The 141677-nt window shown below is 46.7% G+C and overlaps 4 protein-coding genes and 1 non-coding gene across 37 annotated transcripts in view; 2 read left to right on the top strand and 3 right to left on the bottom strand.

Moving 5' to 3' along the window:
- The window catches only part of KTN1 (kinectin 1), a 57259-nt gene extending 34379 nt beyond the window's left edge, over window positions 1-22880 (bottom strand). For 8 of the 12 annotated variants that reach the window (XM_063159693.1, XM_063159697.1, XM_063159698.1 and 5 more), the window contains exons 1-14: window positions 22313-22880; window positions 20559-20696; window positions 18143-18310; window positions 15766-15896; window positions 13373-13489; window positions 9024-9164; window positions 7076-7182; window positions 5625-5757; window positions 4395-4482; window positions 3938-4104; window positions 3275-3343; window positions 1284-1321; window positions 627-717; window positions 296-364 (exon numbers count right to left, since the gene is read on the bottom strand). In XM_063159693.1, coding sequence (XP_063015763.1) covers window positions 296-364; window positions 627-717; window positions 1284-1321; window positions 3275-3343; window positions 3938-4104; window positions 4395-4482; window positions 5625-5757; window positions 7076-7182; window positions 9024-9164; window positions 13373-13489; window positions 15766-15896; window positions 18143-18310; window positions 20559-20696; window positions 22313-22844 — 1989 coding nt within the window. In that variant the 5' untranslated portion in view covers window positions 22845-22880. The remainder of the gene's footprint in view (window positions 1-295; window positions 365-626; window positions 718-1283; window positions 1322-3274; window positions 3344-3937; window positions 4105-4394; window positions 4483-5624; window positions 5758-7075; window positions 7183-9023; window positions 9165-13372; window positions 13490-15765; window positions 15897-18142; window positions 18311-20558; window positions 20697-22312) is intronic. The other 4 variants (XM_063159696.1, XM_063159703.1, XM_063159694.1 and 1 more) reach the window with 3 other exon arrangements.
- Window positions 22881-60520: 37640 nt separating this feature from the next.
- On the top strand, window positions 60521-70027 carry TBPL2 (TATA-box binding protein like 2). The gene is made up of 7 exons (XM_063159369.1): window positions 60521-60571; window positions 63604-63992; window positions 64729-64816; window positions 65040-65131; window positions 66198-66365; window positions 67774-67868; window positions 69595-70027. The coding sequence occupies exons 1-7, from the start codon at window positions 60521-60523 to the stop codon at window positions 69672-69674; spliced, it is 963 nt and encodes a 320-aa protein (XP_063015439.1). The 3' UTR covers window positions 69675-70027.
- On the bottom strand, window positions 60639-60710 carry TRNAG-UCC (transfer RNA glycine (anticodon UCC)). The gene has a single exon. It is a non-coding gene; the product is annotated as a tRNA-Gly (tRNA).
- Window positions 70028-72270: 2243 nt separating the features above from the next.
- On the top strand, window positions 72271-89950 carry ATG14 (autophagy related 14). Its single transcript, XM_063159692.1, has 10 exons — window positions 72271-72488; window positions 77096-77158; window positions 77295-77337; window positions 77745-77826; window positions 81868-82105; window positions 83120-83349; window positions 83856-83973; window positions 85000-85090; window positions 85204-85289; window positions 88239-89950. Exons 1-10 carry the CDS (start codon window positions 72271-72273, stop codon window positions 88546-88548), a joined length of 1479 nt encoding a protein of 492 aa, XP_063015762.1. The 3' UTR covers window positions 88549-89950.
- Window positions 89951-94733: 4783 nt separating this feature from the next.
- FBXO34 (F-box protein 34) lies at window positions 94734-135274 on the bottom strand. Of its 22 annotated transcripts, none has more exons than XM_063159669.1 (8): window positions 135175-135274; window positions 120269-120347; window positions 108272-108371; window positions 107420-107470; window positions 106155-107159; window positions 105695-105898; window positions 98882-99039; window positions 94734-97485 (listed from the first exon to the last, which is right to left on the bottom strand). In XM_063159669.1, the coding sequence occupies exons 7-8, from the start codon at window positions 99025-99027 to the stop codon at window positions 95394-95396; spliced, it is 2238 nt and encodes a 745-aa protein (XP_063015739.1). In that variant the 5' UTR covers window positions 99028-99039; window positions 105695-105898; window positions 106155-107159; window positions 107420-107470; window positions 108272-108371; window positions 120269-120347; window positions 135175-135274; the 3' UTR covers window positions 94734-95393. The 22 variants fall into 22 exon arrangements, with proteins under 22 accessions (XP_063015739.1, XP_063015743.1, XP_063015744.1 ...); XM_063159673.1 differs by having other exon boundaries at window positions 106155-106573; XM_063159674.1 differs by having other exon boundaries at window positions 106155-106326.
- Between the last annotated feature and the right edge of the window lie 6403 nt (window positions 135275-141677).

The raw sequence follows: 141677 nt of genomic DNA, 5'->3' as shown, positions 1-141677 counted from the left end.
CAGACAGCTGTGCTCACTCCTGTCCTGCACTCTGCATGCCTGAAAATCTAAACCAACCAAGCAAAACGCTTCAGTAATTTGGATATCCAAGTACAAGACTCTGCTGGTGAAGGAGGGGGAAGAATTAGGGCTCCCAGCAGCAATAAGAACTGCAGGGAATCAGATCTGAGCCCAAGCCGGAAGCCTCACACCATTAAGGTGCTTAAGCTGAGCTTGCTTAAAGCCAACAGATCTGCATTTGTATTTATGACAGAACAGGTATTGGAAGGGAGGAAAAGCAAAACAACTGTTTCACCTGTTCATTTGTCACAGCCTGTAACTTCTGTACTTCTGATTTCAGGGAGAGGTTCATATTCTGTAAGACCTGAAGGAAGGAAAAAAATAAATGTATTTACAGTTCATACACAGTGTCTTTCACTCTCCAGAGTGAAGTTTCAGGGGATTTTTTGAAGGAATATCCTCAAGTTTCCTTATCAACAGCTTTTCCAGCACCCAGCACTGGCCTTGCCTAACAGAGCAGACCTGTAGCTGAAAAGGCTGTTTCTAGACCCAAGGACAGCAGCCTTGGGGGCTGCATTTTGTACATGCAGCCAGCTCAGCTGGCATTTGCACAGCTTTTATTGTACCTTGAGCTCTTCCTCCTTGCTGGTTAAGTTGGCACGTTCATTGCCTAATGAGTCCTCCATCTGCTTGATCTGTTTGTCCTTCTCTGCAATCCTGCACAAGGGGGAAACAGAGACAGATCAGCACAGAAGATGTGGATGGAAATGGTGCAGGAAGCATCAGGCTAAACCCAAAACACACCCTGGCCCTTCAGCCCAGCTCCTGCTCCAAATCCTGCTGACTGTACACTTTGGGTCCAAAAGCTTTTCCCTTTTAAATGCTGTCTGCCTGCCAAAAAATTTTATGAGACATTCCCTAGCTCTGAAACACAAGCAGCAGCCCGTGTCCCAGAGGGAGAAGCCTCCTGGCACAGCCCCACAGCCCAAATAACAATTCTCACGGTCACGCACATTCCTGCACAGGCAGGGACCAACAACACAGGAGATGCTGCTTGCTCTGGGGCTCAGAGCTACAGCAAAACTCCAAACCTGAGGCCAGACAGGGAAGGGAAGTCTGTAGGAAGCTGTTTCCCAGCTCCCAAGGCAGTCTCATGAGGAGTTAAAAGCAGAGACAGCAAGATCTCCTTCAGCAGTGCCTCCCCTATGCTCTGCACATGAATGAAGGGAAGGTGGCAGCAACACCTCCCAAATCCCAAAATCCCAGAGGAAATGGATGCTCACACTTTGTGAAGTTCTTCTGCCAGGACTGAAGCTGAGGTCTGCAGGAGGGAAAGACAAAAATAAAAACAAATAACTGGAAGTAAAGCAAGTCAAAGAATCCCCATCTTCACTGAGCCAGGAATAGCATTTGTCAGGTTATTTGAAACTGGCACAGGATGCTTCCAAATATTTCCTGGCTAAGGAACATTGAAGGAATACCAGCACATAGGAATGGCCCTTCCCCTCTGGCCTGGTGCAACATGAAGGGAAAAACGACCCCTAGAATTTGTCCTTCACTAGATTCAAACAAGCCACAGGCTCACCAGTACTTCCCCTCCTAGGAACTGAGTGTTTTATGGGATATTCTGCTGACAAACCACTTAAATTTAAAAAAAAAGATAAATTTTAAAAGTAAGGAAAAAAAAGGGAAAAACAGAAAAAAAGGAGAAGAAAAAAAGGAGAAGAAAAAAAAAAGGAGAAAAAAAAAGGAGAAGAAAAAAAAGGAGAAGAAAAAAAAAGAAAAAAAAGGAGAAGAAAAAAAGGAGAAGAAAAAAAGGAGAAGAAAAAAAGGAGAAGAAAAAAAGGAGAAGAAAAAAAGGAGAAGAAAAAAAGGAGAAGAGGGAGAAAAGGGAAATGAAAAAAGGGAAGAAAAAGGGGGTGGAAAAAAAAGGGGAGAAAAAAGAGGGGAAGAAAAAAAAGGGGAGGAAGGGAAAAAAGGGGAGGAAGGGAAAAAAAGAGGAAAAAAAAAAAAAAAGGGAAAAAAAAAAAAAAAAAAAGGAAAAAAGGGAAATCCTGCCCAGTGCATCAGGACTTGTGTAGTGAACAGAAACAGCACCACAAATTCAGCAAGTGGCATTTTCCCCTCTGGAAAAAGCCTGTTACCTGTCCCTAGGCTGTCACACACAACAGGGCAAGACAGACCCACCACACTGCATGTGAAGGGACCTCTGCAAACTGTAGCAGAATTTCCATGCTCACAATTCCAGACCCTTCTAACAACTAAAGGAGTTTCATCATCCCTGATATCCAGAGCAGGATGCAACCCCAATTCCCCTCTCCAAAGTGTTATTTTCACCCCCACTATGCATGGTGGAAAAACATCCCTAAATTTTCATGGCCAGCTGAGGCTACCTGGAGAAAACACACACCTCCAGCATCCTCCCTGTGTAACTCACAGCCAAAAAGTCAAATTTCCCTTGGAATTTATTTCCAAAGCCCTTAAAGGGATGAGAGGAGCAGGCCATGAAGATGCTGGAAATCTAAAATGGCTCTTCCCTCACTGCTCTCCCCACCCAGTGGGTTAAAGCACTTCAAGCAAAGCCAGATTTTCAGCCTGATGTTGAATTTAATCAAATTCCATCAAGCACATCCATGATTAAAAGAAGGAAGCATCCAACTGCATAGGAACAGCCTCCACTTGTGCCCCCAAAGCCTTTCTGAGCTGATTTCTGTGACCTTCCTCTATGTGGAGGCAACTCCAGTGATCCTGAGGCTTTACACAGTGTTTACAACAGAAATAATGTCTGTAAGAAACTAGTTAAACCAAAATTTAAAACATTAAAATAACTGAGAAAGGTATTGTGCAGGTTTGGTGGGGTTTTGGTGTGATTTTTTTTTTCTTTTCTGCTTCTGCACAGAAATCAGCATTAAAATGAACAGAGCTACCACAAGGGAAAAAGCACGATCAGGTGGTTGACAGGAGGACTGCAGAAAGACCAAAAGAACCACGAGACAGAATTGTAGACATGCAAAGCTACAGGACAAAAACCATTGAAAAAGGTACCATACCCTTTAGTTATAAATGAAAGCCATTATGGGAGGAAATAAATGGATTTTCCCCCCCAAAAAAAAGAAGCTTAAAGTTTTAAAACAGTTTAAAGAACATTAGAAAAGAGGATGCTAACAAGTCTCTGCTTTCAGCATTATATCTCATACCCAGCTACAAAAAGTCTTACTTTGAATGAAAGTTCACAAGTCATGACTACAAAAGGAAGTCTGAGAACATGCTGTACCTGGGCTGCCATTTGTGAATGAAACTTCTGAAGCTGAGCATTCAAAGCATCATTCTGCTCTATCAGCTCCTTGTAAAAGAGCACAGAAAGAAAAGCAGGCTGAGATCTGCAGCTACTCCACTTTTGCCAGGATTAGCTTTTAGCCATGATTATGTTAGTAAGAACAGTTCAGCATTTACATGTCAGACACTTTACAAAAGATGCTGGTTGTTTTTTTTTTTTTTCTCCCCACTACAACCAACCAGTTGGAGTGGAAGCACCAGAACCTGTTCTGTATCAAGGAAAAACATTCCCTGCTCCACCATGACCCATCTGGTTTCCCTGAAGCCCTCAAAGGTTATGCCCATGCTGCCTCTCACCACCCGATGCCAGGAGGAAGGAGATCACACAGAAATCAAAGGTTTGCTGCTCCCCACACCATGGATCATTTCACAGCTTCAGAAATGGGCTCAGCACCTTTTCCTGACTTGCCCCAAGTGTGAGGTGACCCCACACCTCCTCAAATCACCACACACAAGGTCTCACTCCATAAACAGAGTTTTTTCACCCTTTATTCAGTGGGGAAGCCTCACTAAAGCAGAATTTCAGAGATATTTCTGTGTTTCCACAGACACAGAGTGAAAGGGAAAACCCCAACCCCTTAAAACACTTGAGGAATACTACCTGCACCTGCATTTGCATGGAGTCCTCCTCAGTAGCTCTCTTTTGCTCAGCCTCCAATAACTGCAGCATCCTCTGCTCCAGCTGCTGTTTTGACACCATTGTATCAGTAAGTTTACTGTGCAAGCTCTGGATTTCATTGTCTTTGGCCACAAGCTTATTCTGCACATCTGTAGCAGAAATGTCAGGATTTTAATTCAGAAGTCAATATTTAACTTTGGGGGAAATAATTTTCACTGTAAATGGGGAGGCTGATTAGGAACCTCACTCCAAGGCCCAGCTCCCCCATCAGCACTCAGACTACCTGGAATCCCAAACCACTTTCCCCAGGGGTGCTGAAGCAGGGCTGGCTTCACCTGAGCTTTATTTAAGACATTTACTCAGTAATGCCCCTTTTTTTACAAATGGCAACAGCCAGTTCACTGCAGTAAGAATTGTTTGGGAATTTTGTGATACTTGCCTTGTTGTGCTGCCTCATGTTCTGCTGTTCTTTTCCTGAGATAAGCCTGGATTTCTTCCCATCTTCTCTCTGCTTCCTGCTGTTGGACCTTCACATTGAAGAAAGAGTTGATGAGAAGAATGTAATTAATTTCTTTACCTTTCATTTCTTTCTGAAGCATTCAGAGTGCATCTCCTCAGTGCTAGTCCCAAAACATATGGCAATGAAGTGAAATTGTTTCTTGTTTCCATTAGGGCACATCAGAGAGACAGAGTGCTCTGTAATCCTCCTCCTAGACTAGTTCAGCCTATTAATTTGAAAGGCAAATTGTGAACAGGATTTCATTATAGGCTCTTAACAGAATGGTTTCTGCAATATGAAAATGTAGCATCCTTGCCCTGATAGTTCAGAATTAATACCAGAAGCCAGACCAGCCAAGCATCACATAAATCTGCATTCAGTAATTAAAACATCTCAACTCTAGATACCAATTCTCCACCTGCCAGGGCAAAAGGCAGGGAGAACTTCTGGTATGTAAAATTTAATTGGAAATATTAAGGAAATCATGAGAGCTCTGGATTGACATTCTCATCTGAAAACACTTTCTCTTCTTAAAAAAAAAAATCAAAATACTTTTTCTTCCAAAGAAATAGAAAGAGATTTATCGAGAAGCCTGTCCACTTACAATTTAATTCTTTTAAAAGTATATTTATTGTATTAATTTATTTTATTAATTTATATTTTAAAATTAGGAATTAAGTTAATTTAACTCTTTAAAAAGTGTATTTATTTTTAAATACATTTAAGCAAAATGCATTCTAAAATAAATGCACTCTAAAATAAATGCATTTTAAAATAAATGCATTTTAAAATAAATGCATTTTAAAATAAATGCATTTTAAAATAAATGTAATAAATAAACGTAGCTTCAAATGAAAACCACACAAGGACAGTGGTATCTGGATGAATGGCTCTGAAGTACCAACTCCTGTTGGACTTGTGCTCTCACAGAAAGCAAAATAAAAAGCTTAACTGGTGATGTTGAAAAGATATTTACCTGGAAGGTAAGTTTCACTTCTCAGGGAGGTCTGTAATCACTCACAACCCAGTGCACTGAATAAAACCATTGAACAAAGCCCTGGGCTGGCTGAGCCCATCTGAAACAAGCAGCTCAAGCAATTCCCACCCGCCTCACATCCCAGCTCACACAAAACCCTGAGCACAGCCTGAGGCAGAGCCAACCCCCGGCACCTTGAGCTGAGCCACTGCCTGCTCTGCATTCTTCTTCTGGAGCTCCTCTTGCTGCAGTTTGCTGCTCTTCTCCCCCAGCTCATTCATCAGCCTGGCGTAGTCCTGGCGCAGCTTGTTCAGCTCTGCTGACTGCCTGCAGACAAACAGACAAACAAATAAACATTGCCACAGGTTTGCTACTCAAATGTCAACAGCAAGTCATGCATTTGCAACCAAAGGGCGGGTTTGGGGTGTTTTCCCCCTCTGAGATGGTTTTATCCTAGAAAGGGATGAGGGTCAGGTACTCCTGGCCGTGCATGGCAGCAGAACCATTGGTCCAGGTGAGCAGCACAGGTCAGCAGCCACAAGGCAGGGTCAGGAATTCAAGGTGAGCAAGGAGCCACAAGCAGCAGCTCCTGGAAGAGGTCTGCAAGCTGCCTGGCAAGATTTGGGCAGGCTGATGTCAGCTAAAGAGGCTCAGCATAAGGAAAGGTCTCACATTGAAATTCACATTCTTTTCCTATAAAGGATTATTGATCCTTTCTGGTTGAGGACTGTTCCTCCTGGACTAACTGCACACATTCCTTCAGAATATTTGTTGCCTCCTGGCCTTGACCTGACTATTAACTGATGGAGGTATCTGATGCACTTTCTCAGCTGGGAGAGAAGATGCATTTGTTCAGCCCAAGGGAAGAATTTTAAGAGGTTCCCCTTTGTGCCTAAGCAAGTAAAAAGCATTTCAATTTTATCTCAGGTTTGCTTGAATTAAAGCCTTTTCAGGATAACTATCTGCAAGATAATGGTGCTTCATTTAAATGAACAGGACACCTAAAATGAGAGCTCCACACTCTTCTCTGAGCACTTGACATTCAGTAATAAATATCAGAGAGAGGATACTGTGTCAGTTTTGTCTTCTACACACCTTAACCAGGGTGCTCAGCTTTTACCTGCACAATGCACAAAATCCTCCCTGCCAGCTCGGGGGCAGCCCAAGCCATAACTCCCAAAAGACAAATTTTGTTTTTCCAACCATTTGCAACACCAGCAAATAAATCCAAGTGCCACCCCAGCAGCATCAGTACCTGCAGGGTATTGATATGTAAGTTTAGAGCTGCTGTTCTCCCAAGAGGCCACAACCAGCACCTCTCCTAAAGCCCCAGGGGAAGGATTCACACCCTGCCAAAAACACCAGAGGTGCCTGAGCACTGCTGCACCTCTTTCTCTTAAATCCTCAGCAGCACAGCCTAAAAGCTCAGGCTTCAAGTTGAAAAAAAATGCAAATATTTGTTCTGAAAGCCTTGGCTCAATGCAAACACCACCAGCTACCTGTCCAGCCCCAAAATATTTGTGTTCCCAGCTTAACCACTAATTCAGAGACAGCCAAGGACTTGGAAACAAAAGAAGCAGAAGCCAGAACAGCTCTTCAGGGGAGGCTCAAAAGCACACAGAGCTCCAAAGAGCTGCCAACATACTTGCTCTCCATTTGATTGGTGGAAGTGCTGACAGCATCTCTCAGGATACCATTTTCCTGCTTCAGGTGGCTTATCTCTGCCTCCATCTGCTCACGGAGCTGCTGGAACTGATGGGGAAAGAAAGATCAGTTCTGGGAAAGATTAAGCTAAGGAGCAATAAAAACAAAAGAAACCAGCTTGTACAAGTAGGGAAGATATCACAATAATTTCAGTAAATAAAACTAAGTGGGTTTTTTGGGAGAGGGGGAGCTTTGTTCCTTCCTCACACACCAGTTGTTAAATTAAACTGTGCTACTGAGACCCTTGTGCTCATATCAAAGCTCAGGTTTCCTTTTATATCAGTGCATCAACCTATTTATCAGGCAAGCTTTTTTATGGTTTAAAAGGCTACATAAGTGTTACTCAGAATACCAATGGCTCAGCTACATAACCTGAGATATTTATCAATAACTGGATACCAATATATCCCTTTTCCAAAGGGAAATAAAACAAACATGCTGTGAATTATCATTAGATAATTTGTTTGCTGTTCCTTTCAACAAACAAGGAAAAGTAAAAAGAAACAAATAATACACAGATTACAGCATGCAAACTACAAAAGGCAGTCCTCATCTAATATTCTGATTTTTAGCAAGGTTCCAAAGCTAAGGCAGAAAGAAGTCCTGATAACCCAGGTTCAGACTAGTGTGAACAATGTCAAAAGACAGGATTTAAAGAAAAAAATGGACTCTGCATATGCAGAGACAGCAGAGCTGGTCTTGGAGCCCAGCTCTGAAAATCCTTGAGCACACACAACAGTGTTCCTTTATCAGTGCCAGCCTGCAGATATGGCTGACACCATTCCAGGACCCAGTTTCATCAAGTGGATGATTCATCAGTGAGCCTTTTTCACACCAGAAAAATCCAAATAAATGTTTGTGTAACAACCCAGCAGCAGGGAGCAGTCCCTTGTAGGGCACCACCTCCAGTTCTGCCCCAAACGTAACAAGCTGGGCTTTGGACATTTTTGGGGGGTTCTTTTCTTTGCCTGTTTTGTTTTTTAATGCCAAGATCCCAAGAGAAGCAGGGGCACAAACCCCACCCAGCTGGAAGCTGTGACCATTTCCAGCTCCTCTGCCATGCTGCAGCACATCAGCAGAGGGAGCAGGACCAGAGCACTGGATCTTTTCTATTTCCTTTCTCCAGCTCAGCCTGGGACAGCAGTATTTGCTGAAGTCTCCCAGTTGTGCCCACGTCTCCTTCCCCCTTCCCAGCCAGCAGCAAGGCCCTCTCCTTGTCCAGTTATCCACACAGGTTCTAAAGAAGTTTCTTCTGCTCCAAAACTGCAGAGATGCTGCTCTCCAAAGGGCCATGACAGAAGATACAAATTTCAAGTTAGGAAGTTCACATGTTGGGCTTAATGCTGTGACAGCCACACAGGACAGAATGACTAGAATGAAATATAAGCATAAGATGGGCCATTTTCCTTGGAAAAATCTAAGTTAAACTTTTAAATCTGATGAAACAAACCCTTCTGAGGTCACTCCATTATAAAGCAACTACAATAGAAAGTAACAAGGGTCTTAAAAAAATAAAAGTGGCTGCTCTGCAAATACTTCCAGCAAAGCACTCCCTCAGGCACTGATATTTCATGTGTATTATGCTATGCTGTCACTCTGTACTGTAATCTTAGGGACATTTATCTGCTGGTAAATGATCATCAGCATTAGTGGCTCCCTTAAGCTGAGTATTTCAATTAGACTTCACACTTTAATTGAGTAACATTTCAGCAGAACACCAGGAAGGAAAAGTCACCAGATCAGGGAGCAGCTGCCTGGCCAGCACTGGGCTTTGCACACCTGTGAGAACTCCCTTTGCTTCAAACCAGGAATCCACCACAAAGTTTTGCAGCAATTTCTCAGCAGTTATGCATGAGCACCAGCCCCAGGAGTTTTGGCAGAGCATTTACCTTCATCTTCATCTGCTGAGACTCCTGGTAGCTGACGTGGATCTTGCTCTGGAAGGTGCCGTGCTCCTTCTCCAGCGCGTTGATGCGCTCGCGCATCTTGGCCGTGAGCAAACCGTTCCTCTCCTTCTCTGCCACCAGCTCCTGGGAAGGGACAGCAAAAGGGAAACAAATTGTCAGCACCCAGGACATCCCTCTGGCTGTGCTGAGCAGCCAGACCCCTGCCAGGGAGCTCAGAGACCCTGGCACAGAGCCCAAACACCTGTGGGTTTGGTTATGACCCATGGAGCAAGTTACCAACCTTAGATGAAGACCTGCAAGCCATGACAAATTAAGTAGAATGACAGTGAATTTATCACAGGGTGAAAAAATAGATTTTTTGGGGGTTTTTAGAATGGGGATTCAGGGGGGAAAGATGGAGGGATCTGGGCGTATCCAGCCTTTCTCTGCCACAGACATCTTTTCCTTAAAATTCTTTTGTTAGGATTTTTCCTGCTGAAGCTGAGAAGTTTCAGCAACAAAGTGTAAACAATGGTTATCTGCTGCTGTGGAACGCAACAGGTGGATCCATGATTGGTCTCTTGTGGATGTTTGGATTTACTGACCACTCACAGCAGAGCTGTTCTCGCTTTCTGCCAGGACACAGACCTTTGTTATTCACTCTTTTCTATTCTTAGCTTAGCTTTTCCTTCTGAGAGCTTTTCCTTCTATTTCTTTTTAGCATAGTCATAATGCAATATATATAATAAAATAATAAATCAAGCCTTCTGAACATGAAGTCAACATTCTCGCCTCTCTCTTCACCTCAAAAACCCTTGTGACCACTGTCACATTTCTCCTTCTTCTTCTTGGCTTCCATCTTCTGCTGTGATATTGGCACTTACAGATTGGTTTAGAGTAGAAGCTCACTGTCTAACATAGGTGATGGATATTGGGAAGTAATTGTAAACATTGTACACGTAGGCTTTAGTACAAAAACATAACACTGCCCCGGGGGCAGAGTGCCTGGACTGTCTTACTGAATGGACCTCAGCAGGACAGGAGAAAGAATTTTATAGATAAGGAACAATAAACAACCTTGAGACTGAGAAATTAAGAGCTCTGACGCCTTCTTCAAGCACCAGGTTGTGAAAAGAGACTTTCCAACTTTTCTCAGGGTCACTCTGACCAGCGAGAGATCCTGACAAGTCACCCACTGCTGCTTTCTTAAGGCTAAGAGTCTTTTAAGATAACTAAAAGTACAATAAAAGTGTGCATCAAACTGAAGCTGTTGGAGTTCTGGACGCTGCGAATTTTAGACTCGCTGTGCTGACAGACTCTGACTCCCAGGAGAGCACTTCAATATTTGACCTGAGGCTGTGAAACAGGCTTCCAAAATTGCTTGATAACACTGGGATTATGGGTGTGGAGTTAGATTAGAAGTGTGTAATACTACAGGGTGGAAAACTTAGAGTTTAGACTTTTAAAATATAGTAATATATATAGAGCAAGATAGAAGTTTTAAGGCAGAAGCTGGTCCTTCTTCTTTACTTTATTCTTTCTTCTTTCTTTATCTTCTTCTTCCTTACTTACTTCTTTGCCCTCTTCTTCCTTCCTTCCTTCTTTTTTACCTTCTTTACCTTCTAATTTACCACCTTCTTACTCCTTCTTCTTGGGTTTGGGTGGTATTTTGCAATTGGACAAAAAAGTCTGCATTGTGGATTTGGAGTGATTAGTTATTGCATTAAAAGTGAAAATAATTTAGGTGTAATTCCTTAATTGGATAGTTTAGCCTTAAAAAACCTTTAGCAAAAGATTGTTAACCATTTTATACCTAGTTAGCGAAGAACTGTACAACTCACTACCTGTGAAACTGTAACATAAATAAGAATTAATAAACACCTAATCTGAATGCAAACTATCATCTGGAGTACCTTGAATCCCAACCTCAACAAGGGAAAAAAGAATTCAAAAACCAACATTTAATGGTGTGAGGATTGAACTCACAACCTTCCTGAAGTCAGCATCCAATCTTCATTCAGCAAATTTACAGAATCAAACCAAACTTCCAAAACCTTACACTGATCCTGTATCATCATAAATCTCACATTTATTAAAAAGTTTGCCAATTTAAACACTGATCTTGTGTTGTCTCAGAAGAGAAGGGAGCCTTATTTCTATCAAGTCTGGCCAAATCAGAGTCCTAACAACTAAAACCACAGACATCACAGAGGACACAGCTTAGACTTTCATCCCAAGTTTAGCAAAATGAAGAACAGGTAAAGCACCATGGCAAAATAGAGCACTTTAGAGCAAAATAATTGCTTTGCAGCAGGTTGCAAAGCCAACAGCTTTGCCACAGGAGATGGGGTATTAGTGCACTACAAAGGCCAGAGAAGCCCTGAATCCCACCAGCATGATGCCACATTACAGCTTTCAGATGAAAATACACATTGCTTTTTAATCTTTTATTAGCCAGTAATTCAACCCAGACACCTGAGAAATCCACAGAGCTGCTCCTCTGCAATATAAATGCACTTGCTGCAGTAAGCAAAACCATTAAGTGCAGCTTTCAGCAGCTGTCATCACACAAATAGGAATTTGTACCACCCCAGCTTCAGGTGTTTGCAGCCACACAACTCTTAACACTGCCAGGGAGTCCTGACACAATTTAAATGCTCTAAATTATTAGCCTGAATACCCTCTATCTCTTAGGAGTAATTACAGTCTTTTTCACCTTTTAGTTTAAATAAAAGCTATTCTGTCTTGTAGATCAAACTCCAAGTTTTAGGGCACTTTTGCAAATACAATATAAAGAGCCTGAAACAAATCTTTCTCCATGCTTTTTTAAACTAAGATGCAATTAAAAGAAGGGCACCAGGACACTGCAGCCTCCTGTACCCCTACATCATTCACCCACCATTCACTTGTAGCTCTCCATAACCCAGCTACCCTGCCAGGGCAGAACCAGAGATCCTGGGAAGATTAACTTTTCCCTGGTTTGTGTTTTGCCAAACACCTCTGAGTTCTGAGGTACTCAGCTCTTGCTCTCATTTACCCTCTCCATGTATTATCTTCATCAAGATCCCTGCAGGAATCACTCTGCACCTTGAAGCACCTTTAGCTTTTGACAGTGTTTTCAGAGAAACACATTAACTGGGAGATAAGAGCTTTTATCAGTCAAGCTGAGCTTTATCCCTTGTTTGTCCTGATACTTCAACATTGCAGCAACTTTGCTTTTACCCATTTTCTCCCAGCTTTTCCCTTCCCAAATTCAGATGGGAAAACCTCCCACAATGACTCCCACCTCCCTACAGCTCCTGCCTCCCCTCCACAAGCACCACTTTGCAGGTGTTTTTTCCCCAACCACATCTGCATTTCCCACACTCAGATTCCTTCATCCATTCCCTCTGCTCCTTCAGCCAGCAGATCCCTCTCTTCAATTTTATTCTGCAGTCCTGAGCCAGTTTCTTTTTTCCCCTCAAACACACCACAAGCCCCTTCTCTCTCTAGTTAGACATTGACTATCCCAAATTTCTTGATCCCAAACCTCTTAATCCCACTTGTAAACAGCTGTGCCCTGCCAAGAGCTCACACAACACCCCCCTCTCATCTCCTAACTCCTGCATTCTCTGGCCACTCTACTCCCACCTTTGGCCAACCCAGCTTTCTGTGCCCAAATTATGTCCCACGACGTGGCTTTCCTGAGACTGATGCTCATGTGCTTCCAGACCAGCCAAAACATACAAATCTTTCTCCCAGGACTCCAAAATTCTCATATCTGCCTCACTATTTGGTCTACTGTAACTGTTTTCCTCTGAAACATTAATAAAAGAGTAAATTTTCATAAAGCAGTTTTGACAGTGATGCATCAGCATCCCTCTAAGTCCAAAGCAATCAGAGCTGCACCTCCAGGGGCTAAGCAGGCAATATTCTGTATCTTCTGCACTTTCTGTATCTTCTGCACTTTCTGTATCTTCCTTCTTGAAGAAAACCAATGATTGTTGTGCCTAGAAACACACAGGCACGTGAATGCCACACTATGGACCAAATTAAAACTGTGATGCAGGAAAGACATTTCATATTTGCATCCACAGAAAGTCTCATAGTGGTGAAGGAAGTGCTTTTAAAGTAATCATTTGAAAAAAAAAACAAGCTCAGCTTACAAGTCTCAGTAAATTGAATTCTCTGGAAAAACTACTGGGAAGTAACTGCATAAATACATTGTAAAATCAAATATAGTGTCTGGTAAAGCTTTTTCAGTAAAAATAAATATCCTATCTTTTGGTTTAGCTGAGTGAGCCAGCATTTGCTGGCTGCTAGTCCTCCACACCCCTGCTCCTCTCTTCACCCATGAACACCTCAGTATTTACCTGGGAGAGCTGCTTGCACTGCTCCTTTGCCACAGCTGCCTCCTCCTTCACTGCTGTGAGCATCTTCTCCTTGTCCTGGAGCTGGTGCAGAGCTGCAGCTGTCTCAGCCTTGCTGGCCTGCAGCAGGATGACATAAAAATAACCACAAGTAGTGGCACAGCACACTAAAAGGCAGCAGAGCAAACCTGAGAGGAGGAAACACTCCCTCCTGCTCCCAAATTTTCCATCTGCACGATGCACGTGGCACCACCAGTACCCAGTTCTGCCACTAATGGATTCACCAGGCAAAGAAATGCATTTTGAAAGCATGGAAAGCAACTAAGAGGGTAAATGGGCTCTTAAGGTGCTTCCCATTGGAAAAGAACAGCCATTAAGAGAAATAATGGGAAAAGATGCAGAGATGCTGAATCAGTCAATAACTGTGGTTGGAAGGACTTCCAAGATCAGCTGGTCCAGCCCACACTCAGGGCAGGTATAATCCAACAAATGTAATTGCTTGGAATATCTCACCACAAAGGGAAAAAGAAACACTGATCTGGTGTCTCCTTCCACTTCCCACGAGAGCCTCCAGCTGATGTAGTTACATTTCTGCTGGCACACTGACACAAAAAGTTTCAGAGATACTCCAGGGAATAGACCTAAAGGAACAATCCCCAAGGAACAGACCTAGAGGAACAATCCCCTTGCATACTGGCCCTATAAATGAAATAAATGTCATAAAGAGCACAAATTCTCTGTGTTTGTGCTCAGATTTGACTCAGGGAAGTGTGATGGTTGTTCAGTCTCAGCCCTTGCAGGTTCCAAGCCCAGACTGGATAAAGCCCTGAGCAGCCTGTGCTGATCTCAGAGCTGGTGCTGCCTTGAGGAGGAGGATGGATCACTCGGACATCACTCATTCAAGTCTGATAACTGAAGAAGGAAAGAAGTCTCAGTCCCATAAATGGACCCTGAATTTCTCTGGAAATTCTCCTTTAGAGGTAATGTGCATGCCTGCAGTACAAACACACTGTCAGGGACTTGCAAGAGCTACAGAGAGAACACAATTCACACTTCCACCTACAGAAACCCACTTTTTTTTTGTTGTCTACAAACCCAGTTTTCATCCTAAAGGTTCAGCTTTAACACCAAACCTTCCTTTAAAACAAGAAAAAACCAGAGCAAGCAGGGTGGCTGCTCAAACAGGCAACGCCATTCCAAGGGCAGCACTACTGGGTTTTGTCTTTGGAGGTTTTCAAGATGCAAATGGACAAATCCCTGAGAAAACTGCTCAGAATTCAGTGTTGGAGCTGTTCTGAGCAGGCAGCTGGAGTGCAGAGCCTCTTGAAGCCCCCACCAGCCCAAAGTGTGCTGTTATTGTGATATATTGCATTCACTGGACTGACACGGAGCCAGTTCTGCATTTCTGGTACCGTGTCTGCAGAGGAACACAGGATTGCAAGAGCTCAAGGGTGACACACAGGATGTGACAAGCACAAAGTGACACCCACAGTGAGTCATGGCAGGGAGGAGTAGCTGTGTGCCCAGCAACAGGACCCAAAACACAAGTTACACCTCAATGTGAATAAAAGCTGCTTTCCCTGGAGGATGGCACAGACCTGGAACAGCTGCCCAGGGAAGGGGTGGGGTTTCCCTCTGTGGAGACATTCCAAATCCACATGGACACAGTCCTGTGTCACCTGCTCCAGGTGACCCTGCCTCGGCCAGGGGATTGGGCTGAATGGCCTCCAGAGCTCCCTTCCACCCCAAGGGTTGTGAGATTCTGCATTGATAAGGAACTGGTGGACACCATTCTCTTCTGTCTTGACTACAAGAATTAAAAAGAACTGCCAAGCACTGGCACAGGTTGCCCAGAGGGGTTTTGCAGCCATTCCCTAAAGGCTTCAAGATATCCAGCCTGGATAAAGCATGGGCTGACCTCAGAGCTGGTCCTGCTTCAGGTAGGAGGCTGGAGCACTCCAAACCCCTTGAGATCCCTTCCAAACCTGAACTGCCCTACAATCCTATGGAAAATCTCCAAAGGACTCAAACTACGTTGTATAGACTTGCAAAGCACAGAATTAGTTCTGAATTCCTCCCACAGCTTATCCTATTCACACATTTGAGCAGGATCACTCCCAAAAGTCACCAGCCATCCCTCCCTGTGCCAACACACACGTGTCAGCAGCAGCATTCCTGCTTGATTCTTGCCCTCCATGGCCATTCCTGCTGTTCCCAAGTGGCCAGAGCCACCCCTGGCATGGCAGATGGCAGCACAAAGGCATCTGACAGCTCAGTGCTGCACGCCAGACTCTGCCCAGATCACACTGACAGAGCTCATCTGACAGCACCACTTCCAATTTCTGGTTGTTCAATCAGTTTTGTCTTCCCTCCCCACACAATCCACAGCCACTCACCTTTTGCAAGAAATCATGAATTGCACCAGATTTTTCCTTTAACACCTCCACTACACAGCGGGCCTCGTCTTCAGAGAAGATCATGTTCTTCATGGATGTTACAAAATCCTTGAATTTTACTTCAGCATTCTCTGCAACACAGAAGGGAGGGTTTATTTACTTTGGACTCCATACAGAATTATTTATTTTGCCTTGAAACAGCATGTGATGGGGTATCATTATGCATTATATTTAATTCCAGTCTGAAATGCCAAGAAGCAAGAGGTCATGAACATTCAGCAAAAACAACATCTCTCCAATTTAAACCCGATAACAATCTGCCAGCTGATAGTTTTGGGAAAAGAGAAAATCCCAGCACTCTGTTTGCACAGTTGGTAACGTTTATAGTGTTGCTAGCAAGAAGACAAAGCATGACACAGATTTTGGAGGAGAAAAATAGCATAAATGTGAAAAATTTAAGAGTCCTGTCCAGTGTATCATGACAGTAATTTAAACTGAGCTCTCAATTTGGAGGACAGCCTGGCTGCACAAGCAATACGCACATGAAAATTAATTAATTTAAAAACTGGCACATTTTTGATTACAATATATGGAAGACAAAAATATTAACTTCCAAATTTAGATTGAGGGAACTGCTGCAAGAAGAGTTCAGCAGTAGGAAGATAAATCAGTAAGATCCCTGTTAATGGCTGACCAAGTGTTTAAAGAGACACACACAAGGAAAGACAATTCAACTGAAACAAAACTGTTTTCTCTAACAAAAACCACTGCTCACAAACAGGCTGCTCATAAACAGGTCATTAGGTGGCCCTCTGACTCCAGGAAATGGGAGCACAAGACCAAGGCACCCCATATCACGGTCAAATATTCACCAGTGGCCAAAAGTGTGTGAAGGAATGGGAAGAATTAAAAAAAGCAGAAGCTCAAAAGTGATGCTTGGTCAGAAATTGTCCCATAGATCACGGAGACAGGTCTGGTCAACCATGCCCCTGAAATCAAGTTAACACATCAAACCCAAAGATGTGTCTGAGAAATAAATGAAGAACAAAAAAGCAGCAGTGACTCTATGCCCTAAAAGAAATTACCAAGCATAAAATCACTGAATGACAGAGCATGGGGAAGGAGTGCTGAGGAATTCTAGCACACTCTGTCCTAGTCCTAAACCCAACTAAGCCTTCACTTCAGCTCACACCAGTGCTGCACTGACACCACCCGTGATGCTGCTACCAGGAATATGCCCAGATGCTGAGACCACAGCCTGGGAACTGATCCCAGCTGGGCCAGGAGCAGGAGCAGCCCCGGCCCTGTGCTCCCTGAAGGCACAGAGACCTTGCCCATGCACCCAAGGAGCTTACAATTAGAGCAGGGCAAGATTTCTATATTGGGAGGGCAAATCCCAGCTGACACAGGAGAATTAGGAGTTCATGGAGAAGGTCACAGCGTGCCGAGGAAATGAGAAGGGACAGGAGCACGTGAGGGGCTCTGATGCTGCAGGACAGAAACGTGCAGCCACTGAGCCAGCAGCACAACAGGAGCCTCAGGAATGTGGGAATCCAATTAAAGAGCTGCCAGGAAGCTTTGGAGGGGGTATTTTAGAAGACAAAACTAAACAGAGAGGTTCCAAAGAGCAAAATGAGTGACCAGACAGTGCTGAAGAATCAGCCTTCTGCCCAAACCTGAGCTGGGTGTCACTGCTCAGCTGCCAGGCTTTTCTCTGGCTGCTCACAAACTTGAGGTCTCAACTCATCAGGCTTTGAGATGGTCAGAGGCCTATTTAAAGCTTCAGAGTGGAACACAAGGCTCATTAATCACTCCAGGCATTTGTGGGAGACTATGAAGGAAGTCCTCCTGTCCCAAGCAATTCTATCTGCACTGAAGGAAAAATTTGAGTCTCCCTGGAAAGTGCCAGACTCTCTCCGCTGACAATCTGCTTCAGGTCACTCTGTATTGCACTGGGTCAGCCTCAGATAGCTCCATGAACAGCCCTAGAGCATGCAGGCTGCCCTTCCAGCCTCCAGCAGACCCCAAGAGCTTGTGCTGAATGCCCTGGGTTTGGAGCCCATCCCTGTGAGCAATGTCTGAACTCTCCTCTGTGAACTCCCTTCACTGCATCTGTGTGGTCTGTGATCACCCCTTTGCTCTCTGGGGACACAAAAGCCCAGTCAGAGCTGAAAGGATTCAGATGGCACAGAGCCCTTTGCACAGTGCCAAAGACAAGGCAGAAATGAGCACACACAAGAAGAGCATCCTGCAAAAACATTTTCCTCAAATCCCTTCTCCACATTACATCAGAGAGAATCCCCCTCCCTCCGCTTCTTCCCTGCTGAATTTTGCAAGCAGGCTATGCCAGAAACACACTAAAATATCAGTTTCTTACCTTTATCTGTTTCATTCTTCAGTTTCTTGCCACTGCCCTTCTGGATGCCCTCATTCACATTGTGTTTTACAACTTCAACCGGCTCACGCCTTTCCAAAGTGCCTGAGTCAGAATTATCCATCAAAGGAATATAAGTAGTTGCTTGAATAAGAGGTTCATCCACCAAAACTGTAATCATAAGTCCACAGGATGGGTTAAAGCTTTGTAATAATTGACACCAACACTTTTAGAAAAGGTGCCACAACATTAAGAGTTGAAGTAAAGAATCTCCAACCTCAATAGTTAATTATACTCTCCATTTCTATTATCCTTCACAGATTAACTCATTAAAGCTCTTCAGGTAAGTCCATTAAATAAAGGCCTCTAATGCATAGTAATTTAATAGCTTCAATTAAATTTCTACTTTCAAAGCTGTCTTCTAGCATTTTAACAAGAAGAAAAGAACCTTTACATTTGACTTTCATTTCACTTTAGTAAGAAAGTCGCACGTGGCATCAACGATTTTACTTGTGGCTGTGGAGAAAATCATTCAGCATCCCTAAAATATGAATAAAGCCTTTTGTCCCTATTCTGCTAAAAGCTGGTACTTCACTGGCAGCATTTTCATGGATTACATCACCTGTGAACTCAGCCACTTGGGCAGAGCATGCAGCAGGGGCAGCACTCGAGCTCATTTTGCATGCAGACTCCACTGCCCTTAATGAAGATCTCTCATCTGTCAGAGCAGGTTTGGGCATCATTAACAGGCAGAGAGGTGCTCAGAGGCACTGCCTGACCCCAGCCCTCCACTCCCACACCCTTGGATCACCGTGGTGAGGAGCAGCCTCTGCCCAAAGAGCTCCTCAGCAGAGACAGAAGCAGGAGAGGGGAGAGCAGGAGTGACAGAGCTGCAGCTGCTGCTTGCCCAGCTCCTGTTCCACACTGCCTGCAGGATGCCAGAGGCTGTGCATGGGCCAGCAGGCAAATCCCTGCCCCAGCCAGCCCACAGTGCAGGGCTGAGGGACAGCAGATGCCAGGCAGCAGCACAGAGAGAGGAGAACTGGGTGGGATGCAGGGTTTGGGCATCAGTGCAGAACAAGGATGCACTCCTGGCTGCCAGAGAGCCAGTTATGAAACACTCCTAAATTCTGGCTCTGTAAAAGGAGTGCAATGGGCTAGATGGACCTTTTTGTGTCACCTGGTGCCTCTCCACTTCAGCAGCCAGCAAACACCTGCAGGTACACTGCAAGCTCAGAGGTGAGAACTCTCCGCCAGCAGAAACAACCACCAGCTGCCCTCCTCACATTTTCCCTTCCTCTCCTTTTGAACTTCCCTCCCTTCCAACTCCTATTTAATATCAATGAGACATTCTGCAGTATGAAATCCCCACAGTCATGTCCTGGCTAATCCTGGTGTCCACCAGAGCTCATTTTTACTCAGTCATTGAAAAGAAAACAGTTTGCATTCAAATAATGCATGAGCTGTTGCCCTGTAACACTGACAGCTCAGCTTTGCTGCTGCTGAGCTGGTACTGACATTCACTGCCCTGTACAGACAAGTTTGTGGCCCCTAAAAAACTGCAATGCACATATTTCCATCAGGAAAAGCACAAGAATAAAAAATGATCACATAAAAGGTGATCACATGAGTAGGTTTTTTCCAGCAATCATTTAGGAGTTTTTCAGCTATACAGGAACCCTATAGAGCTTGGAACTCCATCCTGGACTGAACAAGGCCCACAACAGATCTGCACCCTGATAACCTGACCAAAATATAAAGGGAACAGTGGGTAATAGTGCTCCAGGAGCAGCCCATCAGCTCCAACTTCACAGCTGCCCCAGCAGAGAAGAGTCTTGAGGAGCTAACAAGGTGGCCTCACAGAACTTCATGGTCACCCTGTGCCCAAAAGCCAGACACAACAGCAGCCATTGTAAAAAATTAAAAAAAAAAAAAAAAAAAAAGAGAAAAACACACAGACACAGAGGCACAGTGAGCCAAGAGGACACAAGAAGCAGCATCTTGGCAGAGAACAGGGCATGACAACAGTGACGGCCTTGAGAGCAAAGATGAACAGTTTCTGTTGGAGCAAGAGGCAGCCAACAAAAGGACAATAAGAGAGGAATGTGGTCAAAGCAACTGGCTGAAAAAACTGCAATCTTGTTTGGGGCAATGACTGCAGCAGCTCCAGACATGCCTTGCTCAGAGCAACTTCAAGTCTGCTCATTACTCCTCGCTCAAGTGTGGATATTTGGATCCAAGAGAGCTCAGAAAGGGATCTCAAGCTCAGCAATCTTTCCTACCTGGAATTCCTGCTTTTTCAAATCAAGAGTTACTATTCTCTGAGTTCCTTCTCCAAAGGAAGAGGAACTAAAGCACGGATGGCAAAAAGGTTTAACAGTCAGGTTTATCTGAGCAATGTCACAGACTGGATTCTTACCATTATCAACTTTTTGCTTCTTTGCAGAGACTTTCTTCTTCCCTGACACATTTTCTTGCTTTATCTCCTGGTGGAGCAGCACTGGCTCTTGCTTTTTGGCAGGAGATACAACAGAATCAGTCTTACTATCTTGATCATCTGCAACAGACAATTGAGACAATATATGCTCTTCTGTATATTCTCAGCATTACCTTTTAATCAGCAGATCTGGAATCACCAAATTCTCCAATCCCAGGAAAACAAACTCACATCTTTTAAACATAACACGAATTTATCCCCATATACATACACACAGACTCACACACAAACACACAATTCCCAGATCAGGTGAGACCCCAAAGCAACAGGAAGGTTTAGCAGAGTCAAGAGCCACAGCACCCAGTGATTTTTTAAGACAGGAATCTCATGTGCAAGCAGAACACACAGCAATGCAAGGAACAGTTTAACAACTCCAATCCAGATTTCACTGTGACAGAGCAGACAGCACATATTACCCATATTATTTTCTTATTTAGAAGTGTACTTTTCCCCTCCATGAACCCACTTGGGCACTTTAAACACACACACCCCCAATAGCTACTGGGACTGTGAGAAGCAGAAAATAAGCGTTTCCCATTAGGGAGCTGTTCTTTTTAAAAGCAGTTTCTAGTGAGGAATTTTTTTATCATTTTGGACAGCCTGTGCTATATTAAGATTCTTGTCAGAGCTGACACACACACAGCACCGGGCTCTGGTGTCAGCTCCTGTAATCAAGGAGAAGAGCTCGTTGTGGCTGCCCTCAGAATTGTGCTTGCAGACCACATTTTAACTGTGCCACAGAGATTTGCAGAGAACACCCACAAGCAAGATTGGATACTTTCTCTGTTGGTAGTGGGTGGGTCTTTTTTCCTCCAGTTTTTTTGGGGTTTTTTTTCAGAAAAAGAAAAAATCGACCACATCAAGCAGCAATGTCATTCTTTTTCCTCACTCCCTGTGCAGACCTGCTGTGCCTGCATCTCACAAGGGAAACTGCAAATATCTTGGGTTTCATTTATTTCTAGAACTGGGTATTTTTATTCTTTTTTCACTTCTACTCCTAGTCAAGACAACCACATGGAGACATATCCTGATGAGGATATGGTCAAGACAGTCAGAAGGGATTCTGAAGAGTTTTTGGTCTGTGCCAGGTTGGATATTTCAGTCACAACAGCCAGACCAGTTTTAGCATCAGTTCCATTCAGTTAAAGAGGTGTAGCAGGTGGGCAGCAATGAATCAAGCACCAATCCATGAATCAGCCACCAAACACCTCTCTGTGCATTATGCCTGCACTTAGAGTGATTTATTTTGCAGACTGCTATTAGGTTTCTTGAGATGCCCTCCCTTATCAGAGCAACCACTCTCAGGACTCTGCTTTTTCACTGCCTGGCTCAGAATGCACACAGCAAAAATATCTCCTGACTTCTCTCAGGTAATCAGAATTTTGATTGAGAGCAAAGCAGCCAAACCACAGAGCCAGGCAAAGGAATGAGCTACTCTGTTTCACTTCATCTTTACTAGAAGAAAGCAAGGCCGGGAGGAGGAAAACCAGAGCACTGCTGCCAGATGAAAAACAGGGGGGAAAAAAGCAATAGCTCATAAAAAAGGAGAAGGTTAGAAAGGAGCTTTGCCCCGTAGAGATCAGGCAGAACAGTTGTGAGAGACACTCTGTGGCCTTGCAAAAAAGCAGAACACGGTTTTGGCGTTCTGTGCAAGAAGCATATGCAACATCAGATACCCATTCCATTTTTCTGCTTCTTCTGCCCAGGCTTCTTCTTAGCTGCTGTTGGTTCAGATGGTGGAGTGGGCTGTTTTGTAACAGGGACTGGATCTACTTTCTTGCCTGAAGACTTGGATCCTTCCGAGTCCTTAGTTACGTGATCATCTTGGTTGGCCTTGTGCTTCTTCTCCTTCTTCTTCCTCTCCCTGAGGCCGGCGGGGGCCTCGGTGCCCGCCGAGGGGACGGCGGGGACGGCAGGGACAGGCTCCTCATCCGTGCCCAGGGCATCAGACAGCTTAAAGTCCCGAGGGGCGCTCTCCGAGTCGGACTCGTGGATGTTCCCGTTCTGAGCCTCTTTCTTCTTGTTCTTCTTCTTCTCCGTTTTCTTCTTGTCGGCCTTGCTGGGCGGGAACTTCAGGTCCCGCTTCTGCTTGGCGAGGACCTCGTCGTACAAAGTCTCTTTCATGAAAAGCCAGAAAAAGAGGAAGATGACTGTAATGACCACAGAAGGGATGAGGATGATGAAGTAGGTGGACTCGTAAAACTCCATTGTGCTTTTTCTTAGCTATGATTTCTTAAAAAAAACCTACAGGAGAAAGGGAAAAAAAAAAAGAAAAATTAGGTTTTGAACACTTTTTCCCTCAGTGTTATTTCCTCCACCAATTATAATAATAAAAGAAGATTTCTCCTTGTTACAGAGCAGCCTCAAAGTAGCTTTAATAAAATTACCAAACTACACCAGGCATGGAACAGCTTCTGGAATCATTTACCACTTGCTTCAAAGTTGCTGGCCTGGGTAGGAAAAGTGCAGTTTGCCAGACTGCTGATCTGGGGAGAGAATAATTCCCTTCCCTTGCTTTTCTTCATCCTCCTCACTCTTCCTTCCCACTTACATAAAGTTAAAGCTTTTGATTTCAGAAATACATGAGGCAGCACTTCCAGAGCCTGTGAAAAAGAGACCACTAAGTATGTACAGAACTCCACTTTTTTTCTTTTTTTTTTTCTTTCATAAATCAAATATAATTCATTAAGATTCTTATCCTGGGAAGCAGGAGTTAAATTTCACCTTCCTTTTGTTCCCAGATTTATGACAGCTTCAGAAGTGGAATGAGGAGAGGACAGGAGAGAGCCCTGAATTTTAGTCAGCCATAAAGAATCAGGTATTTTCAAAACTCCTTTTTGAAGTCTAAAACCCAGCTTTACACTCATGAAAATTCCATACATTCATGGGGAAACAGGAAGATCTGTTACTTATTTTGAACATGTGATGGTATAAAACTTCCAGGGCACTTATACAGAACAGATGATTCCAGGATAATTTGCTGAAAACAATATTTTTGTCCCAAACATTACATGTATTTTCTTTCTAAAAAAGCAGGAACCACAGAGTTAAAAAAAAAAGTCAGAACAAGGTTAAAAAACCTAACTTTGGGGTCAAAACAAGCCAGATTTTCCCAAAGTCAGAACAAGGTTAAAAAACCTAACTTTGGGGTCAAAACAAGCCAGATTTTCCCATTTCACAACTGACTGGTATAAACAGACCTGGATTTTTGCAGGAAGAATCCAAATTTTCTCCAGACTGCTTGCTCCAAGATAGAAAATAAACTCAAAAAAAAAAAAAACACCTAATATTGCAAAAAAATTCCACACTTAATCCAAACTAATTAGGCAAGTGCAATTCCCAATCCACCAACTCAGTTTGAAACCCACTATGGGAAGCACATGCCACAGCTCCATTTTCCTCTACACAAGAAAATTGACTTTTCAACTCCAGAGTCCCCTGGGACACCCATCCTCTTGGGGAATGAAAGGCAAGGGATTTAACCCAGGTTGTTCAGAATATTTCCACTGCTGCTTGAAAAATGAAAACAGATGTGTCCACCCAGGGCACAGGGAATAAAATGCACGTGGTGCAGGGAGAGGGCAGGCTCTCCTTGCCTCTGGGCAGGAGATTCACTCATTTCAAGTTGTTTTACCTCAATTCCTGGCTGGTTTGGAAGCTGCTAGCACAAAGTGGCTTGTGCCATCCTGCCACAGTGCAGAGAGCTCGGTGTGCAGTCTGGCTCTGGCTCAAGAGTTGTTATATAGAATAATTTCTGGACAGAGAGGAGTCCCTGTGATAATATATTTGTACAGTGCATTGAGCAGCACAGAAAGCAGGGCTTGGGAACTCTAATTTGGCTATTAAGTTATCCAAATAAAAGACTAACACTTCAATACACTAATTATTCATCAGTTGTCTTAACATTAAGTCTCCTCCCAGTTTGTATTTATTTTCTGCGTGTACACAGCTCACTGAAAATTACAGGGTCTAAAATTACATCCAGCACAGAAAGTTTTGGAAGGGCTGAGAGGGATGGGAAGAAAAGCTTGTCTTTTGGGGGAAAAAAAGAGCACAGATGCTCAAAACTAAGCTGGAGCTTTCAAAATGATTAATTACAGCTACTTGATAAACCCAGCTCCCTGCACCAAGTGATCTAATATTAGTCATCTCTTGAAGGAAGCAGATCTTGAAAATTTGTCTCAGCCAAAGTCAATATTGAATGCTTACGGGGAAAAGCTAATCCCCAAAGTAAATATGTAATTAAGCAGATTTTGCACAAGTGTAATTAAGTTGATCATTACAATACACTGCTGCAGCAGCAGCTACAATAGCCAAGCACGGGGAGCCCAGCAGGGCCCAGCTCATGGCAGCAGCACACAGCCAGCCATGAGCTCAGGGCATGGACAGGCACACCCTGCACAGCCCCCAGCCTCTCACACAGATGCTCAGGGCAAAGCACAGGCTCGGGGTAACGCTGCTGAGGAGCTCCAAGGCTCCTCAAGAGGGTCAGGAGGCCACCATGGCCATGCAGGCAGGACATGCTCCACAGAGAGAGACACACTGAAAAGCTTTGGCTGCTTCCATAAATCCATGATGACAGCAGCTAGTCTGGGTGGGGAACGTGTGCTGGACTGGCTGGGCTCTGATCTCAGGGCTGGACAGGCTCTGCTGAGCCTCTGTCCCCCACCCTGCTCCCCCTCCCTGCACTGCCCCAAAAACGGGATCATCTCCCACATCCGGAGCATGACACTGCAGTGATGAGCTCCAGAGCTCCATTCCTGCTCCTGTCCCCTTCCTACTCCCTGCATTTCCCCAAAAACGGGATCATCTCCCACATCTGGAGCATGACACTGCAGTGATGAGCTCCATTCCTGCTCCTGTCCCCTTCCTGCTCCCTGCATTTCCCCAAAAACGGGATCATCTCCCACATCTGGAGCATGACACTGCAGTGATGAGCTCCATTCCTGCTCCCTGCACTTGCCCAAAAAACAGGACCATCTCCCAGATCTGGAGCATGACACTGCAGTGATGAGCTCCAGAACTCCATTCCTGCTCCTGTCCCCCTATTGCTCCCTGAAATTCCCCAAAATCAGGATCATCTCCCAGATCTGGAGCATGACACCACAGTGACGAGCTCCAGAGCATCCCCAGGCTCCATTCCTGCTCCTGTCCCCCTCCTGCTGCCTGCAATTCCCCAAAACCGGGATCATCTCCCAGATCTGGAGCATGACACTGCAGTGATGAGCTCCAGAGCACCCCAGGCTCCATTCCTGCTCCTCTCCCCCCTTCCTGCTCCCTGTAATTCCCCAATATTGGGATCATCTCCCAGATCTGGAGTCCAACCCTGCAGTGATGAGCTCCAGAGCCTCTCCAGGCTCCATTCCTGCTCCTGTTCTCTGCACTTCCCCAAGAATGGGATCATCTCCCAGATCTGGAGCACAACCCTGCAGTGATGAGTTCCAGAGCTCCATTCCTGCTCCTGTCCCCCTATTGCTCCCTGAAATTCCCCAAAAACAGGATCATCTCCCAGATCTGGAGCATGACACTGAAGTGATGAGCTCCAGAGCTCCATTCCTGCTCCTGTCCCCCTCCTGCTCATCAGGGCAATGCCAAACATGAGCCACACAAACCTTTCCACTCCAAACACTGATCAGAATAAGACCTCTGAATTTATGATCAGATCTGATCTCTGAACTCCATACACAAATCCAGCTTTTCCCATAGAAGCACAGTTTAAAAAAAAAAAAAAAAAAAACCTAAATCTAAATAAAACTCTCAGGGTGTAACTAGAATTGATTAAGCACACAGGAACAGCAAGCAAAAGCTGTGCTCTGATGGCCATACACTAATTTCTCATCTCAGCCCAGCAAGGGTATTTAAAACTCACTCCAGGAGGATCCCACTGCTGCTGGCTCTGTGCAGAATCACAAATACAGCATCCATCACACCACCCCCTGCCAAAATGTCTTTATAAAGTGGCATCCTTGCCATGGGGTAAATTGGCAGTGTTTTGGCTCACACACAGTTTCCAGTTGTCCTCTGACAATCTACAATTACTAGCAGTTCCATCATTTCCATTTGTATTTCTGTATTACACTGAGAAGCCATCCAGGAAAAAACAGAACCAATCTATAGGGGGGAAAAAAATTCTATGCCATGCAGAAAGAAACAGGATGAAGAAACTCATTCTGTTAAAGCAGAAAAAAGCAAATGCTGCATTGACACACCTTCACCTACCAGCTTAACTGCTCCATTTAGTTTTACTATCCTGGTTAGGAGACCAGGATAGTAAAAAAAAAAGCATTTTTTCCCCAGAAGTGCTGCAATGGGACTTTTATCATTTGCAGCTCTGAAGTCTCCAGGGTGGCTGCAGCAGCTCCCCACCCACCCAAACCCACAATGCCAGGCAAGGCACTCCCAGTGCAATCCCACTGCACTCCCCCTCCTTACTGCCTACGGAGGCACAGCAACTTCAGCTACACCTAAATTTCAAGGTATTTGGTTAAATACTCACCTTTCCGCTGTGTTTGATACTCAACCTGCTCTTGCTCACGTTTCTCAGAGCCCAGCCCCGTGCCAGGCTCCCCCCTGGCAGACCCGTGAATTCCAGACCTCACAACATCCCCTCAGTCATTCTGAAAAAGGGGAACAAGCTGCATCTGTCCCAGGCCGTGCACAGACCCAGTTACTGTTCCCATCCTGCCTTTAACAAAAGAATTGCACTTTTGTTCCCTAAACAGAGCCCGTGCCACAGAAAAATAACTATTTCTGAACTCCACTGTGCTGTTACTGCCTGCACCTGACTTCTCCTGCCAGTTCATGCTGCCCTGGATTTTCTGACCCACCCTCTGCCTTTCTGAATTTAAATCTCAAGTTTCACCCTGCGCAGATACCACATTTCACAGGATATTCATTCAGTTTAGGTCCAGGGGATTAACTTACTTGAGAAGATAGAAATAAATTATAGCTCCATCTGGCTAATGAGTCACTCATAGCTTAGCCCCAGCACATGAGAAGCACGGCTGCTATAAAAGCTTGGGTCCCAAAATGCACATAATCTTCAGGGATTTGTGCCTCTTTGAAAAACTAACATTAAAGAGGGAAAATACAGGTACCAAGGTGCCTTTTTTTAAATACTAAGCAGTTTAAGAGATATCATGTATTATTTAGCCAAGGCAACAGCTCCTTTAATTGGGATATTTCCCTGGGATTTTCTCAAGCTGGCAAGCAGACTCGCATCCAACAGCCACTAGGAACACAGCAAGAAGTCTCAGAGCTGTATCTGGATTCAATAAATTCCTCAAACAGATAACATTATTTTTGTTCTCCCTATTCTGCACGCAGCTTGGAACACGCTCCCTATCAGCCAGCTGCAAACAGGATCCTCTTGAAAACAGCTTCACTCCCAAACTCTTCCTCCCCCAGAGATGATGCCCAGCAACTTGGGCAACTAAACCCAATCTGCCACAGGCAAGGTATGAAATTAAACAAGAAGTTCAGCCTCTCCATGCCTATTCCACATTCATACACAAGAGCAAATGTGACTCGTTTGTGTTACCTGACTAAAGCACTGCTCAAGCTCTAGGGAGGGGGGCTGCCAGGAAAACTTCAGGGTAGTTCACTTAACATCAGTGTTGGTACTGCATATGGGAAAACTGTAGAATTACAGCTTAGTTGGTTTAGTTTTGGGGGTTTTAAGCAGTGTTGTGTGTTACTGAAAAAATAAGATGGGTTTTTCGTGTCCCAAGATAAGACACAAAGCACAGCAGAGCTGCTGGGATGTGACACCAAGAGCTGTTGGAGCAAGCAGGGATTTTAGCCCATCAAATTTGCTTGAGTTCATTAACAGCTGGCTAACTTCAGCAGGTGAGCCACACTGAGCTCAGCATTCCCCAAAAACAACCAGTGCAGAGAACAGCAGCAAGGAGCTGACTGCACCCAAGCAGTTTTTTCACAGGAGAATTAAGGTACTGCACACAGACCTCAGCTGACACCTACATAAAGAAAAGGCACAGCTTCCAGTAAGATCACACACAATCTTCTCACAGGTCACTTTTAAATTGCACAGTTTGAAGTCATGCACGAGGCACTCAGCAGCCAGAAAAGCTGAAGGTCCAAATGGACCTGTGAGTTTTGATCCCAGTGGCAAATCAGAAAATTACAGAAGAGACTCAGAATATCCTGAGTTGAAAGGGACCCACAAGGATCTTTGGGTTCAACTCCTGGCCCTGCACAGACACCCCAACAATCCCACCCTGTGCCTGAGAGTGTGTTCCAAGCACTCCTGGAGCTCTGGCAGCCCTGGGGCTGAGCCCATTCCCTGCTCAGCCTGGGCAGTGCCAGCACCCTCTGGGCAAAGAACCTTTCTTGAAATCCAGCCCAAACCTCCCCTGACACAGCTCCAGCTGTTCCCTCAGGTCCTGCTGATGCTCAGGAAGAAGAATTCAGCATCTGCCCCTCCCCTTCCCCCTGAGAGGAAGCTGCAGCCAGGATGAAGTCTGTCCTCAGTTCATCCCCTGCAGGCTGAACCAGCCAGGTGACCTCGGTCACTCCTCTCATGCCTTCCCCTCCAGACCCTTCCATGGCCCCTGGGCACTCTCCAGTACCTTCCTAACCTTCCTATGTTGTGGCATCCACCTTACTCAGGGTAAAATTTAACCTGTATATTTATACTCTTTTTAAAAATTATAGTTTTATATCTCTATTTCCATGCTCTGTTTACACCAATCCCCCCAAACTGGAGGGGAAGCGTAATAAACAGCATTTCAAGCTCTGAATTTTTCATTTCAATTCTTGCCCTGACAGCATGATTTGTGCAGCCCCGGGAGAAAGCTGCAGACACTCAAAAACACCAACTGAGCCATTCAGGTGTTAAAACTACTCTTCCCAGGAAGGAGACCTGTTCAAGGGAAGCTCAACAGTGCTTGACACCCCCTCCAAGGTGCTGACAGCAAGAGCAGAGCAAAACTTGTCAATAAATCTTGCTCTCCACTTTATTTCACTGATACAATGAAGCCATTTGCAGAGCACAAGCTCGGTGCTTCAAATACCCTCTAGGTAAATATTTTCCATTCCAAACATGCCGCTGTTTGTACCATCTGTTGGGCTCTGTCTGCTCTCAGTCGCTTGATGTTAGTTAACACAGACAAGCTCTTTATTAAATTCCAGAAAGAGTAGCTTTGCTTCAACAAAAGCCTTTACTTTCAGAGGGGATTTTTTTTTATACAACTTCAGAGCCAACACCTGACAAAAATGCAGCAGCAGTGCCGAGAGGGAGCTGGGAGCACAATAAGGCTGCACCACCTCGCCACCAGCACCAGCAGATGTCCTTGATCTTGTCCCTGTGCCGGCAGCAGCGAGCACCCAGGTACCTCCCACAAGAGGTTTCCACCACAGCCCGGCTCTTTGGGCAAGTTCCTACAAGATAAGGCAGGGCAGGGATTCACCAGGAGGCAGCTGACGCCCTGAAACCACCCGGGCTGGAGGATAAAGAGCCCAGAACTGGAATTAGCATCAGTGAAAGTGCAGCGAGCAACCTGGCTTTAGCAGGGGATAAATGCACACACACCTGCTGCTGGCACAGAGCAGGGAAAAGCAGCCTCTGCATTCTGATATCCCAAACTGCACAGAGCCTGGCACAGCAGAACCCCACCAAAGCACGGGCACAAATACACTGATATCAGGTTTGCTCCCTGCGATGGGCACCGCTGCAGCACCTCCACTCACAGGGGTGGGTTTGGGCTCCTCGTGAAAATAAAGATGTTGAGGAGCTGGAGCTTGGAAAAGGGAACAGAGCTGGGGAAGGGTTTGGAGCACCAGGGACAGCTGAGGGGGTTCAGCTGGGAAAAAAGGAGGTTCAGGGGACGCCTTCTCACTCTCCACAACTGCCTGACAGGAGGTGACAGCCAGGGGGTTCAGGTTCTGCTGCCACAGAACAGGGGACAGGACAAGAGGAAACAGCCTCAAGTTGCACCAGAGTAGGTTTAGATTGGATATTAGGGAAAATTTCTTCATTGAAAGGGTGGTCAGGCACTGGCACAGCTGCCAAGGGCAAGGGTGGAGTGCCCATCCCTGGAGGAATTTAAAAACTGTGTGGATGTGGCACTTGGGGACATGGGACAGTGGTGGCCTTGGCAGTGCTGAGGGAATGGTTGGACTTGATTTTACAGCGCTCTTCCAACCTAAATTGGAAGAGTCTGTACTACTCAGCACAACAAAGTTTAGGAAACTAAAACATTTCTTGCAGTATTTGTGAGAGGATGTTACTTGGGATAAAAACCAGTGTGCGTTAGAACCAGCAAAAAATGTCCTTGGCTGCACCAGACTCCAGAAACTGCAAGTTTCCCTTTTAAATCACCAGCAGCTAACACACACACCCCCCTATTATTCCCAGAGTTAGAAGATAACAAATTATCTTTACCTTTTTTCAAAGTGCCTGTAAAGAATCAAAGGTTTCTTTCTTCCAGCAGGAATTACTCAGCAAGTCTGCATCTTCCCATCCCGGCTTCCAAGGAGTCCCTGAGGCTCCCCCAGCTCCTTCCTTCACACACTCATGTTCAGACATGCTCTGCCCACACCACCATGAACTATTTGAGAGGCTTTTAAACACCCAAGCAGCCAGCTCAGGCTTTTGGGTAAGCATTTCCCCTTTCCCTGCTCTCCACGCAGGCAGGGACCAGATCAGACATTTGCTCTTCAATCACCGCCAGCTTCCGTGCACAGGGAACTGGGAAGTGATACTTCTCAAAATAGGAAGGCATAAAAAAAGATTACAGAGTTTTCTCAAAATAATACTACAAATAAGAGCCAAATCTAGCAGACTTATGGCCAAAGCTGAGCTGAGGTTCCCTGTCTGAGCAGCAGTTCCATCTGTCGTGTAGTTTTTGAGCATCAAGGGATCTCCTGCAACATGAGCCCAAAAAAAAGGACAAACCTGGCACAGATTCGAGCCAGGACTCTTGGGTCAGACAGGCATTAAACACACACAGCCACACCCTGAAATCTGCTTCTGCCCAGCACCTGGACAGGAGGGAGGGACCAGGCCACACCTGGTTTTATTCTAATTAGCTGTCTGGGAAATTCACAGGGGTTTGTAAAATCCACACTCCACAGCAGCTCAGCTTTACCACACACCAAAGCCATTTACACAGCTTTAAAGTGCTGCACACCTCAACAAAGGCCTGAAGACAGCTGCTGTGGTCTAGGGTATAAATAGACATTCACAAGATAATCTTCACCTTGGACCCACAGAAAGCCTCGGGGAGCAGCTACCAGCCCCTAAAAAGCCAGGGCAGGTACAATACAGGTCTGAGCCCAGCTGGGTTTGCTCACTCTGACACAGCTTAATCCCCTTCTGACGCAGGAAGAAGTTGCATTACTGTAAGTGTGTTCATTCTGCACCTACCCCTGGCATGCTCTATTACTTTAACTCAATTAAGTCTGAAGCACCCATAGGAATGATGCACTTGACCACCCTCTGGTCATAAATGAGGCAAAGCCCCAAATTCCAAGTAAAACAAACAAACAAAAAAATTAGGTCCTCTCCTGAGACATTCAGGGCTGCTGCATCCCTTTCATCTCCTTACATCCAAGTGTGGAAGGAAATTTTTGGTTGTGAGGCCCTGGCACAGGTTTGCCCAGAGAAGCTGTGGCTGCCCCATCCCTGAAGTGTTCAAACACAGCTTGGATGGGGCTTAGAGCAACCTGGTTTAGTGCAAGGTGTCCCTGCCCACATCATGGGGGGAAATCAGATGGTTTTTAAGGTCCCTTCCCAACCCAAATCATTCCATGATTCTATAACAGAGGAAAGCAGGTATGAGCAGTAGCTTCTCAGTACTCAAATTCCTCTCATACCTTCACAGCAATCTGCAAAGAGAAAACAGCTGGAATGAAACATTTTCCCCTTCCCAGTGTATACAGCAATTATAACTATATAAATATACATTCCTGTATTATGAATTTTTGTTAATATTTTAAAAAATAAATGTAAAATAAGAGGAGACAGAAACAAAAGAAGCAAAGGCCTTTGGTCCAGCTTTTTTTATTCTTTTTTTTTTTTTTTTCCCTTAGCAGATTCTGTGAAAGTATGAATGGCATCCGAGCACTGGGAGCTAATGCTCATTCAAAAAAACAACCCAGCTTTTTCTCCACAAGAGCTGCAAAGAGTCAAGCAGAAAACTCAGGTGCATTACCTGCCTGTGCATCCCAGGAGAGGTAAAATCCCTTTTCTGCACATCCCCAGCAGCAGAGCTGTCCCTCCCCGGGCAGGCACAAGCTGTTCTCCATCTGAATTCAGGGCAGAGCAGCCGCCCTCGGCGCCACAGCCACAGGAAAACCACGACAGATTGCTAAAGAGGATGGCATCTTGTTTATGGGCTGTGCTTCTAAAGTTTGGCCATAACTGAGAAGAGATCAGCCTTAATTTATTGCTCGGTTCTCTGGATTTCTACTCAACTTTGCCCTTAACCGTACTCGCCAGGCAACTTTTTAGCTTATTCACTGGAATTCCTCCACACATATAAGAAAGTTTTCGACCTAGCACTTGTTCTGCAGCTCTCCAGACCACCTGGTGCTAAAGCTTTTCTCCCCAGTTTCTCACCAGGGCAGCCACAGCGACAGAGAAGCAAAAAATATCCTCAATCTAAGCCTTCAAGGGCAAGCAGGTCACTCGGAGCAGCTTTAGCAGGTCCCTGTAAGTTGGATTTATTAACCTTTGTACCCCCACACCCCGAGGGTGCAGAGGCTGCCAGAACTACAGAAACTGAGCCATGCACAGCCCAACAGGGTCACTGCTGCTTTCACCACGTTTCCACCCACACTGAATGAGTGAGGTCTCACAGGAGCTCAGGGAAGGAGGAATGTGTGCACCGAGGTGATGGCACAGGACTCTTGAAGAGAGCTCAAAAATAAATGAATTTGGAACATTTCCTATAGCAATGTGTCACCAAAGGTCTTCCTGCAAGAATATATTAAATTCATCTAAGAATATTAATCTTGTTCATATTAAGAGTTTCTTTCCACTACAAAAATAAATCACACAAAGATATTCTTAGTCTGAACACCATAAAAGTGACTTGATCCAGACTTATTTTTGAATGTATATTAAAGGGATAAGAACAGAATTCTTCTGCCAACAAAGACAGGTATTAACCTAAAATAATCTGTTTAGCTTCAGACTTTTTAAGCAGACAAGATTTTACTCAAGTGTGCACAATGCTGTCCTTTACCCTGTTGCGAAAGGAACAAAAGAAGAGGAAATGACTAATCAAAGCAGCAGCACATTAATATATTTTGGTATGTGGAAAGGGAAGATTGTAGCTGGTATTTTTAACATTCCCAACAGGAGAATGCAGGGCCATGCATACACCAGGCACGGAGGCTTAGCAGCTCCCAGGAGGGGAAATTAATTTTAAAAAAAGAGAAAAAAGGTGGAGTTGTGTCCCAAAGAGGAGTTCTGTATTTTCCATTTTTCAGCATGAGCTCTGCTGGACTGAGAGCCTGGAAAGGAGGCACAGCTGGGGTCAGCAGCAGGGCCTGAGTGATAACAGGTGCACTTTGCCTGAGCTGCAGGGAAAGCCCAGCCCGCAGAGGTGCTCTGAGGGAAAAGGTGAGAGTTTCTTGGAGCACTGCCACCAGCAAACACTCCTGTAAATCCCACTGCCACCCTGCTCTGCTGGCTGCCCTCATCCACAAGCTGATAAGAGACAGGGCAAGACAAGTGTCCCAGGTGGCACCCAGCAAGCCACAGCTCACCCACGTGCCACCCATGCCATGCTCAATTCCCCCTCAGAGCTCTCCATCCCCTGCACCTTCACATCTTCCCTTGCACTCACTTTGTCACTGAACCCACTGATGTCCCTGTTCAACTGGATTTAACAGCTGGGTTTTAATCCCATATTCTCCCCTTCCCAAAAAATGGGAAACTCTTTGGGGCAGCCACAGTAGCAGGCTTGCTCAGACCAACAGGGCAGGAGCCTGACCACTGCGATAAACCCAAAATTAGAGCTTCCAAACCCCTTCCTAAAAGGGATCAAACCCAGTCAATCCAGCAGCAGCCCAGCACGGCCATTTGTGCAGTGGGATGGCACAGCACAAAGGCTCTGCTCACTCAGGAAGAGGAGCTGGACTGCTGCCTGTCTGTCCAGCTCCAATTGTTCCCACACTTCATAATTAAGGGCTACAATTCACCCTTTTTCCAATGCCAAACCCCCAAAAGGCTCCTAACAAAACCACTCTAAATACTAAATGGGAAGAGACTGTAATTGTTCAGATTCCCTCCCCTTGCTCCAACACTGCTGGATGCAAGGAGACACAGAGAAACTAATATTTAATGTTCTTGCAGAGATTTATGCTCAGCCACAAGCCTGAAGCTTAAGCAGGTCTTTACCCTGGTATCACAAAATGACAGCCCCAGTCATTCCAGCAACAAGATTTTCCCATTATTTCTGTGCAGTGTGCTGTTCCACACAGCTTTACAAAGAGGTTGGACCACTGACAACAAAAAAAAAAAAGGCTTCGTTAACCTCTCAGTGACTCGACAATCCTATTGTTGAACAGAAATGGACAAAAGAGAAGCCAGCAGCAGACAGATGCTCTCATCTATCCAAATTCCTAGAGGAAAATGAAATTGAGCTGTGCTGGGAACAGGCTGCAAGGCAGAGGAGAGTTGTTAGCTCAGAGGGAAATCAAAACTTCAGTGATTGTGAATTATATCAGATCTAGATGCTTTCATGTGGTTTCTTCTAACTACCTGGAGTCTCAAGACATTATTTATTGCACACATTATGTCTAAGCAGCTGAGTGATTTCAGTTGTCTCTAAAGAGAAAACTACTGTCAATGTGGCACAGATGTAGCTAAATGAGAGCATCAGAAGGCAGCAAGTGAAACAAGATTGCTGTACCCACCATCAGACTGAGTCTTGATAATTCTTCAACTGCAAATCGAGAGGAATCAACAGGGAAGTTCTTCCTTCTTTGTCACCACACACAGTACAATCAAAGAATGGGGGGGAAAGTATCCACCAGTTAAACAACCAAAGTTCACAGAGTGATAATAAATTTTCAGATGTGCCAAGAGTTTAGAAGTCAGGGCTATGCAGTTAGTTTCTCAACACCAAGATTTTAAAAGGGCATAAAGTGTCTTATTTAAACATATTCAGCTTTCTTTAAAAATGTTTAAGGCTAACCCAAGAGAAAACAGTGTTTTCTCTAGATCTTTGTGACAGTGGACTGTGGGAATTACTGAATTATAATCCTCAGGAGCCTAGTATAATCTCTAGAGCCTACAGCCTTAAACTTGTGATATGAAGGCTGCACTTTACTGAAGAGGTTGCAGGCTTCAAACGAGTGCATTGCTAAAGAGAGCTTCAGTTCAGGCTGGGTGACTGGAGGAACAGAGACTAAACACAGAGAAGTCAAAGTTCCTGTAAGCTGACAGAGGAATCATAAAGGAAATTATCACCACCATGCACAACTACCAAACCAGAATTCAGGGAGTACTACAAGGCTGGAACTGCCTCCCCTCTGCAGCCCACGCAGCCTGCTAAGCACTGCATCAGCAGCTCTATTTTTACTGTTAATACTCTACGCCACAGTGGTGGGTCAGAAAGACACAGAAACACTGGAAAAATCAGAAGAGCCAGGCTCGAGCAGGCATTGCTGGCTACCCTCCCTTCCTGTGTGCACAACAGCTCTGCTGCCCCGAGTGCCCCCGAGGCACAGGAGCCAGCCCAGCTTCCTCTGCTCCCACCTTGCAGGGAACAGCACAACCATGCTGCTGGCCTGGGGACAAAGGGGCAGCGACGGGCACGGCTGCATTTGGGGAAAACACCCTCAGTCCTCAACCCAACAAGGTGCTCAGAGCTGGAATGGTCAATCTGCAGCCTCTGCATGGAGCAGGGGCATTGTGGTTTATTATTTCGTTCTTTTGCTGGTAGCAATCGAGTTTTAATCCATAGTCACATTAGGAATGATATCTCTGAAGAGGGGTGGATTCTATTTCAACTGTGCGTTAAATTTAAAATCATTTGCCAGATTAAAGCACTGTTCACACTCTACTCACAAGCCCTCTGAACACAGGGAATGTTTAGAGGTATGCTCAGGACTGAACTTGGACCTCAGGAGGTCCTGCTGGTGATGGGGCTTCCTACAGCACTGATATTTTGACTTTCTGCTCCGTAGATATTAATTAGTTTGACTGCTCCATAGCAAAGCTGTCCTTCAACATTTATCCTAAAGCACATTATCATGCAGGCATAAAGGCAGCACTTCTACATCCAAGCCAGATCCCTCATGCTGTAGAATACGGTGCTGTTAATACTGTTAGAAACAAAATTTCAAAATGGTTTAGGAACAAAAGAGGCTTTAGAAGCAATCCCTGCAGCACTGGCACCACACAAGTTACACCAGTGCATTTCAAAGTATAAATTGCATCATGAGCTGGAACTTTTAACTCTATTTGAAAGCACAACATGAAGTTTTAGAAATTGCTGCTGAACTGTGGCCATTTCCCTGCTGAGCAGGTGAAGTGCTTAGGCCTTTCTCTGCTCTCCTTTGAGACACTGCACATATCTCATTTATCAAGGGCAGCACTAAGAGCTCACCTCATCATCCACCCCAAACACATCCTGCACTACAAGAATTTCACACAGCTCCACTGAGATGCCATCCTTTCAGCTTGCACAACAAGAGATGTGCTCCTGAACAGCACAAAGCTTCTTCTCACCTTGTTAACTTCTCTGTGCTTCACTGCCCAGTCTGCTGCAGGCACTCACAGCAAGAAATGAGACACAGCTGGTGTCAGTGTCATCACCCACACCCTTTCCTGAAATCCAGCCCAAACCTCCCCTGACACAGCTCCAGCTGTTCCCTCAGGTCCTGCTGATGCTCAGGAAGAAGAATTCAGCATCTGCCCCTCCACTTCCCCCTGAGAGGAAGCTGCAGCCAGGATGAAGTCTGTCCTCAGTTCATCCCCTTCAGGTGACCTCGGTCACTCCTCTCATGCCTTCCCCTCCAGACCCTTCCATGGCCCTTGGGCACTCTCCAGTACCTTTCTAACCTTCTTATATTGTGGCATCCACCTTACTCAGGGCAAAACTTAACCTACATATTTATATTCTTTTTAAAGAATATCGTTATATATCTCTATTTCCATGCTCCGTTTACACCAATCCTCTCAAACCCAAGACTGGGTGGGAAGCATAATAAACAGCATTTCAAGCTCTGAATTTTTCATTCACACAGAGCTTCTTCTCACCTTGTTAACCTCCCTGTGCTTCACTGCCCAGTCTGCTGCAGGCACTCGGAGCAAGAAATGAGACCCAGCTGGTGTCACCTCCCGGTGCCATCACCCACACTCTTTAGGCTCTGGCAGCAGCTCAGGAAGGTCACATGTGCTCAGCAATCAGTGCAGTGTTTCAGCAGACCCTGAGGCAATATTTGCCTTTTAAAACACCCAGAGGAGGGGACCACACTCCCCCACCAGCAGCAGGGAAAAGGCTCCAGCTCCTCCACAGACTTGCTTAATGCTTGAATCACACCAGAGCCACACAGAGGAGTTTTCCTTTACCACCTTCCCCACGCAGCTTTGATGCCCCGGGTGAGTGATGCTGAGGGTTGTTAATATTCCTTTGAGCAGCAGCAGCCCAGGGGATGCTGCAACCCTCCTGACTGGTCCCAGTTCACTGCAAATCCCCACATACAGTGCAATTTTGAGAGCTGTGCAACACCATGAAAACCCCGCAAAAGGTGTGTTCAAAGCACGTATCTAAAGTTTTCCTGGTGCTTTCCACTTGTCCCCACAAGAACCAAGACTGCAGGAGTCTCCTAAAGAAACTGGAAACAGTGAAATGCAGATTTGAAGAGTTTTTGAGTTCAAGTGAAGAACCCAACAGCCCAGAGCTCTGCCCCCAAAACAGCCTCCTAACACAAGCACACACACCCTCCCCTACGTGCTCAGCACTCATCTGAACCCAAGAACATGCCATGCTGTTAAAAAGGACTAAAAATGCTCAGCAACAGAAATGCAGAGTAATTGAGGTCATTTCTCTCACGCTTCTCTGGGTTCTCACTCCCTTTGCTCTGCTGTCCCACAATCTGCTCCTCTTTTGGTGTGCAAGAATTGAACAAACACTTCACTGCAACCACACAGATCTAAACCTCTGCTGTGGTTGCAACGAAGTGTTTGTTCAATTGTGCTCCAACTTAAGTTACATCTCAAACTATTACTCCAGTAGCCTGTCATGCCAAGCAGGGATTAAAAAATCTACTTAGAAATAAGTACACCAGACCTGAAGCTGAAAATTTCTTCTTTTGGCACACAAACAGCATAGGAGGAGAGGTAAAAACTTGGGGGAAGGCAGGATTGTAATGGAAGCATCTGATCAAGAATTTTCACAAGCCTTTAAAACTTCTGAAACCCAAGCCCTCCGCCAGCACTTCTCACATGCCTCAGACTGCAGCCCATGTTATGCAAGTTCCAATTGTGCCTCCACAGCCCTCCCTCCCTCCCACGGGCTCTGCACCCCAGCAATCCCTGTGTGGAAGCACACTGAGGCAGAGAAGAGCCCTCCCACACCTGGCCTGGGCTGCTGCCACCTGTGCAAAGGAAGCCTGGCCTTGCTGGGCATCTTGAACCAGGCTCTAAACTCCCTAAAAGCTGCTAAAAACCCCTCTGGCTTCACACACACAAACCAAGCTGTAAAAAGGTTCACTAAATTTAGCACGCAACCCAATCCTAGTGGTGGTGTAGCACAGGCTGAAGATATGGAAGTGACCTTAGATGAAGGCAACAAGGAAAAACTGTCAGTACTCCCATTGAGGTGCCTGGGAAAGCCCAGAGAACCCAATAAAATCCTAACAAAACCTCCAGGCAGAGGCAGCCTGGTGGTTTCCAAGGCTTTGAGATGCCACCTCCACCTCTCTTTTGGACAATGCTGCTCGTTGTCCACACTGAGGACCTTCTCAGCACAATTCTCCATGAGCCTGGAGAAGTAAAGCTTGATGGAGCTCCACCACCACTGCTGCAAACACAAAACCAGGCAGCATGAAGAGAAAAAGCAGCTCAGTCCTTTGTCCTCCCAGCACAGCTGGAGCCACAGGTGCTGCCAACAGGTGTTGAAGCAAGCAAAGGTCAGCAGGTGTGACAGGAGATACTGCACTGACCTGTAAACTCCATTTTCTGCCAGCCCCTGAGAAGTGCAGACACTGCCTGCTCCAAGGACAGGACACAGAGTTTCCCTGGAGAACAGCAAGATGAAGGAGGCAAAGGAGTTCCCACCTAGTGCTGGGGAAAGGGCCCTTCCTGGCACAGCTCCCTAAATCCCAATCTCTTCCCAGATCTGAAAATGCCCTGTGAAAGCTCCCATGGCTCTGAGCTGCTGTAGCCATGGTGATGCTCTCAGGTACACCTGGAGCTGAAGCACAGATGCTGCAGCTGGTTTCATGTACCTGGCTTTACGTCCTCACACAGAATTAAAGGCAATGCCTGGTGAAAGCCAAGCTGGGATGTCCATTTGCAATATTAAGGGATGGTTTAGACAGCAAAGCAGCAATAAACACCAAGGCAGCCTTTCAAACCTGTTTGGGAGGCAAGAAGCAACATCAGTGACCCTAACCCCAGCCTCCCACACAGCAACATCACTGACCCTGACCCTGGAAGGAAGGGGCACACAGGAACAGCCCTGGTTGCTGCAGGAAAGCAGTTCCATGTCCCATCACAGAATGGTTTGGGTGGGAAGGGACCTTAAAGATCATCCCATTCCAACTCCCTGCCATGGAGCAACTATCCCAGATTGCTCCAAGTCCTGTCCAGCCTGGCCTTGGACACTTCCAGGGATCCAGGGGCAGCCACAGCTGCTCTGGGCACCCTGTGCCAGGCCCTCACCACCCTCACAAGGAACAATTCCTAATATCTAATCTAAATCTCTCCTCGCTTTGTTTAAATCCATTCCCCCTTGTCCTGTCACTATGTGACAGTGAGCTCACCCACCAGCTGACTGCCAGGGGTTCAGGTCACAGATGGCACCAAGAAAAAGGCACCACCAGCTCTCTGCTGATGACCTCCTGGCACCTTCACCTGCAGGTGCTCCACCTGTGCTTTTCCTTCTGTACAATGGGCAGGTAAGTGCCATGCCAGAGCCTGGCAGCAGCACAGGGCAGGTGAAGGAGAAACACCCATGTGAGCAAAATCATCAGCTTAAATACCCCTGCCACACAGCACTTCCCACCCAAGGCCTGGGAACCGCTCACCTCCTCCAATAAATTGGATTTTTTAATTTATCATCATCAAGTGTAGACTTTCCAACTTAAAACCCCACAGCGAATTGGCTGGGAAAGAAAAGTAGTCATAGCCAGTGGTCAGATGAAACCAGTCATAATGAAATTAAGAGCAGACTGATATTATAGGCTCTCTTGTGAGTCAGTCATGATCCAGTCCACTCCTGGTGAGCTCCCTGAAGGGCTGCACCTTGTGCAATAGCTTAGTCATCATCTTCCTTGACAGCCACGCACTTACAATCCCATTTTGAGTCCACTCACATTTTCCCATGAAATTTTTCCTCTCTGCCCTACTGCAGGCAGGACAGAGCAGAGCAGAGCCAGGCTAGGAGTGGGCAGCCTGTCCCTTGCAGGGGAGGAGATAAAGCTTTTATCTCCCAGACTCAACAACTTCCTTCCTGTGTGGTAGCAGGCAGACAAAAGACACCTCTTCACACCACAGAAAGGAATGAGATGTACAAAAATTTGTCACAACTCTGAAATAAAATACCCTGCTTAATGTTTTCAGGCCATACAGGAGAGTGTAAAACAGAACTAAGCCAGCATTTCTTCTACAAGGAACTTGCAGGGTGGGATTTGGAAGGCAAAGAATAAGGAGCCCAAAATAACTCTGGTTGAGTTTATATTGCTCTGGCAGCTAAGCAAAAGTTGATAACACTGGACTGAGGTACTTCCCCTCTGCAGGATGAGAGCTGGATTGTTTTTGGAAGCACCATGAATCACGGGCATAAATATACCAGGCTTTAAGAGCCTTTGACACCCACGTAATTCTGAACTCCAGCTTGATTTTCCCTGGGTCATTCAACACATGCTCAGTGAGCTGGACACCAGACAGGCAGGCTGAGAAAGCCACCTACTCAATTAATAGGTGTAATCCCAAAATCAGAACTTGGGTTTTGCTGGATAACATCAACACACCTCTTCTGAGAGAAAGAGAGCCTTCCCTGATGCTCCTCCATTTGTCATTCAACTGCAACTTGAAGGAAAACAGGAGTTTCGCTCTATTTCCTCAACTTCACAGCATAAAAGGGCTGAAAGATGCTTTCTGCAACAGGGGAGCTGTGATGCAGCAGCTCCAGCAGAGCAGTGATTTGCAGGATTGCCTGGCTGTGAGCAGATCCAGGCAAGGAAAGCACACAGAGGGATCAGCCAGAAGGAAGAGTGTCCAATGGAAAAAGAGAAAAAAAAAAAAAACATTAAAAACCTGCAAGTTCCCTGTGTTTCACTACCACTGAAAACCCTGCACACCTGAGAGCAAAGAGCTGTAAGTGCAAGCAGAGGACAACACTATTTATAATAGGGATTATCAGTGCAACAAAAGGAGTAGCTGGTCCACATGACTGATTCACAGACACTTTCTCTGAGTTACAATGCAGTGATGCACAAGCAAAGGTGAGCTTTCATCTGAAACAGAAAAAATGCTATTCCTCTAAATAAATCTTCATGGGAAGAAAAAATGGGAAGGAACTACTTTTACTTCTCTTCAGTAACAGCAGTTTGGAGCTGTGGATTGTGGTAAGCAGGGTGGTCACAAAGCACAAACAAAAACAGAGCATTGCAGAAAAGGAGGAGGAGAGCTGAAAAGAAATAACTCTGATTACCCCACAAACCTCACAGCTCCTGCCCCTCTCCTCTCCCTCCCACCCCAAACTTATTCCACAGCAAAACTCAAGGCTTGAAGCACCCAAAAGCTTGAAACTACTTGAAACCACAAAGCTTCTCTGCACGACATAGAGGCAAGCAGATAATGTTCTTTATCTGTGTTAGTGCAGTTAGAGATTGTTTCCAGAGTTCTCATGTAATGGATACCATTCCTCTTTTTTCCTGTTTTCTACAGTATCTAAGAGACTTAAAAAAAAAAAAAAACCTCCTCACCTCTAGTTAAATTGGAAGCATTAAAAAGGATCATGAGATTTGCATTCTTTAGCACCTCAGATTATTGGAGTTTCCACTGCCATGACTTCCCCTTCCCAACTCCACACCCAAGCTCCAATTAAAGAATCTTCACATTTGGGTGGACTTTGGTATTTCTTGTACCAAGGCACTGGAGCAGCCAGGCTGACAAGATGGCCAAGGCAGCAGAATTTCTGCACTCCCAAGAGATCTCTGTTTAATTTTGCTTTATGGAGAGATCCTGCACCAAGCCTGCCCTCTGCCCAGGACCTATATTTAGGGACTGAGCTGACCCAGCAGTGCCCCTGTAAGCTCATTTATTGAGATTCACTTATTCATTCTAATATAATCTAATTAGATGCAGCAGTCCTGCACACAGGCATGGCAGTGACCAGGAGAGGACGAGTTCTAACACAGGGAACCCAGCCTAGGTGCTATTTAGCTCTCACAGACAGGGAAAAAAACCTCTTGCAGAGGAATGGCAGGAATTACAGACGGCTGTGCACTATCTCTGGATCCGCTCTGCTTCTTCCATCCACCAGGTAAAAAACAATTCCTCAGCTGGAAGCAGCAGAGTGCAGATCAATGCACGGTGCTTATCCGTGCTGCTCCTGCTCTGAAATCACTGGAAATGGGGGCCAAAAACAAAGGCAGGAATCAGCCTTTAAGGCAGTGCCCACGCCAGCAGGCACAGATGCATTCCCAAACTGCAGACCACAGGCATCAGCCTGGAAAAAATGCCAAAGAGCCCACATTGTAAGAAAATACTTTAAAGGCTCCATTCTGGCAAGAAATAGGAAGTTTTCAAAGCTCCCAAGTACCCTCTCTCCTGCCACCAGCTGTAGTTCAGGCATGCGAACAGGAAGAAGCTTTTACATTTCTAAAAACATAAATAAATACTTCTTTAAAAAAAAAAAAAAAAGTCTACATGTGTTTTATTTGCTTGGACATCTTGTATAACATGAGAGGAGAAGCAGATTCCTAGGAGCCATGGGCTGGTAATTCTCCAATTTATCATCTCCATAGTTTATGCACAGTCATTAACAAGAAGTGATTTGTCTGGGACAGATTTAGCCCAGCAACTCCCTGTCTCATTAGCCTGAAACAATCACCCGAGGAATGTCAAAAAGTTTGTGAGCTTAGTGCAGCAATCAGCCCCCTCCAAAATATTCCTACTTTTAAAAATAGCCCAATCCTGCTGCTTTGCCAATGCAGAGCAGGAAGTGCTAAACAGAGATGCAAAAAAAATTCCCTTTATATTAAAAAGGTTCTGATGGGTAAAGGCAAAAGGTTGTCACTGACAAGGAAATCCTGAGAATATCGATAAGACAACAATTCAAGGAGACTTAAAGACTTCGACTTGTTTAACCCATGAAAACAAGGGGTCAAGAGGGGATCCAATTGCTCTAATTGCATCAGGGAGGGAAAACAATCATTTAAACCAAATGGAAACATCAGAACCAAAAACAAACGACACAAACAGGCCACGAGCACCGTGAGGATGGAAATTCAGCAAGGAGGCTCCCCAACAGCTCTCCTGCAGAGACGGAGAAAGGAGAAAGAATAAACTGCTCAAGTTTCACCTTGGAGGCAGTTGTGCTATGAAAGGCATCCACAGCACGGATGGGTGCTAAAAACAGGGAAACTAAACTTGATTTGGGCTGCTGCCACAGCTTTTGGAGTGAGGAGCGGGATGAAGAATTACCTGCTCCTGCCGCTCTGCCTTCTGCTTCCTCCCCATCCCTGCGGGACAGCACAGGGGGCATCCACACCATTTCCTCAGGCACATCCCTGGGCCATGAGCAGGGAGCTAAACTTGGGAGCTGAAGCCTCACAAAGTCAGTGGTGAGAGGTGGGTGCCTTGGCAGCAGCACGGGAAGGGATTAGGAGCAACCAAGTTTGATGCTTAAAATAAAACACATGTTCCTGTCCCCTGTGTCCTCACACCTCAGGGTCTTGAGTGTGTAGCTTCAACACAGACCTGGCCAGCACCTCTGAAACTCACAGGGAATTCCAGCTCCTAAGGGATTTCTTTAGCCAGCACCCAGGGTCAAGAATGATTAGACATTTTTGAAGCCATAACCACCAAAATCTCCAAGAGCAAGAGCAGATGACGCAAATGAAAGCTGTTCCAGAGCTAACCAAGCAACACCACAGCTTTACACAGGCTTGAGTAAGTCCTTCCCTTTCCTCCAAGGGGTTTCAGAAACAAAGTAGTCATCAGGTCTGTGATGGGGATAAAGGATAAAATCAAAATCTCACTGTGTCCTTCAGATCCTACTGCTGCTATTTCTGAGAGCAGAAAGCATCTTCTTGAGAGCAGCTAGAAAAGGGAGGTGGTAGGAAAAAAAACTACCAAAAAAGGTATTTGGTAATAACCCTACCAGAGAATTAGTGTTTCTTTCCAATCCCCAACCTTTCACTGCTGCAGTTACACACAAAAGTTATTTTAATCACAGTATGCAGAAAGCAGCATCAGCATATGAGGCAAGAGAAAAAATATGTGGTAAAGCGAGTTGCATGGCCTGTTGGAGGGCAGAAATTACAGCACAGTTACAGGCAAGAGGTCCACGAGGCAGAGAAATGCTTACAGCCCAAGCCAAACAGGAGGATGATAGTGATCCACAGGGAGAAAAGGCAAGGAAAAACATCTGAAAGGAGGTGGAACACAGGAACTGAATCCCTTCTCAACTTTTGCAGCAACCAGTTCGGACTGCCCAGCGAGAGATTTTTGCCTTGTCATAGGTAAAGAGATGCTAAATGGAATAGTTATATCAACTAAATGCCATTTGTGTTGGTGGACAGAGGCAGCAATGGAAACACTAAAGGAACACAGGAGAAAAAAGGGAGAATTTTAAACAGAAAAGAGCTACAGCGGGGTATCAGCTCAGCTCCTCTTCCACAAAGTGAGAAATTAGCTTTGAGGTTTTCTAACAGCGACCTCAAAATACATAGCAATGCCTTAGCGGGGGTGTGGGGGAAAAAAGGTCAAAAAATGACAAACCTACAGCACACGGGTGGATGCACATCACTGGAGAGCAGAACTTGTCACTGTCTAATGCAGAAAAGACACTAAGCTACGTTATTCTTAATAACCACCTACTCAATTAAAATACTTCATCAGCTGAAGGCAGCCGGGTACAAAAGGCGCAGCTTTGCCACCTTAACTCCTCTTTTCTTCTCCACAACTCGCAGGCTGGGAGAAGGGAGCCAGCCGCGAGTAGTGAGAGGTGACGGGGGCAAAGACACCTCCAGGGTTAACAGAGCTGCACACAACCCGGACCAAAGGGCAAAGGCAACCTCAGGAACGAAACACCCCCGACACCATCACCTGCGAGGGTGGGGAGCGGCGTTTGCGAGCATCTGACACCCGCACGGCACCCGGGGCGGCCCGGACCGCGGTAATGGAGCGCAATGCTCATTAAAGCTCCCACGGCCACCCGGGCGCTGCACCAGCAGCCGCCTCTCGCCAAACCTCACCCGGGGCTCCGCCAGCCCCGGGGAAGGCTCCGATCCCCATCTGGGGCGGCAATTGCCGCCCGGCCGCCCCTCGGCGGGCGGTTTAACGCAGCGGGCTCCGGGAGCACCGCGGGCACGGCGCGCCTGCCCCGCTTCACCCGGCTCCGGGGGGATGCGCTCGGGGAGCACCGGAGCCCCAGCGGAGCCCCCCGAGCCCCGCCGGCCCCACGGCAGCGGCCTCTCCCCGCCCTGGGGCCGCGCCCGGACCACCCCCCCCCCCGGCCGGGCCGCAGCCCCGGGCCCGCCGCGGCCTGGGCCCGCCGCCCCTCGCCGGGAGGGCCCGGCTCCGCTGCGGCCCGCGGCGCTCCCCGGGCGGCACTCACCGAGACGGCGGCGGGCAGGGCAGGGCCGTGCCGGGCCGGGGCTGCGGGGACGGAGCGGGAGCGGCCGGTGCTGCGCGGCGCGGGCGGCAGGAAGGGGAGGAGGCGGCCCCGCACGTCCGCCGCGCCTGCGGCCGCCCCCCCGCGCGTTAAAGGCACCGGCACCGCCCCGGCCGGGAGCCCCCGGCACCGCCCGGCCCTGCCCGGCACCGAGCGCGGCCGCGGGGGAGCCCCGGCAGCGGGGAGCGCCCGCCCGGCTCCGCCACGTGTGTGGGTGCATCACCCGCAGCCCGCCGTGCGCTGGGGGATCGCCCCCGAGCTCCACACGTGGGGATCCCTCAGCTCGGCCTGGGGTTCGCCCACCCAGCCTCACTCCGGGCGGGGATCCCCGGGATCACCCACCGAGACCCACCCCACGCGGGGATCCCCAGGGATCACTCACCCAGACTCCTTCACACGGGGATCCCAGGCATCACCCACCCACGTTATCCCCATGCAGGGATCCCCAGGGATCACCCACCCACACGGGGATCCCATCGCCCCCAAGCTCCCCCATGCTGCAATCCCTCACCTGTTCCTGAGGATCGCCTACCCAAACTTCCACCAGGCAGGGATCCCCAGGGCTCACCCACCCCGAGTTCCCCCAGACCGGGATGCCCAGGGATCTCCCCACCATACCCCACCCACGGACAGCCCTCCCGGAGGTAGGGATCCTCCCATGCAGGTTTCCCACACGCAGGGAACACATCCACGCACACCCCACCCGAGGTGGGAATCACCTTCCGCACTCAGGTCTCCCCAAGGATCTCCCCACCTGTGTGTGGAGCCACTCTCCACAGATCTGCCCGATGCAGGGACCCCGCTGTCCGGGCTCACCGGGCACAGGGACCCCACTGCCCGGGCTCACCGGGCACAGGGATCGCCCGTCCAGCCCCACAGTTCCAGCCAGTTCCCCCCATTCCCTCTCTACCCCTTTCCGGGAGTTGGCACAGGTGCGGGATCCCAGAGGCCCAAGGCAAGCAGACAGAGCACACCCCAAAGCCTCCTCCTGGAGGACATGAAAGAGACCAGACACCTCCTCATGACCAGGAACAGGGCTTGTCCTTCAATTTCCCTTAAATGTCTTTAAAATGCCCGGCAGCCCTGCCTGCAGCGCAGACATACCAGGGGCTTATTCAGTGACATCCCAGCAAGCTGTGGAGTCTGCAGGGAGGGAGATTAACTGGATTTTTTCAGCTCTGACATCTTAGAGCCCCAAATTCTTCTTCTTTTTGACGTGGATCCTTCCCAAAGTGCTCCCAGGGCAGATTGCTTTCTGCTGCAGGAGCTCAGCGGCTGACCACGGCTCTGTGGGTACCCACGGGGATGGAAACTGCAGCGAAACAGCCCAAGAAGCCACCGAGGGCACCCGTCCAGCTCCATCGCTGGGGGCTAACATTAACCCTCAGCTTCCCGGAATCCCAAACACGTTGGGGAAAACACGAGAAAACGCAGAGTTTTTGGCTCAGCAGCACGGCTGAGCCAGCGGTGGCTGAAGGGAAAGTTCCGGTGCTGCTCAGGTATGCCCAGGCTCGGGGTGCAGCTGGCAGAAGAGATGCTGGCATCACCCCAGGGATTTGCACCCTCCCATCATTTCTGGTGACCTCTGGCAACGCCTGCTTTGACTCCCAGGCCATTTGTTTATTTGTCCCACAGCCCCTTTGAGAAATCACCCGCTACCAAAGCAGGATTGGCACGGGGAGAGCTCAGCGCTCCCCTCCCGGGCAGCCGTGCGGGGCACTCAGCTGCGATCCCGCCGCATTCCCAAACTCTCCGGAGCACGCACAGGCAGCGGCAGGAGGTGGATGCTGACAGGGGGAAGCCGTGCCTTTGCCCGGGAGGTGGAGCAGGCCCGGAGGGGTGGCCACAGGGGTGTGGAGGCGGCCGGACACTTGGAATGTGTGACCGGCCATCAGCTGGCCAGGCTGCGTTTTGCTGCTTCATCCCAGAGCTTCCCTGGCTCAGCACATCCCAGCCGGTCACTGGGCTGCTGAGAGCAGCACATGATCCAGCCAAAGGCAGCATCCCCACCCTGAGCTTCCAGGGTGAAAATTTAAGGCCAAATCTTCTTAATATTAACCATTCCAGGAGTGGTGGCAGGGCTCGGCAGCAGCAGATTCTGCAGATGTTTAATTGCTTTTGTCCACAGCAGAGTTTTCCAGCTGGCATCCGAAGCAAACCACGGCCTCCCAGGAATGGGATTTGCTGCCTCACGGTGGGTGAGGGTCCTGCCAACAGATAAAGATTGGAGCCACGAGCCTGGGAAGGGCATTGGAGGGAAAGAGCTGGAATGGAGGAGCAGAGAGTGCAAATCCAGCTGCTACAGCTACAGAAGGGACAGGCAGCGATCTCTGCGCTCTGTGACAGTGACAGGACCTGAAGGAATGGCTGGAGCTGTGCCAGGGCAGGTTTAGGTTGGATTTCAGGAAAGGTTCTTCCCCCAGAGGGTGCTGGCACTGCCCAGGCTGCCCAGGGAATGGGCAGAGCTGCCAGAGCTCCAGGAGTGCTTGGAACAGGCGCAGGGTGGGATTGTTGGGGTGTCTGAGCACGCAGCAGTCACACTCATGATCCTTGTGTGGCCCTTCCAACCCAGGATATTCTCTGATTCTATAATTCAGAACTTTCTCCTCTTCCTCCTTCCAGGATTCAGAGTTGATTTCCTCGCTGGGTGGTCACTGCTTGCTCTAAAGGATTTCAGCTGAGAACATTCCACTTCCTACCAGCTCAGAAGCCTCTGGTCCTTCACATCTTACAGATTTGCCACAACAGCACAGCATAAAGGACCTGAAAATGCTTTAAAATCCTATGTCAGGTACCATTACCAAAAACATAAACTATCTCAGTTGTGTGGATTGGGAAACCTGGTGGAAAACTTCACCAGAGAGCCAAGCAGCCAGGCAGGCAAATGGTGCCGAATGTCCTGACTGCAGGGAGGAAATAATGCAAATTTTAAAAAAGCCACTAAAATCCCACTCACATTAGGCAGCCACTCATGGACAAAAAGAAAAGGTTTTAAAATTCCCAGGAGCTCCAAGTCATTAGTTTTGTTAGGAATTTTGCTTTCTCAGATCACAAGGAAAAAACTCTCAGTCAGATCTGTGGGTTCAGAGGAAGCCCAAAAGAAAGGCAAGCTATGCACTGAGCAGGGCTGTAAGTCATGGGGGCTGATTATTGTTAATTTAGCATTTTATATAAGAATGTGAGAGATCCTTACCAAAGCCTGAAACAAACGCCCTGCATGTTTCAACACCTCACTGAATCCAGCTAGGGAAAAAAAAAGACCAAATGCTGGATTCTCTCTCTCTCTCTCTCTTTATTTGCATTAAAATTTTTATACTATTTATAATATGAATCCCTGCAATTGACAGGAAGTGGAAATTAATAGATTATATGCACACGTGCCAAAAAACATTTGAATTGCTGCTAAAGAAGGTCCCAAAAATTACTACCATTTTCTTCTCAGAGTAGTCAACTAGGAGTAACTCCATTGTGGAAACTTGAGCTATATGGAAAAAGATGTTTGATCCAATTCATCTGTAAGGGAATAAAAATAAATCTGTCCTAAGCAGCAGCTGTCAGCAGAAATGACAGTGGAAATTCTTGCAAGAAGAGTAAAAGCTCATAATGAAAAAACAACAATCTAAACCATGACATTGTATGTGAGCAGGATGAAAATCCATCAGGCTACTAGCAGCCTCCACATAATCCCCACACTACCACAATGTAGATATGCTGTTAATTAAATTGAGATGGTCACGTTTTGTACTGCTGGAAATACAGTTAATTAAGTGAATTGTTCAAAACTGTTCAGAGTTCACTGGGAAAAAAATTATTTATAAACTACAGTCACCTTCCATTTCTGGATTTCATCACTGTAACAGAGCACTGAAAAGCCCAAAATTTGGTTTAAAACTGTACTGTTCAATTTCATCACGTTGAAAATATGAGCAGCACAATTAGAGAGACACAGACAGCTGAGTGCTAAACAAACACCTAAATCCCTGCAAGATCAGGGCCTGCCATCACTCTGAATAACCCCTACTCCATTTCAAGTCAATTATTATTCCTACACCTGCATCACATGACTTCAATTATCTTTATTTTCCTCCCAAAAAAGTTTGATTTTGACCAAAAAGCACCAGCTTTAACTGGAAGCACTCACTATAATGGAAAACCTATTTGCTGTGACTGCAGCAGGTCATTAGGTCTGGGCCACAGAGGTGGAATTTAATTTCTAATCTGGAGATCTCAAGCCTTTGGTATCAGATAGAGCTAAAGGGATCACAGGGAAGCTGGACAGAAAAGCAGCTTTCCAAGCAGCACAATAATAACCATGCTTTGAATTCCCATTAGAATCACATTTCAAAGCAAGTTCCAAATTGTCGTCTTCTTTCTTGGTGGCATCCTAGCAGAAGATGATTTTTAAGAGTGAAAAGTTAATGGTTATTAAGTAAAGCAAATGCAGAAATGACACAGAAAACACCTCCTGTAAAACTCTCCCTGTGTGGTGGAGCAGTGACAGCCCAAATCCTTTTCTCCCATTCATCATTCACAGCACCTGCTCACTACTTATGCTATATATTTATTTATTATACTATTTATTTATGTTATACATTAATCTAGGGCAGGTTTTAAATTAATACTCTTCTTCATCAATACCTATGGAATGAAGAATTTTTCCTTTGCAAAGAAAAACCTTTGCAACACCAACACAACATGTCCCTCCTCAGCACCTGAAACGTAGCAAACAGAATATGAAGTGGGAGATGGGGAGTGTGGTATTTTCAGGGTCCTCAGGATGAAGGAGGAATTGAGAATCTGACTCCATGTTCTTAGAAGGCTAATTTATTATTTCATGTACTTACATTATATTAAAGAATGCTATACTAAACTATACTAAAGAATAGAGAAAGGATACTTACAGAAGGCTTAACAAGATACTTATTAAAAACTCGTGACCCTGTCCAAAGTCCCAACACAGCTGGCTGTGATTGGTCATTAAATAAAAACAATTCACATGTTGGATAAACAATCTCCAACCACATTCCAAAGCACCAAAACACAGGTGAGAAAAATGAGATAATATTGGTTTTCCTTTTTCTCTCTTCTCAGCTTTGCAGGAGAAGAAATCCTGGCGAAGGGATTTTTCAGAAAATATGACAGGGGAGAAAAAAAAGCAATGCAGAGTCAGACAGCCCTGATGCTCTGAGGGCTCCTTCAGCCCGGGGATCAGGTGTCCCAGGGCTGGAGCAGCCTGCAGGGCTGGCTCAGCACCTTCTGCTCTGCAGCCAGGGAAGGACACGGGTTGAGCTGGGCGAGGCATCGCGGGACAGGTGTGACAAACTATTCTTGTTATCTTATTGTATTTCATATTTCTAGAGTCCCATACTTTTGTTATGATATTCTTAAAGTCCATACCTTCTAGCTGGTTTTCTACCATGCAGCTCCTCATGGCTTCACAGGGGCTCCTCCTGGGCTCTTGACCCACCCCCTTTTATCCCAGTTATCTTTGCAAGCCACAGCTGCTGCCCAACTAAGGACTTCACAGCTGTGGCTCATTTAGAGCAACTAGGACCCACTTATCCAACACATAGGACTCTCACTACATTTCCCCCGTTTTCTATTACTAACAGATGTATTCAAATACAATATAGATATTCAAGTGCAATATATTCATTTCCTTTACAATACATGTTTTACCCCACGACTCAAAGGCCTCATACACCACAGAAGTACAATACACACATTCCCCCATGGCTCAAAGGTCATGTACAACACACACAGCTTCTTGACTCAAGGGCCATAATCCAGCACAGCTCCTTGAGATTCAATAGCTATGTTCTTTCTGCAGTTCTAGGCTGCCTTTTCTTCCACAGCTCTTCAGGCTGCTACAGCTCTCAGGCTGTCCTATTTTCCACAGCTCTTCAGGCTGCTACACCTATCTTCCACAGCTCTTCAGGCTGCTACAGCTCTCAGGCTGTCCTATCTTCCACAGCTCTTCAGGCTGCATACCTCCATCGCATCGGGGAACTCCATCACGTCGGGGTCACCAATTATTGCATTGTATTTCATATTTCTCGAGTCCCATACTCTTGTTATGAAATTCTTAAAGTCCATACCTTCTAGCTGGTTTTCTACCATGTAGCTCCTCTCTGCCGTGCAGTTCCTCATGGCTTCACAGGGGCTCTACCAGGGCTCTCGACCCACCCCTTTTATCCCAGTTGCCTTCATGAGCTACAGCTGCTGCCCCACCAAGGACCCCGCAGCTGTAGCTCATCCAGAGCAACCACCACCCACCTATCCAATACATAGGACTCTCACTACAACAAACCTCTGAGGAAGCTGCAGCATGCACCCCACCAGCCTGCCTGGAGAAATCAGAGAGCACAGGAGCCATCCCAGCTGCTCCTGCCACCACAGAGCGGGGTAACATGGAGCTGTTTTGTCTGAGGTTTCACAGGGGATGTGTCCGCCTGCCTGGAGCAATGGGCGCCACGCCAAGGTCCCCAGTTTGCCACCCCTGGTGGTGACACGCACCTGCGTCCCAAGGGTGGCTGGAGACTTGGAAATGTTCACAAATCCTTCCTGTTCACAATCACATCCTGTTCTCTGGTGCCCCAGGAGATCCAGAAATTCCCAACGTTGCAACTCACCGTGCATCCCTCTACAAGATTCTATTTTAGCTCACACCTAAAATGAGCAAATATTCTTCTCTTCACCTATATATCTAATTTTTTTACACAGTAATAAACCTATCCCTAGTGAACCTACAGCTGCCCACATTGTGCCTAGACTTGTAAGGTATTTAAAGGTTTCTGTCATCCTGTTCATAAGGCCTGGACGGCAGAAAGGGTTAAGAACCAACTCAGATTCTCTAGGGAAAACAGAAAGGCACCAGAAAAGCCAATTCAACTGATTTTACCCAAAGGGAGAAAAGAAGGTTTAGTAGGTCCTTTATAAAATGTCAGAGAGAAAAGCTTTATTTTCCCACAGGGAAAAACATACCCATTAACAAATTAGGTGAAAGCTGAGTGAGATGTAAAAGGTCTGAAATTCCTCAAAGCCTTTAAACTGTCTGTCTTCACGCACTTCATTTATTTTGGACAGCAGCACTACCCATGCCAACTTGGGAGCAAAGGGAACTGTGAAAATACCTGTGGATGAATTTATTTTTAATGTCAATAAGCAAATCTTAATTGATCTGAGCAACACTATTTGGGTTTTAGAGAACAACCAACTCCCAAATTCAAGCCCATCTGGGTTCCTCATTTTCCTCGGAGCATCACTGAGCAAACCTTCACAACTCTACCTGAGTGGAAACAGATTTCAGGGGAGCTACTCTTATATTTATGAGCTGGGTAAATGCTCATTGAAGGGAGGCCAAAGCAATCACAGTATTTAATTATTCCTGACAAGTCACAGGAAAAAAAAAAAAAAAGAGGAAAAAAATAACACCTATGTAATGAAGGGCACTGTGACAAGTGAGCTTCCTCCACAGCCTGCAGATACCAAAAATATATAAAAAATATTCCCTGTAGTATCTTGCATAGTATGGGGAAAATTAACTCCTATTCCACTTCCAGAGGCTGACCATAAATCCAAATGCTGTTGGAAGGAAACTGCAAAGACAGCAAGGAAGGAGGAAGGGCCAAATGGAGTGATGAAGCTGTAACAAAAGGGACCTCGGGCTGGGCTCCTGCTTGGCTGGGATGAGCATGGGAATGAGATGAGGTGCAGGAGCTCATGGTGAGGCAGCAGAGCTGGGCACAGACTCCCCCAGCACAGCTGAACTAACAGCATTCATCAGCAGAGCACGGCTGAGGGGCTGCAGTGACACAAACAGGACGGTGTTAACAGTTAATTATGTGTGCTAACAGCACAGAACCATCAAGGAGAGGGGACTGGAGCTTCTGCTGACATCTGGCAGCGTTTTGGGGAAGCTGCGTTTCTCCTGAGGTCCTCATTGATTCAGGAGCACCGATTTGCTGACGTTAATTGGAGGAAGAGGTAATGAGAACTGACTAATGACCGAGCTGTGTGCCCTGCAGACTCATTCCAGTGTCAGTCATCCTATCTTGCTGATCACTCAGGCAAAACTCAGTTTTAGGGGGAATTCAGTGGTTGGTCAGCACCCTTCTTTGACTCACTGTATTTGCATTTGGTTGTACAATAAGCTGATGAGAGCTGTGGTGGTGTCACAGCTCAGCTGACACAGCAGTGGAGGCATCACAGCACCTGCTGTAATTCCTGGAGAGCTTGCACTGAAGGTCTGGACATGCTAATGTCACTGCTGGTGTCCCCAATGTGACTGTGACCCCTGCAAAGTGAACTAGCAGAGCTCTGCCAGCCCCTGCTGCGTGCACACCTCTCCTTTTCCCTGCAAACACACAGGGCTGCTGTTACCATATTGTTTTTCCAGATAAGGCTTAAAGGATCAGTATTTAATTGCAGCAGTGAGTTCAAGGTATGAGACACCGTGTTTGCATTAGAGAGATTTGTCACAAAACTTGGAGGGAAACAGCAGCACTCAGATGATCCATCACACACTCACCTCATTTAAATGCAATTCAATTTAGCCAGACCCTTTGGCACAAAAGTGGGAAAGATGACTTAACAAAAAACACAGAAGAATACTTCTGACCCCAGGTGTCAGCTGGATTTGTGTGTGACATTCACAGAGGAGCTGTCCAAGAAAGCCTGCAGCCATTCATTGCTAGGCTGCAATTAAGGTGGCAGCCAATGTTTAAAACCCTCCTCATCCCACTCCCCCCTTTTCTGGCCACATTTTAAATACAACACATAATGAAAAATAAAAATAGACTGCTGTGCCCTGCCCCACATGAGGCTGGGCCAGGATGAGTGGATTTCTATGCAAACAACACACAGAATGCCTTCCTTTAATCAGTTTGTTGCCTGACACAGATAGGAAAATTAAATGAAGTTAACTGTACAGTTCTCAAGTCACCATTCAGCCTTTCAGTTGAGACAGATGACTTCTACTTACAGTGCTTCTTCCTCTGGCATTCAGTGGAAAATTTGGCAATCCTCTCTGGGTCTGGTTCTCAGCAATCCTATGACATGGGGGCAGTTAGTGTCTCCATTGCACATAATAGAGCTGTAGAAGCCAGGGAAAAATGGCTGTTTTCTGGCCAGTTTCCCCCTTTCCCATCTGACAGAAGTGATTTTCTTTCCTGATCCAAAAGCCAACACACCCTGGTCTCCACCAGTGAGCATGGCAGGCACAGCACACAAATGCTCAGAGTCCCCTAAAGTTTGCAAAAAGTACCAAATTCCCCCATTTCTGCCCTTCTCAGGGAGTAAGAGAGCCCCAGTGTGAGCAGGGCAAAGAGGCAGCCCTACCTTTGTGTGACTGGGGCTGCATCACTGATCCAGGGAGGGACACAGAGCACTAGGGGTTAAATGGGAACTTACAGCCCTTCCCACCACCCAGCAAATCTGGATTGTGGCTCAACTCCCAGCCATTGTAACCTCAATTCTGCCACAGGGTTACTCCTGACTTACACAGGCAAAGTCAGACCCAGATATCAACTCTAATGGGCCTGATTCTGTTCATGTTTACACCAGCACAACCTGATGATGATGATAAATAATTCTGGGAAATTACCTGGGAAATGACCCTGGATTCTGGCTCAACTCCCAGCCATTGTAACCTCTCTTCTACCACAGGGTTACTCCTGACTTACACAGGTAAAGTTAGACCCAGATATCAACTCCAATGGGCCTGATTCTGTTCATGTTTACACCAGCACAACCTGATGATAATTATGAAAAATAATTCTGGGAAATGACCCTGGATTCTGGCTCTCAGCCACTGTAACCTCACTTCTGCAGAGGGTTACTCCTGATTTACACAGGCAAAGTCAGACCCAGGTATCAACTCTAATGGACCTGATTCTGTTCGTGTTTACACCAGCACAACGTGATGATGATGATAAATAATTCACAATTAAAAGCCAAATTACTCACTATTACTCAGTGAGTAGTCATGGCAACTTCTTTCCTTTCCCAGCAATAAATTCAGTATCTGCTGATACTGCCAGGCACTGATCAGGTCTGGAAGGAGAATTATGGGATAGACAATATGGGGGTGATGGTCACACTCGTCAGACCAAAGGCACTCCAGCATCTCTCTCTGATGGCTGCAGGCATTTCTCAAGAGCTTTTCCAGCTCCATGCAGATCCTTTGCTCCCACTGACTTGACTGCAGCTCACCTGCTCCTCTCCCTGACCCTCTCCAAGTTCCCCCTCTGCACCTCACTCTATTTACATCCCTGCCACGATGGCAATCAAGGCGCAGGGACCAAAACAAGGCTAAACCACACAGAAGGAACAACCTCCACAACAAGACTTGCATCCTGCTGTTGACAGAGGAGTGCTGCCTCCTGGACTAATTACAAAGTGCTGAATTTGGAGACACCTTGTGCATAATATATTGATTTTTTTTTCCCTTGGAACATGGTTCCAGCTCTCAGTTGCTCTTCTACGTGCTCCAAAGGCAGAGTTTTAATGCTGCAGGCAGAGAGGGCACCAGGAGATGGAAGCTACACATGAGGCAAGCTCCACTCTTCTGAGACAATTACAGCCATAAAGGTTTAACATAAAGCTCAGGAGAGCAGAAAGCAGAACACTGTCAGTCACAAGCTTTTCATTCTGAAACTGGCTCCTAGAAAAGATAAGATAAAGCCAAACCAGATTAACCAACTTCAAAGCAAGCAGCAAGGCATTTAGGGCACGCTAGAATAGAATGCAGCTGTGCAGAGCGCTGATGAATTAAACACATAGAGGTTCCTTAATGACTTGCTCCTTGTCCCTTGCAGGTTTTTGGAAGTTTCCTGTGATTAGTCCCATCCCCTAACGAGATTCCAGCATCCAGGTGATGCAGCAGTGCCTGCCACAGAAACGTTGATGAGGATGATGGAGGTGAGCAAGCAGGAGCTCTGTGGAACAGCCTCCCCCAATCAGTTATCCAAGGAAGAGTGATATTGAATGACTCTTACAAGGGACACACAAAGCACTTAATGTTGAGCTCGTCATCAACTTTCTAAGTCAAATTAACCAATTTGCTAATTAAGGCTCATGGCAATTCCTCAGGACAGTAAGTGTGTAGTGCAGTGATTCATCAGGCCATCACAGAACCGGGGAGGGGCTCCCCCTGCCCTGACTCAGGATGGCTGCTGCTTCCCAAAGGAGTTCCAAAGGTGGGGGGAAAGAGAATGGGAGGAAAATAAGAGAGGGAAAGGGGGGGAAAGGGGGTAAGTGGAACACAAGGCAGTTTGAGAGAGAAATCATATTTTTTAAAATTGACGTGGGAAAAATAGTCGCCTTTCTAACATCATTTGATTTGGATGATGTGAAATGAAGCAGGTAGGTCTCATGAGTTCTAAGTGGTACATTGTGCGTTAACATCTGTCCAACCCATGGCAGGGGTCAGTCTGCTGCTGAAGAAGGAAGGAGCAGAGAGGGAATGATGCCTCTGCTGACCAAGAAGGAGAGACACAAAAGCTGGGAGCAGCCCAGGGATTCAGCTCACTGGAATACTGCTCTCTGGACCTCCCACCACCTGAACTGTCACTCCCTGGGGCTCCCAGCACTGCACAACCCCTCACGGAGCCTCCCCCACTGCAGATTTCCAGCTTGGAAGAGCAGGCTGCAAGCACAGAGCCCTCCTGAGGCACAGCCATACCTGCTCTCCTTTGGGCAATGGCCAGAAGACCCTTTGCCCTGCAGCAAAGCAACCCTGAAAGCTCTAACTGCAAACACAGCATGGCTCTTGGATCCTCAGAGGCTCTCTCAGCTTTCTAAACACCTTCCCTTCTTCAAATGGGTAAATAATCTTTCACCCATTTAACCTGAGACACCAAACTCCATGACTCACCCAAAATCTCAGCACTTCCTTGTGGCCCTTCCATTTGTCCTTATTCAAGGCAAGAAATGACACCAGTATCAAGAGATTTGTATTTTATGTTCTCTGTGATGTAGCCTCACTCACTTGGTCACCATAATTTGACCTTCTGTATCTAAGCTTCACAAAATGCAGACAAATCCATTCCCAGGGGCTCCAGGATGAACACATCTCCTCTCCAGGGGGTTCTGCAATGAAGGATTAATTAGCTGAGGAAATTCACAGCACTGCAGCTGCAATGCTACAGGCACGGCCACACCAGGGGAGCCCCAGGAGCACCTCCAGCTTCCCAACTGGACACAATAATAGTGTCACAACCTCCTGGCCCCCTGAGGTGTCACTGCAAGGACAACGCTCAGCACGATCCCTGTGCTCAGTTCAGTGGTTTCTGTGGGCAGGGCAGGCCCACAGGGCTCTCAGGGAGCTGGGCTGGCACTGCAGAGCCCCCCAGCACTCAGTGCCCCATCCTGTTGTGCCCCCAAAGGCAGCTGAGACCACGGAGCTGTCTGTGAGCACCCCAACCACCTGCCAGCCCTAAATGGGACATTTCAGATTGAACCATCCTGAGCTGACCCGAGCTAGCTCCACCAGCCTCCCAAATTCAAAGCACAACCTCCCTGAGTGCTCTCCTTGCTTTGCTGCCTGATTTGCCTCCAGGACAGGCTGTGTGATGTAAACCAACCTGCTTGAGGCTGGATTTTTCTGGAGCTGGGAGGATTTGGCACCTTTTATTACTCACTTGTAAAGTGACTCCCAGAAATACCACAAACAAGCCCAGCAGGCTGCCTGAGGAGGGAAGGATGCTCATGTATGCTCTGTTCCTTGGATAAAGGGCATTAATCTAAGCCTTTGCACCTGTGGGGCAGTGAGAAGAGCCTGGCAGCACCTCCCAAGGACCTGCTGCATGTCTGAGCTTTGACATCTTCTTCCAAAGGGTTTCTTCAGCTCAGCTTGCTGTTTGTCAGCAAATCTCACAGCAAAATCCTGTCTGGCAGAGTAACAGTGCAGTGATCACGACATCCACCAGCTCTAGCAGGCACAGGGACCTGTTCCCAGCTGTGCCTCCACAGAAATCCATCCATCCATCCATCCATCCATCCATCCATCCATCCATCCATCCATCCATCCATCCATCCATCCATCCATCCATCCCCACACAGCAGCAGGACAGGAGAGGAGGAACAAGTCAGGCAGCAGCTGCTGGCATTGACTCAAGTGTTACCCAAGCCAAACTGTGTCAGCAGTGTGAGCCTCCCACAGCATCCAGCAGCCATGAGCTCCTTCCTGGGAACGTGCTGCCTCACACCAGGACATGGGAAAAGGGAATGGCCCCAAATCATCACTCACAGAGGGCAGATGTACTCTCCAGAGGGGAAATGCCTGCATGGGGAGGACAGTGAATGTAAAACTAAAGGCTTCTCCCTGCTCCCCCTAAGCAGTGTTAACCCAACTGAGAATAAACCGTTTCATCACAACGCCTTCAGTTTGAAGTTTTAGCTGCAGGGGGCTCCTCTCGAAGGACCAGATGTGCCTCATTGCACTTGATGAGACAGGTGGGAGAAATTAAGGTGCACGTGACACTTGCTAAAAAGCATCACCTGGGAAGGTCTAAACTACATTGACTACTACTAACTACAAGGTCCGAGTCATTTCTCTTCAACCCTGCAGAGGAAAGCATGCTCAGAGGCACAGGTTGTGTTCTTAGGCTCCAGTAAAGCACACGAGAAGAGCACCCTGATTCCTCTAATGCTGCAGGATGGGACAAACCCTCTCAGACAGCCGTGCGGGCAGAGCAGAGGCTCCAAGGCTGCTTGATGAGGGTAAAGCTCCCAGCTGTGATGGGCTCCGCTCCCTGACAAGCCACAGGTGCTGTCCCTGGGCGTTAAAAGCAGGACAGGAGCAGCGCTGAGGGCTTTGTGTCGGTGGCTGTGCCCATGGAGGGCGTATCGCTGCTGGAGCGGTACCTGGAGAGCTGCAGTGGGCAGGTAAGGCAGGAAGGAAAATATCAACCGAGGAGGGGAAAAAATAAAATAAAGCTAAACAAAAAGTAACTGCGTTGGCCGGGAATCGAACCCGGGTCAACTGCTTGGAAGGCAGCTATGCTCACCACTATACCACCAACGCTGCGGTGAAAGCAGCCTCGCAGCCGCGCCTCAACTGCGTCATTACCGCATTCCTGCTGGGTGAGCCCCAAATCCCGCTGTTCTGAGGGTTCCTCCTTGTCCCGGGGGGTTTCCCCCTTATCCCGGGGGATCCCTGCTGTCCCGGAGCTGCCGGGAGCATGGAGGAGCTCTCTGGAGCAGGAGGGTGCCTTCACTCCCTGCTAAGAGGGATGATGCTGCCTGTGAGGGTCAGCCCGGGTGCTGGCGTGGGTGGGCACTGAGAGGGCAGGAGCTCGCATCTCCTCGCTCTGTTAGTAAATGTCTGCAAAAATTCATTGTTTCGGGGTTTGGAATGGTTGTCCTCTACCTGCTATAAACGACGTATAAGTCTCACCTTTTCTGCTCCCCCCAGCCAACCCAGTAAGATGGGCTCTTCAGAGGGCTGAGGAAGGACTCCAAAGAAACACTCTAATAAAAATGCTGTTTTGTTTAAGGAGCCTTGTGCAAATGCATAAATGCTTAATTTTCAACAGGAAAAGCTGTTGTTAAGCAGTGTAATTCAAAGCACAAGCTAAGTGTTTTGGTTTAGTTAGACTCGTTCTGATTTCAGGTGGTTGTAGGAACAACTGGGAGAGGGCTGGACTCCACAGCTGAGCATCCTCCTTACTCAGGAAACAAAACTTCTTTGCATCCTGTTGTAAACTCATTTTCAGCTCAGAAAACAGGCTTAGCACAAGCTGTTTAAATCCAGAGACGATCCTGTGGCAGTGGGTAAAGCCCTCTGAATGTGCCCTCACAAAGTACATAATGTGGTAATGTATTATACAGCTTTTACAAGTGCTGGTGAGCTTTTTATATTTCACATTTGCTGGTACCCTTGATAATAGCAGATGTGTGATAGGAGGAAAAAAATAATCCAAGTCTGTTGCTTAAGGCAGCTGGGTTTGATTTGTGTCTACCTGAGCTGCGGGATTTCTGCAGTGGCAGTGAAAAAGGCTGTTTCCCCTCAAACTGCCCCAAACGGAGGGATCTCAGACAGGATCTGTGAGTGAAATCTCCTCCCTGGAGCTGCTGGGAGATGGCCAAAGCTGTGCAGTTGGTGGGGCCTTGGTGAAGTTAATTAACCCAGAGTCCATAGCAATAACCCTTGGCAGCCAGCCCAATGCAAACATGGTCTTGTGCCCCTTTTGCAGCCTCTGAGCATCTGTCTGACAAGAAGGAAATATTCCCCAGCACTTAACCCTGTCAGGGCTTTCCTCACACCTCTTAGGTGCAAACCTGATCAGAAAGGAAAATTTGCTTTCTGTTTCTACTTGCTCTATGCAATTGACTCTACTTTTTGAAAACTTCTCAGCTGTGTGATACTTCCAGCCTCACGTACCACTCGTTTCTCCATCGGCTTTTTTAAGATATGTCACAAACTGGCTTTGGTTGTTTGTTTGTGGGTGGTTTTTTTACTGTTATGTTCATTCCTTGATGCCCATTAGTATGATGTGAGTAGTCTCACAGGGAGCTTTTTGTATCATTTTCTTTGCATTGTGGTTCCTACAAAACTTTCCTAATGAGCTCCTGCACAACTAATCCTTAATCCACTGGAATTCTTGCTGAGATTGTGACTTCCTTCCTTTGCTGCTGCCTTGAAAAAGATCTATTTAAAATAGACATAATATTTTATTTGTAACTATTAATTACATATTTTACCATTTTTTCTAAAGGGTAAAGGAGTACATAGATTTATTCGAGAGCATCCTGCCCAACAGATCTTCTGTGGGGCTCTGCATTTAGAAGTCAGTTTTAGAAGCAGTTTTAATTGTGGGTACTTTTCTGATTGCCTCTGTATTCAGGCCAGTGAGGGTTTTCTGGATGATTTGTCACTTTGTCAGAGTTCTCCAAGTGTCTGCGGGCAGATATGCTGCAAAGTAGGAGCAGAGCTGTCCCCGTGTGCATGGCTGGGCTGCCAAGTGAGCTGCCTAGAAGAGAGCAGCACTAGCTCAGGGCTGGGAAGCACTGATCTGGAAATCCTGCTCCTGCTGGAGGTCAGGCACTTGCTGCCAACTCCAGGGCTCAGTCTCATGCACCACTCCCTGCTCTGATTTGTGCTTGGGCTTTTCAAGTCCTTCTGGCTCTTGAACCTAAAAATGCCTGATTAAACACAAAACTTCTTGTGCAGATTCTTTAGTCCAAGCTGTCACCTGCTGTGGATGTTGGCAGAAATCACCTTCAGAAAGAGGTTTATGCGCTACTGGAGAGGGAATAAATCCTGTCCTGAAACTCTTGCCTCATTGACATGATGATGCTTTTTAAGAGCTTTTAATAATAAATAGTTGATAAAGGACATCATCAGTATGGAAGAGCTTACTTGCAGGTGTGTTGTGTGCTTGGTTCTGCTGACTGTGGTGAGGCTTTTTTTAGTCCCATCTTCTCATCTCTAGCTTCACTCAGGCTGGTGGCCTCCAGGAGCTGAGGAATTAATTGCTGCTGGTTCTGTGAGCTGCTGCCCTCTGTTGCACAAAGCAAAGCTGACACTGTCCCCTGCTAGCAGGGAGAGGAAACGGAATAATTTACAGAATGGGAGATCAAGACAGCCAGAAAATGCTGTCTTCCTTGGAAAAACTCAGGAGGGTGGTAATGTGATTGTGGTGTGACAGTGGCTGTGAAAGGTGAAGTGCCAGTGTTGTACCTGCATTTCTCAATTTGTGCTATTCAGGAATTCTCTAGAGTGCCCATGGACTGTGGTGCAAATGCATTTATACAAGCTACCTGGATTTTCATACACTCACAGATAAGCAAAGGACACACTTTCAACCTTAAAACTAGTCTTTGCTAAATATTGGGGGAAAATTATTGAAGATAATCTTAATTTACTCTCCTTGTTTTAATACAAGACCCTTAATGGCACTTTTTCTTAATTCAAGGATGACTTCTCCACTAGTCCTCATCTGTTCACTCCTATGAGCCCTTATGATTTAGAACTTCCAATTCAAGCATCTTCCCAGTTAAGTGAGTCCAAGGAGCTCCACACAGACTTCTCCTCCGTGGACCTCAGCTTTCTCCCAGATGTCACCCAAGACAACAAAGAACAAAGCCTCTCTGAGGATGCTCAGGAAACCCAAAAAGAGCTTGATGGGTCCCTCCCAAGTAAGGAGGACAGTGGTGTTTTCATGGATGAGAGCAGCTTGTCACATCCAGGTGCAGCTGAGCCATCTCCTGAAGCTCCTGGCGTGTGTCCTCCCCTGACTCCGATGACTCCGATCACCCCGGCAACATCTGCCTCAGAAAGTTCTGGAATAGTCCCCCAGCTGCAGTAAGTTATGTGCTGTTCATGTAGCACACACACCATAGTCAGAGTTTGGCTTAAACTGCAAGTTAAGCCAAGTTGCTCTGACTTTTCACTTGGAGAATGTAGCAAGCATGGCTTGGCCTTAAATAAGCCAAAAAACTCTACAGGAGTAGTTTTTTTGTAGTAGTTTTTTCCCCCTCTTGAAGGAGAGGTGGAGAAAATTAAATTGCAATATTGGATAAAAATATGAAGAACCTTAAGAAGGAGGATTTCCTCCAGCAAGGAGAATGTGAAGGATGACTCCAGGGGTTTAAAAATGTCACTCTGCCTTTTCAAAAGGAGAAACAGAACCTCTGGCCTCATTAAAAGATGCTGTCCTGTCTAGGATAGAGCACCTCTGGAATAGTTTATACCTGTAGAAAATAACTCACCCCTGCCTCTACCTTAGGTGCTGTAGTAACTCTAAATAGTCAGTAATGGTTCAATCCCAAGCTGTGAAAGGCTTCAGTGATGCAGTTTTTGGAAGACACACAAACTTTTAATTCAGAGAATAATAACTTCACACTTTGTTCTATCTGAAAGTGCAGTTTTGGATTGAATTACTTAAGTTTTGCCAGAAGTAGCTTAATGCTTGAGTGGGGAAGAGACAGGCAGGAAATCAGATGATGGCAATTATTAATTGGAATGTGACTGTACTGCTGGGGGGTGGCTCTGCAGTGGCTGGGTTTTGCAATGAGAAAATTCCTCCCTCATTCCACAGGAATATTGTGTCAACTGTAAACTTGGCTTGTAAACTGGATCTGAAGAACATAGCTCTGCATGCCAGAAATGCAGAGTATAACCCAAAGGTAAATCTTGGACTCAAAGCTTTACCCTCACTTCCCTTTCCCAGTGATCCTGTGACTGTGCTCTTAACTCTCCTGCTCCTGGGTGGGTGGGAAATAACTTCAGGTGGGAAAGAAACTCTTAAAAAGCAAATATGTGTTGTGATAAGCTTTGGAATTGTTAATTTTTGTAAGACTGAACAGAAATACAGCTTAATTCCTGACAGGTTTTCCTTTGAATTTGTAGAGGTTTGCTGCTGTCATCATGAGAATCAGGGAACCACGAACAACAGCCCTCATCTTCAGTTCAGGAAAAATGGTCTGCACAGGAGCAAAAAGGTATTTTTCTGGTTTTTCCCTTCCCTCTAAAGGTCTGGGTCTTGCAGCTGTGCATGTATTTTGATGGAGAATGTCTTACTTTAAAAGTCTTGCTTAAAACATCTAGTAAAGGACTAACTGCAAGAAAAGTGAAGCACTGGTATTGAAAATCTTCCTTTCTTCATGATGGCACCTTAGCAATTTCTGAACTGTGTACTTCTGTCCCTGAATTTAGAGTGAGCTGAGCAGACATCAGTAGAAAAGCTGCTGAAATTCCCAGAAATTGTTAAGGGATTATTTGCATTTCTCACGGATTTTTAAAGTGTTTAGGACATAACTTGTGTCTGTCAAGTCTCTCTTCAGCGTCTGTGTTCACCAGTCAACACATCTGCCTCTAGAGGAAATGGGAATTGGGGAAAGCAAAAGTTTCTTTCTGTACTCTGAAGCTTTTTCCCCCTGAAGTTCAGCAGAGTCTGCCTTGGTTTTTATATCCCAAAACAATCAATTAGAATTAATTAACTCATGCTTAGGAGACCTCTTCTCCAGCCCCTACCACCACCCCAGGCAGGTGAATTGTAGTGATGCCTGCAGTCTAACCCCTGGATCAGCACTGAGCTGTTTTGAGGAACTGAGAAACCTCTCAAAAGGGGAACTGCTGAGTGATGAAACATCTCCAGTGGGTTCAGCCAGACCACAGGAAGGTGAATGAACAAGTGCCTTACTCTTTTATTTCCCTGCAGCAGTTCTGGGGATGGAGCCTTGCTATTTTGAGTGGCAGGATCTCTTTTTATGGAACGCAGATTAGCACAGTGGTGGCTATAAACCGAATTCCACCTCAAGAGCAGAGGAAAGCACAAATAAAAGTTGTTTTTTCCCCTTTGCTCTTTCTTCAGTGAAAAGCCCCACCCCTGGAAGTGTTGCAGGCCAGGTTGGATGAGGCTTGGAGCACCCTGGAATAGTGAAAGTGTCCCTCCCCATGGCAGGGGGTGGAACAAGATGGGTTTAAGGTCTCTTCCAGCCCCAGCCATTGTGGGATTCTGTGATTTGAGGGCTGTTTGGAGATTACAACAAAGATTTCTCCCCTCAGTGAAGAGCAGTCGAGGCTGGCAGCCAGGAAATACGCACGGGTGGTGCAGAAGCTCGGCTTCCCTGCCAAGTTCTTGGACTTCAAGATCCAGAATATGGTGGGGAGCTGTGATGTGAGGTTCCCCATCCGCCTGGAGAGCCTGGTTCTCACCCACCAGCAGTTCAGCAGGTAGGAGGAGATCAGGGACAGCCCTGTGCACCTGGCAGCAGGGCCTGAGGCCAGTTCAGCCTGGTCTGTGCCTTTGCTCTGATGCCTTGTGAAGGCTGACCTAGAACAGAGACTAGACAGAACTAAAGAATAAAGTTTAGGGGATTTATTAGGGGACATCAATGGATCCACCTTGGGCAGCACCAGAGCCCAGCCAGGGCTGCACCCAGGATGAACCAAAATGGTCACAAAATGGATGACTGTTCATGGGGTCTCTCCCTTGGCTCAATTTTGCTCCATTTGCACCTTGCAGTTCATTGTCCCATTCCAGCTTTAGCCCAGGCAGTCCCACCCTGCTTGTTTTTCTCTCTCCAGCCCACGGGGTTTGTGCTCCTGGGCTGAGATTTGGATCATTTGTCCTTGGTGCCCAGCTGGAGCAGGAATTGTTTTCTCTGTGCTCTCCTGTGCACAGAGCTCACCATCCCCTGATATGGAGCCCAGACCCTCACACTAAAGCAGCACAGAACCTGAAAAATAGAAAAGCTCAAATCTGAGGCATCAGCTCCATTGTGGGTTTTAATACCAAGGTGGCCTCTTAACTCCCAGCAAAGCAAATTCCTGTCTGCAGGGATAAGGTTTCCAACCTTCAGGCATGAAGCCAAACTGCAGTTGCAAAATACAGAATTGCAGGTATACTGTGTTTTCTGGGATATTGTTTTGGTTCTGTTTGGATGTTCTTTAGCCAAGAATTGAAAGAAAAGCTGTAGCTGAGCGAGGGCATGTTGTACCTGTGAGATCAGCTTGTTCAAAACTAGATATTGCCATCAGGAAAGGATGATTTCAGCACTGACAGAGCCAAAATTCAGTTGTCTTTTATTAGCACTGCATCTAATAGTTTGCATTTCATTTAGGAGCTAGATATACATTAAATATTTACATTGGCTCTTATCTTGTCTTAGTTGCACAGGATGGTTCCTGATAAGGGTTCTTTGCAGACTAGGAGGGATTTACTGTGAGGGTGCCCAGAGAAGCTGGGGCTGCCCCTGGAAGTGTCCAAGGCCAGGCTGGATGGGGCTTGGAGCACCCTGGGAATAGTGGAAGGTGTCCCTGCCATGGCAGCGGGTGGAATTAGGTGATTTTTAAGCCAGGCCATTCCATGACTTGAGGACTGTATGAAGATTACAATAAAAGTTCCAAGGTTATGACAAATCAGAAGTGGCTCACAAGTCTTTAAAGTTCAGCATGAAGATCCCCCACCAGCTCCATCTCTTCAAAATGTCCAAAACCTGACCTGAACCTTCCTCAGGGCAGCTAGATAAAATCAGTGTGGTTAATTACCTTACTGCTACTATAATTAAGGAGCACTTTATTCATACAACACTGAAACAGCTTTTGCATTTTACTGATGTCACCTGCTTGCTTTGAACAGCTATGAGCCTGAACTATTCCCTGGCCTGGTTTATAGGATGGTCAAACCAAGGATAGTGCTGCTGATCTTTGTGTCTGGGAAAGTTGTACTGACTGGTAAGTGCTGCCTCTCTGTGTCTCTACCCACTGCTTCACTTTCTGAGAGCATTTAAATTAAAAATTAACTAAAAATCAGTATCTTGCCACAGTAAAGCCACTCAGGGATCTTTTTAATGGCTGCTGCAGTTTTATCTGTGTTTTCTGCAGATAACATCAACATTGTTGCACTAGAATCTTGTATTATTTCATATACAGAGTCTCAGATTTCCATGTTAAGTATTTTTTTTATTCAAAGCCTGATGCCACGTGCCAAGGCAGAGGATGCCAACAGGATGCTGCCATGCCAGCAACTACTCAGGCACTTAAATAGGAACCTCACAATAAGCAATTTAAAATTGCTTGGACAGGAAACAAACTTCTTAAAACACTTCACTGACAACATTTAGTAGGGATTATCAGAGGAAAGGGTGGAGATCTTAGAGCTTGTTCTGGACTGTTTGGCAAAAAAATTGTGAGGCAAAAGCCTTGCTGAGTCAGTGTGCTCAGCAGATACCTGTACCTCAGATCCCAGGTGTGACTTTTTCAAAAAAGGTGAATTCCTGAGCCCCTTTTTGTGAAGCTCATGTAAAGGCTTCTATTCAGATGTACTGAAAGGTGAATGGTGCTTGTTCCCAGAAGCTCTGAATGTGATATTCATGTTCACAACACAGCTTTGGGAGTGGGGAAGGCAAGAGAAGTGCCTGCCTTAGCCAGAGATTGTCACAACCATAAATCAGGAATGAGCTCAGCCAGCTGAAGGATGGGGCACTCAAGACAAAGCTTAAATGCTTCCCCCTCCAATGTCCACAATTTTCTTAGGTCTAGTAAAATTGTACTGGTCAGTAAAATCATACTGGTCAGTTCCATTCCACTGATGCTTGCATTTTTGGGGTGCACTGATTGTAATGGCCTTGCTGCACACTTAGCCCTTTGCTGTGAGTCCTGGGCCAGCTGTAATGACAAAACTGAATTAGCTGAGATGTGAGGAGGGTTTTTTTTTTTTTTTTCCTTAATCAAGAAAGTAACTTTACTTTTGAAAGTAAAAGTTGTGGTAAGGCAGATGAATTATTCATGTCCAAGTGAGGACATGAGTAAAGGTTTACACATCCAACCTAAGCAGGGCTTAATTCCACTTTTAGTTCATTTAAATGCAGTTTTCTCCTGGCTGATGTTTGTTGGGCCAGCATGAGTAGTGTTGCTGGCAGGGAATATTCCTGCCTACTGCAATGCAGTTTGTGTGCAAAACTTGGTATTAAAGATATGCTACCAGTACCACAGAAAAGGATTTAAAATCAAAGGTGTCCTAACACACAGCTTAAAATTAAAACTGCTTCTCAGAGCTGGAAAAGGAGAGTTCTCAAACTGTGGAACAACTCCCAGTATGAAATAAAGGCCTTTCACCTCTTGTTCTTACCTTTCCACTCACCTCATGAACAGACAGAGCTATTATTCTTAAGCAGATAACACCATGGTGGTGCTCAGTTGCTTTTTTTCCCAACTTCAAAGCCAATATTTTGCAACTGTCAAGAGCAGGAAATTGCTGTTTTGGTTCCACAGGTTAAACAAAACTAGTCTTAAAGCTAAGCAAGCTGGAAAATGCTCTTTGAGGTGGCAGATAGAAATTCTGCCTTTAATAGTAAGGTGCTTTCAGTCTCCTGGGTTTCTTCATGGTTTGTAATCTTACTGGGTTTGAACTGCATTTAGTTTAATTCATGGTGTTTTTTTATCTTAAATGTCCATTTAGGAGCAAAAGACCGTTCTGAAATCTATGAGGCCTTTGAGAACATCTACCCCATTTTAAGAGGCTTCAAGAAACCATCGTGACACAGCTCCCAGAGCAATCCAGAACAACCCCTGGGCTTGTGTTGCTGTGCTTGGAGCAGAACCAAGGGCATTCCTGGACACATCTGTGGACTATTAAGCAAATTATTCATTTTGGAATGCCACATATGCTGATGCCTTTCTATAGCTTGTGAAATGTTCTTTTCTTTCAGATTATCTGAGCTCTGACAATTTCTGTCAAGTTAAAGCACTTGATAAATGAATGCACTTTTGATAGAATGTATGTTAAGGTGGCACTTAAAAATATTTTGCAATAGAAGCCATGTGTCTCCTTCCCTGTTGAACAGGTGAATCCACACTGCACTTCAAACTGGATTAATCGGAATCCTCGGCTCTAAGTGTCTTGATTTGCTCCTGCAGTGTTGTAGTTTCATGTTTAAGCTCAACATGTCTATAGCATGGCTTACAAAAATCCTGTATGAGCTGATTTTGGTGTTTAGAACACAAGTGTTAGAATCACTCTGATCCCACTGGCTGGGTAAATTCTTGTGTTTGAGGGTAGAGGGTTTGCTTTCACAGAGAAGATATTCCATGTCCTGACTGCTGGGACACACCTAGAAAATCTGTGGGTAGAGGGGTGCAACTAATTAAATTATTTAATTTGACATGGGACAAGTTAGATTTTAACCAAATGGTCCCCACTTGATGGGAGATGATGGGAGTTTGGTGGTGACAAAATATGTTAGTTTGGAACTTTGTTAGAAATGGATTTAAGGAAAATACAAAAAGTCTTGGATGCTCGTGGCAATTTTAATTATCTCTGTTATTTAACCAGAGTTCAGCCAATGGCAGTAATTTGGTAATTTTGGAGCAAAACCAATGAGGTTTCCTGTAGTTGGTTTGAAGTCAAGCCTTTCTTTTCAGAAGGTGTCCTGCCCAGCAGGAACAGGGCAAAGCCTGTCCCATGGCTGCTCTGGAAAGCCCCTGGAAGCAATCCAGAGCAATTCTGCTGTGCCCTTCCCTGCTGAAGGTGTTGGTACCTGTCTGCAAACGCCACTAGAGGCTGCTCTTAGATGATTTAAGTGTAACCCAGCCCAAAATCCTCTTCGGTCCTTGCTGGAAATACTCGGCTCACCTCCCAACAGGGTCTTGCTGGGCTGAGTTTTGCTGCCACAAAAGTTTATTTCTGATTCGGTGAGGGTGTGGCTTCGTCTTCTGTATCTGTTATGTGTCTCTCACAAGTGGTTTTACATCTATCTCCCCGCAAACTTTGGAAAACTTTGTGAACTTCCTCATGATAAGCTGGTCTTAGCTGTTATCAGTGTCTCTGTCAAACTCTGGATTTCCACACTCAAATCTATTTTAAACACAGGCTTACTTTTCTGTTTGCTTTTGAACGTTGGAGACTTTCCACAGCCATGGGCTGGACTTTTATTTGCACTGTAGCTGTAGAAGCAGCTGATGAGCTTCAGTTAGAATAATGTTTTGTGAGTGAAAACACTCTCGTTTTATTGAGGTGTTGGGGGGAAAAAAGTTTATCTAAGATGAGCCCTCTTCAAGAAATCACGGTTTTTTGCTTAAGAGCTTGCCACATGATTTCAGTGGTAAAATTAGTGTTCTTTAGAAGCACAGATAAAGCCTTAGAGATAAGAAATGGGCTCTGTGCCTTTTCACTGAGCTACTGATTAGGTTAATGTTTGCTATGGTAACTCTTGTCTTAAAAACAACAATCTTGGTATCTTGGTTCTACCTCCACAGTGCTGTTCCTGCTGAGTGTTTGATAACACTGGGAAGGGGGGAAATAGAGGCTGGGAATTGCTCTTAAAAAAAAAAAAGGTAAAAAGGTAATGTGTGGTAATGTGTTGTTGCAGTTGTGTTTCTTTTGGGAAGGGGCATGTGGGGGTATTGCTTAAGTTTTCTGTCTTCTGTGGCCTCTGTCTCCTCTAATGGCCTACAGACAGAAGAGGAAATTACTTCAAACTGAGAGTAGGTTTCTATTGGGAAATATTAGCTAGCAGGAAAAAAATATTTACTCAGAAAGGGGTGGTGAGGCCCTGGCACAGGGTGCCCGGAGAAGCTGTGGCTGCCCCTGGATCCCTGAAGTGCCCAAGGCCAGGCTGGGCAGGGGTTGGACACCCTCGCATGGTGGAAGGGGCTCCTTTTGAGGGCAGGAGCTTGGAACTGGATGATTTTTAAGGTCCCTTCTCCTCAACCCTCCTTCATCCTCTGTCTTAAACTCCTCATCGTCGCCCCGCCATGGAGGCTGGGTTGTGGCAACCTCCCTCTGTCGGTTTTCAGGATGTGCCTCGGTATTTGCCGCTTGGACAGAGCGATTTGGATGTTATTGTAAATACACGACCGCGCTTTCGCTGGGAGCCGCAGTCCCCACAGCAGCGTTACTGCCTGCTTATGGTACGGCTACCCGCTGTGAAGCCCCACGAACGGGAATACAACACCCCCGTCGCTCTGTGCCGATCCCAGCGGTGTTCCCTTTCCTCCCGCAGAAGGCAAAGGGCGCAGTTTTTATTAAAAATTAAGATTTTTCCCGCGCCCTCCCCCGCTCCCTCCCGCCGCCTCAGCGCCCCTTCCCACAATGCCCTGCCCGGCAACAGCGTCCCACGTGACCCGCGGCCCCAACATGGCGGCTCCCAGCGGCCGCCGGCCGCAGCCTGCGGGGCCGGGCGGGGGCAGCGCCGCCGGGCCCGGGGCTCTGCGCGGCGCCGAGGAGGACGCCGAGGGTCTCTACGTGGCGGTGGAGCGGTGCCCGCTCTGCAACACCACGCGCCGCCGCCTCACCTGCGCCAAGTGCGTGCAGAGCGGCGACTTCGTCTTCTTCGACGGGCGCGACTCCGAGAGGTACCGGCGGCGCTGAGGGGAGCGGGGCGGGCTCTCCCTGCCTGGCTGCGGTCGCTGTGCCTCGGGGCCGGGCATGGGGGCCGGGTTGTGCCTCTTCCCCGCTGTCCTGGGGCTCGGGGGGCTCAGGGTGTGGGTGGGGAACGCTCCGGGGGCCGCCGGGCCCACCCTGAGACTGGGGGCGGACACAGGACCCTCGGTACGAGCCTTGAAATAACAATATTTTTAATAATAATAATTAAGGAGTGACCCCGAGTAACACTCGGTCAGGTGCAGATGTGTCGGTGGCGATGTAGCCACAGAAGCTCCAGGCAGTTCAGGGCACAGAGACCCGTTCGGTGTTGCTTCATACGATTTACCTCTTTTCGTCAACACTTCTTGAAATAGTCGTTTTCTAAACCGTTAAGCAAAATTAGGAAGGTGTATAAGAAAGAAAATAAGCATTTTCTTGTGTGTATACCCATAAATGTGGACAAAAAAAGTATCCACTTGAGTTCGTGGTGTGGCAAGCGGAGCGCTGGCTCTCCCTGGGCGAGCGCTGTGCCCATAAACAAATTATCTCCTGGAATGACTCAGGTGCCTCCTCCAGCGCTGCTGTCCAGCCCGGATTCTTCAAAAGTCCCCAGGGCCATGTCTGGAAGGGCTCTGATCCTTGGCTGGCACCGTGTTCCTGGTGCCTCGTTGGCAGCTGTTGGGAGCGATTCCTGGGGCTATTTTGGGAAGGGTGTGGGGTGGCCGTGTCCTCGCTCCAGAGGCTCCTTGTGTCCCCAGGAACACGGGGACAGTGGTGCCTTTCACCCACCGGCACCCACGGCGCTGGGGAAATGCTGTCAGCCAGCGTGAGTCAGCTTGAGGATCTCAGACTTTAGTCTGTCACTGAAGTCTGTCTGTCTGTTCCCTTTTTGAATGGAAAAAAAAGCTGTGTTGGAGAACCACAAACTGGATTTAGCCTGGCTAAAATAGGTGGGAAACGTGGAGTTGTGTGAGAACTGCTTGGGGTTTTCTGCAGAGTCTATTAAAAGGTTGGATATGGAGCTTGGAATATAAACCAAGTTTGGGTTTTTTCCTGTGTCTTTTGCAGCCTTAAGTTTTTGGCTAAACATCAGGTTTAATTATAGAAATTCAATTGTAGCCTTTGTTAGAGTTGAAGCCCTGTTGTTTTGTATTAACCAAGGCTTAAGAAGTCTCTGCCCATCAGGAAAATGAAGTCATAAAGAAGCAGCTTTAGCCAAAGTACCAGAAGCAGCAGTGTAAGAGAAAACCCTCTTTATCTTCTCACATGAGACAGGATCAGCTTTTCTGTCTGACAGTTGTCACTGCATCTTCCTGAGAAGCTTTCACTGCCCCATTTGTCTGAAAGGCTGTATATTTACCTTGTGTTTTTTAACTGCAAGGATTAAATCTCCTTTTTTTTCTTTTTTTTTTGGTCTTTTTTCCCCCCTTCTCTTCCTGGACATCACGGTTCCATCTCTGGGGGTCACTGCTGTTGTATTAACCTGGGGCCTCCCTACACACTCCATTTCCCCAGGCTTTGTTTCTCCTGCTGCTCAGAACTTTTCCATCAATTAATTGCAGTAGTGCAATTCGTTAAAAATGGCAAATTTATTTTAATGAATTAAAGGAACAGCACTCCTGTGTGAATAACACAATGTTAGCAACCTAAATATCCTCAGTGGCTGGAGGAGCTCTGTGTAGGGACAAAAGCTTGGGTTTTGAAGATAATGGGATTATGTTTAAACCATGCCTGAAACATTTTGTTTGCATTCTCTAATTAATATTTGGAATTAATGATTTAAGAGTGGGGAAGGGGTCAGTTTTCTTTGTTTGCTCTTTGTGGGTGTCTCTGAATTTCTCGTGGTGTGAGCCCTGGGAGAGGGGGAGATGTTTGAAATGGTGCCCAGGGCAGAGCCATGCAGGGACAGGTGCAGTTCACTGGGGGCCTTTCAGCTGCTGTTTACAGCCACCCTTGTTTGTTTATTTATTTATTTTATGCCTTCTAGTAGTGCCTGGGTTAATTTTAGATCGGCCACTGCTGGAGGAGTGTCATAGCAGGGGCTTTGCTGAGTGGCTCAGTGTGAGAAGTTCAGAATGTGGAAGTGTTTGGGGGCACTTGGGCCTCCCATTTGTCTTTTTGAAGTGTTGCAGATGGAGGAAAAGGATCATTATCTTCCTGGTTAAATAGAAAGAAAACCAAGCATTACTCCTTTTATCCAACAGTGATTTATTTTTAGAATTTTCTTGTGAATTTTCCTTATATGAAGACAAAAAATTTCATGTTCTAATTATTTCAGATTTCACGGGACTATTTTGTGAGCTAACTTTTAGAAGAACTGCAGTAAAACTGGAAGTTTTTCATCTGTCTGGCAAAAATCACACCCCGTATCTGTGAGGGGGAGAGACTGAGGAGCTGTTAAGATTAATGACTTCAGGAGAGCTACAATTAAGGATGAGTAGTCCAGAAGTCCTGCAGTAGAACAGTCGCTGCCATCCTTCCTTTCATGACTAATGTGTTGTGTGTTCAAAAGCCAAGCTGGCATCTTGGTGTTGGTCTCAGCTCAGAGCTTCTCCTTCCTCCTGGGAGTGTCCTCCAGCCTGGTGTGTGCATTAATTCTCAGAGTGTGTTCCCCAGACTGCTGAATGGCTTTGCTTTGTGCATCTGTAGGTGGCAAAAGCCAAACTCAGTGTAATTGTGGTGTCTGAGCCTGGCTGATTTCTCCAAGCTATGGGTTCTGGTGAGGAACAGTGATTTTTTTTCAGCAGTTATAGTGAATAGTGTGCCCTCAGCTCCTTCAGCATTAATCAACTCCTGTAGATTAATATGTAGATTAATGTAGGAAGCCCCTCTCTCTGGTTGCTTCTCTCTAATCATGAACATGTGGAAATAAGCCAGGCAACCACAGAAAATCTCACCTTAATGTGATAAGACTTGAGGAAAGAGAAACATTCCATGGGTAATTCAAGATGTGCTCTCCTCTCAGTTTACATTTGATGGGAGTTCCTATAATAATTCATCCCGGGTTTTGTTTCTTTGCCAAATTGAAAGGCTAAAGATGTATAAAGAAGGAGGAGTTGCAGGATGCAGTGCAGCTGAAATCAGAGCTATATAAAGCAGTGGAAGTGTTTGCTTGGGAGGAGGCTGCTGGAGGGCTTGGTAGGAGCTGTTTGACATCGCTGCCGGAGCGCGTGGTGAGCTGCAGTTTCTTCCACAAACCCTTCTGTCTTCCCTCCACAGCCAGAACATCATTTATTCCTCTGTTCTTTGGCAGATCATTCAGCTTTTTGCTGCTGTGATGGGCAGGATTGGGTGATTCTGTTCAGTCAGGGTTTGTGCCCACAGATCCAGCTCAGAAACCAAGAACTGCCAGGTGAGCCCAGTGCCCTGCCTGGGTGAGCTCTGTGTTTCTGGTGGCAGCCAAAGGTCGGGGTGCAGGAGGTGTGCTCTGCTCTGTGGCAAACAGGAGGCTCATGCAGGGCCTTTTGTCATTTCCAGGGTGACTCCTGGGGTGAGGACACACAGGAAGAGGGGATGAGCTGGGCTGAGCAGCTGGCCTCCAGTTGCACCACATTCCTCCAGCTCACGTGTGGCCTCTGGCTTTGGTGCCAAGCACCTGCATTTGGTTTGGGTTTGTTTTGGAAGGAAAGCAGATTCTTTTGCTTGGCTACAAAAGCAGCAGCCGGTGGTTTTGTTGTTGTAATGCTAATGTCATCTGGGAGGGTGGTTACACACACTGTGAATCCAAAGGTAGTCACCAAGCTTTCAGCACTTGAAGGAAAAAACTGAAGCATTTTGAAGTTCTGCCTGAAATCAAATCCACAGAGAGAGGGAAATCCAAGATGTCATCCTGTCAAGCCTTTTTGTACTCTTCTTTCTAAATAAAGCTTAAATGTCCATGAAATGAAAGTAAAATCATAAAATCACGTGGTTTGGGTTGGAAGGGACCTTAAGGACCATCTAGTTCCAACCCTGCCATGGGCACCTTCATGCCTCATCCTGCCTGGCCTTGAACACTTGCAGGGATGGAGAATCTCCAAATGTCACAGCTCTGGTAGGATGAAATCATCAATTCTGTGTGTTGCAGAGAAAAACAGAATGAATTGTGGAACAATAAGGGGGCAGAACGTGGCTTCTGTATACTGAAAGGGTGAAAACACAGGGTGATGAATCTGAAAAAATTCCTTTGTGATCAGTTCCCATACCCTGGAGTCCAGTGCAGCAGAGCTGAAGCAGACATGTGGGTCATGGGCTGTGTGAGATAGTGCTGTTCATTTCTCCAGTGACTGAAGGCCTTTTAAAGTACTCCATGTTTTTTGTAACACACTAAACACTGCTCTTGCTAAGCTATAAATCTAGAAATAGCAGAAATTTGCTATTTGTTTGATAGCTCAACACTCTGATGTTTCTCCAGCTTAGAGGCTCTGTTGCAATTCCAGTGAGACTCATGCTCTAGAATTCTGCAGGAGTTTTGCACATTTAGCCATTAACTCCCCCAGATCAAGACAGATAGCTGAGGTTTGGAGAATCCCCAGGCTTCAATTTTATTCTCTTTTTCATACAACTTACCGTGCTGTAATTGTGCAAAATATCAATAAAAGAATTTAATCTCTTCCAGGTTTTCAGACAAGAAAGAAAGGCTGATGCATCTTAAAACCAAACAGAGAGAATTCCAAAAACAGTAAGTTGTATTTATTAAATTGATATAAAAGCTAAGAGATCTCATAAAAGGAAACAATCTCTTTTAACACACTGTTGCTGCAGACAGATGAAGTCCAGATAGTCATAAAACTTTCAATCATGTTTTTTTCCTCTAGTGTTTTGAAGGCCATGGAAGGGAAAGAAATAACTGATCAGCTGGTGAGTTGCTCCAAGTGTCCCATGGTTTTTAAACTCTCTGAATTCCTAGATCTCATAGTTTAAAGTTACAGTTTACCTTGAGGGCGTTGTGCTGCTTTACCAAAGAGCCTGTTGTAAGCAAAACTGAAATGGGCTCTGCCAGCAGAGTGCTCCAAGCTGTCTGAATTTTTCATTTCTCACTAGATATTTGTTCAATAACTTCTTTTACTGATTAACTTTATACTAAGCACCATTTTGTTTGTGGCATTCTTCTGTGCACAAACCACTGTATGAAATATTTAGTTCTTTGATCCATTCAAGAGCATCCTGCTACTTTTTGCACTAAAGCTGCTGGCTTTGCTGTTAATCATTAGTTCAGCATGTTTGAAGTCATTTGTGCCCTAGAGTTGCTGAATGTTCTTTTTCAGAGATGGAAAATAATGTCTTGCAAGATGAGGATTGAGCAGCTGAAACAGACCATTTGCAAGGAAAATGATGAAATGACAAGACGTGAGTAATGCCTGTGCTTTTGTGATGTGGAAAATCTCCCTGTGCCTAAGAGTGAAAAATCAATTGAGGTGAATTTGAGCATTAGTTTTTTTTAAAAAATGGTGAATTTCCAAAGAGTTGCTTCCTAAATCAACTTGAAGGCAAATCAGTGAGTGGATTTTGGCCTTTTTATGCTTGGGTTTTAATTAGCAAACAGCAGACATTATTCAGCTGGATGGAGATGGTTTTGCAGCAGCTTTAAGAGCAAATGCTTAGCAGCCTGTGACTCTGGCTGTGTCCCTAGAGATGGCTTTATTCAGTGTAGTGTTTCTGATCACTTCCTCTTGATAAGGAGGAGCAAACAGCTCTGCAGCTGTCACAGATTTCCTGAAACTGCTGAATTTTAACCCACACCTGTCTGAAAATCCTAAAATCCTACTTGAGCAAGAGTCACTGAAATGAAGATGTAAGTTCCATTCAAAAACTTCAGTTTTTGAAACCCATCAGATTGTTTTACACATTTTTCAGAAGAGAATGTGCAGCTCTCCTTACAATCCACATGCAAGGGAAGTAGAGGAAGCATATTCAGAAGCATATTGATTGAATCTGGGATATTTTTATGGCTTGAAATTCAAGAGGAGCCATACAGAGAGTGGAAGCAGAGGCAGAACCTGAGAAGAGTCATAAAGGATTTGCACGGGCTTGGGGTGAAAAATCAAAAAGGCTGAGATGCAAAATTATTTTCAGTTAAAAAGGAGATAGATAGTAACAATAATGAATGGGTGATGAAAAGGTGAGGGAGCAGAAAAGTGTGTTAATTAACAGGAAAGAGCAATAACAGTGCAGAAAAGTCTGAGGCATTCATTCAGTGCTGCCTTTGCTTCATCTTCCTGCAAAGAAAATGGGATCAGCTGCTTAGCCTGGTTAAATTTGACATCATGAGAGGACTCAGTTGCAGGCTAAGGAGAGGAAACAGATAGCTACACATTGGTTTGCTTTATGGAAGCCAAGGAAGAAGCTGAGGTGGTCTGTGGAGCACTTGGGAGCCTGTGAGGGTGTGTGAGGAAGCTGAGAACAATTCCTGCTTCCAAAGGGTGCAGCAAGGCAGAACCTCAGAGTGATGGCACAGGAATCCTGTCACACACCCAGGGGGCTCTGACAGGTAAAAACAGCCATCACTTGGTTATGGTATTCATGTCAAATCCATGTTTTGTTATTTATGCCATGATATCCATGTCAAATCAACCCCTCAGTGGGGATCAGGTGCTGCAGTGGAGGATGAAGCAGAAGCTGCACGTAGCTTGGATTTGGGCACTGCCTGAAATTGTGAGCAAACAAAATTTGCTGTGGGTGTAACCCCTGCAAGGTCATCATCACAAAAGGTTAGAAAAGCTTCATTCAAAGAGTGGTGGCACTGGTCAAGCTGAGGAGGTGAGGCAGGTGGAGCTCAGCAGTTCCTGGCCCAGTTCCTGGCAGTATTTCCCATAATAGCTCAGCAGAATAGAGGGTGGAATGGAGGAAGCCAGGCTGGATGGTGAAATGACTTCTGTGGAGACCAGGACCAAAATCAAAACATGCAGATAAATAGACAGCATCATCTGGAAAGGACAAAATCAGGGTACACATTGTTGTAAAGAGAAACATAAACCCAGAATGGGGGATGGTGGTGAGATTTGGCAGGAAGGGATCTGGGGAATTGCAAATTAAATAAAAATTATCAATCCTGTGCTGCTCCAGAAAGGTTCAGGCCTCTTTCTGGGTTAACTAATATAAGTGCTGTATTTAAGATGGAAGCAGTTATCCTGCTGTGCCAGGTGTTGTTGTTGCTTCAGTGGAAGCCTGGTGTCCAATTTAAACAATTTAAGAAAGATACAAATCATCTGAGGAAAGTCTGAGCATTGGAAATTAAACACAGCAGCTTAGAAAATTCATGTTTGGTTTAGAGAAGAGGAAGTTGAGGAAAAACAAGCTTTTCAGTGGGTAGAAGATTATTGTTATGGAGATTAGATTATGACTTTTTGTCTTTTGCCTGTGAAGGAAGGAGAAGAGGAAATCAGTGTGACTTTAAGGAATTAGTCACCTCTTCTCAAAATGCTCTGCTCTGGAGGTGGCAGAGTTAGGACCAACCAGGGAGTGGAGTTCTCCATTTTCCCACTCTTCTGTGGAATTTATTATCTGCAACTTTTGCAACTTCTCTTGACTCACAGTGAATTTGATCAGATGTAACCTAAAAACTGAGCTGACTATTGCCCAACTAACCTATTGTTAGCTCAGTTGCTTTTGGAGAGAGACCAGGAATGAATTCTAGCTGTGAGTAGCCAACAGACCAGGATCCAACTTGGTCACTTTAAAAAGTGTGAAAAGGTTGTTTCTCTGCTCTTGGATGTGGCACAGTTTAATTTTCTGAAATAAAAACCATTTCTAGAACACTGGGTTCCTGCTTTTGGAGACCTCAATAACTGGTGGTGCTTAAAATAATGTTTTAAAATCTGTGTGTTTGCCTTCTTTCTGTGCAGAGCAGTTCAAGGAGACAGGCTTGCAAATCCCTGGCAGAGCTCTCTGGGCAGAGATCAGTGTGCCTGGGCTTGCATTTATCAGGCAGTGCAGGTGTGTGGGACACAGTGGTGTGCTGAAATTCTCCCGGGGACAGATTTTTAATCCCCTCATGAAGCAGAGGTGCTGTGCAGAGGGCAGGACAGTTGTGTGTGCACTGGGACTGCTGAAGAGGAAATTTCAGTGCAGTGTCTCCCCTATTCCCAAATAATTGCTGTTGGACCTGCAGGGAAGGGAGTTCACTCTGAAAAAGTAGCCTTTCAAGTCAAACATGAATGTGAAAATGGAACAGCTGGACCTTTTCCTCCTCATCCTGTCTCCTGTTCTTTTTGCAAAGGGAGAGTTTGGGAATATGACTGCAAGTGTTAATTGATTTTCTGTTGATGTTACAGGACTGCTTAAAGGGAAGGGAATTACAGCTGACACATAGGGATTCTGGCATTGCTCAGAGAAAAGTGGATTTTTCTACTGCTCCTCTATCAGGGGTCACTTATTTATATTATATAAACCTGAGGATTATTAGTTCTTATCTTCATGGAGGAGCTTTTCTCACCTCCTTTAATTTGGGCCTTTGCATCTCCCACACACCAGATCTTCCTTCCTACCAGACACACCATGGATTGCAGCAGATCAGATGACTGGAAATAATTCCTGATGTTCAGAGAGAGCAGCCTCTGTGTCTGCAGGGGCAGGCACACCTCAAACTAGGGCACAGGGAGAGTTTTAAATGTGAATTTGGGGAGAGCACAAGAAATCTTTCCCTGTGCTTTTAAAAGACAGAGGTGGCTGACTCTCATTACTGCAGCCACTTATTTTATATCTGAATTAGCAGATTTTGGGATCATCAAGGTTGCAAAAGACCTTTAAGATCATCAGGCCCAGCCTGGGATGCTTCAAGATGCTCTTGCAGGGTATTTTTCCAAGCCTCACACGTGGAGTGAATCCAGGCAGTTGCAGCCCTTCAGCCCATGAGCACAACTCCCATTTGTGAGTGGATGGGGAGATAGCAAATGTTCCCTGTGGGAACAAGGAGCTGCACTGTTGGGATCCACGAGAGAATCCCAAATAACCCACACCAGCAGCAGCACAGGTGCCAGGACTGGTGAGTGAAGATGCTATCTGCACTTGATTTTGGCTGCAAGCAGGGCAGGGCTTTTTTGGCCAGCACGATGCAGACGTGTACAGTCAGGCTATTTCTGTCAGGATGATTAGCTCAGGAGTTTAATTAAACTGGGAAATCTTGGCTTTTGTGCTCCAAATCCAGAAATAGCTGGGTAAAAGATAGGGAAAGAATAATCCCAGTTGCAGTCTCTTTGGAGATCTCCAGAGGAGATTAAAAAGTTGTACCACTGAGCAGCTGGAAGAAGTTCATAGTTTAGCAGGGTTTTCTGTTTTAAGCTGCCACAGATCTTGTTTTCCATAAATATTAATAAAGCTTTTCTCAAGCTTTTCCTACAAGCCCTTCCCAGCTCCTTTTCCAAGGGATAACATCTGCTGCTGCTCTCACAGACACAGAGGGGCTGCTGAGGATTAAAGAGGAGAACCAGAAGCATTATCGCAGGGCTCAGAGGCACCAGGAGAAGAAGGAGAAGATCCAGAAGCACAACAGGAAGCTGGGAGACCTGGTGGAGAAGAAATCCTACGAGCTGAAAACGCAGTACGAGCACCTGGCCAACCTGCGGCGCGCGCACATCCTGGAGCTGACCTCGGTCATCTTCCCCATGGAGGAGGTGAAGACAAGCATGAGGTATGGCAGGCTTGTCCTTTTGGGATCCTTTTGCTTGGTTTTAGGCACCCACAAGGGAGTTGTGTCAGTCTGAGGTAGGTGGTCTGGCTCCCTTAGGGTCTGTGAGGAGGAGGAGTTGTGGTCTCATCCACAGATAGAGGTCCAGGATGGAAGAATCTGAATCTGGAGGTGCTTGCATGTCCCCACTGAGAGATATGAGCTGCATTTCCAGTGTTAAACTTCCTTAAAATATGGATTCCCCATGCCTGGAAGTGTTCCAGGCCAGGCTGGACAGGGCTTGGAGCAGCTTGGTCTAGTGGAAGGTGTCCCTGCCCATGGCAGGGGTGGAATGAGATGAGGTGTCCCTTCCAACCCAAACTTTTCTAGGATTCTACAAAAACAGATATTAAAATTCCAGAGAAAATGAAAGTAGTTTTGGGAATGAGGACTTTTGCAGAAGTGGTTTATAAGGTCCTTTCCAACCCAAACCATTCCTGGATTCTACAAAACCAGCCAATTAAAAACCCCAGAACATCTGAATCTGGAGGTGCTTGCATCTCCCCACTGGGAGATATGAGCTGCATTTCCAGTGTTAAACTTCCTTAAAATATGGATTCCCCATCCTTGGAAGTGTTCAGGGCCAGGCTGGACAGGGCTTGGAGCAGCCTGGTCTAGTGGAAGGTGGCAGGGGTGGAATGAGATGAGGTGTCCCTTCCAACCCAAACCTTTCTAGGATTCTACAAAAACAGCCAATTAAAAACCCCACAATGAACAAATGAAAGTAGTTTTGGGAATGAGGACTTTTGCAGAAGTGGTCTGTAAGGTCCTTTCCAACCCAAACCATTCCTGGATTCTACAAAACCAGCCAAATAAAAACCCTACACTGAACAAATGACAGCACTTTTGGGACTGAGGACTTTTACAGGAGCGTTCCTACCGGCACTTTGCCCTGGGTGAAACCCAGCTCAGTGCCTGCCAAGCGTGTGTTTGATTCCATTGCCAACCACTTGCTTGCACCCCCTGTGGGCCCTGCAGGGACCCAGCAGACGTGTCCTCAGAGAGTGACAATGCCATGACCTCCAGCACTGTGAGCAAGCTGGCAGAGGCACGCAGAACCACGTACCTGTCGGGGAGGTGGGTGTGCGACGACCACAACGGGGACACCAGCATCAGCATCACGGGGCCCTGGATCATCCTCCCCAACAACGGCGACTACTCTGCTTACTACAGCTGGGTGGAGGAGAAGAAGACCACACAGGGACCTGGTAAGGGGCAAGGCATGGTTTCAGGCAGCTGGGACGCTTGGGGTGCCAACAAAAGGCAATGAGGAGCAATAAACTGGTCTGTTTGTTCTCGGCCTGAGCCAGAAATAAATGCCAGATTAGGGATTTTAGGAGAAGATTCCCTGCCCAGTTGAAACTAGGTGGTTTTTAAGGTCCCTTCCAACCCAAAGCATTCTGTGATTTTATGACTAGTCTGCTGAAATCTTCTTCTGCATGAAATTCTCACTGGGATGCACAGCACAGTGAAATGGAGAAAGTTAATTATTCACAGTTTTGACACAGTTCACATGTCATCATCTTAACAGGAATTCCAAGAATTACTATTTTCTTCCAACTTCTGACAGATTTCACTGGAAATGATTGCTAGAATCAGGCTGTTCTCCTTGCTTAGAAATGACATATTCCAGAGTAGACTCCAGGAACATATTAACACACCCACCAAGACTTCATTTAAAACAAAGATTTCATGTTGTTTTTATTTCTTTCAGATATGGAACATAATAACCCTGCTCATACCATCAGTGCTGCATTGTGCTATGCAACTCAGCTTGTTAACACTTTGTCTCTCATACTTGATGTGAATCTTCCCAAGAAGCTCTGCAACAGGCAAGTAAAAACACAGCAGGGGAATCTGTGACCTTAGTTTGAGCAAAAAAGTCATTAATTGGAGCAGCTTTTGATAACATAGGTGGCTTGTGGATTTTTGTGCTGTTTGAGGGGAGGGCTAGCAGGATTTTAGACCACAGTTAACAGTCCCTCCCTCCTTTTTTATTTCCTGAGAGGGAGAGCAGCCATCAGAGTTGAAAATAACACCTCTCTAATTGACATATTCAGCATCCTCACATGAGAGATGAAGTATGGCTGTGCACAAATGGCACTTTTCATTTCACTGGAGCCCACTGTGCTCCACAGAATCCCAGCCCAGTCCAGCAGCTCCTGAACAGCTCTGCTGCCTCCTGTGCTGTGGGACAAGTGCTGTAACATGGCATGGCAGCAGTGTCATTCCAATGGCATAAAAATCCTAGGAGCAAAGCCCATAACAGAGCACTGTTAGAATTTTGGTGTCTGTGTGGAGCAGCTGGGATCTGCACCACGGGTTCCAGATGTGCTACTGAGATTCTTTAAAGTGTTTTAAAATAATGGCTGTCAAACTGAGGGCACAAAAGTTGTGTAGGGTTTCAGCTTTTTGCTGTGGCTCAGGGGTTGGAACCAGGTGATCTGAAAGTCCCTTCCAACCCAAACCCTTCTGTGATTCTCTGGTTTTGTTTGGGTGTTCAGCCCTCACAGGAGAAGGTTGGGAACAGGAAATGATGCAAGACTTTAAAGGAGCTCTGAGTTTGGCTCAGGTGGATCTGAGTTCCCTACAGTTCCCACCACCTGTCCTGTGCAAACTGGTGAGGCCAGGGCAAGCAGAGCTTGCTGATAAAATGCTCACAGTCCTGCTAGGTTTAAAATTAATCTCCTCAGCACTCTAGAACTGCCTGCAGACTTTGAACAAGTGCTCGCTGCGAGGATTTTTACTCCAGGATTTGTTAGGAAGCCAGGGCATGGAATGCTGATGCCTCCAGTAAATGCTGTGTTTTCACAGCATTTTGTTTTCTGTGTGATTGTGTGTGTGTGGTGTTTTAACAGTGAATTCTGTGGAGAGAATCTCAGCAGACACAGGTTCACACGGGCAGTGAAGAAGCTGAATGCTAACATCCTTCACCTCTGCTTCTCTCAGGTAGGGGGATGCACATTTCATATCTTTAAAATAGCTTTTTAAATATCAGCTCTGCCTGCTGGTTTCCTTCAGGACCTGACCATGGTTTGTTTTTTTTCCCTTCCCCATGTCAGCATGTAAATTTAGATCTGTTGCACCCCCTGCATACCCTCAGGAACCTCATGTACCTGGTCAGCCCAGACACCGAGAACTTGGGCAGGTAAGAAAAGCAGAATATCAACTTTGGAATTGATGCCTTTGCCTTGTTACTTGTGAGGGAAATTCTCTTCTCGTGTGCCTATAGATCAGTCCTCAGCACAGAAATCAGGGTAGGTCCAGGAGGAGGAAAGACTGGACAGAAAAAGGGGCTCCTGAGTAGGGAATTAAATTTACAGATGTGTGTTTGCTGTGCTCCTGCCCATGGCAGGCTCAGCTGGAGGCTTTGCAGTGGTGATGGACTCATTTCCCCTACAGCCAGGAGCAGGAACTCCTTTCCAGGCAGCTCTGCCATGCTCCCAGTGTGACCCTGCCCACACCTTGCCAACATGCAAATACCTGAGAGCATCCAGAAATACAAACCCTGAAAAGAATCCCAGGCAAACCTTTCCCAGAATATTTCCAGTCAATGAACTGCCTAGACCCAAGCTGACCCTTTAAACAATACTCATTTATATGTAAATTAAGACTAAAGACAACTGTTCTCTTAGTTGAGAACGTGATGAAAAGAACATCAGTTCTGGCATGCACACACCAGGTTTAATAATTTATTTCTTTTTTTTACAAGTTAAATATAAGAAAGCAAACAACACTGATTTCCCCATTGGGATAACCCAGACACAAGTCACTTGTGCCCAAGACAGTCTGCAAATATTTGTTTGATGTGCCTGATGTTTTATTCCCCCCTTAAACACAGTGAGTGATGTTCTGAAATCTGCTTTTCTGCTTTGTTCTCTTGTATGGATCTGGTTTTATTCAAAAACCTGCAGTGCCACTAAGAGGAGCTGCCTGTTCCCACTTCCTTGTGTTCTCTGGATCTGTCCCTACTGAGCCAGCCCACAGACATGGGGAGCCACATCTTTGTAAAAGATTTTGACAAAAATCTGTGCTTGCTGCCTGAAATAGAGTGCTGGAAATGGCCAGAAGATGGAGAGCTGTGTCCTCAAAGGAAAGCAGCTGCTCTGAAGGGTGCAGGGCTGCAGTGGGCACCTGTGCAGGTGTCCCAGAGCTGCCCATGCATCAGCTGGGTGCAGAGAGTAAAAGGAAGGGTTACAGGAGAGCTGGGTAAGATACCCAGCAGGCTGCTGAGAGGCTTTACAGACACCACTGGGAGCAGAGAGCCTGAGCTGCTTGAAATGAGGCACATGCACTTAGCAGAGACAGTAATTACCCACAGGAATGAAGGTGGGGATTCAGTTTCCTTGTGTCATCCTCTCAAGGCTGGATGAGTTCCTGGTCTGGATGCATCATCAGGCAGGAGTTGCTGGGCTCAGGACAGGGAGGAGGGTGGGACTCAGGGGCCTTTGTTAGACAGGAGGTCACTGGAGATGATCTAATGGTCCCTTCTGGCCTCAACCCCGATGACTCCTTCTTGTGTTGCCTTGTGAAGCAGGAGGCTTTGCCAGGAGGCAGAGCTCCCATTGCTTTCCAGAGGATGAAAGAGGAGTGTTTGCCTTTCATTTCTCAGCTGGCTGCAAAGTTTGCAGCAACCAGCTCTCTTTGTTTTCCTTTAGATACCTAAGCTGTGGTTGCCTGACAATCTCCTTTACATGCTGCTGGTTTCATATGCTTATGATTTTACCAAGCTTTAATTATCTGGATTAATATTTCCCATGACAAATCACTGCTTAAGGCTCCTTCTCCCACTGAGGCTGGATAAACTCTGGTCTGTGTTTAATGGTGGGACTCAGTGATCTTGGGGGTCTTTGCCAACCTAAATGATTCCATGATTCCATCAAATTCCTGCTCATGTTCACAGGGCAGTTTTGTGGCTTGGTGTGAGCTCTGTCAGGGACTCTGCTTGCTGTGGGGAATTCACCTTTTTCCCTGGAATACAGGCAGCCCAAAGCAGTGGGATGGGATGGGCAGGATGCAATCGCCTCTCCCACCAGGCAGTGGCAGCAGGGAACTCTGAGTGACAGCACAGCTGGGACCCTGCAGGACCCTGGGGATGCAGCCATGCTCAGAGCACTGCCCGCTGTCCCTGCCTGCAGGGAGGGCTCAGACACAGAGCAGGCTCTGCTCCAGGGGCCCAGCAATGGCACCAGAGCAACGAGCAGGAGCTGATGCCCAAAATTCCACCTGAACGTGAGGAAGAACTTCCCTGTGCAGTGACTGAGCCCTGAGCAGAGACCAGAGAGGGTGTGGAGCCTCCCTCACTGGGGACATTCTAGAGCCATCTGTGACCCATTTCAGACCCAATTCTGTGCCCTGGGATGACCCTGCTGGAGCAGGCAGATGGGACCAGATGAGCCCCTGTGGTGACTTCCAGCCTGAGCCACTCTGTGATTCTGTGTTTGGAGTGTCCCCACAGGAGACCCCTCAGCCTGTCTGGGCAGCCTGTTCAGTGTCTGGCCAACCTCAGAGTGAGAGACCTTGAGGTGTTGCTTGGGGCAGAGTGGGAAGTCTCCACTGCCGGGTTGTGCCAAACCTGGGAGGTGCAGGTACAGCCTGACAGAGCTGAGCTTTCTTGGCTTGGCTAGGCCTGGTGTTGGAAATTAAAGCTGCTCCACATCAAGGCAGGATTCCCCTCAGTGAAGCCCTGAGTTATCACCAGTAGCTTTCTCTGCTCTGTGTTTCTCTGTCCCTGCCAGAGCAGAGCTGCTCTCCCACCGTTCCTGCTCCGTGGTCTGGAACGCTGTCCCTGCCTGGGCCAAGTGTTTGTGTCACATCCAAGGGGGTGACACCAAGTTCCTGTTCCTGCTCCATGGTCTGGAACCCTGTCCCTGCCTGGGCCAAGTGTTTGTGTCACGTCCAAGGGGGTGACACCAAGTTCCTGTTCCTGCTCCATGGTCTGGAACCCTGTCCCTGCCTGGGCCAAGTGTTTGTGTCACGTCCAAGGGGGTGACACCAAGCTCCCTCTGCCAGCTGGCAGAGACAGGCACTTCATCTCCGCTGTGCCCAGGCTGCTGTGGGTGGGAGGGCAGAGGCACTGATGGTGTCCTCCCCACAGGTCCGGCCCCTTTGAAATCAGCGCCGACCTGGAGGACTCCATGGAGTTTGTGGAGCCGAGCGCGGCGGGCGAGACGGACGAGAGCGGCGACGAGCGCGTGAGCGACGAGGAGACGGACCTGGGCACGGACTGGGAGAACCTGCCCAGCCCCAGGTTCTGTGACATCCCCTCCCAGCAGGTGGAGATGCTGCAGAGCCAGAGCACGCAGGCGTCGCAGCCCATCGCCAGCAGCAGCAGCGCGGGCGGCATGATCTCGTCGGCCGCCGCCTCGGTCACCTCGTGGCTCAAGGCCTACACCGGGCACCGCTAGCGGGGCTGTGCCAGCAACCCCTCCCTGACTGGGCTCCAACCAACCTTTACCTATTCAGTTAAGTAGTGCCTGGAACAAAGGAAAGGTCAGACTTCTGTTTTGTAAACGGAGAAAACCTTTTTATTTCCCCAAGACGGCTGTGAGGGCCCCGTTTTGTAAATGAGCTCCGTGCTGCCCACGGATCCTGCCGGGGCACTTGGTGGCTTGGTTCTGTCTGCATCGAGGATTGGCAAAGGACCCGGCGACCTCCAGCTCTACTTTCTGAAGAAGAATCAGATTTTGGAGTGTTTGGATCAGGAAGGCTGCTCAGGGTGCGGTCTGGACAGCGGTGCAAATGCAGTTCCCACTTTCTTAACTCCTTACAGGGTTTTCCTTTGTGTGTGTGTGTTTTAAATCTGTCTTGCATAATGCAAAAATGCGTATTTCTAAATTTTTTTCATTCAGGACATGAAAATTATGCATTTTTAACATGTTTTCTAATCTCTGTTGCCATATTTTTAATACAAATGATCAGCATGGACAGGGAATTCACACAGCAAATTGCTCTTGGTTTAGATTTGGTTGTGAATCTTTACCCAGTTTTGCCATAGAAAACTGGCTTGTTTCATGCTGTTTCCACTGGTAGGTGTAGAAGTTTTGTGTTGTGCTGAGGCACACAGGCTCTGTACTCTTAATACCATACACCAAAGAAACACTGGACATTCTCTTGCTAGACCCACATTGGATGCTGATCCAGAATTGCATTGTTGCAATAATATCCATCGGTTACCACACCATGCTGCCACTTTTTAGCATTAGAAAAACCCCATTTCAAGCCAGTTTGGTGAAGTCACGTGCTCTCCACACTACATGTGTTTGTAACCCTGTTTTATTGTATGTTCGTGGTGGGGTTTGTTGTTTACTGACTGCCAAGAAGTTGGTTTGGTTCCCCTGGCACAGCTGGCTCCTGGAACGCCAGGAGGTGGGTGCTGGCTTGGTGAGCAAGGGCTCCTCCTCCTCCTCCTCTGCCCTGCAGGACGGGACACCCTCGGGTGGTTTGCTCAGCAGAGCTTCCAACGTTTACATTTAGGGCTGGGACAGTTCCTCCACAGGGCCAGCCAAGGAGGAGCCTCCTGAGGATTTCTGGCACTGCCCCTCAGCTCCTGGGGACACAGCGTGCTGACAGAGGCCACAACCTGCCTGCTCCCAGCTCCAGGGCTGGCTTTCCCAGCACCTCACAGGGTGTTTGTGCTGGATTTCTCTCTCCCTGGCCAGTGCTGCCCCTGTCCCCACGCAGGAGGGGTGGCAGTGACACCCATGTGCCACCCACCCCTCCACGGCAGCTGCTTCTCTTTAGCCCTGAGCTGGGCATCCTTTGTCAGTAGTTTCCTCTCATTTTTCTTTTTCTCTTATTTTTTTTTTTTTTAAACCAAAGACCCTTAACTCCACACGTTGTCAGACAAGGCCAGCCTCTCCTGCCACTGCTCCCAGAGCTGGGTTTGTTGTAGAACAGCCCAGGCCCCTGGGCTGCTGCAGCTGATGGGGCTGTGCCCCAGCCCCACTGCCAGGCTGGGCTCTCCTGGCTCTCAGCACTTTAGCACTCACAGCTCTGAGCCACCAGCACACGCCAGTATTGCAGCCTGGGCTCACAGCCCAGCCCCTTTGCTTCCCCGTGGATTTTGCACTGGACCCCACCAGCTAAATACCTTTTTGTTGTTGTTTTTTAATAGGCATTTCAGTCCCTTTTTCATTGCTGCCTTTGTGCTTTGAGCCCCACAAGGTCAGGCCATGACTCAGCTTCGTGCACTGTCACTGAACTTGGGGAAAGAAAATCCAACACAAGAACTTTTCTAAGCCATATTCTTCCTATCCATGTTTTCCAAAATAATTTATTTGCAACCGTGTCATACTCTGAGAGTGCACAAGGGCACCGTGGGGGTGTTCAAATGTGGTGGGGTGGGGCTTTTCATGGAACCTTTTTTTGTAACAGAACACAAGGTTGTGGTGGTTTTTTTAAAAGTGTTTTGCACATGTGTAGCTGAGGAAGAACTGTGTGTGTCCAAACCTTGAGTGCAATCACCAGGATTCGTTTCCCAGGTCATTTTGGGGGTGAGGGAGGGAGGGAGGGAGGGAGGGTAGGAATATCCATAATTATAAATATTTGAAGGCAGCCAGCTGAGAGTTTACAAAACTTTTTGTGTAGCATGAACACGGGAATTTCAGTTCTGGCCAGGATTTCTGGTGGTGATCAGTGACCTGGGGTGGCCAGTTTGGGCTGCCAAGGAGGAGCCTGATTGCAGGGCCCAGCCCTGTGCTGAAAATCAGGTGCCTGTGCAGGGTCAGGGTGGGACACCCAGGGTGGCTTTGTCACCTGGGGAAACTCACGGCCCCCCTCTCACAACTTCCAGACTTAAGATGTAACTAAACACAAATGGTTTGGGGTTTTTTTGGTTTTTTTTTTTTGGTTTTTTTTTTTTTTTTTCTTCTAAATTTTATTGTATTATTGCAATAAATCTTTAACAGTAATTTTTTTTTTAAAGTTGTATATTTATGACTGTTACTTCTGTGTGGTTTGTTTTTCACCGTGCTGGGCAAAGTACACAAGAATTTCCAGCCTTGGAAGCATCACAGGGACCAGACCTGTTACAGTGCAATCATACAGAGGTGGAATAAGCAATATCCATTATAAAAAATACTCTTACATAAAATAACTGCATCTCCATGGGAGCAGGGGTGGAGTCCTGCACAGCACACACACGCACATCCCTCAGTGTACATGTAAACCTCTTGGGTGTGCAGGGGATGTTTCTGCAGGTGGGGGATTCCTTCTGCAAGCAAAGCTCCTCATTCCAGGCTGATTTCAGGGTGCAGGAAGGTGCCCACCCATCTTTTAGAGGATGGAGTTATTCAAGTGAAGCAGTGACAGGGAAAGGCTCTGCCCAGAGGCACTGGTGGTTCACAGGCTGCTGTGAGCACACCATGGAGGACAAACCACCCCTCCCAGTCCATGTTTTGTGATGATGGGATGGGGAGCACCGATGGCTCTGTGGTTCCTGGTGCTGGACACTCAGGGCTGGCAGCAGCAGCCAGCTGGGGCTGCACACAGAGCTGGCACTGCATGGCCTTGGTCACAGCACAGCCAGGTCTGGGCCCGGCTCAGCCCCTGCAGACGACGCTCAGGCCAAGTCTGCTTGGCAGCACCAGCAGCTTTTGTCCTCTGCCCACCCTGGTTTGTGGCAGGGGAGCAGCTGGAACTGTCCCCACCTGTCCCTACCCCAGGACTGCCTGGAGCAGCCAAAGGCAGCTGGGAAACAGCCCCAGGTGAGGCTTCAGCACCATTCCCACCGTGCAGGAAGGGGGAGTTGAGCCTCAGCTTGGATCTGTCAGGGCAGTTTTGTGCAGCTGGGAAATCCCAGAATGGTTTGGGTTGGAAGGGACCTTAAAGCTCATCTTGTTCCACCCCCTGCCATGGCAGGGACACCTTCCACTGTCCCAGGTGGCTCCCAGCCCTGCCCAGCCTGGCCTTGGGCACTGCCAGGGATCCAGGGGCAGCCACAGCTGCTCTGGCAATCCCAGCCCAGCCAGGAATTCCCAATTCCCAATCTCCCACCCATCCCTGCCCTCTGGCACTGGGAGCCATTCCCTGGCTCCTGTCCCTCCATCCCTTGTCCCCAGTCCCTCTGCAGCTCTCCTGGAGCCCCTTCAGGCCCTGCCAGGGGCTCTGAGCTCTCCCTGGAGCCTTCTCCTCTCCAGGGCAGCACCCCCAGCTCTCCCAGCCTGCCTCCAGCCCTTGGAGCTTTTCCTTGGCTTTCCCAACAGCTCCAGGGGCTGCACGGGGCAGCCTCTGCAGGCCCTGGGTCCAACAGCAGGAACTGAGCTCTGCTGCAGCTTCCCAGGGTTTCTCCACAGGGACCAGGGCCCAGCAAAGGGAAAAGCTGCTGCAGAACAGCCAGGATGGAGCAAGAGCCCAAGCACAGGCAGCTGCCCTTTCACAGGGCTGTCCATGCCAGGAGAGCCCCAGAGCTTGATGAAAACTGGAAGCTTACGGACAATGGAAATGTTGTTACAACTTCTCTGCAGGCCTATCTGGAGATTCAGTCCAGACACTCCAAATGCTCCCAGGCGGGGAAGTCAAGCACATGGTGCAGTCCTTCATCCTCAGTTCTAAACACTGAACTTTGTAAATCCAACACTGGATTTTATTTTTTTTTTAATTGCTTCTTAGGAAAAAAACCCAAAACCCTGACATTCATCAGATTTGGCTTCTCCCTGAACCATCCCTTAAGGAAACAGAAATCTGCATTTTACAATGGTACAGGAAAAAAAAAAAGCCTGCAGGCAGCTCAGCATGGCAACACTCAGAACCAACTCATTTCTGGATGTCAAATCCTGCTCTGTGAAACAATTTTTAACAGCAATGCTGTGCAGGAGGGACAGTTCCCTCAGACAATGTAATACATGATGTATAAACCAGCCCACGCTCCCCAGGCAGCCTGGGGGCAGGGCAGGGATGGGGTAGGGACAGCAAATTGTCCTCTGGCTTTACCTGCTCCAGGAACAAAACAGCCTCATGATATTATTGTATCCTCATTTTCCCCCTTGTTCAACAAAGGTGACCAAAATCTCACACCCTGTTCCAAGTAAAATGACCTCACTGGCCCCTTATCTAATTACAAAATATTTTCCTCTGCCACTCCATTCCAGCCTCACAGGGACTTTCCTTGTTGCTGTCAGCCTCAAGTTTTCCAGGGTCTTGGGTGGAGGAGCAGGAAAGCAGCTTCTTTCCCTTTTCCCCTCATCAGAACGGAGCCGAAGGCTTTGGATGCCGACGGCTCTGGCAAAACAACAGCCTGGGGGTGGCTGTGCTGCTGGTGCAGGTGCAGCTGAGGGAGCAGAGGGGTTTGTGTGAACCCGAGCCCCGTCAGAGGATGAAGTCAGGGGTTGAGGAGGGATCTGCTCTTCCTCTCCCGGGTTACAAGGTGGCCACACCCTTCGGTGAGATTCCTAATTTCATTCCTCCTGCTTGTCCTCGTGTCTGCAGCGCAGGGAGACTGAGCAGCTCCGGGACGGGTGGGTGACACCCGGTGGGTGGCAGGAGCAGGTGAAGGCAAAATATAAACCCAGCACATCCTTTCAACCTCCCTGCAAAGCCTGAGCTCACCAAACCCACATTTCAGGCTGTCAGGGCTTGATTTTCCTTCTCCCACTGTTAAAGGCAAGAACAAAAGCCTTCAAACCCTTTTGTCCTCCTCATGCTCCAAACCTGTGTGTGAGTCACTCCCTGCGAGCCCAGGGCAGGGGGGGTGGCTGGCTCGGCCTGGCCCCACAGCCAGCAGCGTTCACACCTCGATCCGGCAGCAAGGGACAGAGAACAGCATGGGCCACCCCATCCCTGCCCTTTCCAGCAGAGGTGACCCCATGGGAAGGTGGCACCAGGTCAGATTGGGAATGGTGAGAGCCAGGAGTCCGTGTGTGCCCTGAGAAGGGCAGAGGAGCAGCACCAAGAGGGGACAGGAGGGAGGCGGCAGGGCCAAGGCAGGGCTGCCACGCTCTGCTGGGCTCCTGGGGCAGCTGCTGCTGCCCTGGCCAGGCTCCATTGCCACCTTCCCAACCATCCACCCTGCCAGGGCTGCAGCAGGAGGCTGAGGTCTGGCCCACAGCACTGCAGGACAGGAAAGGATCCAGGGAAACTCTGCCACACTCTGTGCTCCCGTTCTGAGCGTGAGGAATCGCCGTTCATCCCACACAAAGCTCTGGACTCCCCTGGAGAGCACCAAGCCACGGCCCTGGGAGAGGCCAGGGCTGCAGCAGGGCAGGCAAAGCACTGCAAGGAGTCTTCTGCAAGGGGAAAATCCCACACAGAGCTGATAGGGAAGCTTCCAGCACACCACAGAGCCAAGGCAACTCCACACTCATCCTGCTGGACCCACACCGCGTCCTCGAGCATCCAGGTATCAGGGCAGGCGCCACACAAGAGCCAAGGAGCAGCAGGACCAGAAAGTGCACCCAGCACCAGAATTCCCAATGAAAGGAGCCCCTGCTGCAGGCAGAAGGAAAAGCTGGAATCTGTGATTGTTACAGCAGGGAGTTCTCCAAGTACTAGAGATCTGGGGGGGTATTTGTTCCTTTGTTAGTAGGAGGAGAGGTTTCCTAGAGAAAGCACATTGAGCGTCTGAACTACAGCACAGCACCAAGTTTCTGCCACGTGTTTTACAGCATTTTTTTATTTTGGGGCAAAAGTCTTACAAGAGAAAGTCTGGTAAGGCAGATCTAGAATGCACATTTTATTTATGTGTAAAAAAAAAAAAAACCCAACCAGACAACATGGGTAAGGTAGACAAGAACTTTTTTTATATTCTGACTATACAATAATATTCCTCTCTTTTCTTTTTTTAATCCACTGCCACGCTACTATAATGGATCTGTTCTATAGTCTAAGTTTCAGGTTGTCCAGTTAAGTTGTCTGCAGCTTCTTTAAACAAGTTGACCTTTACCTATTTAGAGTTTCTTCTCAGAAACATTCATATATTATACAGGATATACAGATTTTGAAACAAGACACTTAAAAACACACACACCTATAGCCGCAACACTGGGATAGCTGCATTGTAGGGGTTACCTTGTTCAGCCAGCTGTAGACTCTGTATGTACAATTAGTTTTTATAGTGTTATTTACAGAGATGGACTAAAAGCTCTCTTTTAATCTAAAAGGTAAAGGCTCTTGTGTTTGAGTATGTGCAGTTTCATAGCCCTGTGGGGGGAAAAAAAAAAATAATCACGACAATTATATACACTGTAAACAGCACAAGGCATGAGAATCTCCTCCTCCTCTCCCAATCTCAATCTTGCAGGAAAGTGTTTGTGCACTAATATTCCTCTTCCACCTCTGCTCCAGCTCCTCGGGTTTTCTTGTGGATGGCGCGGTTAAAGCTGTGGCAGGCGGGGACCCAGTGATTGTCATGGAGGCCCAGCTTGCAGCCAGGGATGCCCTTCTGGGAGCGGTGGCAGCACATCCAGTAGCCAGGCCCGTAGGGCAGAGCCTGGCAGTAGGGCTTGGGGTGCCACCTGCACAGGGACACGTCCCCCTTGACGTATTTCTTCTTGCACTGCTTGCAGGGATCCTCCCGGTAGCGAGGGTCGCGCACCCAGCGCGAGTCGGCCGGCCTGATGTTGTAGTACTCAATGATGAACTTGAAGTAGTAGCAAGTGCATTTCAGGGCAACCAGGCTCCTGGTGGGAAGCAACCCAAAGATCTTCACGATGATGTGGTGAGGCAAGAAGGCCATGTACTGCTGAGGCTCCAAAAGCTGCTGGATTTTAAACCTGGTCTCCAGAAAGTCATGAGAAACCTGCCGCTTTAGGCAGGAGGCATCAAGTACTTGCAAAGCTCCTTCTGTGGCAGGGACAGAAGGGGCTGATGGCTCTTTAGGGACACTGCTGCTGACACACGAGCTACCAGATGCCAGAGCATCCTCATCCTCGTTTTGGGCTACTTCCCCTGGCTTCTCCTGGGGACCCTCCCACCGTGGCTGCTGCTCCTGAGCAGCAGGCTGCTCACCCTGGAGGAAAAACAGCCTCCCTGGGAGCGAATCCTCACCAGAACCAGAGAGCTTCTCCTTCCTGCACCCTTCCTCTGTCTTGCTGACCGATATACTGATGCACAAGGGCTCCTTCCTAGCAGGATGCTTTGGGAAAATTCCAGGCTCCTTGGACGTACAATCAACAGTCGCGCTCGTGCTCTGCAGGGGATCCGGTGGCAGCCGGGCAGCAGCAGCGGGACAGGGGGCCAGCAGGGCCCTGGGGGGCTCCATCCGCGTGTCAGCGTCACTCCTGCCAGCTGTCATGGCCAACACCGCCTGGGCAAGCCCCGAACTCACATTCCCCACCCGGGAATCCAGCCCTGAAGGAAACGGCTGCGGGGCAGAGGCGCCGCCATCCCAGAGCTCGGTGTCACCGCAGCGACCCCCGTACCCATCCCCTGCCACCCCTGCCTGTCCCTGGGGCGGGCCCCCCTTGCCCAGGTGCCCCTCGGGCCGGGTGCCGCTGGCCAGGAGCACCCTGCCCACGTTCCTGCGGAAGCTGTTGTTGCGGGAGAGGCTCCCGGCCTCGCTCTGCCGCCGCAGGCACTCGGACTCCAGCCTGGCCACCATGTCCAGCACGCGCACGGGCTCGCCCTGCGCCTCCGCCTCGCACGGCCCGCCCGGGCACGGGGGCTCGGGGCCGGGCACGGCGGGCCTGGGCTGGGGGCTCAGCCTGGCGCCCGTGCAGCTCTTGGCACAGTCCACCAGCAGGGCGCTGGCCCGCTGCTCCAGGAACGCCACCATCTCGATGACGGACAGCGAGCGGCCCGGGAAGGCGCCCTCGGCGCCGTCGCCGCCCGAGTGCACCGAGCAGTGCTCGACGCCGCAGGCGAACGGCTCCGCCTGCGAGCACCTGGAGTTGGCCTCCCTCATTCTTTCCAGTTGGATTTTGGCTTTTTTAAGATCCACCGATTTTTTCCTGCGCTTGGCCGTCCTCCCGTCGATGTCCCACGTGCTCTTGATTTTCATGGAGCCCGTGCGGGTGCTGCCGCCGCCGCTGCACTGCTGGGCTGCAAAGAAGGCGATTTTCTCCTTGGTGTTGCCAGGTTTCACCACAGCCCACACATCCAGAGGTCCCTCCCCTTCTTCTCCCTGGTGGATCGTGGCAGACAGGGCGTTCTTCTTCTCCCTCGCGCTCGGAGCGTCCGCCGGGCCCTTGCCGTTCATATTGCACATAGTATTTGGATAAATAATCCCCAGAAGCTTCTGAGATGGAGCCACCAGGGAGGGTTTTGGGAAAACGCTCAGTTTGGTGCAGTTGGTGAATTTTTCTCCTTGTGCTGGTCCCTGGTGGCCTCGAAGGGAATCCTGGCTTATTTCTGGGGATCGCTCTTTCTTCTGTAACTTGAGATATGGCTTTAAGTGCATACCAGAAACCCTGGAAAAACAGAGAGGGAAGAAGTTATAGTTGCAAAATATGCCTGTCTGGAATTAGAGAAGGTGGCCCAGAGCAGGCACCAGCCCACACCTCAAGAAGAACCACATGAGAAAGGAAAAGAGCCACCAAGGCTGCAATATCCACCCCTGAAGAACTTCCTGCAGCAGGAGAGAACTTCCCATTAGAGAAATCTGTTTCCAGGCAGTTGCAAGGAGAAATCCTCCAGTTTAAGTTGTATCAGTTGTGAAAACATAGCTAGTGGTTCATTCTTGAGCTAGAGCCATCCTCCTGCCTGCTCATTCCTTGATCCAAGGCAAGGCACACACGGGTCCCAGGCTTTATCTGGACATCAGCTACCACACACGCTCTTTTCAGTAGATAAAATGTGGTTAAAGCTCAAAAGAGAAATTAGCAAGAGTAATTATAATAATCAGAGATCCCAGGGGATATCTAATCTCCTCCTATCACCCAAAATCACACAGTGGTTTGGGCTGGAAGGGACTTTGAAGCTCATTTTGTTCCACTTCCTTCCACGGGCAGGACGCCTTCCACTATCTCAGCTTGCTCCAAGTCCCATCCAACCCATCCTTGGAGACTTCCAGGGATGAAGCAGCCACAGCTTCTCTGGGCAATGAAACCTTTCCTTCAGCACATTGATAATGGCAAATTTGGTGACTTTCCCATAAGGGTCCTTATGTACTCATCAATGTCCCCCCAAAGTGACAGCAGTGTGACATCCAGCTGAGGACACCCACTCTCAAGGATGGGATTTCACACTCAGGAGCTGTGAAAAACCCCTTGGATGCTGCTGACAGTGCAGCAGCAGCCCCAGACTCCTCTGTCCTGTCACACCTCCACAGCCACCTTCCCTTCAGAGCTCAGGAATGCAGAGCCCAGGGCACTGCACACAGGATGCAACCACAGGAGACTCCAGGCTCTTCTCCTAGGAGCATCCCACAAGCACATACAGAGCTAACTACAGGTTATGTTTCCATGGCAATCTTTGAGCTGCTGCACTCAAAGGCCTCCTCCTCAGGGATGATCTGAGCTCAGGAGTGAAGAGCAGCAGGTTCAGAGCCATGTTCATCATGAGCTGGCACAGACACACTGAGGCACTGAACGTGTTCCCCTTGAGAGCCCACACCATGAGAGTTTCTTAAGTGTGGCAACTTTGTAGGTGTCTGGCCTAAAAACAGCTTTTAACTAAAAACCTCAATTTGTTGGTCTATAAAGTCCAACAAATTTATAAGTGATGCTGCCCAGGAAGAGGAAGCTCCAGGACTAGAAGCAGCTGAAGACTGTTTTCTCTGGTTCCTCCTTCTGCCTCTAGTGACAACAGGGGAGGGCAGGCACACAGATTTTGGGCAGGTACATCAAGAGGAAGGGCTCAGCTCACCTTTCTACACCTCTGTGGTCCAAGCAGGGCTTTGAAGGCCAGGAAGCAGCTGCTGGAAAGGCAGATGTCATGTTCCTTCCCTCTGGATTTTTCAGGGAGATCATCACCTGGCTCTTGCAACCAGACAATGCCACAACCACCTGCATCTCACCTAGAGACTGTGGGTAAGAGATCCCAGTGCTGCAGACACACACACCCACCCAGCCCTGGGTTAATTCTCTGCCTGTGTGCCAATTCCAGCTCCTTGGAATTGGGTCACCTCCCAGTTTAGTCTCCTCTGCAAAATGCAACTGAGCTACTTTGTTTGCCTCCTCAGTCGGATGCTAAAAGCTAAAATAATCTCATAAAAATAGAACTTCAGGGCGTTGGAATAGCTGCATGGAGAGAAAAATGGGAAAATGAGGCTGCTGGAGTTGGCTTTGGCCTCATTTTTCACAGGGGCTGCCTCCCTCTGGTTGTGCTTCACAGTGGAGCAGGGTCAGGCTGCTGAGGTGACCTGGCCAAAGCCCAGCCCAGAGGAGCAGCAGGTGAAGCACTGCAGCAAAGTGCTGCAGAGAACAGTGCCAGCAGCCTCCCCCTGCCCTCCCTTCCCTTCCAGAAGGACATTTCCCAGACTAGGGAGGGAAAAGCTCCAGTGGCTGCTCGCCACCGTACCCTGGGGAGAAGAGGTGAACACAATTAAAACACGGCTTTGCATGCTGAAATCTCCTGAGCCAGGGGCAGGAGATCAAATTTCATTCATGAGTTTTGTGCCAAGGTGTTTGAAAGATGAGCTGAGCTTGTTTTTTAAAAGGCTTTCTTCAAGCAGTTTTGAGGAATCCAGCAGGACAATCAGCTCAACACCCTTCATTAAGAGAAGCTGCAAATGGAGGTGAGAGAGCAGGGATTATGTGAATAAAACCAGAACCAAACTGGTTACCCCAACAGGCTCAGGGGACACGTTCAGCCAGCAGAGTTGGTTCAGCTGCTCCCAGCTATTTCTGGTCCATGGAGAAAGACAAAGGGTAAAGTTCTGCCTCACCTATTACAGATTTCTTGTTTAAGGTTATATTTCCTATGTTTCAGTTAGTCCCTGGCTAAGCCAACAATACCATTTAAGGTTGAAAAGTTATAATTTACATAACAAAATTATGCCTTAGTCAGAAGTTTTACTGCCAGAATAATTGCCTCATTTGAATTCAGCATTCAGTTCATTGCACATGTTTTAATGGATCTGGATTTAAAGAAAACCTTCATCTAATAACTTCAGACAGCTATAAAGAGCTCTGTAAACTCCACAAGACCAGCTGCCACCTGCCTCAGAGTTTTCCAGCAGCAGGGAAGAGAACTTTCATTTCAAAAGCCACTTTAGCAATGAGCCTTACCTGAAAGTGTCACTTGGAAAAAACGAGCCCCCAGCTCACACGCCCTTTGCTGTGGACATTGAGAATGAACTTTCAGGCAACCACAGCTCCTTCCCTGCACACCAGCAGCACATTTCATCTCTAGCTCCCACAATTAGAACAAGGCTTCCCAGCAGAAATTGCTTTGAAGATGAAGCAGAGCCCAGTCCCCACCCACAGACTCCCCCGTTTCTCAGGGCTGGCAAGCACAGAGCTGTGGCAGCTGCAGGTAAGCTTTTAAATATTTAAAACCACCAAAAATAGTTGTTAAAAGGTGAAGTCACATATTCCCTATGAGACTCCATTCCAGAATAATTCTGTTTGCTTTCCTCCACCCTTTAAGTTATCAAGCTCTCTAATTTTATCTTTAGAGACAACGACTCTTCAGAAGTCCACGGGAGCAAACATAAAAGGTTTTCAATCCCAAATGTGTGGTTTTAAATTGCTGATAAGAGAGAATTCTGCCAGGAATGATCAGCACTGAAACAACGAGCAGTGCTGCCTTTATACTGTTATTCCATCCTTAAGCTGATGAAATAAAGGGGCCAGTTTTTCTATTTCTAATCAGCCATGTCTGAAAAACAGGATACTTGCACTGCTGGAATGAGACTGCTGTTTTTGTAAGTCCTAACTACAGCTTGTTTCCACTGCACTTTTATCAAGCTGGTTACTACACATTGCTGATACAGAAATCTATTCCTTTCTATGAGCTCAGATACTCACACACCCCTCTCTCCCCACCCATAACCCACTGGTGGATTCCCCATCCCTGGAAGTGTCCAAATCCAGGCTGGATTGGGCTTGGAGCAACCTGGCCCAGTGGGAAATGTCCCTGCCCATGGCAATGGGGTGGAATGAGATGGGATTTAAGGTCTTTTCCAACCCAAATCATTCCATGATTCTACTTGCCAAGCTGGCCAGACTCTTCCAGCATCCTTTTGTGTTTATGTATGTTCTAAATCACAGCAGCCTAAAACAATAATATATTTGCTTTAGTGGAAACTCCAGAGTTGGAGGCAAAACTGGTAGAAAAGACTCAGTTTTCACAACTCCTTTCTAAGGTCCACAGAGAGCCTTAATTCCCCCTTCAGCTTACAGCTCAGGGATTTTGATGATGCCCTGTGAAGCCAAAAGATTTCCTCTGGCCAGCAAGAACAACAAGGACAAAAAAGCCTGATCTTCACAAACACCATATTCACACTGCAGGTTTTCTGGGCAAAGCACTGGAAGGTTTTATTAGGGGGAAAATTTCCATCCAAACCCCCAACTTTCCTATGGATTTCTCCTTGTAAACACCAAATGCAGTTGAAAAAAGCTCCTCACATTGCTGACTGCACACCCAGTGCCAACTACAACTCTGAAAAACCCCTCAGGACACACTAACACAAGGCAGAAGCCAAAAAAAAAAAAGGGAAAAAAAATCAACAACAATAAAAACCCCACACCTCTGGCAAAGCATTCCTCTTCCCTGGCATCCCAGCTCTCTGTCCATGGAGTTTTCCTCCTCCAGAAAGGACACTGACAATTAGCAAGGACTGAGCACTGAGTGGGAGTTAACCACACTCAACCACTTGTTATTTCTGGAAGGGCTTGGTGGCTCCTTTGGGCTCCATCTCCAGCACCATTTCCATCCCCTCTGCACTGCCAGGGCAAGGCAGAGCAGACAGAGAGCTGCTTCAAAGGCATTCCAGGGATTCTGCTGGGGAAAGTACTGCCATGGAAGGCTCCCTGCACTCATGGAGTTTGTTCTGGAGCATGGCAAGGCTCCAAGCTCACAGAGAGGAGGGCTGGGAAGCTCCAGAGCAGGGCTGGGTTTGACTCTGGCAGCTGTGGAAGCATCTGATTTCCTGAAAGCCCACTCCCCTTGGAGCAGCAACTGCTCCTGACCCAGCTCCCAACAGCTCCAAAATGCCTCTTGCAGCAAAGGGAGAGGCAGCAAGGGTTAGAGAGGGATTGGAAGGCAAACAGAAGGCATGTGGCTGCTGAAGGAGAGCTCTCTGCTCCAGTGGCCAGCCCGGGGCAAGGGGCAGAATGCCAAAACCGTGGGGCAGAGCTGAGGAGATAAATGCTCTGTAAGAACCAAACTCCTAAGGCTGGGTCCCTCCCCAGCTTGTTCACCTGCATCAGGTGCTCAGATAACCTGATTTTGGGGGAGACAACCCCAAACACAGCTGCACCCAGCACAGCCAGGAAATCCATCCCACAGAGGTGCTGGGTGACAGAATGCACCCCCAAGCCCAACACAGACCCCTCCACTCTGAGGGCTCCCACCCAGCAACGTTTTGAACGTGTTTTACACTAAACACACACCCACCCTTCAGTAAAGCACAGTTGCCTTGGCTGCTTCCTACATTTTGCACAGGAAGAAGTGCCACAGCTTTGCCAGGCTTTTGTATAAAAGCACTCACCATGAAGGGAGAGATGCAGCAGCAGTTCTGTGCTGAGCCTCAGGAAGGTCAAAGCCCTGCTGCCCAACCATACCAGACATGACAAAGCAAAAGGGAACAAAATAAACTGAAAGATTTGGAATTCAAGGTTATCAGCTGCATCCAGAGATGATGGGATGGCACACGTGGCTGTGGTGGGACAGGAGGAGGGGAAATCACAGAGGGACAACAAAACAAAAACTGCTGATTTTATAGGGCTTCTGCTGAAAGGTAAGTGCCAAGTGTCCTTCTGGAAGTGTTTTACATTTATTAATTTGTTTCCTGATTTATGAAGTGCAAGAGAACCTTTCTTCATATCACAGTGCAACAAATTCCTTGTGTTAAGGAAGCTCCACAGAGTGATGCTATTTATAGCCTTCATTGTTGTGCATATGCAATGAGAACACATCAAAGGTTGCAGAAATTAACCTTGGACCACACAATCTGTAACAGACTCAGCATTCAAAATAAAAACAAGCAGAAGCAGAGTTGAAAGCAGGTTGCCCTTCTGAAACTCAAGACTGAAAGAAACTGGTGATGAATTCAGGGTTTCACTGCACACTGCATTCTCCAGGAGTCAGAAGGTGTTTTCATTATTAAGAACACATCCCAAACAAAAGACTCAAAGCAACTCCAACTGGATTTGATCCTTTTTTGTGAAAGATACCAGAAGCAGACACAGGTTTCAGGTCACATCACTTGGAAACTTCTATCTTAGAGACCAAAAAGTCCAGGAATAAACATGAGAACTGGTGCAGTGTTAAGTCACCACAGAGATATTTAACAACAAAGAAAAACTGAAAGGTTTTTTTTTTCAGTTTGTGAGAGAAAGGAGAAACAGGGTTGCAAGCAAGGGCAGGGCAGAGATCAAGAGTACAACACAAAATACCAAATTTGACTTTGCACCATTTTTAAAGAGGGGAGGTAAGGGTGATGATGAGGGCAAAAGCCCAGGCGTTAATCTGAACAAGAGCATTGGCAGGAGGGGGATTAGAGAGCTTCATAAAAATTGTGAGGATTGGCTCATCCCAGTTTCAGAATCCAAACCAGATAGGCTCATTGCAGGCCAAGAAACAGGATTTATAAACCTCTTGAAAGGCAACAATAGGAGATAATAAACATGTGGCACATTGGAGGGGGCACTGCAGGGGAGAAAGGGAAGGAGAATGATCACAGCCTCTCCAGGGCTCCTATTCTGACTCCAATATAAAGGTGCTTTGCAAGCAAAGAGGATTAATGTGACACACAGAAAAAGGGGGAAGAGGGAATAGTTCAATATGCCAGACTAACCTCAAGGTTCTCAAAAAAAGCCATCTTTTTAGAGCAATCTACTATATCTTCCTCACATGGACTTCAGAGAGCACAAAGAGATTTACTGGCTAAGAGAGATTGGCAGAGGAATGGGAAAACAGACAAAGGAGCTGGCTTAGCAGGAGACAGCCCCAGGTGATGCTGAATAAGAAAATACCAGCCTGGAAACCAAAGACATGCCTCAAGAATCAGCCCTGGGAACATCTGACTTTGTTAAAAACGACCTCAGCACTAATTCTGCACCCACAGAAACAGAGGCAGCTCCAAAACAGCAGAGACACAAAGCTCAGAGTAACAGAAACTGAGGAGGTTTGGAAATGCAGGCAGTGATGCATCAGCAAGAGAGACACCAGCAAATTTTGGGAGTAACTGAGGTGAACTGGCCACCACAGAGACATCCATGAAATAAGAAGTGGAGGTGATGAAGAAGCCCTCCAGGCAGAGCAGTCCAGAGCACAGCACACACTTTTAGCCAGGACTGAGAACAATCTGTGAGGGGCATCTCACTGAGAACAGCAGCAATTGCTACTCAGGAAGCTGCTAAACAACACTTGGGTCACTCAGCAAAACCACAGGTGAGGGTTACAACCCCCTCTTACAGAATGCAGAAGAGCTGAACCACTGAAAATGAGCAGCAGTCCTTAGGCAGAACGGAAATAAAGGAACAGAAACCCAAATGAGTCTATAAACTGTCATGAATGTTCAGCCTGGGAATGAAAAGAAGGTTCCTAACTGCACAGCAAGATCTGTCATCTTCAGTAATGGCTTGATCTACAGGAGGAGAGAAGAAAAGATGCAAGAAAAGATGTAAATGTTTTTAGGCTGGACTAAGTTCACAAAAGGGGTTGTAAGATGCTGCTTGGGAAAGCAAGGAGCTGGGTGACCCAGGAAGTCTTTTCCAGCACTAAATTACCATGAGACTAACATAGCAAGTATATGCTGTCTACACAACCACAAAGAACAAAGGTTAAAAGTTTGCTTTAAACCCACACAGCCTTTGGAAACCAAAAAGCTGGCGCTCTTCCTCCAGACTGAGGAAGTTTAAGAGCCTTGGTTTCAGAAAAAGAGTTTTAAAAAAAAAAATACACATTTATTTTGCAGTAGTTTGAACTCCAACAAACTGGCATGTCCTTGCATTTGCATGAGGACAAGTTGTTCTGCATGGTGTTCCTATAAGGAGGCACAGTGAGAGGCGTTCACTTAATTGTCACACAAGCACAAGTGTTTGAAACCAATCGTGCATTTCTCCTTAATAAGAGACTCAGGAGAGTGAGCAATGCAAAATGTGAGCTCAAACTAATCTAATTACTTAGTCCATAGTAAGACAAACCACAACAATGACTGCCAGCATTTCCACTTGCTTTAAGCTGCCTGCATGTTTTAAAGCCTACTCTGATGAGCCTTTCACCAATTAAGTTTTACTTCAAAGTCATGTTTCCCAAACTAATTTACAGCTGTTGCTAGAAAACCCAAGGATTTCTGCAAGTACCCTACCAGCTGCAGTGAATCTGCAGCTGTCATGATCAAATAAAAACGTCAAAGAACATTTCTGCCCTTAAGCCATTACAACCTAAACACCACCTGAAAGTCAGAATTTCGTGCAAATATTTGAGTGACAGCACAAGACAATGGGAGAGGACAAGGAGAAGGCGAAAACCAGTGCTGAGGCTGAGCTGCAGGCGGTGTGTTCATACCGTTTGACCTGATGGAAGGTGGAGGATGTGGAATTCAGCGGTTCCCTGTGGAGGCCAGCTCTGCAGGAACTCTTCATGGTAAGGCCCTCTCCAGGCTAAGGCACGTCCTCGTCACAGCCAGTCCATCCTGGGCTACACCCCAGGCTCCCCCATCAGCTCTGCCTGCCCCACACTCAGCTTCACCGTGTCTCTGCCACCTAAAAACTGAACAACAGAGAGCTGCGTGAGGAGGCGACAAGCGCAGATGATCAGGACATGGATATTCCCATGAGAGAGAACAGATATAAATATAAATATATACAAACACAAACATGCTATGCATGCATAGATAGAAAAGATACATATTCAGATTTAAAACAACATCATCATGCCAAGTGTTGCAGCTGGAGTTCCTGAACACCACCAAACACAAATGAGCACGCCCCACCACAGCCTGTCTGCACACACGGAGTTTTTTCACCTTTTATCCAACTGCAGCTCTACCTTGGCACCTCCCACGGAACACGCTGTCTTCCCAGCTCCATGTAAACAGGACGCACAAGATCTCTCTGCTTGTTAGCACCACATCAGGCTTTGGAGGGAAGTAGCTGCTAGCAGTGAGATTTGAGGCTGCCAGGAGTTACGTTAGCGCTCTAATCAAAATAACGTGGTGGATTTTAGAAAAGGACAGAAAACATGTCACCACGCAGCCTCCAAGTCTTGTGAAAACTGCCCTGTCTTTGCATCACATGCAGATAAGGCAGATTACACCAGAACAAAGCTGTTCTGCAGTATCTCTTGTTCTCCCTGGGCTGCTGCCTTCTCCACCTTGTCCTTGGAGCAGACACCCTTACCGGCGCGTTAACGCACTTTGATGGAGAAACAACAACAACCTTCGAGCTGGAACATGAAAGGGAAGAGTGACACAGCAAAAGAGCCCTGGAAAACCTCAAATACTCCAGCCTGAGCTGCCAGCAGATTGTTTTAGAGACCGTTTGCTTCCTCTCTAGAGGCCTGTGCACAATGATGCCGTAATAAAGGAATGCCATTTGAGGATGCTAACTATGGAGCTGTGTCCCCAGGGAGATGTGATTTAGTGCAGCAGGTTGTTCTCTCCTTTTCAGCAGCTCTGCCCAGCATTCCTACTGCTGTCCTAGCCCTGCTTTTGCAGAGATTGAGCCTCTCACATCACCCCCTTCCCGATGCCTCCCACACAGAAGAGCCCCCACTGCGCCCAGCCCAGCCCTGCTTCACCGGTGTAGTTCACAATCAATGCTCCCACTAAACATCCCTGGCCTGGAAAACCTGCTCTAGGTAGCCACACTTGCCAGGAAAATGATGAAGGATGGACCTTCCAGGCAGGAAAAACAGAAACAGAAGCTGGTTTAGATCCACCTGACTTGATGTCTGCTACAGCAATTCCACGGTTCGTTTAATGATGGCGAATAAGAGGTTAAGAGTTTGCCTACATTTGAGTAGCAGGAGCCTAAAATAATATATAAAATATTATATAAACACATTCCAGTCTTCACGAAGAAATCTCTGCTGAGCTCTACACAAGGCTAAGAAACATGTGGGGTGGAGGAGATGGAGGCAGAGCAGGAGGAGGAGGAGAGCATGTCCTCTACCCCAGGGACTCAGGGAGACCAGCAATGAGGCTGCCACAATCAGCAACAGCAGAAATTGAAGCTTTGTAGCTCAACACCTTTTTCATCAGACTATCCAGAGTCTCTAACAAGGACCTACCTCTATGAGTGAAACCTAGGCACAAAACCAGGTGTTTCTGATGTTCTCATGCTGTAAAGATACACATTCACAAACAGTAATTCACAGAGAAGTAAAAAGCATATGCCCGGTGCTTTAGGAAAACCAAACACAAAATCATTACTTTCCCACGAACCATCACTAAAAGGCACTGAAATTCTGACTTTTCTCCAAGCTTTTGTCTGGCTTTACTAACACTAGCATTTCAAACTCAGCAGGAACTGTATCACAGAAGCATGATTATATCCACACCCAAATAAATGCAACCACACCATTGCAAGAATGCCACTCACTCTTCCAACAGCTTACACCCTCTCCATGGATCCCTGGTCAAGAATACCACATGTTTTGTCCTAGTCCTACTCCTCTGGAGATCAATGGAGAAGTAAAAGATAAAAAGCCAGACAAAGAATTGAAACTCAAAGATATCTTGTTTGCAGTAAAGAGCTCGAGAAGCAAAACCATCAAGAGAATTGGTTCAGGTCAGGAGCAGCCAGAACCCTGATCCAAGCACAGGCATTGTATGGTGGGATTTCGTGAGTTTAGGAAGGGACCAGCAACTACTAGAGGGAAGCAAAAGCTGACAAAATAGACACAGCCAAGTTCAGATGGGCACTGCAGCACAGACCCAACCACAGCTCCATACAAAGCATGCTTTTTCCCCCCCTCTGTAGCTGCTGGGCTATAGAAAAGAGCTGAAATAGACTATTAATGCCAGCAAGCTCCTGACAAATTCCTACTGTGTGAAGAGTAAAAAGCTGTGCTTGTGAATTAAAAAAAAAGGAAAAGAGAAAAAAAAAAAACCCCAGCATTTAAGCTAGCAGATATACTTACTGCTTTTTAACTACCACTGTTTCTGTACCAAGGCTGATCCTTAGCAGAAGGAGCTGCAGCCGATTTAAGTTTTGCACAGAGTCAGGTACAGCCCAAAAAACTGCAATACAGATGCACAGAGAAACAAAACAGAAGAGGAAGTTAAAACCCTAATGGTGTTCTTCTCCCTCTCTGAAACCACCCCCAAACATATGCCTTTCTGCACAAGATGTGGGAAGGACTCTGCTTTTGGCAGCAGAAAGCAACACATCCTCTCAGCCACAGACCGAGCCCAGGGAACGGGCCCGCAAAATTCCCTCTCTTATCACCAGGTCTGAGCACTGCTGCAGCCTACAAAAACAAATGTATCAACTCAACCAGGCTGCACTCAAGGTCTCCCCATCTGTGTAGCAATTCACCACAGCTTCTGATATTTTGATTAGTGCAAGTGTGTTTTAGCTGTAGCAACAGTAACTGATCAACAAAGCAGTTCAAAGGGTGGGCACATCCTCTCAGAAAATTTATTTCTTGAAAGGAGGCCCTGGCCTCGGGGCTGGAGCTGAGCAACAATCACCCTGCGGGTAAAAACATGTGTAAAAACACATCTGACCACCCCACCTCCATGCAGGGCAAGCTTTGGGATGTTCCATGGGGATGTCACTCTGGATCAGCCGGGCAAAGAGCATCAGCACGCTCAGGATGCAGAAGGAAGCAGCAGCAAGTGATTCAGAGCAGAACTCAGAGGAGTTAGTAACAAAAACAATCATTAGGATGGGAAAAGTCAGGGCTGAGGCTTTATAACAAGATAAGGGTATTTGTTTTCTTGCAAGAACCAGTTCCATGTCCATTCTCCCACCATGGAGCTCAATCCTAGGTTGTTATTATACGATCCTTGTCTCCAAAAGAGTAATTCACCAGACATGCAATTCTGCCATCCCCCAGCCAAGTCATCCCTCAGGACCCCTCTGACAGCACCAGACTCTCCTGACCAAGAGGCTTTGCCTCAAGCTCTTCCCCCATCCCAACTTTCCCACAGCAGCTCCCAGGCCAGGTGTGACATGAGGAGATTGACACACAGGTCCTCACCCTCTCAAACCCCTAACCATTGCTTTTAACCATTCTTCAGGTAATATCTGCATATTTAAAGCACCTGAAGAACTGCTTTTTAACCCCAAAGGAGCCATCACAGGCATCATGTGCCTTGTGAAACCTTGTGTGCTCAGCCTCCCCTCTGTTTGATGGTCCATCTGATCTAAGGGCAATGAAATTGCCACAGGGGCTCCAGCTGGAATTAGTGTGGGGGAGTTTGCTGTGCCTTCTCCCACACCAACACCAGCTGATGGCACTTCTGCCAAGCACCAGGAACCAGAGCTGCCAAAGCAGCAGGAGCTGGCTACCACTGCCCTGTGCTCATTTCCTCACCAAATTCACTCCAGCCCTTCCTTCCCAAAGCTCCTCCAAGCTCCCATCCTTGGATCCCACCAGACAGAGCAGCAATTCAAATGAAAACTGAAGATTCCCATGTAAGCAGAGGCCACAAAGACAATGAGGGGTCTGGAGCACCTCTCTTGTGAGGAAAGAGTCCAGGAGCTGAGCCTGTTCAGTCTTTCACACCTTCCCCTGTCTGATTTCTCACCTGAAGCCTCCCAAGGAGCTGGACCAGGACAGAACTAACCCAAATTGCTCCCTGAACCCACCTACCCCTGACCTGGCAGGAACCCACAAAGCCCAGCAGGACAAGGCCCTCAGAAACTCAATCCACACCTGGAATCATGCTGGGAAATGTGTGGTTTTTATGTCCTTTTAGTGGACAGAAACACTTCTGAATGCACAGTGGGCAAAGTGCAGAGTGTTTCAGAAGCAGGGAAATGAGCATGTAGGGCTCCAAGGCAACATTTGACTCCTCACTGCTGTCAAACAGCTCTCCTGGCTGTACTGATAAGCATGTGAAATGCTTATTCCAATGAAGCACTACAGGGAGAACCTGTTTTCCTCCCAAGATCACGTCAGGAAAGAATGAAAGGCTCCACATTTGTGGCTCACATGCTTCCTCACTAGGTGGGGTAAGAGTTGGAAGCACTAAGTCGTCCCCTCAAAAGGAAAATCTCAGAAAGGAAAAAGAAAATAAAGACAAGCTCTGCTGCACCCTCTTAGCCCTGCATGAGTATTGGGAAAAATAATATTACAAGTGTTTCCCTTGTTTGACTATTCCTGAAAGGCTTCAGCTGCCTTGCACAATCTGGGTAAGGACATCGCTTGCTGCTCAGCTGGGAAGAAGTTAAGAACTGGCTCATTAGATTTGTTCTGCTTGATCCAAGAGGAAAACAAAACCAGTCCATCCCTCCCTGGGCAGTGCTGCTGCAGCTCTGGTGACAAACACACGGGGCTCACACATCATTCTGCTTTCTAGAAAGCTGCCTTGGCACCCCTTGGCACTGTCACGTGCCCTGAATGACAGAGTGGGGGTGGCAGAGCCCCTGTGAGAGTGGCTGTGGCTGCTGCACCCTCAGCTCATGGGGCACTGGCAAAAACCCGCCCTGAACACCCCCACATGAGCCACATCTGAATTATTCAGCCTCTCAAAGTCCATCTGCTTTGCCATGCAGATTATGAACTCATGAAAGCTCCGTGAAAGGCCACTTTCTTGGGGGGGAGAGGAAGGAGAAAGCTTCCAGAAGCTTTCCTATTATAGAAGCAATAGAGCTGGTTCCAAATATAGTAGAGCAGCACTCCCAGAGCTCTGGAGACGTGGTGCCCTGGTTTTGGGAGGCTGAGGTCTCGCTGGATTGCTCCTGCACATGCAAAGATGGGTGGAGAGGGCTGCAAGATGCAGAACTGACGTGAAAAGGGAGTTTCAGGACAAACACCAGAGGCAGAAACCCAGACTGGCTCTGTGAAAGATCAGCCTGAACACCAGGACAGAGCCAACCTGCCCCACTTTAGAGAAAGCCAGTAAAAACCAGCAAGAAGAATCCCATATTTTTTCAAGAACACAACATAAGCTCGCTTTAAAAAATCCTTATTATTATTATCATTATTACTATTATTATTATTATAACCCCAACAATCATTTGATCAGCCTGTCTTGCCTGTGGTAGCAGGGATCCAGGCTGGAGAGGTGCACTTGACTCACTCTGGCATGCAGCAGAGGGTGGATTTGTTTTTGTTGTGACAGCTCATAAAGTGACCATCACATGCCCTGCCCCACAGAAATTCCTCACCACTCACCAGGAACAGTTTGTTAGTGACCTATTTTAATTCCTCAAGTTTCCCTCTCCTGTTTCAGGGCAGATTTTGTAATACAACAGAAATAAACTCAGTTGCAAAAGTGTATCTTTGCGTATCTCTGCATCTGTGTACTCCAGCACAGGACTGGACTTGTGATTGGCAAATAGTAACAAAGTAAAATGTCACCAGGACAGCAAAAATCTCATGCAGGACCCCACACAGGGAAGAAGGCCCCCTAAACCATGGCACAAAATGCACAGGAATAATTGATCCTGCACATCTCTCCATGGGGTATGAAACGGCTTCTAAAACAGCAGAAAAAACCTAAAGCTGATTTCTAAATATCCATCAAATAAATAAATACAGTTCCTTCTTTAGAACTCTGCCAACAAGGAAAACCCCACACAGGTGACTCAATGCTAAGCACTAATTTCATCAGCTTTAAAACTCAATTCACTGAATGAAATATGGCTTTCCCAGGTTTCTGTGGCTCTCACTTGGTTGGAACCAGCCCTTGGGTTGCCAATTCTCCTTTCTGAGACCCCCCATATTCCCTGATACAGGTCCAGATCTACACAGTGTAGCAGAACAAGAGGTAATTTATTTTTATTTACTTACATAGAATTTTACCCTTTAACCAAAAGATTATTATGTGCATTTCTCTGTCCTATACCACTGTGGACACTTTTTCAGCAGTGACAGAGGCACAAAAGACCCCCAAAAAAACACTCCCCAAAAAACCCCAAGCAAACCAAACCCACTCAAATGACTCAAAGCAGAACATGCAGTTTCCTCCACATGGATTCATTCCAGTCCACTGCAGGGCTGAGAGGTTCCAAAATCCATTAGGCATCTCTAAAGTGTCCAGATTTTTTCCTAAGGGTCTCCAAATCCAAATACAGCAAACCTTACTCAGCAGCACAAACACTAGATTAAATATAACAGTACCAAAAAAAAAGAGCTTTAAGAAGTAACTGTGCCATTACTTGCAAATATTTGGATAGGTTGGATAAGGCCTTAAGCAACCTGGTCTAGTGGGAGAAGTTCCTGCACATGGCAGGAGGTTGGCAGGAGATGATTTTTAAGGTCTCTTCCAACCCTTAAACATTCTATGATTTCATGATTTCTGTCATTCAAAATGCCCAAATTTTTCCTATCATATTCCCAAATCCACTCTGTTCTCACATAAAAGCATTTTTCAGTATTTTTAGTATCAAGGTCTCATGAATTGTCACAAAACCTTAAACCTTTTCAAACTTTTGTCTGAAGTAGGGCACTGCTGGTGCCCCAACGTCACATTTTCACAGAGAAACATCTTCCACCTTGCAAGGACAGTGCAAAAATGCTGAACTCAGAAATCCCCAATTTACAGGTCAGCAGTTTACAGAAAAGTCTGCTCTGCACTTAGGGAAAAGAGCTCTCCAAGTGTCCCCAACTTCAGGACAGATTTCATGCAGAAACAAGTTCAAACTATTTTTCACAGCACATTTTGGAACAAAGTGCCTCATTACATCTGCAAACTTGCACCAGAACAGATTCCTCAGGAACATCTAAAAACAACCCACCCACCCGCCCACAAACAGGACACACCACCACCCTCAGCCTCTGAATAAGCTTGGGATTCACTGGGCTTTCCAGCTGTGTCTTAAAAACAAAGCAGAAAAGCTCCTGAAGAACAGGTTACAATCTAAGACCAAAAAAAAATTTAAAAAAAAAGAAAATTAAAAAAATAAATTAAAACCACTAATTAATGTCAGGTTTTAAAAGAGCTTCTACTGCACCCAGGCCCTTTCAAAACTGCTCCTCGTGTCCCACCACAGGTACCCACTGAGGAAACATTTAAGAAAGGGTGAAAAACACCTGACAGAGAGAAAATGAGGGAAAACCCCACCAAGGCCAGGGAAGGATAAGGAGAGCTCCACAGCAGAGCAGGTCCTGCCCCACAGTGAAACTGGAGAGAAGATGTTTGGTTTTATGCTTGTTTCTCACTATTATTTTACTATTCTAGCCATCAATAAATGTTATTTTTTTTTTGTTTTGTCCACAACAACAATCAGCAATCTCATGAACTTTATCTTGACCTTTAAGCTGTCTTGGCAGTGCTTCTGTGACCTCTCCAACTCCAGTCCCTGGGTGGCAACAACCTCCTGTGGCCACCCTGTCAGGGTGTCTGTCCCTGCACAGGAGTCACCCACTGCAATCACTCACAGCTTATTGTTAATGTCAGTCTCAGGAGGGACAGGAATGCTCCTCCTTGCATGGAGAGTGGCCATTCCCAGTGTGTCCCTCTTTTATTCACTTCTGACTTCTTGGGAGAGGTGCTGCAGAGCCCACTGGGATCCCTGGAATTCAGATTTCTGAGTCTCTGAGCTCTCTGAACACATCCTGCTTCACAGAACCCTTGAGAGGTTCAGGTTGGGAGGGACCTCAGATCCATCCAGTTTCAACCCTGGTCCAGGGCAGGGACACCTCCCTCTGTCCCAGGTTATCCCAAGCCCATCCAGCCTGGCCTTGGGCATTGCCAGGGATGGGGCAGGCACAGCTGCTCTGGGCACCCTGTGGGGGACAATCCCATCCCTCCTGTTTGAGGCAGCCCTGACTCAGCTGTGACTGTGAGCACACACAGCTCCCTCTTCATCCACCACAACTCCAATGTCCTCCTCTGCAGGGCTGTCCTCAGTGACTTCTCCCAGTCTGTACTGACACCTGGCACTGCCCTGACCCAGGAGCAGCACCTGGACCTGCAGAACTTGATGAGGTTCCTCAGCAGAACCTTGCACCTGAACTTGATGAGGTTTCTCATTTTCTCATTTCCATGAAGGCCACACAACCTTCTTATGTTCTCATACAATTCCTGGACATGGTGACACAGCTCCTCAGTGAATGAGGACACACCTTCTGCAGAGGTGTGAGGACTTCTCCCAGTCTGAACTGACACCTGGCACTGCCCTGACCCAAGAGCAGCACCTGGACTTGCTGAACTTTATGAGGTTCCCCATTCCCATGAAGGCCACACAACCTTCTCACATTCTCATGCAATTCCTGGACATGGTGACACAGCCCCTCAGTGAATGAGGACACACCTTCTGCAGAGGTGACTCTCAGCCCCAGTTTCCTGCACAGGGAGCAGCCACCCTTTACAACCAGAGGTCTCCAGAGCTCCACTGCCACCAGGCCTCTTTGGGAGGGACCCTCTGCCATCCTTGGGGCTGCCAGGAATGAGCACCAGCAGCACCCCTCCTACAGCTCCAGGCCTGCAGTGTGAGGTCATGCAAGGAAAAGGAAAGAAACGGGACACCAGGGTGTGACAGGCAGCAAGACAAAGCTGGAACCCTCACCAGGAACAGCAGAACAGCACAGCAAGGCAGAGGAGACCCACAACAGCACCTGGCACAACATCACAAACCCAGGGGAGCCCTGGACATCCCTGAGCCAAAGCAGGCACCTGCAGAGCTCATCCAACACAGACACAGCAGCAGGAGCAGAACAGGGCATGGCTGAGCAGAGCTGGGCTCACACAAACACAGGTGAACGATCCCAAAGCAGCACCAGGGTATTTCCCACCCTAAACTGCTGTGCAGCTTGTAAAAAAGCACAGAACCCCTTTAAAGGGACCAGAAAGGACTCGGAGCAGCCAAAGCACAGACATGAGCCCTTTGGCCATGACGTGCCACAAGATGAAATCAGAAGGCAGCCACTACAAATCCTTCCCAGACAAGGCATCGCCTGGGCTTACAGAAATTCTCAGCATTGTACACAAAACATCTGCTGAACCAACTCTGCTTCACAAAACTCAGAGATTTTGGCTGGTAAACTGCAGTAGAGACCAACATTAAATTCAATATCTTATTTCATTATGATTATTTCAAAGGACTGTTCAAAATCTAAGCTAATCTGGAAACCTACCAATTCCACAGATCTTTAATTTTTTATTAGTTCTATTTTTAAAGATTTTTTTCCCCACTAATAACTCAAGAATTATTGAAGTAAAAAACAGTTTGATATTTTCAGAGCTTTGTAGTCAATACACCTAGCAACTGACACAATTAAAGTTTCAGAAATCCTAAGCATGGCACGAATTCCACTGTAATTCATTCTTAAGGAAAAAAAGAAAGGCCCCAAAATAGCTTTGAAATTTCAGTAAAGGACAACTTCTGCACGTTTATGAACTCTGACAACTTCTGCTTTCTGCCTTTCCCTTTTCACATTTCCTCTTCAAAATTCAAAATTCAGTGGCACATACCTAGAAGAGGACACCAGAAATAATTCTGGTGCAATCCTTTCCATGTTAATAACCACTTTGGAAGCATGAACTTTTCTAAAGTCCACTGGAAACATCAGAATCAGGTTTGTTTTACAAGACTTGAATTTTTTATTTTTTTTTTAATGAAAAAACACAGAAAACATAAAATCCTAGAATGGTTTGGGTTGGAAGGGACCTTCATGATCACCTTGTTCTAATACCCTGCCATGGCAGGGACACCTTCCACTGTCCCAGGGTGCTCCAAGCCCTCTCCAGTCTGACCCTGGGCACTTCCAGGGATCCAGGGGCAGCCACAGCTGCTCTGGGCACCCTGTGCCAGGGCCTCACCACCCTCACAGAGAAGAATTTCCTCCCAATATCTAATTTAAATCTATCTTTTCTTATTTTAAAACTGTTCCCCTTTGTCCCACCCCCTATCTGCTCACATAAAAAATCACATTCCCTCTTTTTCCCAAGTCCCCTCCAGCCCTGGAAGGGGCTCCAAGGTCTCCCCAGAACTTTCTCTTCTCCAGGTGAACACTCCAAACCTGGCTCCAGAGCAGAGGTGCTCCAGTCCTCAGAGCATCTTTGTGGCCTCTGCTCTAACAGGTCCAAAAAACAACTTTATAATAAAGACAGGAAAAGGAAAAAATACCTACATTGCTCTCTAACCCAATATTCCCATTGCTCCCTCCAGCACAAACAGTATTTTCCCCTCTTGGACAAAATGGAGAAAATATGAATAAACCCCACCAAATCTCTAAGAAGTGAAGCAGAAAATGAGGAGCCCACAGCTGTGGTTTAGAAGGGATGGTTTGAGTGAGGCAGATTTGGAGCTTTGGGGATTGTGACCCTGCTGTGGAAACCCTCAGCACTTCACAAACCAAATGTGCCACTCCAGAGCTCCCACTCATCCCCCTGGCCTTCAACAACCAATTCTCTGCCAAAAGCCAGCTGCAGTTTGCCAGCCCAAGCCCTGAATTACCAAAGCAATCACCAATCTTGAGCCCTCACCCTTTGACATCTCTCACCAATTCTCTATGAGCTTGCAGGAAATCATCTCAAACAGCTCCCTCAAGAAAATAAGTTTCAAGCTTTAGTTTTTTCCATCCCAAGCCATCCCTGCACTATTTCATAGCTCTGATAATTATACCACTGACTAAACCTCCAACTGGGAATAGCTGTTTTTATCATCACTATTAAAAACAGTCCCTCACGCTGTTAGGAATCTGGAAATTCACTGGAGCTGCATCCCACCCTTCAGCCTCTCAAAACACCACAGAGCAATGAAAGTCTGTGCTGAAACCAGAGGATCCCTGTGCTGAGCAGCTCCTGCATTTCTGGGGACTGGAACTGCTTCCTCAGTGAACCATGGAGGCTTGGATATTGATTTTAGCAGGGCAAGGGGCACCAGAGCTCTGAAAGTCAAAATTTTCCATATTGGACTGGGAAAGTTTAGTTACTTTTAAAAATGCAGCAGTGACATGCATGCTAAAAAGCTCCTCACATTCACCTAGTTTTGTAGTTTTTATGCTTTTTTTTAAAAAGTAAAAAGATCATCTGCAGTTTTCCTTTCCTAAAAGCACATTATCTTTGTTTTTACACCTTGGCCAGAATAGTGACTGACAGTTCTCAGGGAAGTAGCAAGATGCAGAAAAACAAGAGTTGAAAGAAAAGTGGATTTAAAAAACAGTTTTTAATTATCTGAAGGTACAGTTGCCAAGCAGACAGCAAAGAGGCTGTGCATCATTTACAGATGGGAAAATTCCCCCAGGTTGATTTCACAGCCAATTACAGTGGATTAACCTATTAGGAGGAATGAAATAGATATATATATTTCTTGGTGGATGCAAGTTTCAACAGCTTGAAAAATCATTGCCACTGGTACTTTGATACATAGGATCAGCAATCTGTTTTATCACACTTCAAGTCATCACCATCCATAAACACACCCTAGAAAAAAAACCTCACCCTCTTTTTTTAATGCATCTTCTGTCATTATTTCCTTCTCAGAGAACAGCATCTCTCTTGGCTCCCCACTTTGGGTATCACTTCATACATCAATATTTCTTTTATTGCTGTTAAAGAGAAACATCTAACACCTTCAAGCTGTTTTACACACACCTTTGCACACACATACATTATTGTATCTGCCAGATGCCACTGCACAAGGTATTTGTCAAACAGAAAAGCACCAAAGCACTGATTTTCAGCTTTCCAGGATCCCTCTGCTAAATCCTGGGTGTGCCTACTTTTGTTTGGTATCAAGTTCCTCCTGCTGGCTCTGCTGCAAGAGCAAACTACAGGGATAGTTAAGTTTTTCCCCACCACCAAAAACATCTGTTCCTTTTCTGAGTTCTCCAGACTTCCTTCCCCTCGACTGTATCACAAAGCCTCTCTTTTCAGCAAGGCTGCCTTTCTGAGAGTCCATCACCACTATCTTCTAGTTCTGTGCAGAGCAGCTTGAATCACTGGGTCCTGCAGAGCTCCCAGTCCTTTCAGCTCGAGGCCAGGATCTGAATTCAAGCATCATGATTTACAGAGAGGGTTGTTAAACTCCTTCCCTGACTCTTTTCTTACCACTTCACAGTTTCCTGTCCTGGGAGGCAACCAAACTGCTACAAGAAATGCCAGTTTCTGTTAAATGTCCTCAATTCCTGTGACACTGAACATTTAAAACAATTGTGTTCCTTCCAAATCTTGTACTATAACAGCTTTTACCCACAAAGTGCAGAGATGAGCAAAAATTACTTTAGCACCAAGGAGTGTGAGTTGGTTATTTGCTGCATGTCACAGCATTTCTAGTTAACATTCAGCCTTGGCACGACCCACCAGCACAATGCCACCCCTCAAAACCCCACTGTTCAACCTAAAGGCACTGGGTTTTTTTAATCTTTTTTTTTTTTATTTTAAGGGTGCATCAGCTGCTCACTGAAAGTGGGAATGCTTCATTTAGCACACACACACTTGTTAAACTGCTCACAGCATGCAAATAAAACACTGCATTGTGCAAAAGTCATTCAGTCTCCCCATCCGTAGATACGAGCAATGGAACCGAGGCCAGGAAAGAGAAACTTGGAACAACTTGCAAATATTTCAGTCCCTTATTCCCAGTATTCACATCCCAGGCTAAAGCCCACAGCCCTGTCATGCTGAGGGGTGACCATGTTTAAGAATCTGCCCTGTGCAGTGGGTGGGACAAGGACCATTATCTGTCTTGCCCCTGGACTGCACCCTGTTATTTGTAGTTATTACTGCAAACTGCCTTTTTTTCCAGACAATGGTTGTGTTATTGTAGGTACCTTCATGCCTTGCCAAAGCACATACACACAGCAATTCAGAACAATCAGCCTTGTTTTCATGGGAGCAAAGGTTGCAGCCAAATGAAATGGGTGGAGATCACATTAAACAATCTTGGAATCTGCTAATAGGATATAGGAAAATGTGACCATGATGCAGATGCGGAGTTCCCCTTTCACCTTCCAAAGTTATGGATAAAATAAAAGCTTTGGAAAACCAATTAAACTGTTTGAACAACATTAAGCAAGTCAAAGTATTCTCAGGGTGCTTACAAGACCACTGAGAGGTTCTTTAAAATGAAAAGAAAGCAGTGCCCTTTCAAAGCTCTGAAACCAGAGAGCATTTCCCCACCCCAGAAACAATGATCTCCTCCACCACCTGTTTTAAAGATATAAGAAACCTGCAAGTCCTCTGCTTCTCCATGGTGAAGAGAAGCTCATCAAGACAATTGTTCCTGTCTCAGGGACAAAATCAGCCCCTCCTCTAAGTGGGGAATTTGCACACTGAGGCACCTTGGTTGGTCAGCTGTAACCTGCATTCCCCTTGTTTGCTTTTGAGATGTGCATTAGTCAGCTTTCTCCTCCACAAATCTGACTGTGCCTCTGCATGATCGTGCACTGAAGTCATGTCCTTGAGAGTGTGACATCAGTCTGTTGCCATGGCAATGCACAGGGCAGTCCAAAATTCAGTATTATGGCATCACTGCAGGATCAGACAGCAGAACAAGCCAACGCCTGAGAGCTGGTTAATGCAGCACGAACAGCCAAGACATTTCAATCGAAATGTTAAAGTGGAACTGCACTTCAGCACAATATTCTTTATAAATATGCCTGGAAGCCTCAAGAAAGACAATCCAGAAGGTCACTGAATTGGAGAAACAGGCAAACCATCATGCATCACTAAAAAGAAGGGCAATATGTTTCCAAGGATGGCCACCAAGTATGAAGAAAGCTCAGCTCAGCTCTCTGAATAGAAACCACCATCTGTTCCTAAGGCAGCACCAGAGCTGCCTGAAGACATCATCATCCACAGAGAAACAGGCATGGTCCCTCAGCACCCCAAACCAAGTGCTAGCTTGCACCCAGTTTTTGTGGAAATCAGAGGCTGGAGGATCACAGCACTGTCAGCCCTTTCAGAGGGACAGCATTACCTAAGACACAGCTCTTCAATTCCAAGCTTTGAAGCAAAGATCAGCACATCATTAACCCAACCTGTAACAAAGCTATGGAGTTAAAAAAGGGTGGTACCTTCCAAGAGTTGTTATTCCATGTAGGGTTAGACATTACACTTCTGTGGGTTCCTTACACACTCAGGAGAATGGCATTTCTGGAGAGCAAAAGGGAAGGAAAAAGGAAATTAGTGACACAGTAAAGGTATTAACAACCACTACCCAGCTCCTGAAACCCAAAAGATCCAGTTTGCCCAGTCAAAGGGCACATGGGAACAACAATCCATGCATTGCTGATGTGGGGAACCACCACTTCAAGATCTTCAGTGCTGACTGATCAAGTACACCCCAAGACCAGCCCAGTGGCTGGGCAGAAGCCAACTTGGCACCAGGAGAGCACAGATAGCAGAGAGGAGGGACAGCCAAGCCCCAAGAAACCACACTGGACCCTTTCTTTACCTGTTCCTCTGTTCCCATCAAGCACACGTGTTTTGGGGTCGGGGTGTGGGTTCCCAGTGGCTGTGGTGACACCCAGACTCCCCAAGCCCCTGGAGTGCCGGGGCTGCTGCACGTCAGCTTCCACGTAACGCGGCCGCTCCCCGCACGCCTGGCTGGTTTCATTTCGCCTCCTTCCGCTTTCCCTTATTAATCCACACCTCCCCAACAGCTCAGACAACACTTCCTCCTGCAGAGCTGACCTCCAGCCCTGCCATAACCCCAGGTGCACCCACAGTTTCTTCACAGTGCCATTAAGGAGGCACATTTCATGTTCTGAACACGGATGCAGCCCTCGCCCACTCGGAACCCCTCCGCCCATGTCCCTGGCAGTAATTACCCCATCCCTCGTTATCTAACACCCAGCATAAGCCTCGGGGCTGGGAACCTCTGTTTGTTTGGCTCTGCAGTGTCACACACCCCAGTGGTGTTGTATAAATAAATTCCACAACCTGTTTGAGCCTGAGCTCGATGGAGACTTGAATTATCCCCGTTTCCAAGCGCCTGCTGCAAATACCTTCGCTCGCTTACGCAATCGGCCACCAAGGCAGCTCCAGGGCCAAACACCACGACAGCCCACTGCTCCCACGGGCCACAACTGCACAGAAAACAACCTAAATCCCTCTGCTTTTAAATACAAATTGCAGATTATAAAGGGATGAGACAGGCAGAAGCAGACAGCTCTCGGAAATGCGCCTCTGCCCGTCACCTGAAGGACAAGTTCCCCGTGCCGGTGTCACCTCTCGGCCACCACAGCACCCAGGCTTTGCCACAAGCCTCAACACTCAGCAGGTTACCCAGCCACAAGTCTGAAGTACCAGGGAGGATGAGATTCTGGAAGCAATTTTGAGCCAAATGGATTTCAGAGTAAAATAAAGCCAGCAGGCTTCATCTCCATGGAGCTGCTGCAACACAACACAGGCTGAGCAAGTCACTCAGGGCAGAGGTCTTTCCTATTAAGTACCTAGTAAATTCAGATTAAAGTCACACAACTTTTCCCCCCTCCCTCATATAAAAATCAGATGTTATCCAGCCTGAGGAATCAATCCAGCTTCTGCAATAAGGAAAACCTGCTCACAGCTACATGACACCACACACAATCCATGGGATTGTGGCCCTTCAGGTACTCATTAAAAACTTTTTCCCTAAGAAAGTCTCCAGTAACAATTTGTCTTCCATTCATTTTCTGCAGTGAGGATGGACGGTGACTAAGTACTGGATATGGAAGCACATGAGGAGTCCCAGTGCAGCCAGGCCAGGCCATAAACACACCAGTGTAATCCCATGGACACTCCCCAAGTGCCCACCTGCTCCCATGTGCTGATTCCAACATCACAGGGGCCACCAAACACCAGGAAGAGAGAAAGGAAGAGAGAAAGGAAGAGAGAAAGGAAGAGAGAAAGGAAGAGAGAAAGGAAGAGAGAAAGGAAGAGAGAAAGGAAGAGAGAAAGGAAGAGAGAAAGGAAGAGAGAAAGGAAGAGAGAAAGGAAGAGAGAAAGGAAGAGAGAAAGGAAGAGAGAAAGGAAGAGAGAAAGGAAGAGAGAAAGGAAGAGAGAAAGGAAGAGAGAAAGGAAGAGAGAAAGGAAGAGAGAAAGGAAGAGAGAAAGGAAGAGAGAAAGGAAGAGAGAAAGGAAGAGAGAAAGGAAGAGAGAAAGGAAGAGAGAAAGGAAGAGAGAAAGGAAGAGAGAAAGGAAGAGAGAAAGGAAGAGAGAAAGGAAGAGAGAAAGGAAGAGAGAAAGGAAGAGAGAAAGGAAGAGAGAAAGGAAGAGAGAAAGGAAGAGAGAAAGGAAGAGAGAAAGGAAGAGAGAAAGGAAGAGAGAAAGGAAGAGAGAAAGGAAGAGAGAAAGGAAGAGAGAAAGGAAGAGAGAAAGGAAGAGAGAAAGGAAGAGAGAAAGGAAGAGAGAAAGGAAGAGAGAAAGGAAGAGAGAAAGGAAGAGAGAAAGGAAGAGAGAAAGGAAGAGAGAAAGGAAGAGAGAAAGGAAGAGAGAAAGGAAGAGAGAAAGGAAGAGAGAAAGGAAGAGAGAAAGGAAGAGAGAAAGGAAGAGAGAAAGGAAGAGAGAAAGGAAGAGAGAAAGGAAGAGAGAAAGGAAGAGAGAAAGGAAGAGAGAAAGGAAGAGAGAAAGGAAGAGAGAAAGGAAGAGAGAAAGGAAGAGAGAAAGGAAGAGAGAAAGGAAGAGAGAAAGGAAGAGAGAAAGGAAGAGAGAAAGGAAGAGAGAAAGGAAGAGAGAAAGGAAGAGAGAAAGGAAGAGAGAAAGGAAGAGAGAAAGGAAGCACTGGGGCACCCCATGGCCACTAAAAGGCAAACAGAAGCCAGAGAAGAGCCAAGGCTGGGTGAATGTGGTGTTGTTCACAGGTCTGCTCACTCTCAGGAAGGAGCTGGGCTTTGCTGATGCTTCCTGACTACCCACCTGTCCATAGGTGAGTCCCTTCCCACCTGGATTACCCTGGGAGCAGCTTGAAAGATATCACAGCCCATTTTTTTTGCTTATTTTCCCTACAAAGTCAAGGCAGTCAACCTCTTAAAAAAGCAGCATGGCACCTGTGCTCCCACATGAGACTCACATCCTAAAACTTTTTCCTAAACAAACCATGAGCAAAGAGCACTGTGAGTCAACATCCCCAGCAGGTGGGGGTCAGGCAGCCCTGCCAGGTAACACTCCAGGCCTGAACCTCATTTTATTTTGGGAATACTCAATCCAACCTGCCAGCTTCCTGTCCCTGCAACATCAGTGGCTAGAAAGGGATGCAGGAGTCTGATCAGATACAGACTCTCAGGAAAAATGTATTTTTCCCCAATACAAATAAAGAAATACTTCTTTTAAAAAGGAACATGATGCAGTTTATCTCATTAAATAAGTCACACTGTCCCTACATGGACCCACTACAGTACACAATGCACAGGTTGGTCTGCAAAGCATATTTGGGCTCTTCCCTCTGAAAGCCACCCTAAAAATGTAAGATTCAATTAAGGAGGCCTTGCATTCTTTGTTCCTTTGAAATTCACCACCACTTCACCTTATTTATTTCCCAGATCTTAGTGCTGCAGTTGGATCTACACCATCAATGCTATCAGCCAAGTTACCACCAACACAACCAAACCTCAACTTCCAAAACCGTTAACTTTCACAAAGTATATATTACATTTTCTTTCCCAAAACATTTAACCTGCTAACAAATACCTGCCTTAGAGCATTACCATCCTCCCATGGTCCTGGAGTGAGTTAGCAGGCTTGCAGCAAAGCACAGGGAGAGCCAAGCACGCTCTGCCCCTGGCCAAGAACAGACCCCCTTTGGGGCAGCGACACTCGAGGTCAATTTAATGGGAAAACAAACTACTTTTCCATTCAAGTCCAAAGCAGAGACAAAGAATTTTATGTGGCTCACATTGCACACTCAGCTGTCCTTTTAGGAAAGGATCAGATTTAATGGTTCTGTGGCAGTCCAGAAAAAATGAGCCTGAAGAGAGTTTAAGGTTTGGCTGGTTCTGCACTGTGCAAAGTCCAGGCACTTGTCTGGGGTGATCTTGTGGCCTTAAATAGGTACCTGAAAGTCATCATCATCATCAACAGCAGCTCCAGGTGTTTTATGAGGCCCTGGCACAGGGTGCCCAGAGAAGCTGGGGCTGCCCCTGGATCCCTGGCAGTGTCCAAGGCCAGGCTGGATGGGGTTGGAGCAGTCTGGGATAGTGGAAGGTGTCCCTGCCCATGGGAGGGGGTTGGAATGAGATGAGCTTGAAGGTCTCTCCCAGCCCAAACATTCTGGGATTTTATGATTTCCCAGGGTTCAGCTTGGAGTACAAATTCACTTTCACCCCATTTCAAAGAGAGGCAAGATCTGTCTCTCCCAATCTCTGCCTGATACCTCTCTTGTGCATCACATGGGCTGCATTTAACACCATTTCCACACCAGAGAACTAAAATGAGGCAAAGCTGCAACATGACCACCCTCACCACAGGGACTCGTATTTTGAAGCAGCAGAGATGTGCTCAGGCCCTTTCACTTGACTATTTCAGGGCTTAATGCAGACAGAGAAGTTAATTAACATGTATTGCTCTGGAAAGGAATATAATCCAAACCTTCACTGGTTTATATCTAAACCCTCTGAGACATCCAACGTCAAAGCTGAACAGATCTTCACCTGGCAAACATTTGGAGAGCCTTCAACTGAAGCTTCCAGGTATGGGAATGCAGTATTTTAGGATCTTTTTGCTACATCCACTGGGGACATACCTCTAACACAAAGCCCAGAGAATCATCATGACAGCTGCAAAAACAACTTTGTCCTGGCTAACATTCACATAACGAAATTACAGTTTCACTCCAGGGAAAAAGGAAAAAGCACTTAAGTTTTGTTTATATTGAAGTGCTGCGAGCCACGCCACTTATCTGCTATCAGAGCAGATTGCAGGGCTGCTCCAGTGATTATTCTGTAATGAAGTAACTGGAATTGGAAGGTACGCAATTAGTCCTGTCTCCTCCTCCTCTGCCACCTCCCTATCGAGAAGAAAACCAGCACAGACGTTATCACCTCTCCCTGGAGCTCTGCTACCCTCACCACTTAAAATACCCACAAAGCAAAGTAGGGCTGTCACTTACAAGCTGCTAACAAGCCTGGCTTGGCCCGGACTGGCAGCAAAGGTGATATTCTCAGCATCTCCCCAGGAGAAAGTTCCAGGGTTACCTCATGGGATGCTTTCTCAGGTACCCACACACGCATGTATATTAAGCTTAACATGCCTGCATTTGGCTACATTTTTAACTCCATAGCTTTGTTACAGGTTGGGTTAATGATGTGCTGATCTTTGCTTCAAAGCTTGGAATTGAAGAACTGTCCCTTTGAAAGGGCTGACAGTGCTGTGATCCTCCAGCCTCTGATTTCCACAAAAACTGGGTGCAAGCTGACACTTGGTTTGGGGTGCTGAGGCACCATGCCTGTTTCTCTGTGGATGATCTTTAATGTTTTATTAGCTCTATTTTTAAAGATTTTTCCCCCCACTAATAACTCAAGAATTATTGAAGTAAAAAATAGTTTGATATTTTCAGAGCTTTGTAGTCAATACACCTAGCAACTGACACAATTAAAGTTTCAGAAATCCTAAGCATGGCACGAATTCCACTGTAATTCATTCTTAAGAAAAAAAAGAAAGGCCTCAAAATAGCTTTGAAATTTCAGTAAAGGACAACTTCTGCACGTTTATGAACTGTGACAACTTCTGCCTTTCCCTTTTCACATTTCCTCTTCAAAATTCAGTGGCACAGACTGGCAGCAAAGGTGATATTCTCGGCATCTCCCCAGGAGAAATTTCCAGGGTTACCTCATGGGATGCTTTCTCAGGTACCCACACACACATATATATTAAGCTTAACATGCCTGCATTTAGCTATTTTAGTAAAAGCAAACCACTTTTTATTTGGAGAATAAAAAAAGCACTGCTGTTCCAAGTAGCTGTAGGTTAAAGCATCTCTCACTGATCCTCCTGGGCATGACCACTGGGAAGGGAATAGATTAAACTCAGGACACAGGTATCACTTGCTGGCACTCTGGGTAGTTTTACTGACTCATTTTACCTGGGTCATTTACCCTTCCTTCCCCTAAAGAGCTCTGCTTTGTGTCTGTGAAGTGGTAAATGCAACTTTCCCATAAGTGCAGCTAAGAGATGGAAGATGCAAAAAGGCCCCAGACAGCCCAGAGCCAAATGGGAACTCAGTGAATCCCTGATTCCAAACTGCAATTCTGCTAAAATACAATCTGACATTTACTCAGGCTCAAAAGCTCACTCATCTCTTCCCCTCCACCCCAGTGATACCCACTGGTCTAATTAAAGACAAGGCTTCTCTCAGCAGCCTCTGCCTTACATTTAACCCAGTAAAATCTCTATCTGTGACCCAAGGGGACAGCTAGGGTCCCTTGGGCATTGATATTTTATTTTAAGGATTTGGGCATTCCCCAAATCCTTAAAATAAAATATTAAAATAACCTTAAAACCACCATTAAAGCAACATCAACTAACTTGCTCTAGGTCCACTAGAGATGCATCAATTTTCACACAGTGAATTCACCCTATTGAGTGAATTTCTCTCAGGAAAATGTTGAGAAATAAGTGAAAATTAAGTTTTTCCCAATTTCTTGAAAACATTTTCCCAAAGACAATGGGCCACCCCTGCAGGATGCACTGGTGCTTTCACTTGGTAGGATTCAGCCAGGTCAGGGATGAAGATGTGTTAACCTCGTAAAATCCACACACAACCCTTTCCTTGCTCCATACATCTACTGATCCAAACAGGAAAAAAGGGCTGAAAAAAACCTTTTTAAGGCAAGAAGAGTGAGCAGCAGAGACATTTGCTACAAAGGTATGCAAACTACTGCCCTTTATCCTACAATTTACCCCGTGGCCTCCAGCTGACACATCAGCTGACACCATCTCGACAACCCCATAAGCAGCTAAAGCTGAACAAAGCAATCATTAGGAAAACTGGTTCAGTCCACGGCTGGTGGCATCCCCTGAATGTCCTCTCCATGACTCAGACTGCTCCGGGCTCCCATCCACAGCACAGGCTGCAGAGCTGCATTGCAAACACAATTCCCAGCAACTTCCACCAAAGTCACGTCTCCAACTCCTTCTGCTGAGAGACCAACTCCAAGTGAAATGTTTTATATTTTAATATGACTACATCTGCAGTCCTACTGCATCTAAAAAAAAAAAAATCCATGAGCACTTTAAGAGAAATACAGGGAGTTTTTTTTTTCCTTAACACATGGAAGATGGATTCATTGCTATCAGCAATCCTCCCACAGCCCCAGTTTCAGAAGGAGCTGCAGATTCACAGAGATTTCACCCACAAAAACAAGCACTCTCTGCATCACCTCATTCATCTGTTTATTAAGATAAAGTTACCTCATGAAAAAAAAAATAAAATGGTGGAGTGTTATCCTTCTTTAGAGAGGAATAAAGTGAAAAAATGCAAGGAACTAAAAGTCTGTCTGTCCCACACCTGCTGGCAAGCTCCTGATGGTCAAATTGAGGTGTATAAACCAATTTTCAGACAACAAGATTTCCTTAAGGGTGAGGTTTCTTCTAGAATTCCCTTCCCAAGTGCCTGACACTTGTCTCAAGGTACCAGGCCTTGCATGTTCTCACTGCTCAGCAGTGGATCCTCCTCTCCCCAGCACCAGGACACGTGCAGGAGGCCAAGGAGGGAATAGAAATTAACAGAATGAATAGAAAAATGAATAGAATAGAAAATGAATGAAAAAATGAATACAAAAAAGTCACAGTAGACATCATGGCAAAGCAGGAGGAAAAGGGGCAGTTCTGCATGTACATTTACAGGGAGCTTGTCTCAGCCTCAGCAGTCACAGAAGCTCTGAAGGCACAAAAACATCAAGAGACCCAACACCAGAGCAAAGGCTTCACCATGGGAAGGATTTTTAGACTTTGCAATAAAGGCGAGGCTCAGAACAAAGACCTCAATGAAGAGTTCCATAAATGAAAAGAGAACTGGGGTGCTCTGGAAACACATGAACATAATTAATCACAATCCAACACTGGCCACTACCATTTATACACAAGTCCTGCTTGAACCCAGGGTCCAAACTCTATTTTAAAACATAGCCTGCAGTATGACACATCTCAGAAAGGCAGACCACAGGCACAAACCATGAGCCTGTCTTTGAAGTTCAGATACACCAGAAAATTACTTCACCTCCCTAGATGCAGAGGGGATAGTGCTGCCTTTGATGCTGCAAGAAATTTTGGTCTCAAACTGCCCAAGGACCTCAAATTGGGTGTTGCAGCGTGGCAACACTCAAGCCTACACATACACACAAATATAATTATGCCTGGTCTAGACTTGGGGAGAGGGAAAAAAAAAAGAAAAAAAGAAAAAGTATTTTCAGTGATGTTAGCACGCAAAGAAAATAATAGCACATACAAAGAAACCTCTAGGGTGACTTATGAAGAAGATTTTATGCTTGGCTTTCTGCCAATTAGAGAGGAATTAAAGAGTCTGGCAATATAACCCCGTTCATCCCAAGGAGGAAAATGCATTTTTAAGTGGTCAACAGAGCAGGAGGGATGAGAAAAGAGGGACAAAGACTCAGGAGTGCAACAGCACAGAGCAACATAGGAAGTTTCTGATGGTACTGAGACAGAACGTGGGCACAAATAATTCAAATTTTAAAATTAATCCAGTCTATTGCCTCCAAAAGAAAATCAGCATGTAACAGCTGACTCCAAATGACAGCATTCCAATAAAGCAGACAGTATTTTCTGCTATAAAATTCCAACTGTTTCAATATTTTACAGATTATCCACCTCCACTGACTGCCAACCAGCAAAATCAGTGAAAGGTGGAGGTCACAAAAACAAAAGCAAACCAAGTGGAAAAGGCACGGCTAGACAACTTGGGAAGCTGCAAATGTGTCAAAATAAAGCCTTTGAGAAAGAAAGAACATTTAGTAGCTATCTGCAATGGTGAATTTACATCCAAACTCTTTGGAGCTTAAAAATTCCCATCATAAGACCAGCTTTTACCAGAATTAGGACCAGACTTGACATGCCCCAGTTTCCTCAAGGTTACTTTTGCAAATGCATATACTCTTAAAATATTTCAAGTGCTCTTCTCACACTGCAGAAGAGCAACCAAAACCCACCTTCTAATTTGACTTTTTTGGAATTATTTTTTTAACAAGAACTTCACTTCAACACTTTTTTAAATCTGAATGACAGAAGGAATTTTGTGTCACATTGCAGGTTAAAAGTTACTGGAAATGGCAGCAAGCTGCTGTTGCTTATATAAAGTCATTGCAAGGAAAAGACAAAAGCTCCTGAAGCTTTCAAAATCAAACCCTGTAAAAACACCAAAACCACAAAATTAACCAGAAGTAGCTTAGGAGTTGCTAGGGATGTTTAAAGTTAATAAAAATTCTAAATTAAATGGCTGCCGCTTCGGTTTGCCAAAAAATTATGCAAATTTGCAAAGTTCATACATAGTAATTAGCACAGCAAAAAGCAGGTCCCAAATAAGTGATGAAGTTAGCCTCACTCCTATTCCTCCAGCAGATGGAATTAGCTATGTGTGAAGCTATTTTTTTTGCAATTGAAGATTAAACATATTATCCTGAATATCAATTCTGGAAGTACAGCACATTGGATATGTGCATTCATGGAATATGCAAAAATCAGCCTGAATCCTCCTTTTCCATCATTCTGAGCAGGACACTCAAGGTTTACATATTTAAGATTTCATTTTTCAAACTGATTGCTGACAACTTGGTTGAGACAAGTTCTCTCAAAGCACATTTAGAGTTAATAGTCCAAACAGGTTTTTCCAAAGAAAAATGTCTTCCTTGGCTGAAAATACATCCTCTTGATGTGCTAATTGACAGATCACAAAAAGTCACCCAAACTGCAAGCCCAAACAAAATGTGGCAGTAAAGACTCTTGGGTTTGTCTATTCCTTCTCCAAATCCTGGTTCACAAACATACCATCACATGCTGTGTGATACAAACTCACCTTTCCCATTCCTAGGACGGATTTACCCCTTGTTCCACACTTCCCTCAGCCCTGGGTGAACCTCGTGTGTGCCCTTAACTAAAACACTCCACCTGAGTTCCATATTCTCAATTTAATTTCTCCAGGGCTGTCCCACCACAGCAAGTTCATCTCCGAGACACTGCAAGACCCAGCAATTTTAGTTTTGGGCTGCATTTTATCTTTCTTAGAACAGCACAGGCCATGAAGGCTCCTATCAACACATCCATCCAGTTTAGGGGGCACCACCCAGCAGCAGCAGGAGAGTCTTGAGAATGTTTTGGTTGCTCTCCCTGCACTAAGTTACTGCCCTGACCACAAAGAAAATGGATAAGTTTCTTCCTAAAGACCAGCTTCCAAGCAGAAAACTGGTAAAGGAAGTAAAAACAAACTACAAGTCTCTTCCTACATGAATATTACTTTCAGGCAGCCTAGAAAAGATTTCTAGAATCTGTGTGTGTTACAAAAAGAACCCAAATCTTACCTAATTAAAGGAACATAGGGAGGGGAAGGTAAAATTTAATGCTAATTTCCAAGTCAAGTCAGTGACACCCTGGATTGAATGCTATTAACCAAAACTGTGCAAGTTAAAAGTGGATGTACTGAAAGCAGCAGAAAGCCTGCCCGCAACAAAATGAGAATTCTCTTACAAAAATACTTCTGTGGCCAAATGAAACACTGAGTTTAAGTAAGAAAGCAAGCACTTACACCTATCATGCTCTCCCCCTCTTCCTTCTCATCTAGGGAGTCTCATTTATCTCAAAGCAATCTAAAGAAAACACTTTGATTTTTCAAGTCAGAAAAGCTGCAGAAATTACAGCCCTGTCTGGCACGAACAAATAATATTTCTGAAATCAAAAGAAGATTCTCCAAGTTAGGGGAAGGGCAAAAACAGTCCTGAATAACTTACTTTGCATACCCCAATTCCTGCCAAAACAGTTCTGTAAATCCCATGGTAGTTCAGATAATTTCCATTCTTAGAGCAAAAAAAAAAAAAAAAAAAGCTAGATCGAACATTAGCAACATTAATTGTGTGATATGACCTGAATGATGCAAGAACAAGTAGTTAAGTGAACCACAGCATCTGCTGAATTTTTAATCACTAGTTGTTTTGCTGCAAGGCAGAAGAACACGGTATATTCCAAGCACTGCATGGAATGGCACATTAGGACAGCAAGATTTTAACTGGCAGCAATTCTGCCTCCCTGCCACCCAAATGCCATCACTTTGCTGGGAGCTGCAGACAGAGCAGCTTCTAAAGCAGGATTATTTTTTAATCACACTGAATAAAAAAGAACCAGCTCTATTTTCTGCTCCCCAAGATACCAGTCAGCCATTTCTAATTTTTTTTTTAAAAGCTGACACTTTATTAACAGCCATTTCTGTGTCCCTCTGTAGTTTATTTCTACTCTCTTGAAGCAGTCATGGGGCTGCCCAGCAGCAAGTTGCTGCTAAAGAGGTGGTTGAAGCTGGGATGTGTAGGAAGGTGATCTATGTAAACATTCCTATTAGCCCTGTACTGCAACAGGAGGAGCAGCTGCAACATGTTGGGACACACCTGAGTTATATTTAATCCATCTCTCCCTGACACCCAAATTTGGACAGCCAGGTCATGGTACCACTGATGCTCATCCTGTACCTCCACCAGACAGCCCTGCTGTGATTTCTCTGTGTTTGACACCTAAAATAGTTGAATAAATCAACCACCATGCCTGCAGTGGTAAATACAGCTCCACGTATGCTCTAGGCATAAAACTGCAACAGCAGGATTAGCAAGTGATACAGCAGATATTCCACAGATATTCCCTTCCACAAAAAACACCAAAAAAAAAAGTTATTTGGGGAATAAACACTAAGTCCGCAGCTACAATGTGAGTTCCAAACAAAAATCTCACAATTACAGGCAAAATCTGAACTATGGACAATTAGCTGGTTTCATATTTTAGGGATGAAAAAAGGATATTTAGAAAAAAAAGGACAACACTCCTACATTAAAGAAAGACTGTCACACTGACTTTAATAGACTCTAAGTTTAATAAGTTAATAGAATCAAAACAGCTTAGAAAACAAGCCAGCAAAATATGGTACAAATAAAAATGGAGCAGCCACACATACCAAAGCAGCATTCCTGTGCCCTCCTTCCTGCAGAGCTTACAGAAGAGGATCTCTAACCCACAACTTTCACTAAACCAGAATTTCCTTCTAAAGCTCAAATCTATGGATTGGAACACCCAGTGATAAATCCAGTAACCAAATAATCCACAAGAGACAAAAAATCCCAGCAGACAAGGACAAGAGAGATGCTTCCCAGGCTATGTTATCCTTCATTATAGGTTTGGGATCAGCCTTGTGTTTTCCTTATAGACTCAACCATCAGATGCAAGAAAAGCTGCTCTCTTCTCTGAAACCTGGTATCAAACCTGCAACAGGAATATTGAAATATTGAATACAGCAACCTCTGTGTGTGTGAGGATTACACCAAAATGCTGCTGAGGATTATACCAAAAAATGAAAATAACACATGGTGACGGAGGTGCTGACACCTGGAACCTCAGGGAGTGTCATTACCCAGGCAGGGTCGTGCATCCACTGCACAGCTGTCACCTTCACACCACCCAAACCCAAGCTGGCCCCTCCACACCCCAAAACCACAGTCCTTCCTGGAGCTGCACACCAGCCCGTGACAAACACCCACAGCACGAGCTTCAAGATGAGCTTCCAAATTTAAGAGACACAGAAAGATGTTTTATAAGCTCTAAGTCACTCAGCTACAGCTCAGCACTTAACAAGGCACTCACAGTTCTTCTGCAAATGGGGAAAAGATTTTTAAAGAGCATTTAGTGCAAGTGAAACATCCCCAGCTTTCTCCTCAGCCTCTGGTTGCTTTCCAATTAAATATGAAAGCGACAACTTAGTCCTACTGAGCATGCAGGATGATTTTGAGACAGTGGTATTAAATCAAATCCCACAACTTTTCACACCTATTAAATTGTTACTCTGTCATTAGGAGGGGAGATTTTGATAAGCACGATGCAATTAACAGACAGTGCCTTTGTTACCAGGCTGCTCGTGATGAAGCCCAGGCTCCTTGACATTCCATTTCTTCCCCTCAAAGGCTCTGTGCTACAGCAAATTTATGGGTTTCAGCATGTAAGAGGAGAATTGGGCAGGTTACCTTCCAAATCAGTCAATAAGGCCCTTTCACTCACTCGGGCTGGGGGAAGGCGGGTGCCTGCTGGAAACCAACACAAGGCGCTCCCTTCCCCCTCCCCTCAGGACCCAAAAATGCCGCGTTCAAAACACTCCCATCCCCTGCAGCAAGGGATTAGCCATTTATTAAAAAGGAATCAAAACATTATAAAAGGCTTCCAGTTAAGATTTCAAGAGAAAAAAAAAATAACAAAAACATTAACGCCGGTAGAACCAGAGTGACATTAGGAATTCTTCTGGGCACTGAAGAACAAGCAGCTCAAAAGCAAACAGGATGTCATTTGTCCCAATGATGCTGATCAAATGGCTCAAAAGGAGGACAGAATTAGATTAATTTTTTTTTTAATTTATTTTTTTTATTTTTTTTACTCAGTCATTTTGCTGTCTCCACACCCAGAAGTAACAGCATTCACAACCTACAGGCATTTAGACTTTGGACTTTTAAGACTACTACCTACCTCCCTGCTTGTCTTTTAGGGATTTTTTTTTTTTTTTTGGCTCTTCTCTAGGGGTGACAGACAATTATAATGGCCAATTATGTAAAACCTTTCATCCGAGAAAACACGAAGCACTACGCAAACACTCATTAAGACTCTCGGCTGGAGCCTGCGCCGCACGTTCTCCTGTTCCACAGCTCCCCTGGATATCTCCAGCCACCAAAGCTGGATGCGAGCGCTGTGGCAGGGCCAGCCCTGGAGCTCTCACAGAGCCTCGCAGGCGGCTTTTACAGCTCGCAACACGCTCCGGGCTGCTGGGATGAGCTCTGCAGCCCCATCCAAGCCGGTTATTTAAAACCGGAGCAGAGACACACGCGGCTGCTGGGCGTTGTGCAAAGCACCTGGCAGGACGAGCCTCAGACCCACTTGTCCGGCTGATCCAAGCAGATTTTTCCAACCGGGAGCCGCGTGGAACAAGTCAATAATCTCGGTTTACTGAAGAAATTAAAAGCTACGCTTATTGTTTTCCAGTAAGGCCTTGGAGGAAGTAATTCCGAGAAGAAATCACTTCCACTGTAATTGTACTTTTAACCTTTCCTTAGGTTCTTACGCCATCCCCACGTGAAGGCGTCCTTCAAGAATTATCACAATATCTAATAACCATTACAGCTCTTTTCGGATCACTGCTTACGTTTAGCGAGTTCACAACCCCTCCCTTCTGATCGATGGATGAACCAGGGGGGAAGCCGTGCAGAAAAAACACCACCAGGAAGTGACCGCAACTCGGGAGATCAAAATTTGGGGGGAAAACACGCGGTTTTAGAGGGGACTTGCTTTTAAAAGAAGATCCGCGAAAAGACTGACCCGCAGAAAACAGGGGGGGGGGGGCTCGGTGCACCCGGCCACGCGTGGGACGGGCGCGTTACGCAACCGCGGGGAGCGGGGATGCTCCGAGCCCCGCACGGTGAGCGGGCAATGCGGGGGACACGGCACCGAGCCGGGCAGCGCTGCCCGAGCCGCCGGGCCGGGAGAGCCGGGGAAGGAGCACCACAAAAGCCCCGCGCAGGCCGGGAGCGGGGCGCGGACAGAATGAAGCGAGCGGGTAAAATAAAGCCGGGCAGAGCGCGGTGCCCTCGGCGCGGCCCCGTGCTGCGGGCGGCAGCGGCCCCTCGGCGGCCCCGCAGCCGCCATGGCCGGCGGAGCGCGGGCGCTGCGGGCGGGCCCCGCTCGCCGCTCGCCGCCCACCTGCCCGCACCGCGCCGAACCCAGCGCCCACCCATCCACCCGTGCCGCGCCCGCGGGAGCCTACCGGGAGCGGGGCCGGAGGACGGGCCGTGGCGGAGCCGCCAGGCTCGGCTCGGCTCGGCTCGGCTCGGCCGGATCCCCCCTGCGCCCGGCGGCGGCGGGAGGAGCCGGGCGGCCGCGCCAATCCGGGGCGGAGCGGGGCGGGACGCGGAGCCGCCCCCGCGCCGCGCCAGGCACCGGCCGCTCCGCCGCGCCAGGCACCGGGGGCTCGGCTCGGGGCGCTTCCCGGCTCCTCGCCGGTGCCTGTTCGAGGCCAGCGGGTTCCAAGGCAGCTGCCGGGGCTGCTGACCCCGCGGTTGCCCGCTCTCCCCGGTGTGCCGGGCTCGCAGCTCACCGAGAGTTTTAGTGACCAACGTGGCACTGGAAGACGCGGGGGTGCCGGTTCCCAGCCCACCGGCAACTTAGCAGTGAATTTAGTCTGGGCTAAAAATTAGGAGGCCAAAAAGTCGTTCGAAAAAGCTCCTGGCTTTGAAACCTACTGAAGTCCCGGCAGCAGGGCCAGAAGTATCACAGAATCAATTAGGTTGGAAATGAGCTCTGAGATCATCGAGTCCAACCCGTGACAGAACACCACCCTGTCAAGCAGATCATGGCACTGAGTGCCACGTCTAGTTTTTCCTTAAACACCTGCAGGGACGGTGACTCCACCATCTCCCTGGGCTGTCCATCCCAGGAGAGCTGCAGGGAGGTCACTGGGAGTGTCCCTCCGTGCTGGAACCCCACCAGCGTGGTGCCAGCCTTGCCAGCTTGTTTTGCCAACGTTTCCTCCTCGGCACAATCACTAAATGCCCTTTGCTGTCATCTGTCCTTGGCAGAGGCAAACAAGAGCTGCTGTTCCTGCTGTAGATGTATCCACAGCAGTGATTTGTCATGCAAGTGTCACCCCAGCCATCTTCCCTGTGCACGTCTCAAGAAGCCTCAGCCTGCTGAGAGAAAGGGCACTGGAGAAATCCTCTGAAACCAAAGGTATTGACAACAAGAAACACGAAGAGAAGGCATTGGGAAAAGGGGAATTAAGAGGTGGCATCAGATGGTAGTTTGAACCTAAAAGGGTTTCTACAAGAAGGAGCTTTTTATACAAGAAGGAGCTTCCCCTCACCTTAAAAGATTTTGGCAGATTGTTTCCAGTTAGATGATGGAAGCAGGCAGCAAACTGAAAAGGCCTGGTCCCTTTCCACCCCAGGGAACAGCAGGAAGCTGTTCAGAGGACATTTTGTTTGGATATCAGGAAAAGGTTCTTCCCCCAGAGGGTGGTGGGGCACTACCCAGGCTCCCTGGGGAATGGGCACAGCCCGGAGGCTGCCAGAGCTCCAGGAGTGTTTGGAGCTCTCAGGCCCAGGGTGGGATTGTTGGGGTGTCTGTGCAGGGCCAGGAGTTGGACTGGATAAACCTTGTGGGTGCTTTTCCACTCAGGAAATTCCCTGACTCTATGATTCCCTGACCTGCTGGAGGGCAGCACTATTTACTCTCTGGTTTCACTGCTGAGAGGAGATCCTGAGACTGCTCTCAAGCTAAAAAGCAGCTTAAGTGTGTCAGCACAGCATTGTGCCATGACAGCCCTGACCAGGGACAGAGCTAATTAGCCAAGGCCCAGGATCACATTTACATGGTGCCTCAGATGGCTGAGATGAAGTGTCTGCAGCCCCTGTTGACTATGACATACAAATGGAGGGTGGGAGGGAAGACAGAGGTAAGATGAGTTGCTGAAGGTCAAATATTAGATGAGGACAGGACAGAAAACAGACCCTACTGTTCTCACCCCTCCAGTCCTTTCTCCTCTGAACTGTAACAAACCACAGAACAACAAGGGGATTTAGCTGCTGCTGACACAGTAGTTTCCTGTGTTCCAGGGGAAAAGTCTGTGTTCTGGTACAGGACCAAATGCATATGGAAAAAAAAAAACCCTTTTACTAGCATGGCCCCACAGTTGGGTGACATGCAGTGAGATGCAAGATATCCCCAGGTGACTTAAAGGGGAATGAAATATGTGCCCTGTCATATTAGGAAAGGCCTCACAGAGATATGGCCCCAATCTTTTGTTGTAAATTGATAAAGACAGTGAACTGCCATTTGCTGCTGACTTCTAATGATTAAACAACCTTTCTCCTCCCACCCCCTCGGGGCACTTAGTGATAATATAAGAAAGATTTTGCACATTGCTTAGCTTAAATGGCCATCTGGTCCTTCTGCATTTCAGTAGCCTTGAACATAAAAAAAAAAAAATAGATAAAGAAACCCAGTCCTATCTTATCAGAGACCTGGAGAAGTTTAACTCTGTCAGACCAAAGAGGATTAACCAAGTCCTTACAGCTCTTGTATTGTTTCCATCTTGATTAGCAGTCATATTCCTCACAGCTTGTGTTGTACTCCCTAAACCAAGAGAAGGAACTGTCCCTTACTGGCTGCATTCATTTTAACCATGAAGCACAACTCCAGCAGCTCCATCCAGCTTCCACTGGAGGTGTTCTGCCCCAGGGCAATGCAGACACAATGGCCAAAAAAAAAAAAAAAAGATATAGGTTTTCTGCCAAAAAAAAAAAAAAAAAAAAAAAAAAAAAAAAAAAAAAAAAAACTAAAAAACCCCCTGGAATTATTGTGCAAGTAGGGAAAAGGATGCTCTTTTCAGAGGAAAATGTAATGGTCTTGGCCTAACTCAAACCTACTTCCTGCTGCTGAGACTTCATATAATCCCACCCCACTAAGTGCTTTCTTCATGTGCTTCTGCTCAAGGGGGTAAAAAACACAATTTCCCCAAAGCAACTCACTGAAAGTCTCTAGAAACAAAAAAAGAGCTTGGTCTCAACTCAGCTTATCGCTGGTTTATGGTTGAATCCAGCATTTCTTCTGGGGTTAATTCCCACTCCCCTCTTTGCCTCTGGAAGAAAACTAAGAAGGGTTGAGTCTGTTTGGAAAGAAGTGTGATATCCTTAAGAACACAGCCTTGGGCTTTGAAGAAAGAAGGCAGCTGAGGATGCTTTCACCTGCAGTGCTGGAGCAGGTTTGTGAGGGAACATTTGGTGTGAACAGCCCGTAAATAACAGAGGATGAGCAGATATGCTGAGATAAAACCACTCAGGCTGTGTTCCCAAGTGCACTTTGCATGCTGACATTGCTGATTTGCATTTTTGTGAAAGCTGGGAGCTTACAAATGTGCTACAACATCCAGCTTTTGGGTATCAGCTGCCAGAGTGCAACAGAATCCCCAGAGTCAGGTACCTTGTCCTTCTATTTATAGTCCAGAGAGAGACACTTCCCAAGGGCAAGTGGAAACTCCCACCTGGGAGCAGAGAGCAGGAAACATCAAATGAGGGGTGCATTAGATCACTTTGTGCCATTGTTATATTTTCTGAAAAATCCTCTTTGCCCAGGATTTTCTCCTGGGAAGCTGAGAAGCTTCAGCTTCTCCTGTGTTTGCTACTCTAAAATGTAGCCTGGAGATTGTTTATCCAAACATGTGAATTGTTTTAACTTCATGACCCATCACCATCAGCTGTGTGTTGGACTTTGAAGAGTCAGTCAGGAATTTTTATTATTCATTCTTGTTAAGCCTTCTGTCTATTCTTTAGTATAGTTTTAGTATAGTATTCTTTTAATATAATATCATAAAATAATATATCAGTCTTCTAAGAGCATAGAGTCAAATTCTCATCTCTCACCTCATCCTGGGGACCCCAGCAAACAACAATTTTTCAGAGCCAGTGCAGGTGTTTCCATCAGCTCAGGATCCCACGTTGGGGTTTGGGGATCTGTCAGAGCACTTTGAAGGATTGCAGCAATAATAATTTCTGTTTAACATTGTGGGTGTCAAGGTTGTGTTTGATGTTATTTTTTGTCTCTGCTGATCTGGGTGGTGGAGAAACAGCCAGAAAAGGGAAGACACTCTCCAAGCTCATCCAGGTGAGAGTCCAACCATCTCTCTCTACCTTGGACCATGCCCTCCTCCCAGGAGGTGACAGGCTGAGGCACTGGGGGTGGCTTCCTCACATTCCTGGTGAAAATGGGCTGCAGAGCAAAATAAACCACACAGAACAGAGCAAGAGGCTGAACTGTGTTCCCTGTGCTCAAAGACAGGAATTTCACTTCTGTTTTCAGCTCCTAGAATTTGTTCTGGTTTTTAAACTAGCAACCACTTCAGGTGAAAAGCCTGAGCAGAAGTGGGAAGAGCAGCCAGTGCATCATCATGATTTTGCTGTTCAATCCCTGATGGAGAGGTTATCAATTGAATTTGGCAACCTGTGTCCACTGCAGTGTCTTATTTTGCCTACACAGGATTTTCTTTGACTGCAGGCAAGTGGCTGTAGGGCACAGCTTGATAACTCCATTTACCTGTACTTTCACCAAAACATGATCAGAAAATGTAATTATTTCAGGCCTAAATTTGAAGATTAATTTCCCTCCACACTCCATATTGCACTTGATTTGTGCAAGGGTGGGGAGAATCACCTTCACAAAGAGCAATGTTCCATGTGAAGGAATGAAGAGCAGAAAGAGCAAGTTAGCAGATTGCCACATAATGATCTCCTCAGTACCAAATGTATGGGATAATGACAGTTCTATTGCCAAGAAATAAAGAAATTCAAATTGGTTCTCAAAGCTCTATGGCTAAAGTAGGATATTATCATAAAATCATCAGGTCTGTATGAGAACAAGGAGTTTAACCTTTCAGGCATGGCCAATATGTGCACAGGACAATGAGTTTAGAAATTCACATCCCTTGTTTATTTCTATGAAATGGTAATATGTTTATTTCTCTTAGCACAATAAAAATCAGTAGCAATCCGGAATTTGGCTGGAAAACACCTAATTTGAGTGATATTGCAACACTTTTAAAATCTTGGCATTATTCAAACACACTGAGGCCCCTGTGGTGACCTAAATACTGTCAGTGGAAGGTGTCTGTGCAGCACTTTAAGGAAACCCACTCTGGCTGTAACCTACCTGGCTCAGGTGACACCTGCAGAGGTGCACAGCAAACCCAGGGCAGGTGCTCAGGTTCCTCAAGGCTCCAGGGCTGTGTTATCACTCCTGTTGTTACCTGAGCTCCTGAGATTAAGCCCAGGCTGTAGCAAAGCTTCCCAAATTCTGTATGGAAACCCACAAGAGTGGGAATGAGCAAAGGTGCCAGTCCAGATGCTGCAAGGAGCAAACAAGTTTTGTTTCAGCATATTCAGGTATGCAGTAAGAAAAAAAAAAATTTGAAATTATGACACTCCTAAACTTACTTTCTCCTTAAAACTTGTGTTTCAGCATGGCTCACATCACTGGACTATATCCTGACATAAGGCAGAATTGCTGATGTCCTCAAATTCCACTGCCATAGGAGAAAAAGTGGAGTAAAAAAAAAAATCAGCAAACCCTGAGGACTGCATTGGATTGGACTCTGTGCACCCCACAGATCTGAGCTCCCGTGGTTCTGTTTAATTGGATCTTTTTCAAGCCATCACTTTGGCAGCACTCAATAACCTCCATGCTGCTCTTTTATTATCTCTAGCAAATAAATGACTGAAGGATTAGGCTGGATGGTCAATATTTGTGACCTTTGCTGTGCCCTTTGTCAGTCTGTGCAGAAATGGGGTGACTTTTCCCCGACTGCTCCAATCTGGGATGCCCAGAGCCACTCACTCTGATCCTTGCCATGGGGAACAGCTCTGTGTTCTTGCTGTGGTGCTTAATCCATTTATTGCTGTCTTAAAATCGCCTTTATATACAAAATTACTGATGTATTTGTGTAACGCCAGAGGGGATCCCGCATTTTCAGGCTGCTGCCACTGACCACACTCCTGCTATTCAGCAGTTTCTCCTTTCCAAACACTGTTTTTTCCTTTCTCCAAGCGTCCGTCCCCATTTTTGCAGTGCCACCAAGCGGATGGTTCCTCCGTCAGCATTTGCATCTCCCAAGTTGTAACTTAAAAACAAACACAGAACTCTCCAGTAGCTGAGAATTGTGTTAAACGCAATTCACCCCAGCAAACCGCGGGGTGGGTGCGGTGCGGGTAGGGCAGGGAATAAAGGGTTGTTAATAAAAATCACTTCAATTATGTGTTTATGGTCCTTTCAGACGTGGTTGGGCTCCTCAGGAGGTGGCACCATGCGGGTGTTCAGGTGTGGACACAAATCTTGCGGGCTCCTCGGTTCAGGAGAGACGTGGAGCTCCTGCAGCGGGTGCAGGAGAGGCCGACAGCGGGACTGGAGCATCTCCCTGCCCAGGAAAGGCTGAGGGTGCAGGGCTGGACCCCTCCAGAGGGACCCGATCCCTGTCTGTCCCTGCCTGCATAAAGCGCTCAGTGACAGAGCAGGCTCTGCTCCAGGGGCCCAGCAATGGCACCAGAGCAACGAGCAGGAGCTGATGCCCACAAGTTGCACGTGAACGTGAGGAAGAACTTCCCTGTGCAGTGACTGAGCCCTGAGCAGAGACCAGAGAGGGTGTGGAGCCTCCCTCACTGGGGACATTCCAGAGCTGTCTGGGCACAATGCTGTGCTCTGGAACGTCCCTGCTGCAGCAGGGAG

Source organism: Melospiza melodia, chromosome 6 (assembly GCF_035770615.1).
Source record: "Melospiza melodia melodia isolate bMelMel2 chromosome 6, bMelMel2.pri, whole genome shotgun sequence".
NCBI classification, from domain to species: domain Eukaryota; kingdom Metazoa; phylum Chordata; class Aves; order Passeriformes; family Passerellidae; genus Melospiza; species Melospiza melodia.
The sequence above is the reverse complement of the archived record's forward strand: the minus strand, read 5'-3'. Positions and strand labels throughout refer to the sequence as shown.

What these genes read in the sequence shown, in the direction of transcription:
- TBPL2 (XM_063159369.1), top strand. Translation starts at nt 60,521, where the DNA reads ATGGAGGGCGTATCGCTGCTGGAGCGGTACCTGGAGAGCTGCAGTGGG. An exon ending in ATGCAGAGTATAACCCAAAG is followed by an intron (nt 64,817 to 65,039) that starts GTAAATCTTGGA and finishes TTGAATTTGTAG; the next exon opens with AGGTTTGCTGCTGTCATCAT. An exon ending in ACCCACCAGCAGTTCAGCAG is followed by an intron (nt 66,366 to 67,773) that starts GTAGGAGGAGAT and finishes TGCTTTGAACAG; the next exon opens with CTATGAGCCTGAACTATTCC.
- FBXO34 (XM_063159668.1), bottom strand. Translation starts at nt 99,027, where the DNA reads ATGCAGGTGGTTGTGGCATTGTCTGGTTGCAAGAGCCAGGTGATGATC. An exon ending in GACCACAGAGGTGTAGAAAG is followed by an intron (nt 97,486 to 98,881) that starts GTGAGCTGAGCC and finishes CTGTTTTTCCAG; the next exon opens with GGTTTCTGGTATGCACTTAA.
- ATG14 (XM_063159692.1), top strand. Translation starts at nt 72,271, where the DNA reads ATGGCGGCTCCCAGCGGCCGCCGGCCGCAGCCTGCGGGGCCGGGCGGG. An exon ending in TTCACCTCTGCTTCTCTCAG is followed by an intron (nt 85,091 to 85,203) that starts GTAGGGGGATGC and finishes TCCCCATGTCAG; the next exon opens with CATGTAAATTTAGATCTGTT. An exon ending in GACACCGAGAACTTGGGCAG is followed by an intron (nt 85,290 to 88,238) that starts GTAAGAAAAGCA and finishes TCCTCCCCACAG; the next exon opens with GTCCGGCCCCTTTGAAATCA.